The 132,199-nt window shown below is 37.9% G+C and overlaps 16 protein-coding genes and 1 long non-coding RNA gene across 32 annotated transcripts; 8 read left to right on the forward strand and 9 right to left on the reverse strand.

Moving 5' to 3' along the window:
- Positions 1–1,141: 1,141 nt before the first annotated feature.
- Positions 1,142–12,508, reverse strand: LOC126852698 (uncharacterized). Of its 2 annotated transcripts, none has more exons than XM_050597742.1 (4): positions 12,192–12,508; positions 4,410–4,680; positions 3,483–4,256; positions 1,142–2,277 (listed from the first exon to the last, which is right to left on the reverse strand). In XM_050597742.1, exons 2-4 carry the CDS (start codon positions 4,670–4,672, stop codon positions 1,587–1,589), a joined length of 1,728 nt encoding a protein of 575 aa, XP_050453699.1. In that variant the 5' UTR covers positions 4,673–4,680; positions 12,192–12,508; the 3' UTR covers positions 1,142–1,586. The 2 variants fall into 2 exon arrangements, with proteins under 2 accessions (XP_050453699.1, XP_050453698.1); XM_050597741.1 differs by having other exon boundaries at positions 11,592–12,508.
- A 145-nt stretch (positions 12,509–12,653) lies between these two features.
- On the reverse strand, positions 12,654–17,681 carry LOC126852701 (aminoacylase-1-like). Its single transcript, XM_050597746.1, has 5 exons — positions 17,368–17,681; positions 15,620–15,789; positions 15,043–15,546; positions 14,204–14,494; positions 12,654–13,729 (listed from the first exon to the last, which is right to left on the reverse strand). The coding sequence occupies exons 1-5, from the start codon at positions 17,465–17,467 to the stop codon at positions 13,586–13,588; spliced, it is 1,209 nt and encodes a 402-aa protein (XP_050453703.1). The 5' UTR covers positions 17,468–17,681; the 3' UTR covers positions 12,654–13,585.
- Positions 17,682–18,523: 842 nt separating this feature from the next.
- Positions 18,524–49,356, reverse strand: LOC126853032 (uncharacterized). Of its 4 annotated transcripts, none has more exons than XM_050598411.1 (13): positions 49,120–49,356; positions 30,408–32,993; positions 30,220–30,304; positions 29,904–30,060; positions 29,592–29,736; positions 29,296–29,343; positions 28,335–29,025; positions 27,548–28,038; positions 25,887–27,456; positions 24,163–25,773; positions 23,679–23,931; positions 23,303–23,440; positions 18,524–23,069 (listed from the first exon to the last, which is right to left on the reverse strand). In XM_050598411.1, exons 2-13 carry the CDS (start codon positions 32,675–32,677, stop codon positions 22,525–22,527), a joined length of 8,004 nt encoding a protein of 2,667 aa, XP_050454368.1. In that variant the 5' UTR covers positions 32,678–32,993; positions 49,120–49,356; the 3' UTR covers positions 18,524–22,524. The 4 variants fall into 4 exon arrangements, with proteins under 4 accessions (XP_050454368.1, XP_050454365.1, XP_050454366.1 ...); XM_050598408.1 differs by having other exon boundaries at positions 24,154–25,773; XM_050598409.1 differs by lacking the exon at positions 49,120–49,356 and adding an exon at positions 48,919–49,088 and having other exon boundaries at positions 24,154–25,773.
- Positions 49,357–49,819: 463 nt separating this feature from the next.
- On the forward strand, positions 49,820–51,172 carry LOC126852904 (protein anon-73B1). Of its 4 annotated transcripts, none has more exons than XM_050598191.1 (3): positions 49,820–50,189; positions 50,597–50,769; positions 50,850–51,172. In XM_050598191.1, exons 2-3 carry the CDS (start codon positions 50,599–50,601, stop codon positions 50,946–50,948), a joined length of 270 nt encoding a protein of 89 aa, XP_050454148.1. In that variant the 5' UTR covers positions 49,820–50,189; positions 50,597–50,598; the 3' UTR covers positions 50,949–51,172. The 4 variants fall into 4 exon arrangements, with proteins under 4 accessions (XP_050454148.1, XP_050454147.1, XP_050454146.1 ...); XM_050598190.1 differs by having other exon boundaries at positions 49,821–50,142; XM_050598189.1 differs by having other exon boundaries at positions 50,149–50,301.
- On the reverse strand, positions 50,731–51,682 carry LOC126852905 (uncharacterized). Its single transcript, XR_007687888.1, has 3 exons — positions 51,543–51,682; positions 51,040–51,115; positions 50,731–50,874 (listed from the first exon to the last, which is right to left on the reverse strand). It is a non-coding gene; the product is annotated as an uncharacterized LOC126852905 (long non-coding RNA).
- Positions 51,420–56,207, forward strand: LOC126852899 (integrator complex subunit 5). Its single transcript, XM_050598181.1, has 11 exons — positions 51,420–51,797; positions 51,873–52,002; positions 52,069–52,478; positions 52,577–52,712; positions 52,781–53,450; positions 53,542–53,783; positions 53,862–54,067; positions 54,241–54,387; positions 54,481–54,621; positions 54,702–54,962; positions 55,040–56,207. The coding sequence occupies exons 1-11, from the start codon at positions 51,573–51,575 to the stop codon at positions 55,259–55,261; spliced, it is 2,790 nt and encodes a 929-aa protein (XP_050454138.1). The 5' UTR covers positions 51,420–51,572; the 3' UTR covers positions 55,262–56,207.
- Positions 53,467–59,738, reverse strand: LOC126852900 (protein transport protein Sec61 subunit alpha). 2 transcript variants are annotated; one of them, XR_007687886.1, is made up of 10 exons: positions 59,540–59,738; positions 59,290–59,357; positions 58,978–59,043; positions 58,683–58,893; positions 58,334–58,591; positions 58,041–58,207; positions 57,448–57,837; positions 56,268–57,369; positions 54,751–54,978; positions 53,467–53,693 (listed from the first exon to the last, which is right to left on the reverse strand). XR_007687886.1 is itself a non-coding variant. In XM_050598182.1 (8 exons), exons 1-8 carry the CDS (start codon positions 59,544–59,546, stop codon positions 57,106–57,108), a joined length of 1,431 nt encoding a protein of 476 aa, XP_050454139.1. In that variant the 5' UTR covers positions 59,547–59,738; the 3' UTR covers positions 56,134–57,105. The 2 variants fall into 2 exon arrangements, 1 of the variants encoding a protein (XP_050454139.1); XM_050598182.1 differs by lacking the exons at positions 53,467–53,693; positions 54,751–54,978 and having other exon boundaries at positions 56,134–57,369.
- Positions 59,739–61,827: 2,089 nt separating this feature from the next.
- Positions 61,828–65,862, forward strand: LOC126852901 (regucalcin-like). 3 transcript variants are annotated; one of them, XM_050598184.1, is made up of 6 exons: positions 61,828–62,027; positions 64,301–64,461; positions 64,555–64,764; positions 64,846–65,061; positions 65,230–65,342; positions 65,494–65,862. In XM_050598184.1, the coding sequence occupies exons 1-6, from the start codon at positions 61,963–61,965 to the stop codon at positions 65,761–65,763; spliced, it is 1,035 nt and encodes a 344-aa protein (XP_050454141.1). In that variant the 5' UTR covers positions 61,828–61,962; the 3' UTR covers positions 65,764–65,862. The 3 variants fall into 3 exon arrangements, with proteins under 3 accessions (XP_050454141.1, XP_050454142.1, XP_050454143.1); XM_050598185.1 differs by lacking the exon at positions 61,828–62,027 and adding an exon at positions 63,530–63,741; XM_050598186.1 differs by lacking the exon at positions 61,828–62,027 and adding an exon at positions 63,909–63,927.
- Positions 65,863–67,829: 1,967 nt separating this feature from the next.
- Positions 67,830–80,288, reverse strand: LOC126852897 (calcineurin-binding protein cabin-1-like). Its single transcript, XM_050598179.1, has 19 exons — positions 80,107–80,288; positions 78,153–79,711; positions 77,914–78,078; positions 77,652–77,840; positions 77,445–77,588; positions 77,190–77,370; positions 76,995–77,119; positions 76,703–76,895; positions 76,472–76,625; positions 76,229–76,376; positions 75,342–76,109; positions 74,885–75,260; positions 73,925–74,812; positions 73,539–73,815; positions 73,171–73,424; positions 71,179–71,342; positions 70,768–71,038; positions 70,154–70,282; positions 67,830–70,077 (listed from the first exon to the last, which is right to left on the reverse strand). The coding sequence occupies exons 1-19, from the start codon at positions 80,188–80,190 to the stop codon at positions 68,218–68,220; spliced, it is 7,929 nt and encodes a 2,642-aa protein (XP_050454136.1). The 5' UTR covers positions 80,191–80,288; the 3' UTR covers positions 67,830–68,217.
- Positions 70,898–73,113, forward strand: LOC126852902 (uncharacterized). The gene is made up of 6 exons (XM_050598187.1): positions 70,898–71,027; positions 71,464–71,557; positions 71,776–71,980; positions 72,129–72,300; positions 72,359–72,597; positions 72,674–73,113. The coding sequence occupies exons 2-6, from the start codon at positions 71,490–71,492 to the stop codon at positions 72,977–72,979; spliced, it is 990 nt and encodes a 329-aa protein (XP_050454144.1). The 5' UTR covers positions 70,898–71,027; positions 71,464–71,489; the 3' UTR covers positions 72,980–73,113.
- A 284-nt stretch (positions 80,289–80,572) lies between the features above and the next one.
- On the forward strand, positions 80,573–82,595 carry LOC126852903 (uncharacterized). Its single transcript, XM_050598188.1, has 5 exons — positions 80,573–80,724; positions 80,838–80,929; positions 81,894–82,025; positions 82,145–82,233; positions 82,346–82,595. The coding sequence occupies exons 2-5, from the start codon at positions 80,914–80,916 to the stop codon at positions 82,457–82,459; spliced, it is 351 nt and encodes a 116-aa protein (XP_050454145.1). The 5' UTR covers positions 80,573–80,724; positions 80,838–80,913; the 3' UTR covers positions 82,460–82,595.
- Positions 81,814–88,426, reverse strand: LOC126852898 (nuclear pore complex protein Nup160 homolog). The gene is made up of 14 exons (XM_050598180.1): positions 88,205–88,426; positions 87,475–87,788; positions 87,284–87,401; positions 86,624–87,153; positions 85,723–86,547; positions 85,220–85,650; positions 84,879–85,100; positions 84,070–84,752; positions 83,641–83,991; positions 83,369–83,551; positions 83,108–83,271; positions 82,794–83,024; positions 82,602–82,705; positions 81,814–81,950 (listed from the first exon to the last, which is right to left on the reverse strand). Exons 1-13 carry the CDS (start codon positions 88,287–88,289, stop codon positions 82,604–82,606), a joined length of 4,239 nt encoding a protein of 1,412 aa, XP_050454137.1. The 5' UTR covers positions 88,290–88,426; the 3' UTR covers positions 81,814–81,950; positions 82,602–82,603.
- A 281-nt stretch (positions 88,427–88,707) lies between these two features.
- Positions 88,708–90,509, forward strand: LOC126853051 (solute carrier family 35 member E3-like). Its single transcript, XM_050598442.1, has 5 exons — positions 88,708–89,601; positions 89,718–89,870; positions 89,945–90,027; positions 90,098–90,236; positions 90,307–90,509. Exons 1-5 carry the CDS (start codon positions 89,110–89,112, stop codon positions 90,370–90,372), a joined length of 933 nt encoding a protein of 310 aa, XP_050454399.1. The 5' UTR covers positions 88,708–89,109; the 3' UTR covers positions 90,373–90,509.
- Positions 90,510–91,290: 781 nt separating this feature from the next.
- LOC126853049 (ruvB-like 1) lies at positions 91,291–93,186 on the forward strand. Its single transcript, XM_050598437.1, has 3 exons — positions 91,291–91,583; positions 91,796–92,471; positions 92,615–93,186. The coding sequence occupies exons 1-3, from the start codon at positions 91,443–91,445 to the stop codon at positions 93,166–93,168; spliced, it is 1,371 nt and encodes a 456-aa protein (XP_050454394.1). The 5' UTR covers positions 91,291–91,442; the 3' UTR covers positions 93,169–93,186.
- Positions 93,187–93,880: 694 nt separating this feature from the next.
- On the forward strand, positions 93,881–98,649 carry LOC126853048 (glycine dehydrogenase (decarboxylating), mitochondrial). Of its 3 annotated transcripts, XM_050598434.1 has the most exons (10): positions 93,881–94,235; positions 94,318–94,396; positions 95,234–95,369; positions 95,455–95,845; positions 96,030–96,550; positions 96,641–96,923; positions 96,997–97,646; positions 97,723–98,186; positions 98,287–98,432; positions 98,504–98,649. In XM_050598434.1, exons 1-10 carry the CDS (start codon positions 94,032–94,034, stop codon positions 98,612–98,614), a joined length of 2,985 nt encoding a protein of 994 aa, XP_050454391.1. In that variant the 5' UTR covers positions 93,881–94,031; the 3' UTR covers positions 98,615–98,649. The 3 variants fall into 3 exon arrangements, with proteins under 3 accessions (XP_050454391.1, XP_050454393.1, XP_050454392.1); XM_050598436.1 differs by lacking the exons at positions 93,881–94,235; positions 94,318–94,396 and having other exon boundaries at positions 95,246–95,378; XM_050598435.1 differs by lacking the exons at positions 93,881–94,235; positions 94,318–94,396 and having other exon boundaries at positions 95,277–95,378; positions 95,432–95,845.
- LOC126853050 (HMG box-containing protein 4) lies at positions 98,561–102,043 on the reverse strand. 4 transcript variants are annotated; one of them, XM_050598441.1, is made up of 6 exons: positions 101,558–101,720; positions 101,037–101,190; positions 100,411–100,958; positions 100,278–100,353; positions 100,014–100,199; positions 98,561–99,746 (listed from the first exon to the last, which is right to left on the reverse strand). In XM_050598441.1, exons 2-6 carry the CDS (start codon positions 101,047–101,049, stop codon positions 99,337–99,339), a joined length of 1,233 nt encoding a protein of 410 aa, XP_050454398.1. In that variant the 5' UTR covers positions 101,050–101,190; positions 101,558–101,720; the 3' UTR covers positions 98,561–99,336. The 4 variants fall into 4 exon arrangements, with proteins under 4 accessions (XP_050454398.1, XP_050454396.1, XP_050454395.1 ...); XM_050598439.1 differs by lacking the exons at positions 101,037–101,190; positions 101,558–101,720 and adding an exon at positions 101,727–102,043; XM_050598438.1 differs by lacking the exons at positions 101,037–101,190; positions 101,558–101,720 and adding an exon at positions 101,727–102,040 and having other exon boundaries at positions 100,411–100,964.
- Positions 102,044–104,447: 2,404 nt separating this feature from the next.
- Positions 104,448–105,634, reverse strand: LOC126853170 (U3 small nucleolar ribonucleoprotein protein IMP4). Its single transcript, XM_050598713.1, is given in 2 exon segments — positions 104,448–104,829; positions 104,831–105,634. Coding segments are annotated over 2 exon segments (936 nt in total). The 5' UTR covers positions 105,454–105,634; the 3' UTR covers positions 104,448–104,516.
- Between the last annotated feature and the right edge of the window lie 26,565 nt (positions 105,635–132,199).

The following is a 132,199-nucleotide window of genomic DNA, read 5'->3' on the forward strand; positions in this document are numbered from 1 at the left end:
CGCGATTAAGAAACAAATAAAAATTATAAATTTATAATCGGATAAAAATGTATATATAGGATACGATCGGGCGATCGTACTTTAGACGTGGAATGTGCTTATCAGCATTTTATTACAAATTGCAGTCATTGCACATATACATCTTCTTTACGCATTTTAAATGTCGTGCGTCCTACACGAATGATACACACTCATTACTTATGATAGAAATATTACAAACAGGTACAAAAACTACGCTACGCTAATTTAATTGCTACCTTAACACTATCGCCCTCCCAATCGCCTATTTTCTTTATCGTTAAATGAATTATAAGCGTTATGGAGCTTGGTTTCGCTCGACTGGAATGAAATTCACGTTCGAACGCAACGAACGATTTATATATATGATAAATACGATGTACACCGAGTCATAACTGGATAAAATGTCAAAGATGGAATCTCGAAAAGATTCGCATATAGCTACTTTCTCGTTAAACATCATTTTTGGGGGCAAAAATTCCTCTGCCCGAATGAAAAAATAGGAAGGATTTTGTTATCAAAAATTCATTCTAGTAGGCGGACATCCTCGTTTGTAAATTTGGAAAATCTTGCCAACTATCTTAATATTATAATTAAAATTATAAAATAGATTAGGGACTTTCTATTGCTAATTAGTAATATCAGTCAATACATGCGCGTAATGCATAATAAAAATAATACTTTTGCTAAGAGAGCTAAATACAATGATTCGGTAAAAAAAGACTTTCAAAAATTTTACGTAATAATCGCAGGGGAGGGATGGCAATATATGTATACGTGAATTATAGTCATCGAAAATTCGGTATGAGATCGTATGTCATGTGTTCTACACGTTAACGCTAACTTTATCTTTGACCTACTTGGCAGTGTTAAGTTGCGAGCTCTTTTCGTACTTATTTCTTGATTAATCCTATTCGCGCGGACGGTGCGAGGAAGTCGATGTGTATCCTGTATTATATCTCTGCGCGTTTTTATTATTTTGCGAGAATCACAAAATAAAAAAGTGGAAAATTAATGATTATCAAAAAACATTTATTACAAAATAGTAATACCGCGAAATTTGATATATATATATATATATATATATATATATATATATATATATATATCAAATTTCACGGTATTACTATATATATTAATATATATATATATGATCCAAAAGTTTAGCGACATAATTCGTATGGAAAACAAGTTTGATTCTCTGTCTGCAAATTTTCTCGCGCATATGTCTGCAAAATGTACAAATATGCATAGAGTAAAATACTAACTGATCACTCTCGGATGTAAAACTTTTCTACACGCGCGCGACTGTGGTCCCATATCACGTTTGTAAAAAAAGAAAATAAAACAGCTTTTGTACACTGTACACGTAATTTGTACATTTTAAAATTACAATTATTTACAAGAGCGTTGTGTGTAAAAAAAATACAAGTTATCAATATAAAACAAATCGGTTATTTACAAAATCTAGATGTAAAAAAGTACGATACACAATTATTTACAATAGTGATAAAAAAAGTCTCATATAATCAGATGAGACTATCTCGGACAATGTCCCAAGAGACCACTCAATCGGCCTCAAGAAGCGATCCGGTGATCGGACTACTTCCGGATCGTAGCGCGACGAGATGCGACTTTTTTCGCGATGACGCCGCACTGACCTGTTGATAGATGTATTTACTCTGTATCGGCGAACTTGAAAGAGTCTTCTGACGTTTCGCGCACGAGACATACTCATACACGAAAGATTGCTCCTCCCTGGGGAAGTCAGTCAACCGCGTGTCAAGCAATTCGGCGGCATCGCCGAGATCGAGACCCTCGTAGAGCTGCCCCACAACGATATCGTCATCGACGATATCGATGTGCTTAGTCTCGTCGTACGTGATATTCTCGTCATCGTTGATGATCTCGTCCGCCGCGGAGCCGCCCGTCTCGGAGCCCGCGTAGCTCTCCGCGTCCTCGTAGATCTCCTCGTGCCTATCACCCTCGTACTTCATCTCGCCCCGTTCGAGAAGTTCAAGATGGTCGGGATGTACCATGGCTCGCTTGATCGCAATCGGGTCTTTCCTCGACCACTTTCGCACCTCCTCGTCCATTTTGGCCACTTTCGACGGATGGATGGCCCAGAGGCAGCCCTTGCGCTGGCTACCATTGCCAGGCGGCTTCTCGATCTTTTCGAAGCATTTGTTCAACGACAAATTATGCCTCACGGAATTTTTCCAGCCCGTTGGCGCGGTCTTGAAATAGGGAAAGTGTCGGCTGCGTAAAGAAAACGAGAAAATGGAAAATGTAATTCGCATTAATCTTGGACGTATTTCGTTAAGTATATTTCCAACAGATGATTAATTTACATAAATTTACGAAACTATCGTTAGCGAGTTTAATTATCGAACAAATTTATATAGATAAAATTTGATTTAAATATCGATTCGCGAATCAAATTTTAATAAAATTTAAAAGCCGAATTCTTTCTCTCTAGTAAATATTGTATATGGATATTTTCTTAATATCAAAGAATGTTTGAAAAAAAAAAAAGAAAACATCTGGAAAAATTCTATTACTAACTGTGCACATTCTTGAAAAAAATTGCTTTCATCGAATGCTTTAAAACCATATTTTAGTAAGATAAACTGCGCCTTAATATATTTGCTTTACAAAGAGAAGTTTTAATGGCTACAAGGTTATTTCAGTAAGACTTCAGTCATTTTATGAACCGTGTTAGTCATAACGACAAGAAACGTAGGCAGGTGGTAAACGATGAGAAAGCGGACCCCGCTGTTAGTTTCTAGGAAGACTGTACCTCGGCATGTGCCCCTGGTTGTTCCAAGGGCCCCATACAAAATGGCAGTTTCTCTCTCTTTCTCTTTTAGCTCTCTTTCCCTCCCGTAAAACCCAGAAATAAAGAGGGAAAAGACAATACTTTTGCCCTTCGTATACCTAAACACAAAAGGGGGCTTCGGCAACCCCCTTATTCTTCCGGCCGAAAATAAACGGACGAGGCGACACGTTTATTCATCAAATATAAAATTTCTCGTTGCTCGTCACAAAAATATCACACAATCATGATGAAAAATTAAAAGTTTAATGAATTTTTAGTTCAAATTTTTCAAAGAATTCGCGAAAAAAATAATTTTTTTGAAAAGTTATATTTTATTGTGTGATTGATTTATTTTATAGTAATATTTGAAGTAATAAAATTCAAATATTCAATAATACTAAAGATCAAAGTAATAAAATTTAAATTGAGAAAAAAAGATTCCCTAGTGCTAAACGACAATGTTGCAAATAACTTGCAACATGTATTTGAAAAACTCAATCGACTCAAAAAACGGAAAGATTCTACTTTTTAAGTCATTTTTATAAAAATTAATTAAATATTGTTTATAGACATATTTAATCAATGATAATTTACAAAATTATTTTAATCGCATGCATTTTGAGATAATAATTCGAAGGACACTCACCACATGAAGTTATAAATTTCGGAGACTGGCAGCAAGCCCGTTTGGCTATTTTTTAGTGCCATCGCGATGAGACACGAGTACGAGTACGCGGGCTTTGGATAGGGGTTGTCGCGCTGACCCGTTAGATCCTTCTCCCGCTTCGCCTGTATCATCACCGTTGTGGTCGTACCCGGACCGACATCGTGCACATTATTGTTGTAAATTTGCTTGCGTATATGACCGCCTGGGCTAGAGGTCAACATCTTGATATCTATTGTGCCGGACACGGTACCTATCTTGGGATGAATCGGCAGCCTCGTCAATTGTATCTGCGAGGTGGTGGCTACCATCGTTCTACCGACGCCGGGAGAGGATGACGACGATGATATCGATGTCGGCGTTTCCGCGCTCGAAGATGCAAGTTGAGCGGCAGTCACATCCTGCTGCTCGTCGTCCTCCGTTTCCTCCTCTTCCTCCTCTGTCTCTTCTTCCTCTGTCTCCTCGTATTCTGTTTCGTTGTGCTCGTTCTCCTCGATCTCCTCTTCCTCTTCATCCTCTTCTTCGCTTTCGTTCTCCTCGTCGTTTTCGGTTCGCTCGGCTTCACTTTCGTTCTCCGATTCTTCCCCCTCGTTCTCAACAACGTTCTCTTCCACGCTCGGCGTCTCCAACATTGTTGCTTCGCTATTCGATACGGGGCTGCGGATAGGCATGCACATGTTGCGCGGTAATATCAAATTCGGGTCCAACGTTAATGCCAGTTCGCTGTCGCTGTCCAGATTTAGTTCGTCCAGGTTGCTGTTCGAAATAAATAGACATAAATTTAGATTTTCTGTTAAATTCATTAAAATCAAACAATTCTTTTTCAATTTATCTTTCAAATCTTCGAATCTTGGCAATATAATCACGCCTTTACTTTCTCACCGTAGATGCTTAATTCTAAATCCTCACCTATTCGAACTACGGCTTTTATCGTTGAAGCCGACCGGGTCTTCCTCGGTCTCCGTCAAGACATCGTCGAAGTCGAAGCCAAGACCCGGACCGTGCCAGCCTAATCGGCCCGTGTTGTCGCAGCGCCGGATGTCCATATGGAACATATCTGGACGGCCTTGGAAGGCGTCGGAGATGCTGTCGCTGCCGAACAGACAGTCCCACGGATCCCCGGACAATCCCTGCTCCATCCCGACGTACGGATTTACAGTATCCAATTCCATTCACTCGACTGCAAAGGATACGAAGTGATATCTTTAAGAGAACCATCGTCAGAAATCTGTCGAATAGTTAAGCTGCAGGATGCTGCAAATTATAATCTTCAAAAGTAATTTCATTTTCCTAAAAACGATTGCAAGAAAGTCGCTCTATTGTGAAATTATAATTTTACAGCCCCATAAAAGAAGCCTGGTTTTATAACCGTATATTATATTGTTTGCGCGCTTTCCAATTTGTGTGTCTTATATTTCTATGTATTTACATTTAATTTTATTGAAAAATATTTGTAAAAATTAAATTTAAAATTCTATAATAAAATATATATATATATATATATATATATATATATATATATGTATGTATAACCATATAATTTACAATCTTTGGCGCACACAAAGAGAGCAGATATTCCTCTACGCGTTTTATACACTACGGCGACTGCAGGCGTTCTAAAAAGTTTTCCACCACCCTCCCCTCACGGCCCTTTGTTCCTGCGGACTCATCCATATTTCAGCACGTGTGCGCTTTTTTTCAACAACACCCAGAGTTTATTTCGGATTAGCACGCTTAGATCGATCATCATTTTCACGGATCGGTCTCCATAAGGGCGCCCGGACTGATATCTACGGCTTCGTGTGCTGTGCTCCATCGGAGAAATAATAGCCCGCTCGAGTTGAAGCGTGAGAGTTCTTGAGAGAGTTTCTCGAATGAAAGCAGATCTGTACGTCGAAACGCTACGTTTATTCGCTGATCGAGACGGTTGAGAAAACAGTCTTTGCCTTTTCGAAGTCATAGATTATCCTTGATGATGCTGCCTTAATGAATGCCTCTCTCTTTCTCTCTCTATCTTTAACCGTATTAATTTTATACTGTATATATAAATAAATTTCTTCTTATATCATAATTTTATATGAAAATATGTAAATTCGGATCTTTTCGAGCGATTCACGATCTAGATATCCCGAGATGATTCGCTCTAGAAATTTCTACGTTATCTCGTATCCTTATCAGCGTATTTCGTACTATGAATACAATGAATATCACGATAATGTTTCACTACGCCAGGCAAAGCGGGTAGAGTCATGTAGGTGCGTCAATGTGTATATAGTTGCATGTACACATATATTTATGCGTACATCTGTGTGCGTGTGAGAAAGAGAGACTGAGAGAAAACAGAAAGAGAGAGAGAGAGAGAGAGAGAGAGAGAGAGAGAGAGAGAGAGCGAGTATGTGTACAACGAGGATCTTGAACCCACAACCGACTTGTGGGTGTGACTAACTCATAATAGATTTACTATATACGCATAGACTCCCCTCTTACCCTTTTCCCTGCGCTTTCATACAGCTCTTCGTCTTCTCTTTTGTCTTCTTTTGAATTCTTATTCAAAAATAAAATAACGACAAATATTGACAAATGATAGAGATGTATGTGGAGAATTCTTTTAATTTGAAAAAAAAAACATTTCTATTCGATATTCCGACTCAATGGTAGTTTTGAGAAGTTGTTTCCAACATTGTTGAAACATTGTTGAATAAGCGTACAAACAAAAAGGGATTCTATTTCGAAAGAGACCTTTCTTTTTAAAATAAATTCTAACAAACTTTGCTTACGCGCTTATTTGATTTTAATAAGCACAGCCGAAACCAGCCCTTTATCCCCTCTCTCCCTTCTTATTCTTGCTTACGCATGTATGTGTGTATTATGGAAACAAACATCCGGCATTGATTCGAATACTCCAGCCGGTACATTGCGCGTTTTCGCGCGCGCACGTACACATATATACATACATACATATATATATATATATATATATATATATATATACACAAACACACATACACACAGCATCCGTATCTCGCGATGGACCAACCGTAGATACAAGCCGCGCGCCGTCTCTGCTCAGCCCGCGCTTTTCGCCGAGTATCGATCTGATACGTCTACCCTCTCTTCCCCTTCTCTCCCCCACGCCGGTTTCCCGACCTCTCCCTCAATCCCTGTCATCCACCCTCGTCGTATCCTTTCCCCCCTTGGTCGGTATTTGCGAGCTGCAAGAGCGTGCACCCCGCGCAGCGTGCACCAATACTGCGCCCGGGTTCGTCAGGGTGGCACCCTTCCTCCATCCCTTCGTGTTCTCTTTCTCGGAAGCCTGTTTGAAAATTCACCTCTCTCTCTCTCTCTCCCTATTACTCGCTCTCCCCTTCAGTTCCCTCACAGATCCCCAGCGCAGACCGCTCGTTAACCCTTAAAATCGCTCGCTAAAGTCGAATTAATGCTCCTCTATCTTTGCAAATAAAAATAAAAAAGAAGATTTTTCTTACGAATTTTATACTCATATACGTCGTATACTTTCAGCAAAATTAAAAAATACTAGAGTTTTTATTCGTCAAAGATTCGCATATCGACTGTTCTATTTCGAGTCAGATTTAATAATTTACAAACTGGAAGCATTTGTTTAAACGGTTACACGAGAATAGATTCGCGATCGAAACGAGAGAGAGAATCTGCAGTACTAATAAAAAATACATTATACTCATAAAAAAAATGAAAAAACTAGAAAAAACTAAAAAAAATAGCTAATGGCAAGCAATTTAATCTTTTAGAAAGAATATTCCTCTTTTTTCGTCCCTATATATAACTAAAATTATTGATTGAAACAGCTGATTCTCACGGTGAGGTACAGTGATAAAATCATTTATTCTCACTTCCAGTTTTCTCGACGGATTAATATCGATATGTGTCACTTATATGGGACGACATGTCACACAATAACGTGTCTGTGCGCGTAATGTCGCACGCGTGGCATTGTACGCACGTGGCCGCGCGGAATTGGCGCGAAAAAGTCGTCCCCCCCCCCTCCTCCTCCCCGTGATGTTAACGTCGCGACAATCTCACGCATGCTTCGCATCTTCTAGTTTTATTTGTATAAACAGGAGACTCGGATAGAAGCGGATTTCATGGACTTATGGAATTTGGATAAAATATTATGAGCAAAAACTTGAAAAAATTATCAAGGAAATGACGAATAAAATTGTCGTGGGTGCTTCAATGGGATTCTTATATCGATCACTTATCGTTTCCAAATGATATTTCCTCTTCTATCATTCACATTATAATATTATAGAGCTGCGATTTAGAGAAAGGGGCAGCGAATCTGTTCCTTTCTAAATCCTAGCGTCCCACACACAATTCTTGTAATAATATACTTACCACAATTACTCGACGCGGAGCGCCTCAAACTGTATGTAATTATTTCACTTATCTTATCATATAAATACATATAAGAAAATATGAAATTATTGAGCGTTAAGAAGTTGAATATTATTTATAAATATCTATCAATTTTTTAAGTATTTATAAATATAAGCAGGAATATCGAGATTAAAGAGAGACTTATGCATTAACGATTACTTCGGTAACTCAATTACGTAAGAGAGCGCCTGAAATGGACTTCTCTTTAGCTTAATGTCGACCTCACGGTGCATTTGCTAATCCCGTCTACTGCTAATTCATTGAATTTCAGGCTTAGAATTTTTTGCTTTCACTGGCCAAACGGATGAGTCAATCGCAAGGTCCTCGTTCGAGATCTTACAAAATTTCGCACGTTACGCGAAACCAAAATATATATACGCGTTCACAATGAAACGCGTTTCTCAATGTACCTAACATATATTACAGCGCGTCTCTCTCTCTTTTGAAGAATAAAATGAAAATAATAAAATAAATTTTTCCCGGGATGTCCTCCATAAAATAGCGGTCCAACATGAATGATTTTATATCGATACAATTGTGGAGTTTAATATTTTAACAGCAATGAAACAATACTCTATTTAAGAAAGGATATTCTTTGCCGATGTTAGTATGCATAATGTGTAATCGTAAATTAACGCGTTACAAATTGGCGTAAATCAGATGGTGTACTTGGACAGTGAACGTTCTAAATGTAGACCGGCACTAAATTAGACCAACGGTTAAAATCTTCCACGCCATCGTCCGCCTTGATATTATCAAAGCGCCGCGAAAGTGACCGAGCAAATGTTTCCATTCCGCGTTCTCTCGCTCGCTCGCGTCATCGCTAAAAACGAAAGAGAGCCGCGGGCTCGCGATGCGATGCGAAAGCACGAAAGCACAATGGCGCGTTATTAACCGCGAGGTTACGGCTAACGACGAGCGAAAATTGCCGATTGTTTCGCAAATTCGTTTCGCGATGAAAGAGAATCGCCGCGTAGAGAGTCACGGATTTTCAAACGCGCTTTCCGGATCTGAAGACCTGGGCATTTTCATCTTAACATTCCGGACGAGACATTCCGGAAAGCACATCGTATAGATCTATCGATATGAATAGAGGCGTAGTGTAGAGAACAAAAAAATTCCGAAGTATACACGCATTGTATTATATATAGGATGTTCCTTATGAAAAGGATATTTTTTGTAAAAAGTTTTTTTCCTTTGTCCATAATTTAGAAATTTCTGAAAATTCAACGTTCTCGAAATTTATGATTATTATTTATTATATTCATTTTTTAATATATTTGCTGGTTTTTCTTCGTATAAAAATTTGAGCAATTCTAATTATTTTTTTAGAAGGAATATGCGACAATACCTATTTTTATTACTTCACTTATATGAGACACTATATCTTATATTCTCGATTTCTGCGTATCGACAAAAAAAAATAATTTTCTTTCCATAATCCTTTATATAACATCACAGACAAAAAATATTCGAAAAGAGGATGACGTTCCATCCATCCTATCCTTCATTCTTTCTTTCTCTCTCTCTCTCTCTCTCATTCTTTTTCTCTCGAGCGTTCTTTCTCTTTCTCGTCCCGCAAAAGTAATCGCTCGAGGGCCCAAGAAGAGACGAAACGTAAGAATCAAACACGACGAGAAAGGTAGGGAAGGTGAAGGAAACACGAATTTCGATCGTGAATCGTAGAAACAGCGCGCTTCCCGCGGTGGGCATCTGGCGTGGAAGAGACCAGAAGGGATACCGGGGATACCGGGGGTACGAGGGGTTTCCCGGAAGGTTCTCACGGTCAATAGCTTTCCCGGCGGTATGCGGCTGGAAAGTGCTCGAGGGGCTGCCCTTCCACCTCTTTCCCCTCTTACCCTTCACGTACCCCTCCCTCTTCCGTTCTTGCCTGCAGGCTGCATTCGCATTTTGTGTTACGTCTCTTATTCTCTCCCTCTCTCTCTCTCTCTCTCTCTCTCTCGCTCGAATTTCCAAAGTCATAAAATATTCGGCAAGATTTCTGTAAAATTCCACTTTCGAAAAGTGATCAACTTAACGTCAAGGATACAGCCATAAATCGCGGTAAAAAGACTATCTCGACTAAATCAGAAGGACGATGAAAAAAATGACGAGAGGACGAAACTTTAACTACGACGACGTTATTTCGAGATGGCCAATTAACGTTCGCGATCCGCGCAAAATTACTATTCGTGGCTATCAATGGAAATCGATACCGCCGTTGGCGGTTTCGGCGACGACGACCACCACCGCCGGCTCCAGATAATTACGCGGGAAACGTCGCTAGACGATGCAATTCGCGAGAGAGAGAGAGAGAGAGAGAGAGAGAGAGAGAGATAAAAAGAGAAAGAAATCGAAACGAGCGGAAATTGGAAAATTGTCGGACGAATCGACGCGGACGGATATTTCGGCGATTTGCGGTTTCCGTTTTGCGGCTCAAACTTCTCGAGAGCCTTTGTCTCGAGTATTACACTCTCAGGAGCGCGGAAAAGGAATGAATGAGACTTGAACTCGCTCTGTTCGGAGATGTTGAAGCGAATCTGAACGTAAACAAGTATATTCTCGATGTCGCGACGACTCGATTTATTTTAAGGAATCGTCAGGAATTGCGTTATATATAGATATACTCCATAGACGCTCTTCCCTCCTTTTCCATCGCTCTACCCACCCTTCCTCTTCCCCTTTGGGGAAGGAATTTGCATATTACTTGTACTCGTATCTTTCATGGTCTGCAGCTTATTGGATCTATCCATTTACTTTATTCACCGGACGCTTAAGGGAACCTCTCTCACGACGAAGCGCATAACGCTTTCTTTCTCTCTTTCCTCCTCTTCTCCCCTCCTACGCCTCCCCCCTCCCTCACTCCTCTCTTTCCCTCATACATATTCACGTACGTATACACGCGTAGTAAGGCGCGCATACATACTCGCGCACGCTTTTTTGTTTACATATATTCCTGCACCGATGTCTAGAATACATTGCATTGTGTTGTTAGCTCTATTTTTAGAGATTCTTCTCAGAGCGTTTCTCTAGTAAATTATTGTCCCTCTCTCTTTCTCTGTTTCTTTATTCGTCACGGCACACGTTCTTCCCGCCGAAATTCACGGGCCGTACCTCTCGCGCCCGCGAACCGTTCATTCACACAGCGAGCGATTTGACACAAGAGGAGGGACGGAGGAGAGACAGAGGACGGATAGTTTCCACTTTCCGGCGGCCGACACGTTTGTTCATCATCACCGATGACGGATTATCGTCGTGTGATATAATCGGCGGGCACGATTCAGCGCCGTCGCGGAAATATAACCGCGAATCGACCGAAAATACCGGCGACATGCGCGAGACGAGGGGAGAGCGAGTGAGTGTCGTCGACGTGACGTTAACACGGCGAGTATTTTTCGATCGCGAACGCGTTTACAACACGGCTGAAATAAGAGGGGAAAGAAATAAACAAAGAAACACTGTGGAATCTCTTCGCGTCCGCTTCGATATATCCACTCGTTCTTGACAAACGAAGAGAGACAGAGAAAGAGAGAGAGAACGAGACAGAGAGCGCGCGCGCCGGTCGGTTGGTCGGTCGGTCGGGAGAGCCCGCGAGAGACGAGACGGGCAATAATGCTTTTTACGCGCGGGGTACACATAATTTACGCGACGTGTAATAATGGCGCCAGACCTTACCGTATATCAATACTGCGCGTCCAATGATCCCCTTATCACACTGTCCGTTCACGACGGCCACCACTTTCACACATATATTTACGAGCGAGTCGCACGAATTTCGGCGCAGCGACCATGTATAAACGTACACCGACACGGGTCCCCCTTGACGGAACTGAGGCAACGTTGGGTTGACACGAGCAGGCCCGTGAACAAAGACCACAAGATTTCAAATCCCGTCGCGTCGATTGGCCGGCGTAGATCACGTGGCCGAGGCGCGCGGCCGCCTATTGGCCCGCCGCCACGGGGGTGCGAGGACGTTTTGAACGATGCGCCGCAATGCACATGGCTGACAAAGGCGGATTTTCGCGGGGCGATCTCTCGCGGCCGTCCGTCTCTCTCGGCACTCACGAGATAACCCGTATGCGGGGATCGCCGAAATTGTTGACGCCAAACGATGACGCGAGGCCGGTAAACGGCGACTATTTCCCCGTAGGCGACACGGATATATGATGATGCTGCCTATCGGCGTACTGTTGCTCACACACACACGTTCCCTAACCTTCCCCACAAGAAAATGGCCGAACCCAAACAACACTGCGCGCGCGGAAAATCACTCACCGAGACGGCACGTATCGCGATCGTATTCCGGCTCGTCGATCCTTTCGATGGATCCGTGTGATTTTTCTCGCAACGCACCGTCGCCGAATCGCCCGTGAATTTCGTCGCGAACGCGACAAATAATCGCTGTCCCGTTCGACGAGATTGAATACGATGGGCGAGTCCATCGCGGCCACTATGGGGGGTGTCAGGCGGCTGCCCGTTAAGAATGAAACACTACGCGATAATGGCGGGAAGGTATGTGTATACGCAGCACATGGCGATTTATTGACTTTGAGTAGGTAAATACACTCCGCACTCTCTCAGTCTTCCCGCGTCTCCTCTTCGCTCCTCGTGGCAAATTTGACCTTTTTTTCATTCCACAGCACTATTTCTTCCTATACAACCGTTCACTCCAGGTCTTTTACCTCCGAAATCGATATAGATGGTCTCTTTCTTTAATGCGAATTATCTCTCAGAATATATTTTTCTATAATTTTTATTTCATTCCTTACCGTTGATTACATATTTTTCTGCATAACTTTGGTATAATATGTATTAGAATACATTTATCAATCATATCCCGGTTTATTCAGTAGCTTAATTATTTCAATGTATATATATTAATATCTTTGTTTTTCTTATTGCTTCAGACTCTCATAAGAATATGTATATATATATATATATATATATATATATATATATATATATATAGCATACATATACTTATGTTCAATCTTATAAAAATATTTGGTTTAAGATAACACTCTCTCACATATATATATATATATATATACTTTATAACTTTACGTATTTCAAGGAAATTCTTTATATTGAGCAATATGCGCGCATTGCTTTGGTCCCAGCAAAACGTATACTTGTAGCACCATTGTTTTCATACTCCATTTTCAATGTCCATACAGGTAAATAAAAACTGTGCATTTTATCTTCATAATTGATGATTATCTGGCCATCCAGTTTTCTACTAATATCTTGATATCATATTGTCTTGATGTTGTTGTTTTCTTCTATCCATCTTTACATGTGAGTCAATACTTGACATCTGTTCATGTTCTGTTATTTGTTATTAGATTTGAATCTTTGCTCATATGTTTGTTTCTTTATGAATATTCATGTATCATTCATCTTTCCTTATATTTATTGCTTGAGAGTATACCTTCTCAAGATAAATATATCCAACAATCATAAACTTTTAAAATTATATAACATTAATATATATAAATGCAGTATAGATATATATTGACTTGATATAGTATTGCACATATGATTTGCTTATAAGCTCAAGAAGACTCGGAATAATACCATTGGCAGGTTTGCAAAATGAGCTGCCACTAATTATATATATGATTATGGCATCTTTCAGACTTTTATGATACAATATACTGCGTGTAGATTTAAGCGCTTGCAACAGCTGGTATTATTTTGGTATATATTTCTATTCCTTTCAGAAATATGTCTTTATTTAAATATTCATCGTGATCGTGAAGAAGTATCTTTGTGTTGTTCATTGGCGAAAAGCAGATAGAAGGAATTCCCACCTGAAAAAAAAAAATATTTAAGGTTTTATTTTATTAAATAAAAATAAATTATTAAGGTAAAGCAAAAATTATAGCGTACTCTGAGTAATTTGTACATATTTAACACAATATTTAATTTATTCTGATTGCTATATATTTTCAACTTGATACTTTGATCGCACATGATTTATTGTTCAAAAATATATAAATTTAAAATAAAGATTTATAAAAATATTGAATGAAAATTGTTTTTAAACAATTTTTTGTTCAAAAAATTCAAATATTTATTAGGTTTATTAGATGAATAATGTCTCTAAAACAGCATAAAAGAAAAAACAACAAGACGGTGGATAGGAAATACAAATTTCACAAATATATCGATACGAAATATTTCGCGTTCAAAGTGTGAAATTCATAATGACATTATTTGTTTTGTATATATTTAAAAATAAAATATTAAGTTTTAACATGTCGAAAGCAATTTAATGTGCTCACCCCGCGCACAAAACGGCTATCTGTGCCTCCTGGAAAGATACCAATTTGCAGCTCGACACCTATTTCGTCGCAGCACTTTTTAAAAGCGAGCCAGAAAGGATTAGAATCGTCAAGCTTCGTACTCTCGACTTTGGGATTTTTTTCTTCGAAGGAATAGGTTACGTCTGGCCCGGCTTCCTCGCACCAGCGTTTGATAGTAGCCTCGAATTCTTCGTGATCGACACTGGGCGTTATACGTATGTCGAATGTAACATAGAGCTCGGCGGGTATAACATTATCCTGTACGCCACCCTGCAAAAATACATTTAATTAGACTCGAACAATGTCGAATAGATAGATAAGAAAGAGAATGTAGAATTTAATAAAAACGCAAACTGGTGGAGACTAAAATTCCAAGACAGTTGTGTAAAGTAAGAAAAGTATATATAATGAAATAGAAGGAAATATATTATAACATATGTATATTGTTATCATCATTAAACGCAAACGATTCGATATATTATTAGAAATGATTAAAATACTCACTGTAGAATATGAATATCCCAATGGAACAGACATGTAAAGCAAATAACTATCATGTAACAGCTTGAAAATTAAAACTATTTCATCTATTTGAGAAAATACGATTTTCTCCACTAGTTAAATAAATTCAGTATATAATTATATTCTTGATATTTATGCACACGTGACTTTAGTTCAAAATTGAATGAAAGAAAATACGATAATTCAATACATAATTTGTCATTTCATTCTCAAAAATAAAGAATTGATGCTCTAGTATCCGTTGAATAGTAAAAATCGCTTTACGAAATGTATATATATGTACAATATATACTTACCGAAATTTTCGTAAGATTGACAGAAGTTACATCGCCAAGTTGATTCTTGGGATCCTTCAGCTTCGCTTTCTCAGACTCTCTGAACTCCATGAAACGATTGATTATGACTCTCAATTTTTCCGCGGCCGTATTGTCTAGCATAATCGAGCCGTGACCGGTGTTGCCGGCGCATCTTATATTCACGTGCCAGATCGATCTCTCTCCGTTGAACATGTAGAAGTGATCCTTTGGACAGGCCACACCCTCGTCCAAGGAAAAACCAACGTTCAGAGCTTTGAAGTCCGCGGTGTGTACGAAATCTTTCATCCCGAGAACACCGCCAATCTCTTCATCCGGCACGAAGGAGATATGAATGGTGCGCTCGCAACGTTGTCCGTTCAGCTTCAATCTACGAATCGCTTCCAAATATTGTATCCCGACACATTTCATATCCTGGCTACCGCGAGCGTAGATGTTACCCTGCTCGTCCATGTGAGCGCTGAACGGTGGATAGGTCCATTTGTCCTACATTAATCGAGAGATGAATCACTATTGTAATCTCGTTAACGTGATATTTATGCCAGTAAATGGCACTTACCTCGTAGACAGGCACAACGTCCATGTGACTATTCAAGAGAATCGACGGCTTCGTCGGTTGCGTTCCTACCCATGTGAGAATCACGATCGGTTTCTCGGGATGTACATGGTAGATTTTGATCGGCAAGTCGAGTGACTGCGCTTGTTTTTTTAAAAATTCCACGCACGCATCTGGAAATATACATAATATTATTAAGAATCCTTAGGATTCAAATACATTAAGAATATGTATATTCTAGAATGTATATTCTAACAATCAGTTATATGAGATAATAATTATTATATATATATATATATATATGTATGTGCTCAGAAATTGCTTGCTCTCTCTCTAATTTATAGACTAATCATTTAATTTAAAAATCTTTGCTTTGTTGTATTGTTATCGGGCAAATGAAACTTAAAGTCTCTCTTATTATAAATTATATGTTACTTTCTGTATATACTTCTGTACATATATCTTGAAGTATTTATAGTGATAAAATAGTGATTAAAAAAAATAATTATAATTTCTATTGGAAATGAATCCTATTAATAAGCAGCTCTATTACATTACAGTTTTGCGTCTACCTTTTAAAGATTCTCATTTATAAACAGTTGTAAAACAGCATTTATAGACAGTTATAAATATTAATTTTATAAAACTCCTGATAAATTGAGCGTTTAAAGAATTTTGAAATTCTAAGATTAAAAATTGCAACAACTAATTCCTCTGCAAATATTAGACCGGCAATCATTTTATAATCCCGATGAGAGGATATTTGAAGTAAGTGAACAAATTAGACTTGATTGTCAATTATGGTCTCTTATCTATTTTAAAATAGATAAGAGAGATGATATATAGATCAATTGTAACGTACCTTTCCGTTATCGAGGAAAATAAGAAATTTTCCAAGTATTCATAACAGATTCGTAAATCATATCATCATGTGTATGACGTACGAGACGAAATTGCATTGCTAATTATATAATCAATTTGCGCGAAATAAAGTTAGGGTCGCCAGTTTATGTTTGCAAATTGCAGGTTCGAAAATTATAACAGGACGAAAAGATACCCGGGAGTATCTTCGATCCGGTACACGCGGAGAGGTCGCCGTAATCACCGTCGTCGCGATTCGATCGGGAAAAAGGGACGTGCGGGATCGTTCCCGGGGACATCGTGGAACGATCCGGCGAGATCGGCGTGAAGCTGCGACCGGACGAAAAGGAATAAAAATAGAAATAACGTCGCGCACGCAGGGTGGGGCATGCAATGGCTGGATAGCGTCACCGACGCTATCTCCATTTCTCGCGAGCGTCTCCACGCGCCGCGTCGCGTCGCGTAATTTCACGCGACCCGAGCATCATCACCGACGACGATCCCCATCGGTGACCCCGTCGATGAAACGCGTAATTTACTTAACGAGGAAACGCGTCGTTGAGCGTTCGTTATCGCGACCCCGTTCACGCGGACGCGGCCGGCGTGGGTCTCGTTTTCCTCCCTCCCCCCCTTCACCGCACTTTTCTTTTACGGATATATCTTTTTTTCTCCCGGTACATGGTATTTAATCGCTAGTGCGCTTTCTCCCACCTTTCTATCCACTTTTCCTTAATTTTCCATCCGAGTCGGATATACGATTCACGCTTCGAAGTGATCTGATTTCGTTGCTGAACAGTTTCAGAAGCGTGTTGCACAAAAATCTCTATCTTTTCATCATACTCTTAGAACCGCGATTTGACGTTAGTTTTCCGAAATTTCATCGAGCTCACCGTAATTAATATTCGGCTGCACCGATGGTATCCGCAGGTACTCGCGAAAGTTCTCCACAGCTGTTTCATCCAGCTCGACCTGTGACTGTGACGGCGACATCGTTCCAGCTCCGTTCTCTATTCCCTCTCGGAGTGCTTTATCCTCAGAACCCTCGCTTATTAGTTAGGCACCCGTCCGGACGCTATACCGTCGACTACCACACGACTGTCACAGCAGAAGACGCCGCGTCGAGATCCGGAGTGCCGCAGCGGCCGGAATGTCGCGCGGCCCGAACGAACGCCGCGGCTCGGCTCGCCCAATTGCCGCCGGTTATCGGCGCTTACGTCACTGCCGCGCGCTCGAATCGAATGGCACGGCCTGGTAACAGGCTCCCACGCGACGCTCGAAATCACGTCCGCCACGTCGTGAACCGGCGTAATTCCAAGACGCATGGCAACAACACGACGTTATCGGCGTGGATAATCACCGTCGCTAATCTTCTCGTCTTTATTTTTCTTTTTCTTTTAAATAGGAAAATTGACGCGAATAGAGAGAGATTAATCGACGATGAATCCCGGTCTTTTTGTTTAAAAAATGTCAAGATATTTTTCTCCTCCCTTTTTTGTATTTATACACGTCAAGATTGCATGACGTGATTTAAGAGTAAAGTTGTAATTTTTTCTTTCAAATTTCGAAGTCTCTCGACACGAGTTTCTCTTTGAGAATCTTTTGAAACACCAAATGAAATGTAACATTTGCCAGTGATAAATTGTCACTGTTGTAAATTATCAATTTTGATAATGCGAATACAAGCGCATACAAGCATTAAGTGTATTTTCGTAAAAATAAAATGATAATAAAACACTAAAGTGAAGTTTGCTCTCTGGGATAGTATAATTAGTATCGATAACGCGGGACAAATACTTATTATTGCCGAAGAGACAAGAAGTAGATAAGTTGTTATCTACAACAATGATAATAATGCAATAAGTAACGCCTTGGTATTAATAACGCACGGTTCTTATGCTCTTTTTGTTTTCAATCTCGATAATTTTATCGTATTTTAAATGATATATATTTTTTTTCGCGCTCGATTAAAAAACAAAACTGTCATCGAATAACGTTCTTACGGTAAACATACGCAGGATAAAGCGAGGATGCATACGAATAACAGTGTTAATTCGTAAAATGTATTCCGATTTATTAAATTTCACGTATGCCTAAATATGAGCTCTTTACACGTTATAATAATATATATCGTGTAGAGTTTGATATCGAAGAACTTGTTATACATTTATTATAATCGGTAGTACGTTGATTAAATTATCGTACAATGTAATAGATAATAATGTAACATGGCTATAACTAGGCACATACATGTAACAGTGAATCGCAAATAAAAAAATTATGTTCTCAGCCTATTTTATAAAGTTGAATATAATAATATATAATATTAATATAATATATAATATAATATATATATATATAACTGCTATGCTCTCTCTGTGTGTACTCTCTTATTTACAACATTGAAACGATTATCTCTAACGAGTTGCTTTATACTATCAGATACCTTTAATAACAAAGTCGCTTGTTTTTGCCTGCTCTCTTTATCAGAATGTCATTATACAGATATATATATATAGTACGAGCTATATATGTAGGAGAATTGTACAACGGACAATAAACATACAGATTTAGCTGCAAAGCAATCATATGCTTGTATCTTATCTTACGGATTTCATCAAAGATTAAAGAGGATAGAGAAAGATTAATATATAGATATATATTTATATGTATATATATATGTGTGTGTGTATATATATAGATATATGTATATATTTAAAGTTATGTTACAAAAATATTTACATGTTCTCATTGTAACTCGGATGGCGAACATGAGCTGTACACTGCCCACCATTCTCTCTCCGTATCTGATGTTACGCCATCCGCGGCAATTTATAACTTACATTAGTACACACACGTTTCTTTTTTCTTTTATTATTACAAAATATCAGCTAAAGTACAAAGTAAACACCAAATGCCAAAAATATGTCTGTTTACATTTTGAAATCGCAGCCGAACGCAATATAAAAAGGGCTCTCCCTCTGTGCTTCTCTCATTGCTTTCGATCATAGGAGAACCGTACATATATGCGCTCAGAAGAGAATTCCATTGAAATACTTTCGCAGAGAATACATAAATACATATTATAACTTAATTTTTTTTGCCCTCTTACTTCCTAATCACAGATCTCTAAACTTTGATATTTGCTTAAGAACCGATGATTGAAATCGCACAATTGTTTCTTCCTTTATACACGTTTCGAAAACTCCATGCGTTACATATGTTTTGCATTTTCGTTCAGGTGGAATTTTGATCGCGAATCACACAATGGATACGATCCACTGGATCGAATGCGCCAGATGTTTTTTCGCTTCATCTTCGACAGCTTCTCACAAAGAATTTAGTGACACATGGACTGCAGCCATAGTTATATATTTGCGACTAAGGAATCGTGTAAATTAAAACTGAGAAGATATTAAAAAAATAAAAATAACGCAACTATATATTTATTTTCTGAATAATAAATTAAGATATATATTTACTTTTCTCTGCCAATGCTCTCTCAAGATGTTTGCTAAATATAAGTTCACGATGCCTTCTCTCTCATTGAATCGATTCTAATTAGTCGCTTGACGCGAGGTACCTTGAGCACCTGTAACACAGCTATAATTTTTACGAGAGTCTCTCTAAGATTGTACCGCCTCTAATATTGTACTATAATTAGTTTGCGAGCGACACGTGTTCACAACATTTCTATTGCTGCGGAAAGTAAATAACTATGACTGTTATAGAGTACAGCGAAATCTTAAATATATCGCAGGGAGTATTTCCAGCGAGAAGTATTCGTCGTTGTTTTCTTTTATAATAATATTCACCATTGTTCGCCCTCTTGCAAGTGTCTGTGACCGAAAATACAATAAACAATATGTTAATATCATACAAACAGATGAAAATTAACTTACGAATTAAAGAAATGCGAAACTTGGCTTCTTCTCGTCTTCAACAAGTAATAACATACTAATGTACACCTATAATAATCACGCACCCTCCAAATCCGTAACTCTTCTTTTTCTGATATACGTTATATATATAATAATTTTAATTACACATATAAAGTACAATATATATAATTTCAATTACACGCGTGTACACCGGGTCGACGTTGCAAATAGAAAACTACTACGTTGTAATTTCAAGTTTAAAAGCAATTGCTTCTCGTCATTGTGTTACAAATCTTAACGATATCGCACAAAATTAAACGCAATGCGCTGCCCGCAGTTTTTCACGCAAAGAAGAAAGAACGCATATTTTCACTAACAATCGTGTTCTTTTTTTGTTTCATGGACTAAATAAGAAGAAGCACTTTTCTCGTTACAAAATAGCCTAATTTTCTCTCTTTCTCTCTTTCTAAATTTTCTCTCTCTGAATTTAATTTATCTCGCAATTTATATATATATCTCTCTATATCATTTTTTTAATACACTTTTTTTACCACTTTGTAAGTTTTGTACTTGAATGAATGTTGAATGTGAGCGAATAAAGTTTCGGGAGATTAACTTAAAAAAAAAATAAAGGAATTCATAAATAAAATATCGTTGAATTTCTTTCGCTTTTTTTGGTGTGACTAAAAATATATTCCATATCGCTCAAAGCGTCGACAAAAAGAAAACGCACAGTTACATTGTACAATTTATCGTATAATAGTAATCGTTCTACATTTCCTTACAATATTAATATCGGTCCCGATATATGGATTCAGAATTAATAACATATTTAAATAAAATATTAACGCTAAAAGGAAGAAAATGTTTATTATATCGATAACGCGTCACCCTGTGTACGAAAAATAAACGAAATAACCTGACTTTCAAATTTCCAAAATAGAACTCAAGCATAAATTTCAACATTTACTCTTTATTATAAATAATCTATCATTTTACAGTGAAATATAAAATATAGAGAATTCCACGCTCCCTTTTGCCTTTCCTACAAAAAACTGCACAACATAGTACTAGCTTGTATATCTATTAGAATAGTTGTGTTGAGATTATTAGAGAGTAATTGCGTTTCTACGGACTAGTCTAAATATAGCTTCGTTAAATATATAACTTCGTATATTATTAATATTATGCAAACTTTACATATATATATATATATATATATGTGTGTGTGTGTGTGTGTGTGTGTGTGTGTGTGTGTGTGTGTGTGTGTGTGTGTGTGTGTGTGTGTGTGTGTGTGTGTGTGTGTGTGTGTGTGTGTGTGTGTGTGTGTGCATATATATATATATATATATATATATATATTTATATACATATGTGTGTATATATGCATATGCATATGTATATACATGTACATAGAGACAAGTTGAATGATACAAGGTGTGCACATTGTATATAATGATAACTGTTCTTAAAAGGGATATATCACGAGAATCAAAATATCGGTCTTACTCGCGAGCGCGCTTCCAACTTTAATCTTATCAAAATTGTGTGTGTGTGTGTAGACTACGATGATTAATATAAACATTTTAGGGCACCGCATATTGCCGGTATAAAAAGTGTACGTTCGTTCATCGAATACACTTTTGGCCATCAAAGAGAGTTTCCCGGATATACTCTAAATATATGCTACTTAAAATGCGTGCCGTTATATATCCTTGAAATATTCAGCTATCATCTTTAGGCCACCGCGCGATTTCCGTAAAATATTTTGAGAGAAGAACCATCAAATTATCTATTGATTAAACTTTTTAAATATGTGCGCGACGATTCTGGAAGCGATTGACGACAAACTAAACTCCGCTTCTTCTAATTATTTAGTGCAACTATTGGAATTTTACATATGTGCGACTTCGCGCATTCTTACATTTTGTCTCTGTTTTCTTCGCACATGCGCGAAATGATAAATGTATATATTATCTTACAGCAAGAGAGAATGTGAACTTCCAATATCAAGAAGGTTTAGCTCGAATTCGTATTTTTTCTTCCTAGAAAGAAAAACCGCGCACGATGGGAGCAAGCAGGTTCTACGGCATCGCACCCGATCGAGAACGTGAAATGATATCAATTTGGAATTTGAGAACTTTAAACAATCCTACCCTTTTCTGCCGGTTACGATCTCGGCGGTGCTGGATGATTGAAAAATGGTTTTTGCGGCTGTCCCGATGGCGCAGCGGGAGGGTACACTTGGTTGCCTGTTGGCGGTGGTGTCGTTGACGAGAACTTGGATACCGCTATTCCCGTAGTCGCCGCGGGCACCGTTGCCGTTGCCGCCGTTACTGGTGGCGGCGGCGGCGGCGGCACGAATTGCGGCGGTGGATACGGATTGGAACCTGGCGGCGCTTGGGACGCTTGTGGTACCAAAAATTGCTGTTGCACTTGCTTGTTGGCAGCTCCACCCGTTTGCGACGGCACGGTCGTGCCATATATCGGCTGTTGAGTCGCGGTGGTCTGCGGGGGTATCACAAAATTCGGATACTGGACTGAACCGGGTTTGCTACTCTGGAACTGGGGGTAGTGAATGGACGCGGAGCCGGGTGGCGGTATGTACGGCTGAGGTGGTAATTGTTGCAATCCGGGATATCCCGGTGGGGTGCTAGAGACCAAATTCTGAGGCGGAGATTTGTGTGCCTTCAATATCGCCTCAGCTGTCAAACCTATAAGCCAGACAAAAAGAAATAGAGTTAATACAGGAAAACAAAAAACTAGTAAAATAGTTTAATTTTATAGTACTATTGTCATAAGTTTTTTAAACGTTGCGAAATAGAAATTAATTCTATTCTCTTCAAAATTTATTCCCTGAATATAATTCTTCAAGTTATATTCTCCCTTTCGCTCGCATACATATTTTTTAAATATGCTGAATTATAAATTTTAACTCGGTGCGTACCATGCTTACGAGCTCTCTCCTCTTCGTCGTCACTGAGAAACAATCCGAATTCGCGTTTTAACCGCTCAGTGAGATTTTCTCGTTGACGTTCTACCAGAGTTGGCGCCGCGGACCAACCGATTGTACCCTCCTCGCCACCTGATTCGAATATTAATCTCGTTTTAATCGCGTTAAATAAAAGCAAGAGAATACCACGGGAGCTTTTATATATATACATATATATATGTATATATATGCGTGAGTTTATATTCTAAATTTAAGAATTTTTTTAGAGAAATATTACATAATCCTGTAAAAATTCACATACTTTCTCTCTCTTTCTTTCTCTTTATCAATTAATAAATTTTGTATACTAGACAAGTATTTGTATTATTACCTTTCTTTTCATCATTTTCATTGGTGGCGTTTGGGAAGAGCGTTAACGTGGTAACGCCCGGTAAATCAAGGGCAGCAGATGCCTTGGAACCCTCCTCGTCGGAACTGAGCGAAGAGGTGCCACTGCTGGTGCTATCTGATCTACCTCGCGTTCCGCTTTTATCCGCGGTGGAATCATCTTTCGACGATTCCGGCTCGGCTCCAGTTCCTCCGGACGATTGTTGTTTGCGTTTGCGATATTCCGATATGGATAACTAAAAAAGTAAATGAAAATATTTTTCTATAATATATTTGCCATCTTTCGTCACGGACATCAATTTAAAAAGGCGAAAGCAAGGATAAAGCGAGCGAAGAAATTATATTTGGTTTTGCACTACGCTGGACGTGTAATAGTACGGATAAATGTTGATAAAGAAAGGAAACAACGGAATACACTAATTCCTTAGCAACATAAAAAAATTTTACTACAGTCCTACCGTTCTAACCTTGCGCTTGACGGGAGGAAGAGCGTCCGATTTAAAGGCCGGCGGTGCAGGCATGTTATTCGGTACGACGGTCCTCGGATCTTTCAATCGTTTTATTTCCTTAGGTTTGGTCTCCTCGTCCTTTTTGGCGGGAGCCTCTTCCAGCTTCGGAGGGGCTTCTTGAATCATGGCCGAGCCTTGTACCGTGTCTAGGCTATGTTCAGGGGAGATGTCTGATTTTGGTTGAGTTACTTGTGACGATGCGCTAATCTCGTTATCAATGTCATTTTTTATTACTTCAGGTTCGTCGTCCAGTTTCGCTTCCAGGAGCTCGCGCAACGCAGTCGACAGCATCGATTTCTCCTCGCCGTTCGTCGATTCTTCCACTGTGTCCATGCTTATCGTGGATTCAATGATGGCTGCCTCAAAATCCATCTTGGCCGTTTTCGGCGCAACTGCCGGATCGGTCTTCTTGCGAATGCGCTCGCTCAATGGTGGAATCGAATGGAAGATCTTGGGAGGATCTGAGATGGACTCTGCGTTCGAAGAAGCCGATTCAAAAATAGACTCCTCGGACAAAGCGGTGAAGACGCACGATTGTTCTGTCTTGGAGATCTCTTTCGAAGCCTCGTCGTTCGTATCTCTCTTAACCGTTTCTTTCGCGTCATCTTCCGTAATGGTAATCTGTTCCAATTTGATATCGGGCTTAGTGTCCAGTTCGTTGAAAGACGTTTCTTCATGTTTGACATCAAATAATTTAAAAGATGATTCGCAGTACTTGTCGTCGTCTATATCCTTATCTTCCGAATCTGAATCCTCCTTCGAGCTTTCCATCAATCCCTCTATTCCATCCATGCTTTTGTCTTTCTCCGAACTCGTGTCAATTTTCTCTTGATAGTCGTTACCATCGTCGCCCGTGATCTTCTTCATCTGCGCTTCGACGTCGAACTCGTCGATGGACACATTATCGTCCGATTTCTCGATAACGATTTCTTGACACTTTGTAGCGGCTTCAGATTCTTTATCCTCGCTATTGGATTTCTTATTTTCGTTACTGGCAACATTCAATGCGATTTCGTCCATGCCATCAAACTCCAGCTGCAACTCGGTAATTCGTTGCTCCAGAATTTCATCGGATGCCATGGGAGATGGATATTCTTCTATTTCGGTATGCCTTACATTGTTATGGATTATCTCGACTGTGCCTTGACCCTCTTTCTTTATGAAAGGTTCTTTTTTCAAATTCAAATCACTGAACGACACTCCGCTTTCTACGACTTTTTGAATCTTTGCAAATATTTTCGGATCCAATGGACCATAATTACATTCGGTTTTGATATCACCTTTTTCCCACTTTTGAAAAACTTTTTCTTCCTTTATCGTAGCACTTTCTGTTTTCATCGCGGGAGAAATGTCCATTTTAACGATATCCGAGCATTCCATTTTTTCTTCACGCTTTATGTAAAAATCTGATTGAGGAAAAATATCAATCGAGAGTTTCTTTCGAACTGGATCATCGGAATCTACCGGTCTGCTATCAACCTTAACCTCTTCTTTCATAGATTCCGATTCATAATGCATCTCGTCATTCTGCTCTACAAAAGGTGACTGTGCGCGTTCCGCGTAATCATCCTAGAAAAACAGTAATTTTGATACTATTAAAAAATGTCGAATCAAATTTCACATTTAGACGCATTAGAATATTATAACATTCAAATGCTGAAATATATTGATGCGAGACTTACCTCAGCGGGACATAGCGATCTGCTGTTAGATGCTGCTTCAGTTGGTAGTAACATAGTCGGCGTTGTCGGCGGAGTATAATTTTCCGATGATAGACTCTCCCGAGCTATTCTTCGCTTCTTGGGGGGTGCCACTGTTTCGCTGAGCGACGGCGGACTTTCAGGCCGGCTATTGGGCGAATCGCATTCCTCCGAAATTGCCTGACGTAGCCACCGCTTCTTTGCCGAGCCCGTGGGACAATTACCGCCGTTGTTATTGTTGTTATTTCCAGAAGCGGCAACAGCCTGCTGTTGCTGTCTCCGTTGCGGTGGAGAATCGCATATACCGCTAACCGAATTGGCGGCTTGTACGAGAGTGGCTAAGCTCTTGGCTGCGTAACTCTGTGAGAGGAATTCCGCCGTTGGATCTGTCGGCAACGGCGGGAAATGTCTGCTACATAGCGGATGATTCATGGAATTTTGTAAAGTCGGCGCTGAAGGTAGAGCCGGCAGCGGCGACACCTGGGATACATTGGCCTGGGGCGGATCGGGCGATTCCTTCAGCCATTCGTTCATCAGTACCTTCTTCGTTTTTGGGAATTTAAAACCTGGTGCCAGCGGGCCAACCGCCGCGGCCACCAACAAGCAGGCGGATGACAGCGGTGTGGGTGGCGTGGAACTTTGCGAGCTACTACTAGCCCCACTGTCGCAAGTAGGACTCTTGACAGGAGTGGGTTGCTGCAGCGGCGGTGAACTTGGAGGGCCCGGAGCATTGGAATTCGCCAGGGCCAATAGTAAACCAGCCGCTGTAGGAATTCCACTGTGATGACTACCGGATGATGGTCCTATGCTGTTCGTACTGTCTCCCATCGTGATCGTATTCTTGGCCGGCGTATGTAGATGCGACGAATAGGGAACTTCCCGGCTGGGCGGACGACCCAGTAGAGGTGGCGACTGCATGGAATTGCTTTCGTCTCCAGAGGACACGTCAGACTCAGCCGAATTCAATCTCGTTCTCCGACTATTATTCTGCGATTGAGACGTGCTCGTCGTCCTCGCTCGACCTTTTCTCCTCTTCCGTCGTAATGGTCTATCCGAATTTGTTTGTTTACCACTCTTGGACGACTGTCCCGTCATCGGATTATTATCTTCATTGTCGCTGTGTGTGCCACTAGACTCTTTTCGTTGTGCATTTCTCGCTTGCACCTCCTGCTTCCTCTGTTCTGCTTTTTCCATTCTCTCAATGGCCTTCATGATCGCCTCCATCTTTCTTTCCTCCCGCGTCATCTTCTTTTTATCCTTTTTCGTTTCTGGCGTTGTCACCGGCGGTTGGCTTAAAATAGGTGACGTTTGAGGTTGCACGTTCGTTACGATCGCGGTAGGTTCCTCCTTCGGCATTTGACGAGTCGTTGAAACGGTAACCGTGGTCGTAATAGTTTTTCTCGGCGTCGTGACAGTCACCATCGATGGTGCGGATGATGTCACGGTCGAAGTGACTTGTTGTTGCGTGATACTCGTAGGAACTACCGGTGGCGCAGGATCGGTTTCCTCGCAGACGGTGTTCCTCCTACCTCGCCGTCTCCGTTCTCTGCCACTACGTACGTAACAAAAATACATGATGAAATATATATATATCACGTGTTATTTGATCCTATTATCTATATTATTATATTATGTGAACTTACTCGGCATTTTCGACGAGAGCGCCGTTGCTACCTCTTCTGTTCAGTTGCTGGTTCGCCACATTGGCAATCTGACATTCCCGCGAATTGTTACACGCGCACACGATGGGTAGCGCGGGAGAGGAGCCGGGATTGGGCGACAATAATAGATCGTGCTGCTCATGCTTGATCGTTATCTCGGCATTTTTCTCTATCGCGCAGGTTGTTACGATGTAGAGATGCAGCGTACCCTTTTCGATGCAATGTTTCACTTCAGCGTTTGGCTTGCAGCTACGCCGCACGAACCTCGCATCGTTCCCGTACGTTCGTGTATCCACGCACACTTCGGTGCCGTCGCGTGGCAAACGATAAAAGAAAACGAACGGTCCCGGCCGCTGGGCATGCTGTCTACCACCCTGCGGATGCTGCGACCGATGTTGCGTACTGAGCATATACTTGCCACGCAGCTCCACGACGGGGGTGTTTGGAGGAAGGTACATCGTTGCCACTAGAAACTGCATCAGTCACAAAAAAAATGTTTTAGAACAAATATCGATATATGTATGTTTTCATATATAAAGCAAGAATTAATAGATGAAAAAGATATGTTGTACATGTATTCTCGATCTCATTCTAAAGTTCAATGAATTGCGATGAATAATTTTGATGAATATTAGTGAATATTGAAACAAAAAAAGATAATAATTTAATAGATAATTAAAGATATAAAATAAAATAATTTAAAAATTCTTAAAATAATTTTAAAAATATCTCGAGATTTTTGTAGTTTTTTTTTCCATATTTTACTTACTCTGAGATTATTACTGTGCACGTTGAGTCTGCATTTACCGGTGGCAATGACATTCATGTTAGTCTGTCTGAGATCGCTATGCGTGCCGTTAACCTTGATGCTCGATATTCTGGCACGTAATTCGGGACTATAATGATTTGTGACGGCTTCCTCGTATCTCTCGATCCACTGTCTCAGGGGCGCAATGTTGGTGCCCCAAGCGTCTTGCACATCCTCCTCCTTATCCTCGAGACTCATTCTTCTTTTAGCTTTGCGTTTTCCGGGCCCTCGTTTCGGTGTAGTGTTCTCTTTCTTGCGAACTGCGCTCGATTGTCGAGGATGCGAGTCTCTTCTCTGTCGTTTCGCGACATTGTTATTATTATTATTGTTATTATTCAGCCTTCGCACCTGTGCGGACTGAGTGGACGCATCGGACTTGCCGCGTCGCGGAATTTGTGACGGTGGCTGCTGCTGCTGCGGTAGCGAACGTTTTTTCTGGACCGTCGCGTTCACCGAGCCAACGTCCGTATCCGCTGAGCTGGTGGACGACGTGTCAGATGACGTATCCGAATTGAGCAGCTCCTCGCGTTTGCGCATTTGCAAAGCGCGGGCTCGCTGTCTATCTACTCGTCGTGGCCGACATCTTTCGCAGAGATACTCGTCAGGAATGTTTGAACGGTCTATGCCCATGCAATCGACATGTTGCCATACTCTGCAATTGTAATCGAGATTAGGTAAAGTCTTCAATATATAAATAATTTTTTTATCATCTGGGAAGTTGTGGCTTGCAAATTTCCAGATGATTTTATTTCATTTGTAATGGATGTCTTCTCTAATGAATATGTAGCGAGAATATATAAACATTTTTTATATAGATTAAAAAGTACTACAAAGCGAGAATATATAAAGTTTCTTTATATATTTTCGCTTTCTGTTCTCTAATCTATATTTTATATTAATATTGAAACTATTAATAACTTACAAGCATCGATCGCAACAAATCATGTATCCATCGTCATGTTCAAAGTCACTAAAATCATATACATAATTATATATTATAATTATATAATTATATATTATACTATATATTATTATAATATTATACTATATATTATTATATTATAATATATACTAAATATTATTATAATATTACGCGAATTATATGATATCCCTATTTGTTTATCTACAGCTTTAGCCTAATATACAGCGTTGTATATTAGGCTAAAGCTGTAGATAAACAATACTTAAGAACTAACTTAAGAACGATCGTTAGCTTACCAGATGCATCTAGTGACACTGTCTTCGTCGTCGCCTTCTCCTTCGGGTGCCGTTTCGGTTTCTTCGCCTTCCGGTTCCGCTTCTCGTCCCGCTTCGCTACTGATCGTGCTGGCGGCGTCATCCTCCGTATTGGTATTACTCACAACTTCAAAGTAAATAACATTTATTATCATTAATTTCAGTATATTAACATAGAAAATATCAGAAATAATTCTGATATTTGCATAAAATCTCAAAAATATCTCTTCTTGAAAATAAAAAACGGACAATTTTACAATTGATGTAATGTTGTAACGATATAAAAGGCATTACCAGGACTAAAAATATAAGAATGTTGAGAGGTGGCCGTGGAACTGCCAGCTCCATTAATGGGTTGCTGCTTTGGATGAGGCGGTGATGACGGAGGTGGTGGTGGAGTTCGCGGCGGTGGCGCTCCGTAATTGTGGTCTTGGAGAACAAACTGAAGACACTGAAATTGGATGGGAACGTATTTATTTATTAACCGAGGATATTTGTTTTAAACCAAGCAAAATATTACATTATACATAATTTTATAAAAAACATAAATAGATATGTAGTTCACAGAACTTTCTAAGATAATGAATTGCTTCGATGTATAGATTTGTACCTCATAAGGAAGTGGCATTCTTCTCACTGGTGATTTACGAGCATTTTGTTCTTCTTCTTTGGAAATTCGTAACTCGGTTTCATTTCTACAAAAGAAAAAAAAACATTGTTTTTAGCTCAACATGATTAAGATTGCAATCGCTTAATGTAGACAAAGAGAAAAGATTAGTTGTCTGTGCTTGAACTTACTTGACTTCAATGAGATCCTTACGAAGTTCGGTCACAGTCGAGGATACCGGCAACAGGGTCTTTATCTGTCCAGTCTGTTGCCTGATTTGTTGGGCATATTGTGGCGCCATGATTAGTTGCTTCTGCTGTATCACTTGTGGTTGAATCTTGATCGGTGAGCTTTTGTGCGCAGTCATTATAGGGGACGATGCGACCGCAGTTGTTTGCTGCAATAAGGTCTTGATACATCCCTTTTGCGCAATCTGTATTGCGGTTGGACCCTGAGTCTTCGTCAATGCTGACACGTTTGTGTTCAATGAGGTCTTAATGCCACTGGCGCCAACTTTCTGGGTATGATTCCTCTGTACGGGTTTCTGCGGCGGAATTGTTTTGATACAGCCGGGTTGTTTCTGCGGAGCGTTCTGCGGATTGATTATGTTCTGTTGTTGTTGCTGCTGTTGTTGCTGTGTTACAATCTTCATAGATTGAGCAAGATTACTATTTCTCTGTGCTGCAGATTGTTGAACGGCATTATTTTGGGAGTTTGTAGTACCTTTGACGGGATTCATTAATTTTTGGGAAGCGCCTTTCAGGCCTGTAGACTGTAAAGCTTGCGGGGTCTGACCCTTCGATATTCCTGCCCTCATCATCATCTGTTGCAATGGTTGTTGCTGAACTTTTGAATTTATCACAGCTTGAGTCCTTTGATTATTCGGTACCACTTTTTGATGCATATTAGTAATACTGTGATTTCTTTGAGCCTGTAGATTATTTGCGTTCGTCGACTGTTGCTGTTGTGACTTTTGCATCACTAATTGCTGCTGCGAAGTTTGTATGATTTGCTGCTGGAATTGCGTCGACGGAGACTGTATCTGCGACTGTTTATTACCAAGTACATTCGAATTTTGCGGTGGTATTTTGGAGATATTTGGTACGCTGTTACTTTTGCAGACATTACTCATTGCACTTGGTACCCGACTAGTGTTTAGTATCGTCTGGGATTTTTGCAGCCCGGTCACCACCGATTGAGATCTCTGATGAGGTGCCTGCACCTGCTGTTGGCTCATTGTAGGCTGCTGTCCGGATGTCTGAATCTTTTGTATACCGTGGCCACTAGACTTTGGAACGTTGTTTACCTGTTGTGCAGTCAATTGTTGCTGCTGTCTAGTCATTGACAGAGTTTTCTGGGACCCCTGCAATTTCTGCAGATTTTGTTGCTGTTGTGTCTTATGATTTGGATGATGGCTGCTGCTCAACAGCTGCGATGAAACCTTCTGATTATTACAAACAGACTTTTGCGTGTTGACAGGCTGCATCGTCTTTTGTATCATCGGATTAGCCTGCTGAGTCTTTTGTGAATTCGCGGTTGCCTGGTTGTTGACTGTCACCTGATTAATCTGATTAGTTAATACCTGCGATTTTTGCAAGTTCTGTGCCCTGGACAAAGAATTGTTACGTTGCGCGGTTCCGACAGCAGACTGAATAGTATTAGTCATATTCGTTATGGTTTTTCCCTTCTGCGCAGATTGGCTGTTCGTTATAACACTTGAAGGTGCCGTTTTTACTTGTATCCTTTGAAGATTCGTCGCCGCCGTAGCAATAGTCTTCACGCTTGCGGCGGTGCCTACAATGTGCTGTTGAACAGAGACAGGATGAAATTTGGGATGCAATGCAGCTTGCATATTGCTCGCTACTAGAGGAGATTGAGTTGATATAGGGGAGGTATTGAGAATCGCCAACGGAACAGGTTGCGCCTGGCTAGATGATGGTATCTTTTGCGAGATGACACGTGTCGTCAACACTTGCGTAGTGTTGGTTTGCGAACCAGCGATCATTTTCTGCACCTGTTCCCTGGCACCTTTGGCGACTGGATAAGTCACCACAGGCTTGACTGTCGTAAGAGCAGACGCAGTAGCGGCCATCGCTGTGGGTTGCTGAGTAGTCGCCGCTTCCAGACACTGCAACAATTGCGACTTACCACCACAAGCAGCCGCGGCGACGTCGTCGCTGCTCGCAATCATTACAGCGTTCCCCGTCGAGGTGCTGTTGGCATCAGTGGCAATTGCTGGTTCCTGGGACCGCCATATTTCCCGGGCGAACAACAACGTTGGCGGTTGCCCTTCGCCGCTCTTTGTTACATTCTCCACTACCGATGCCGTCGTGGCCTCTACATCTACATCCAGCTTCAGAACGAAGCTCATGGTGGTTTCGGCGGCTTGCCCATATTCTTCTTCCATTTCCGCGGACGTAGATTTATTCGTTCCAATCGCCGTCGAAACGGTAACTTGCATCGCTTCATTATCGTTGTTTGCCGCCGCCGCTGCTGCGTTCTCGTGGCTGCGATTATCACCGCCGGCTAACGGAGACACCGGGGGAGGTGGGCCAGGCCCTGGGGACACTTGCTCCCCACTGCCAGCTGTTCCACCCCCCGATAACTTGATTACCGACGGGATCGACGTTTTGATAGCCTTGCGAAAGCACACCAAGTGGAAACTCGCGAGTGAGTTGCGCGATCGGCCCAGGTACAATTGGCTATCGTCCTCGTACGGCTTTGTCCTTACCAAGTCTAGTTTTCGATTCGGCTATTTGAGGACTGTGAACCATACGCTGCAACAAAAAAATTAAAATCGGTCATTTTCGAGTCTGCAAATAAGCTGAGCTTTGCAGATTGTTAATTTTATTTTTCGGACGTCAATCATTTCGAAATCAATATATCGAAAGGATTATATATTGCAATGTTATGGATTAACAATATTTCAGTCTATAAAAAAAGAACATTCTTTCAAGAATATATATTTTTTAGTCATAAAAAGACATCTCAAGATTTTTTAATTTCAGTCAAGACCTACAATCATCGGGGGCGTCAAATTTCATCCGAAATGTCCCAAACTCGTCGATCAACGACGGATTGCGGCTTCGAGAAGACTCGACAGAAACGCGATATTGTCTTTCAAAGTCGATATCATCCCTTCCGTAATCAACACGATGTCCGAGAAAGACGGAAGCGCGCGCGAGAGATCTTGAAGGAGCGCAGATTCCCGAACAACTTTCTCTCGACAAAGTACGCCACGCACGCTCGCGGACTGTTTGCTCGGTCATTGATCACCACTGCGGGCGTCAACTTTCGTATCTCGTTACCCTCGCGTAATAAGGAAGCGTGTCGGAATTTCAACGATATCGAATTAGCGCGCGCCCATAAGCTGCTCGATGACATTTCATTTGAAAATAAAATAATCTAGAAAAAAACATCGTATCTTAATCGCGATACTTTAAGGGTATCCCGAATTATTTCGCCGCAAGTCTACTTGAAATACTGTGTATTATTTTGATCTTGCGATAATCCGATTATTCGCGGCCTCGCGCCAATATGCAGAAGAAGGAAGATGAATGACACGCGCGTTATCGTCCAAGATAATGAATTACGTCGAGCTTAGCGGAGCGTACTGTCTTTAATCACATAATTATCATACGCATCCGCTCATGTTTGGCACGATTATGAGCGACAACGACGTTTCTTTTTTCTATTACGAATAGATATATGGTAATCCGACTTGTTAAGAAATACAATATCGAAGTATCTCCTTCTCGACGATAATTCTTTCATCGAGGTACAATCAAGTAAATGTCAGTTAGTCGAGGTTATGCATCACGTGCGTATATTGGTGTTTAATTTTAAGAGATATGAATCACTGCGAATATTATTTTAGACAGTCCGACGAAATCTCGCCGGATTCCCTTCGCAACTTGCGGCTTGCCGGAGAAAAATTGCAGCCGTGTTCTTGACTAAATATAATGTCCAGTCGCACATAACGGCATTTATGCGCTTATGAATTATATAAAAATGTGTAAAATACTATGTGAAAAATAAATGTGGAAAATAAAATACTAAGATCCAATGGAGATGTTTTCCCATTTCACAGATTTTACAATTACTATGTTATCAGCTGATCTTCGAAATCCTCACGATGTTTTAGGTCTGAATAATTATATCTTAATATTCTTATTAAGCACAATTAATTACTTGGACACTCAATCTTCTAAAGCTTAAGTTATAATGTTAACCTATCGCTTGTATGAACGATCTTCATCAAAGGTTAAAAAATTGAATGACTATACGGCGAGGTTAATATCGATAGCGATATGCGAACAATCGATATATAATTTCCAAAATCGAGTTATTGATAAGATCGAGGGGGTCGTAAAACACCAAAAAGTTGGCTACAGAAGTAACATATAAATAAGCGCGCGTGATTTGCAGTTGACGTATCGAAGAGACAGCGCGAGGAGGGAATTAGAAAGTCTCGCCAAGTATGTACGATTTTTGGAATGCCTCGCAGCTGAAGGATTGCATCGAGTGAACCTTAAAGAGCGAAGATTTTGCGAAACCCTTTTCTCTTTCTCGTGACCGACTTTTGAATGGCATTGTTCGCGCAAGAGAGAGAGAGAGAGAGAGAGAGAAAGAGAGAGAGTCGTTCCGCGGAACAAATCATCGTGACGTTCATACACAGCCACGTGTGCGCGAGAGAATTAAATTTAATAAAAATATTAATACTCAATAATATATTATATATTATTTTTTAAATAAAATATAATATCCTATGTAAAATATTAATATCAAGTATTCGACCTACAATATTTCTTGCAAAGAGAGCATCGTATACGTAACAAAAATTATGATTATATTTTTTTATTATTTTAAAATAGAGTATTATATATATAATATTATTAAAATTCAGAAATTAAAAAAAAAAGAAATGAAATCCATCAATTTTGTTTCTGAGAGATTCATGTAGCATAAAATATTGATAAATAGATAAATCGAAAAAGGTAATGTAAGGTAAAGATAATATAAATAATTAAAAATACATCGATTGCATCTGTATATATTGTATATAACTTCGGTAGGTCTCGTAAGAGATAATCGTTCCTCGGCGTAATATTTTCCAAGCAACAGAGTCTATCGATATCTAAAATCTTGAGCTGTAAGCAAGTGAGGGTGAGTATCGATCTTGGAAAGTCTCTTGGTTGTGTCCCTAGTTCGCGATTATCCGCTCTCTCGAGCTCCGTATAAGCGTTAGGAAGAGTCATCGATCCTCGTCCCCGTGCAACGTTTATCGGTTGCATCGCGCTAGCCTAGCTTCGAGTATCCGCTCGACGGAGGGACGCTGTCGCGCGCGAGGAATTAACGAGCCCTCTTAGCTCTAGCGGCGGCCTACGAGGTTGAAGTCGATGTTGCTCCTCGTCGTCGACGTTGTTGTTGGCAGCAGTGGGATCAGCGACGACCTACTTGGCGTGCCTCGACCCTCCCCCTCCTCCCCCTCCCCCTCCTCCTCTCGCGACATCGATTCGCACCGAAATTATTCCCGAGCCGATTATTGTTCGCGCCATCCCCATCGTTCGAATTCCAACCTCTCGAGGCCCCGCTCCTTTTGAAAATAGAGACCCCCACGTATTTTAATCGCGCGTATTTTCCATACCCAACTCGCAATATGTGCGTGCTTCCGCGCGCTCGAAAGATTTTCAATTTCCTCCATTGCACGCTAAATTAATTTCCCGTTTTTCTCGAGATTTTTTTTATTTTTTATTTTTTTTTTTAAATACAAACTCGATGTATTTTAATAAGGATCAGAATTATTGATCGATTGATATTATATAGAGTGCGAGCAAGAGTCGAGCTTCTTGCTTGAACCGAAGACGTATGTCGATGTTCTAACAAGGCATTGGCAGGTGACAGACGCATTTCTGCAACGTAAATCGCTTTAGGCGCAGCAAAGGAGCGCCTATTACGTATTTATCTCTTGGAAACAATGACCTCATCGTGACGAGTGTTAGCATGAATTATTTACGATCACGTGTGGAAACTTCTTTGTTTCCGAACTACGATACAACAAATAATATTTAAGCGTATTATGTCGATACGCAATTGAGGAGATATAAAAAAAAAAAACAAAATATAAAAAATATGATTTTAATAGCCTAATCAACGCGATTAAAAATATTTCAATAAATCGATTGAAAGATTTATCTGCGAAAATATTTAACAAATTGTACTGAGGATATGGAAGCAGAGGCGAGATAAAATATAATTGCGATGTGAATCATCATAATTTGATCTTTAATTAATTATACATAAAGGAGAATCGAGTCGCCGGCCAGAGATTCAAACGGACCGCGTATCTTAATTCTTATCCGCTCGCGGCGTTATCAATCGAGCTCGTTGTCGACCGCTGCCGATTTTACGGAGTCGCTTTTACGAAGCGAGCGGATTGCGCACGACGGACGCTTCCGTCGCTGACCCCTTCAGAGAGAGAAAGAGAGAGTCTCTCTCTCTCTCTCTCGCTTTTTTTTCCTCCCTCCTTTGTCCCTCTCGGTCGACGTTACAGGAAAACGGTGTTGCTCTCTCGCGCGCGTGCGCGACTCTCCGCGGCGCGCATTCCGTCGTTGTGTGTAGCAGAAGCCTCGTTATAAGAGAGGCCCCGGCCGATGTAACTGCCGCGCAAACGTCACGGAGATGCAGGGCCGGCGGTGTCGGTTAACTCTCGGGGCGCGAATCGCTTGACCTCTTTCAGTTAATTATAATTTGTAAGGCCCCTCATTATATGCGATACGTGTTTTACTGGAATCGTATCTTTTTCTTCTTTTTTTTTTTTGAAACGCGAGAAAAACGTCAGTCAAATTATATTAACGATAAGACGTTCTTTGACTTTTTGTGGAGACGCAAATTGTTAATATCTTTACGTCAGTAATATGTGAAATTATATATAAATCATATCGAGTATCGAAGGTCGAACGTAAGGGAAGAATGACAAGTCGCGATGTTCAAGTTTGCAGATGCATGAATTTCAATCCGCTCCTGTTCGTGGCGGGGTGATGGTGTTGAGAAGAGAGAGAGAGAGAGAGAGAGAGAGAGAGAGAGAGAGAGAAAGAGCGAAAGGGGAGAAGGGAGAGCAAGAGGAGAAGCGCTTAATAGCGAATGCGTGTAAAACATAGCCTATAGTCAATTTGATTCCAATATTACCTACAGTAACCGCGGACAATGTAAACCAATATCATCCGCTCACACCGTCACCGTTCGAGCATTTAGAATTAAAGATGCAAAAACATCTGGATCAGATTAAACTACTCCCAAACTAGGATATTTAGATATCTTACGTTCTAGAGATTATAAGATGCTATGCGAATTTGTAAATCCGCACATCTCTTCGAATTTCCTCGGGAAAGAATCTCGAGATAAGCTTCGTATATATCTCAGTTAAGTTTCTTGTAATCTAAGACGCGCTTAGGAGACCTCCGAGAGATATTCGTCAACGCAGCTTTGCTCGTTTCATTCTTAATCTCAAATCGAATTCAAACGGGTCTTTAACATGGCGTTTCAATTACCGTGATATAAACTTACTATCTTACTATAATAGAAATTCACTCTCCGGAGAGAAAACTGCTTTCTTCTGCGAAGAATCGAAAGAAAGCCGAAGAGGAAGGTAAAGGAAAGGTATGATCTTTCATCAGGAAAAAAAGCGTCAAAAACATTTTTTTAAGCACTCTATACGGTCGCCGGAAAATATCGATCGCGTGGATACACGTCATTTAGATACTCTCGTCTGTGTGCACACATGTATACGCGTGTAGTGTATATGTATTCAGCTGTGGCCCCCGCGCATCCCTCACGAACGTACGAACCTACGACTAGGTTCCACACCGTTGCATAAACGTTCCGTTTCTCGGTCGCTCTCACTTCTTCCCCGTCGTCGCCGTCCACCATCGCTCCTTCCACCCCCGTCCTCTTCCGCGCCGCGCCCTCCCACCATCCTCCCCTCCCCCCATCTCCTGCCCCTCCCTCGCACATCATCCCCTGCCCCGAACTCTCCCCCCCCCCTACCTTTCCGCGCGTGTGCTGGTATACCAACGGCGTGCAGTGAGCCGTACACAAAGGCCTGATTGCCGGACACCCGGTGAAATATGCCAGTCCCCGCCAATAACCGGTATCTCTACGCTGCCCTCTCTTCATTTTTGCGCTGTCTTCACGCCACGGGTTCACGATGGAGCGGCAGGGGCTCTCCCCGTCAAAGGGGGAGTCCCTCGACGGGTTCGAGTCACGACGAGGGGGAAGGGGGAGGGGGGGGGAGAGAAACGCGGGAGGGAAACAGGATGAAGCGAACGTCGCTGGAAGTGTATCGAGATGCGAGAGAGACAATGCGACACGAAGCTGGATATCTCCCGATGCTCTTTACCCCGCACAGTGCAAGAAAGATTGTTTATTTAACACGTAGGGGGGAGAGAGGGGGGAGGAGAATTGCTCATCGCGACAAAACGAATAAATGGTACATTGATATCGATTGCGCGGAAATAACAGTTGATTAGGATAAAAGAAAGAAGGACGTTATTTTGACAGCAAAGTTGTTTGGTGATATAGTCGACTTTTATAAATCATCGACCGCGTCAGATAATGGTTCGAGTAATTACTGTGAATTGAATATGCGTATGTGCACAAAACGATACATTTTATTCAATGAAATAAAATTTAAATAGACGAGAGAGAGCATTTTTTTTTTAGCGGATGCTCGCTTATTTCGATATTTGCGCGCTTTTTGTTGTACATATAGTTGCTTCGATCGAAGATAAGCGGGAGAGAGTAAGGGTAGGTAAGGCTAGGTGAGGCTCTGGGCAACAATGCGAGGTTGTGCTAACGTTACCGCGAAAAAATCGCGTCGCCTTGTAAATTCACGTTTAAAAATCGTGCTTTCTCTAAAAACATTTAAAATCCTTCAAAAAAAAAAAAAAAGATTAAATATAATTCTAAAAATAAAGAGTAAAAAGAGATGAAAGTATCGCAGCGAGACATCTCGGATACACCCATGGACTAGATTTCTCGCGATGTCGAACAATAATGGGAGTATCGTAGAAGTACAATTATCGGTTAATCCACAGTGTATAAGAGAGGTGCAACGTCAGGCGCGTAGTTTCATACTCTTGAGGTTTACGCGGTAGTCACGCGGCGCATTTTGGAATGCAATATAGAGCCGGCTGGGAACCGCGCATAATGGGCGACGCGCGCGATAGCAGTGATTGCAGCGGGAATCGAGTGGCCACTCAAGAGTCATGTACCCGAAGAGATTCGAGATATGCGCCAATCCATTCGCCGCATCTCTGCACATATTGCCGCCTATCGTTTACGGCGAATTTCCATTCTCCTTCATAATATTAAATATATTAATTTTAATGTGTTTAATGTGTTTAAATATATTAATTAGAATGTGTGTGTGTGTGTGTGCGCGCGCATATATAAATATATAAATATAAATATATAAATATAAATATATGTATATATTATATGAAGAAAGGGAAAATGGAATTTTTCAGAGCTCCCGCTGTATCATATCTAATTGCATGACGCTGTTACAGTAACGGCTGAAGAATTTCTATCCTGATGTTTGACGTAACAGAAATGCGAATGGTGGTTTTCGCAACAATCCCCTTTTTCGTACTTTCGCGACGGTCGATATGCGACGGTTTCGCGCTCGTTCAACCAGCCGCTGAAAGATGGCCGCGTTCCTTGCGTGCGACGCGCGCAACATATATGTATCTTTCTCTCTCTCTTTCTCTCTCTCTTTCTCTCCTACTTTTTTCTCACCCTTCTTCCCTTGTCCACGAGACAAGTGTCGCCAATTCTAGAATCATCTCGTTTCCTACTGAGATTTATAAAAAAAGAAAATCATTTATCTCCATGAAACTCCTTACCAGAGAATATGCAACCTCTGACATTGTTTCTTGTTTCTTTTCAGCAAAAGTTGTAGCATTTTTTTTTTCTTTTTTCTTTCATCTTGACAGATGAAGTGTTCCAGATGCCAACAAAGAAAAAAAATTTTACATTTTAATTTCATGTTTTAATTATTTCAAACTATCTTTCTTATCAGTTAATCACAAAAAGTCTATTATTTTTATGCATTTCTGAGATTGTGTATGTGTGTGTTATACTGTATAATTAATTTGATCTATGATTAAATACGCGCTACTATTGATAAACGACTATTTAAAAGAAAAATCAGTTGACTTCTAAGCATCATTAAGCTCAACTGATTATTATTCCAATCGTCTAGTTAGCATTTAATAATCATGACATATGTTTGATGAGAAAAGAGCGTTGGATACACCGAACGTTGGTTTACACCGTGGACAGAGACTCTTTTCCAGTCGTGCGACCGTCATAAGAACCTCGCATTGCTAATCGGCGGATTAATCAGTCAGGAATGCCAGTTCTCGGCGAGGAAGGACCTGGGACAAGAAGCGATATAGATCGGAATAGATATCAGATCGCATTTGAAACGCGATTTATGATTCCCAAAAATTTCATATATAATTTACAACGCCATTTGCACAGAATCCAGAATTATTTATAAAATTGGAATGGATGCTATTTTTTGACAAAAAGTCAAAGTTCGCGTATGCTTTATTTAAAAGTAAAATGACGGATTTAGAGAGAGGATAGTGCTCACTCCATTGGAAACCAATGTTTGTTCGATATCGCGCGAGTGAATCGCGGTATTAACATGGATGTCCCAGAAGGACGGGAGGGAGGACGCGAAAGAGACGACGACCCGGCATTGTGTGCGCCTCCGCTATTACATCCAAGGTTACCCCCGACGAATCGTAAGTTCTCCTCTTTCCATTTCTCTCTCTCTCTCTCTCTCTTTCTCTCCTTCGCCCGTTCTTTTGCTCTCGTGCATCAACCCTGCGTTCCGCTTATCCGCGATCATATTTCAAATACGTCTCGATAACGTATAGGGTGTCGGTGCATCTGCGTGACACCGTGTTGATATTTAATCGCAAATCCGGAATTGTACGAAAAGTAAATGTTCGGCATGTCGTACGGAAATTAAGTGACACGATAAAATAATGATTATATTCCGGAAAAATAATGCAACGCTTCAAGAACAAGTGTGTCAAAGAAATTATATAATTTTGTAACGCGGCATTTTTCCGTCAACATATTTAACATTTTTTTTTTCTTTTTTTTGACAGACAGTGTAATCGCATTCGAATCTTCGATTATTTAATAATTGATAAGGAGTTAATGATGTTTTTCAATAAATAAATCTTGATACACGACTCGATATTTATATTCTATTTTCCAGCTGCGCGAATGAGAGAGCATAATGTCAACGTTGTTTGATTACGCGTTAAGGTTATCAGCGCGGGCGGAAAATGGAGCACAGGAAATGTTTTACGCAATCGTAAAGAGAGAGAGAGAGAGAGAGAGAGAGAGAGAGAGAGAGAGAAAACAGAGACAGAGAGAACGTGAACTTTTCACTTTGACCGAAAGAAATGCATAAAGGGGGTGCGAGAAACAGAAAAATATAGTCGGGCGGGAAAAATTCCGTCGAGTGAGAAACCTGCTAAAAGAAGATCAACATCCTTTTTTTTCGTCCGTTGTGCACGCACGCACGCACGCACGTATTATACATACATCCGCATGCGTGTCCATTATACTACACGTGATTATTCGGCCTGTTACATGTGCGCGACGCAATATACGTCGTTCCTCACGTGAGCGCGACGAAGCGTGTCAATAAAAATACACCCACGTCGAACAGCTGTATGGCGGAAGAAGATAACTTTTTTTCTTTCTTTCTTTTTTTAATCTAACGCCGTATAATGCCGATTAATTCGTCGCGCGCAATAGCGAGTTGTCGTCCACGTTTCCGTTAGGTGTAATTTAACAGGCGGCTTAATTTATGAGGCAATTACGAATTGACGTAATTGCGTCCACGCGACTTTGTGCGTAAATAATAGCGCTCAAATTTTCGAAGCGCGACACGATCTGAAAAATTAATATTAATTTATTTTTGGAAAAATTAAAAATATATAATATATATATATATATATATATATATATATATATATAAAATGATTTTATTTATTTTTTATTCTTATATCTTCTCGCAATCAGGAAAGATCTACTTTGTTCTATATTGCGTGCTACAAAAACCGAATACCCTCGAATATCTCGGCCGCAGGAATTTAAATCATCGCGCGCGATAAAGATTAATCGCGACAAGCATTAATTACTTTTACAGCTGAGCCGCTTTCAACGGCGATGCCAAATTTGAACAAAATTTTGCTATATCTGAATTGGTTCGGGAAACTAATTTCGCGTACGATAATATAAAGAAATCGATAGTTGATACAAAATTAAATATATAGAAAAAAATTATATGTATCAATCATAATAAAATGTAATTAGAAAAATTAATAATTTCTTACGCACGACTTACGGCTCTGCAACGTCAGAGAAGGGTCAGATGCGTTACGACTCTTATCATCAAAGGGTGAATGCACGGGGACGAGCGTACAAACGCGTCGAAAATGCGTTTTTCCGTTATCGCTGACACACAACAAATATATATATATAAATTATTCGCATATAAAGTGTTTATTATCGTAACAAGGCCGTTATGATATTGTATCATTAATACAGACGAAAATGTAAAATATCGTATGTATATTCGCTGCATTATTGACGAATATAATGATTACAATATTCTCCCGATGTTATCCGAGATGAAACAATTTAACAGACAAATATTACACCAGATGTGTATTCGGATTATTGTAGAAAATTAATCGACTGTCAATGTAAATGCGTAATCGCACGCGCATCGACTGCGATACATTACGAAAATATGATCGATACAAGAAATATGGAGAGAGAGAGAGAGAGAGAGAGAGAGAGACAGAGGATGTCGCGATTAGTTCCGTAAAACGCGTATGACTTTATTACTCGGCACGAAACTGTGTGATGTCAGAATTGCACGCGCCATTATTACACGCTGACGTCATTCCGCAGAAACGCATCCTTGCAGTTTGATGCGCAAATCAATGGCGCACGATTCGTGACATTCAAAGTACGCGTAAGCGTAAACGAAAGTACAATCTCTCACATTTACAGTGCGTAAAAAACACGCAATTGTTGTATCGATCCTGCATTCGTATCTGTCGATATCGAGATTCTCGAATTTTATTTCAATTCCATCAATTTCAATTATAAATATTTAATTAAATTTTATTATATCTAAATAAATATGTAATAAATATATGTTATAAAATAATATTTTACAAATATGTAAATAAATCATGTAAATTATATGCGTAAAAGTCTCATTAATAAATAATTTTATAACAAAAATATAATTTTATCTACGGCGTTTTCTTTTGAAATGTTTTCTGTTCGTATGTTGCAATTTCTAAGGGAGATTGTGTTAATAATAAAATAATAATAAAAAAATGCGATTCTGCATGACATAAAGAGAGAGATGTCTATCTTTTAAATGTTAATTGTATAAATCGATACGAACAATCGCAATATTCTTGTTGGAGCAAATAAAGATTAATATAGAAAATATTACGGCTCTCTAATCAAAGACGCATGTCGACGTCGAAGATAAAAGTTTTAATTGTAAATATTGAACACGGCCATTTTGTCAAAACGCAATGTTTATCTACGATTTCTCTAGTAAAACTCGGACTATGATGTTTCCACGGCTTGAATCACTGATAACGCGTTTTTGTACTAGCGCACATACTGATATCACAGCGAATATAATGTTACATCCGTCTTGTCTTTGTGAATCTTCCTTAGTCGAGATGAGATAATTATTAATCCTCGTACATACAAGTTATGATAACATCCACTTATCGAACTTGTTTAAAATGTCTTACAATATAAAAAAAAACGATATAGTAATATCGATAGATATAATTATCAATCGCAATCTGTTTCAAACGTTCTCGAGATTAATTTATGCGAAAGTACTTAATCGAATCACGTCAAGTACGTCCTTTCGCGATCGATCTGAACAGATTTTCATCCGGACATATCTTCCGCCAAAGACAATCGGCCCCATATGATAATCTTTAATTGCATCAACTGTTGCACAATCGGACGTGTCGCCTCGATAAATCGTATCTCGTTAAATGACCGGTAAACGATTGATATTTTACTGCGCGTGAGGATAATCGACGGTAACAATCGTCGACCGATGGAAGAGGCACCGCTCTCTCTCTCTCTCTCTTCGTTGCCTTTATCGCGTGACGTCGTGATTTCGCACGACATTGTGACCCCTGATGACGACGGTCGATGATCCGCAAAAAATTGCAGATTCACCATCCTTCATTATGCGAACGGGAGGAATTATGCGGCGAGTATGTAGAGCCGATCTTCGCTTGGAAAAAACAAAAATCGTCATCGTTAAATAATGATTCGATTCGAATGTTGATCGTAAGATTTTCTCACTCACAGTGTTAATTAAACTTTAAATTGTTCTCGTTACGTTTATTTGTCAAACTTAATTGGAAAAATAACATCTCCCTAGATCCTCCCGAGACTGTCTCTCGCGTCAAATGTCACGCGCTATGATAAGAGACAGAAGATCGCGGAAAAAAAAAGTCGCGCAAAAAAGCGCGCAAGCTCGCCCGAGATGATGACGCGCGTGAACAAAACGCGCCCACACGCGACCGCTACCTGACCGATTTCGTCCGCTCGCTGAATTGACCAATTGCGGGGATCGGATTAAGCAAAGGGGCAAAGGGGGTGCGCGCTGATTGGGATTTGCATGACTCATGAATTATGCACAGTGCCGCCGCTTTAAAAGTCAATCGCGTCGCGCCGCAATTAGGATCCATACGGTGGCAAGTCGAGCGTCGATGACGGACCGCAGAGAATGCAGCCTATCGATCGCAACCCCGAAACGGCCCGGGTTAAGGTTAAAGCCGCGTGAGGAGAAACGCGATGCCCTTCGCGGCCGCCTCTTCTTCGGGCGCTGCTGCTGACGTACTCGCTCGCGCGGCGTCGAGATGATGGAGAAAGAGAGAAAGAGAGAGAGAGAGAGAAAGGATCGTGTCGGTTCATTTAATAATTATTATCTCTATTATTTAATTTGTATATTTAATTTCATATTATAATTAATTCTTCTCTATAATTTTTTTTTTTACAAAAATAAAAAAAAATAAACTATACCAAATACGAGAAAAAAATTCTAGCCACCTAACAACGGGATTACTATATTGATGCTGTAATAATAATATTCTTGGCCGCCGCGAGGGTAATAATAGTATTATCGCCTAATTGTAATATCGATAACAATAATATTGTTATTGTGCATTCTCTCGTAAATTGCATGGGAATAAATCCAAAATGTATCTAATCTGACTCTATATGTGTGTGTGTCGCTCGCTCACTCGCTCAGTCCGCGCGACTTCCTTTCCTTCGCGGTCGATACGATTTCACCTCGCGGTGAACACCATCGCCGGCCGTTCGCCCACGCAGAGACGATCTTGTCGACGATACAGAAAATATTCAAACAATACTGCGCATATTTAGACTTGAAAAAAAATGATACTAAAATATAACAATCACGTTATCTTATGTTCGGATTGATTAGAATCAATTTTAATTATTTCATCTAATCAACATCCCCACAATATTGTTATAATATACAGAATATGTGTGCATAATTTTGTATTTTCTATTTTAATTGTTACTATTCGAAATTGATTCTACTCTGTGAATGTCGTATTTTAAAACTTGTTGTATCATAAAATTATAGAAGGATTTAGCTATATAAATTTGTATAAAACTCATTGAAACGTAGAAAAACAATATATTTCGATTAAAGATATTTCTCTCTCGTTATTGTCTCTTTGGTCCATTGCACAAAAAGGTGCTGTAATTCGATTGTTTCGGTTTGTTGTGAAACATAGTTCAAATTGGTCTTCATGGTGCCTGTGAAAACAGTACGTCTACGGGTTTGGATAAACCGATCGATAATTGATTCGTGCATGGATGCATAAGCCGTAAGAGAGTCAAGCAAATCAATAGCACATTAATCGAATGCACTCGAAGCGATAACGCGATATCTCTCTCTCTCTCTCTCTCTCTCTCTCTCTCGACCAATTAATTTCCCGATTTCCACACTTTGGCGGTAAGATCAATCGCGGAGATCTATTTGGTAGATTATGAAAATTATTGCGAATGTAGAGATCGCGTTATCTAACGCGACGTTCATTAAATTTATAATATAAAATATATAATATAATATAATATAATATAAATTATATATATAATATATAATATAAATAATAGAAATAATAAAAAATAAATAAATAAAAAAAAAGGTTACATCGTCATGGTTGATGAAATTCTGCAATGACAGTACTAGAATGGCGATTAAGCGTGCCGTTATAGCGCGGATAGACAGCGCGTCGTCTTGTTTAATATTTCACTTCCGGCGTATCGCGCGGCACCGGGCCTCCGGAGTCGGCCCGGCGTGCGCGCTGCTTGTCTAAAAATAGGAATATAGATCTGCGCGCGGATGTAAATCCGGGATAGGAGTGGATGAAACGAGTGTGGCCAACATTTCGCGGATAAACCTCACGCCGAATGAAATCCCGTGCGACGGAAGAAGAACGGATTTCGCGAATGAAATTTCGTTTAAAGTTATTTATCCAGGTCTAATGAGAGACACGCGAGATGATACTTTTCGCCTAATCTCGGATACGATTAAACGGACTTTCTGTCTGCGATTGAGAATCGAAAGGCGATAAAAATTTACAGAGATTTATTTTGTATCAAGGAATAAGATAATAAAAATGCGAAAAATGAGAAGCGTTTTCTGTCTCGTTCAGAGAACATATACAGGAACAAAGCTTGAAATTTCTCCGCATTTATGTATATGCATATGATTGTTCACGCGTTTCGACATCTGTCATACTAATCCTTTGTATACGCAAGGGCACAATAAATATATCGGACGCGCATTTTAACGCTAAAGGATATGCTCTTGTAGCGACAAGAACGAGGAAACTTGGCGCGGAGAGAGCAAGAACGGGTGACGGCGAGAGGGAAAATAGAAGAGACAAGAGTACGAGGAATCGCGCACTCGTGAAAAGATCCTGTAAAGGTGGACGATGGAGGGTGGCGAGAGGCCATCGCACGCGCGCGCGGGGACGAAGGGGTAGTCGAGCGGGCGGGGGGGAGAGAGAGGGTCGGGCAGGACAAATTGGCAATATGGCCGTCATCGAGCGAAACGAGCGCCGCCTGGCTACATTTTTCTATTCCCGCCGTGAAATAGTTTTCGATTGTCGTTTTGCTGCTCTCTTCTAATCGCTTAGGTTAGATCCATGAAATCTCAGGACTTTCGTAACTTTCAAGGAATTATAATTGATGATGCCATCAATTAAATTTTAAATACTGACATTAAAGTTTAACACAGAAAAAAGACATAATGTCAGAAATTGTTGCGTCTAAAAAAAAAATATTTCATGTGAAAAAAATGTTCCCTAATATAATGAAACGATTATTTACATGCTGTTATTAAATCCTGACCTCCTGATTTGTGTTGATAATAAGTTTTGTTCAAAGTCTGACAGTAATCCTTGGACAAGTGTGTTTGATGGCCTAACACATTTTACAGAAAAGAAAAAGTAAAATATTTTTGTACATATTTTGAATCACAATAATAAACTTATTGCTAATGAAAGATTTGTCCTTGTATAGATTTGAATCTACATATGCTTTTGCAGTAAAACAGCTTTATACGCTAATAAAATGTTATCGTTTGTGCTGCATTGGCATTTATATTTCTTGGGTTCTATTCCTTACCTTCCTATAGTTACTTAAAGAAACTCAAATATCTCTTCCAGAGAGGTACAGCAAATGGTTTCGTTTTGATTTAAGATGATTGATTTATTCTATTATTGCCACAAGAAACCTCCATTGGATTTAGAATTTTCAACAAGAACCACCTAAAACCAACTGATGAACAAAGCATTATATTTGATTTAACAAATAAATAGAATAAATAGCATAAAGAAAAACATCTATACTTGTGTTGTCTGGAGATATGTCAAGACAACACAGATGAGATTGTATGAAAGTCAAGAAATATTATTCATCTGGTGTCCTTAAGGAGAAAAAGCAATACACCATTACAAACATTATAATAATGTATGTACAGGATTTAAAGATTATTTAGCTAAGTGCAATGTGTCAATATAATAGAATCTAACAGATTTTTTCAGAGTGCGGGAAAGATGAAAATATATGGATTATCTCCTCTAAAACCATCTAAATCGTAACACATGATCGTGATGTGATCGAGGGAAATGTATTTTGCGATCGCAGAAAACGCGAGCCGTAATATTTCGTGATGTGATGTGTGTGCTTGACCTGCCCTCGCTCACCATCTTACCAGGCATTGTTGCCACCATCCGGGACGAAAAATTGCGTATGCACAGAATTATAACCCGCGGAATATTTCTCGCTTCTCGTTTCGATGAGGATGATTCAACGACGCGACGTACGTTTCCCGTTGCTCTCTTTCTCTTTCAGGACGAGATCCGCGTCGCACAGCTCGTCCTCGGGCGGATGAAACTTTTTTTTTTGGTTAAGTACGACAGACTCATTCGATTCTTTAAGACGATTTCGCGGACACTCGCGCGATTTCTCGGTCGCGGGGATAAAAAAAAGGGCAAAACTCACGGTTTTAAACATGCATACACCAGGGCGAGTAGTACGAAGATGAGCAACGACGACGATTATCTTCGTCGTCGTCGTCGCCGACGAAGATGAATACGTGTCGCCGATGAATATCTATTCGGTTCGCGTTTCCACGGACGAGCTCTCGCGATCCGGACCCCGTCGCACTACCGGACATTTACGATCCGCGAAAGCGTCGCTTACCTCAATGTGACAGGAACACAGAAGCTCGGTCGCAATTCGGATGTAAACACAGGCATTTTTCGACGAAAATGACACTAAGGCAGTCGAAACAGCTCGTGTATAGATACCGCACGCATCTCGGCCGACGCCGATGCGTTGCGCAAGCCGATCTTGCCTTATTAAATACCGCGATAAACACGGGAATCCGGGCTCTCCGCGGAAAACATTACTCGAAAACTAGATGTGGTAGCCATTACTTTTGTGCAAATGTACAAAACAAAGGTTCACATCCACGGACTTGCGAGCGAGCGAGCCTCGAACCCAGCGCATTTTCCGGCGCTTCTGTCGCGCCGCGCGAGATTCGAATCGATCGGATCCGCCCATGCTCGATATTTCCGTGTCGTCTCTAATTCGACGTCGTTTTTCCGTCAAAAATACAATTTACAAAATTCTAGGCTAGCGCGAAGAAAATCCAAGATTTGAAATGCTCGCACGCGTGACGAACGACAAAATAAGATGAAAATCTTTCGCGTGTAAATTCAAGTCGATGACAGATGCTCCAGCTGGCTAAGCCTACTCGCAGTCGCTGACAGATGTCGCGACTATCGCGCGTAGTGCCATCCGGCGGCGAACGCGACAGGTACGATCGCCATGCGCTACCAACATTAGGGAGAAGGGAAGAGGGGCAGATGACGAAACCGAATCGAGCCGAGTGTATTCGGCTAAATTCGGCGCGTAAGTCGAGAAAGCGCAACCGCGACTACGATTGTATGTACTTCGCTGATTCTGAAAAAAAAAAAAAATCGAACCGCTATCGTTGTACGAAATACGTCACGATTGTCAGCGACGATGATTTACAACAGTTGCTGAAAAAATGTTGCGGAACGCATCGCAATAATGGCATTATATGTCGCTTCGCCCAAAACGCGACGATTGACGCCGGTCGCTTGTTATTGATTTCCTCGCACATACCTCTCATACATACATAACTCTCTAACACCCATAAACAATAGCGGAATACCATGTACCGACACGATTGAGGAGGTATCGTCGATCGGAAAATTGCCCTTGTTGGCAATTGGCGAGATATGGTAGATCGTTCGAAAGAACCGCGAGTAATCCGTTAAACGAGAAAAGAAAGAATATGAGATAAAAGAATGGAAAACCGTTGAGGATAAAGAGAACACAGGGAAAAAAATAATAGTGCGTCAAGAATCTTGAAATTGAATTCGCGAATGAACGGGACATTTCGAATCATTACAAATGCGTCCGCGATTCTGTTCGAACGAAATATAATATTTCGATATAATTAAAGTAACATATATAACAGATTATAACAGTATATATTGCAATTTATCCAATGAAGAATAATTTATGTTTGTTCGAATTTAAATATAACTTATAAATATATTATCTTCTTTAGTATATAATAAAATTTTTATCTCATCTCTAATATAAGTGTAAGTTGTCATTTAACTTATATTTTTTCCATATGCAGAAATGGCAGATACAGATCCACAGTTCAAACGCCTTTTACTGCCAGCAGAGGAAACTCTGTTTGAGCAATTGTTGAGATTTGGCCTCTATGTTGGCGCAGTATTCCAAATTATATGCTTATTGTCTATAGTGATATATCAGGCAGGTCCATCCGACGGTGTGGCAGCTTTGAAGGTACTATCTTGTGATTATGTCAAATTGTTGAGAATGTAATTTCTTCTTTATGCCTACTGCAATAATTGTTACAATTGCAGGATGATCCAAGTGATGTAGAATGTTCTGAAAACAGTCCTCAAGTAACACCAAGAAGACCTCACCGACCGCGCAAACAGGAGAAGAAGAAGAGACGTTAAGACATTCTTTCTGTATCAGTCAAGTTTTACATTTTCTAATTTATCTATTTTTACATTTGTATACTTACATTTTATGATTATTTATACTTACATTTTATGATTATTTATACTGACATTTGAAGGCTTTTTACTTCCAAGAATACATAATTCCTTCCACGTTATATATTCTGAAATATATATATAAAGTTAGTGTTGAAAAAAATATAATATTAATTTCTTAAATATATGTTTTTCTTATATCTATGTATCCCACATGTACTTTATTCCTATTATTTTTGTGTGCATATATAATTAAAAATGTAATTATTTTATATTTATTTTTATAAAAGACAAAAATAGTTTAGATGTAATGAAGAATGAAATAAAAGGATTACTAATGAATTTTGCAAATAAAAATTGTCCTCCAAAAAAGTGAGAAATTATTAATTTTCTTCCACGCTAATGTAGATATAGATTTTTTAAACACCCTGTATATATGTTGTTACTACATAACCTCTTCATCGAGAACGCCACGTTATTTTTAATACCACCATATGATGAATTTAACTCGATGAAATTAATCGGAAATGCAAATGTAATTGGCCGATGTCTTACAATTGAAGCATTATTGTAGACGATTCGAAAATGCTGCACAACACAACGACTTTGTCGCCTCAGGACATTCTGGCCGAGGTTAGAAAATTTATCTCCGGTGCCGTATCCAGGCCTTCTCATAGCGCAAACATGCAAGATGTGACACGTACGGCGTTATTTTTGCTGAAAAATGTACCCGCGGCAAGGGACGCCGTACTCGAATATTTTTGCAATGTATTTTTCACCGCAGTGTCGAAATACGTTCGTCAGATCGAGGTATGTGAGCAACACACTTCATTCACATGTGATATGAACAATAATATGTAATAATATAAATTACAATTTTTGCAGACAAATCAAAATCTACCAATACCCGAAGAGAGCATTATAGCAGAGATTCACGCTGTTCTGAGTAGTTTCATTAATGGAAACCCAGAAGCGTGGGCGCCTATTATATCAGCATGGTCACTGGACTTACTCGGTATATATTTGATGTATAGTTGGACAGAAGTGAAATACAATTTTTAGTCACATATTTCTTTCACAGGCAAAGTATCTTCTGATTATTCAAAACGTCGCAATTTGCCTGTCGATGCTGGGATCAATGATTTTCTACAGCAATGGATGTCATGCCGTGCAACACGAACTCTGATAGATATTACGGCACAATGTTTACAATGTCTTATGCACTTTGATACAGAGTCTTGTATCAAAGCATTGTTAGATACCAGCGTGCTACATAGTCCATATTTTGATTGGGTGGTTGCTCATGTGGGAAGCTGTTTTCCGAATACTGTGATTACTAGAGTGCTATCATGTGGATTAAAAGACTTTTGTGCCATGGGCTACGAATATAATATTAAGAACCCAAAATTAAATTCTGTTGTTGGCATATTGGGACATTTGGCGGGTAGCCATTTTCAAGATATTAGAAAAGCACTGCTAGATTTGTTTGAGGCAAGTTTTGATAGATTATGTTAAATGTTGCTAAAAAAAGCATATATTAATATTTGCCTTAAAAATTTATTAATATACTTGCAATAATCTTTTTATAGTGGAGTTTAGACGAAGATGTAAATCTTGATGAAGATACTAAAAAGCAGAAATTAGCCACAGTACCATTTCTTTTGAATTTAGCTTCACTTTCACAAACTCTTTTGAAAGCGATGACCAGCAATGTGTTACAAACATGTAAGTCTTCAATAGAAATTATATTTTTTATGGTGAATTATATGATCAATTATAAATTTTTATTATAGTGAGACCCGATGTCATACCGCGTCTAGCATTATTTGCAGCAGATTGGTGTAAATACTTTGACAATCAACCGGCAGCATTAATAGATTTGACAGTGCACTTGGCGTTAGGATGTGAGCAGGGCGCATCCGAAATAATTAATATATTGCTAGACACGAGTCTAAATACGAGCAACGTCGGCTATCATAGCGTTAACGCAGCACAAAATGTGAAAAACATTTGTCGGGAGTTACTAGAATTGATTTTACAAGAAGTAGATCTTCTGTTGAGAACACACGGACCGCAATCCGGCAATATCGCTCTCCTGAGTTCTATCAAACAGGAGATATCGCTGATAGTGCCAATGTTATTGAATCCCAATCCACTGCGCGTGCAAACGGCTGTTAGACTGTTATGCTTTCTAAAAAGTCAAAGTCCAAATATAGTCGTGTCTATGGCATCTCACATGTTGGTGAACGCGCCAACGACGTTTCATCTCGCAGCCTTGATACGTCTTATCACTAACAACATCGTACTGTTTCCTGCAAACAAATGTGGAACCGAAAACATCCTTGCTGGTCACGATTATCTTACACAGATTTTGGAGCAAGCGTTAAGAGAGATATACTATAAAAATGTCATAAATGAGGAGGAGTCGAGACAGTTATTTAAAAATCTCACTATAATGTTAAAGCAAGTACCAATAATATTTCTGATAATTATGTATATTTTTTATATATAGTTTAATATAATAATTATAATTTTGTTTTTATATTTCATTTAGGTGGGAAAAATCGAGTAAAGCGCCAATATTACAATCGATGATTACCAGAGCCCTCAGATCAAATTTGTATCAAATATCTTCTTTGTTAATGAGAACCGACAACTTTGATTTGGCGAACGATATCGTTACTCTGTTGGATCTGTTAAGCACGCCTGAAAAAGATTACATTCTCAATGTGGAACTTGTATTGAAATTGACGAGGGCAGTCATCCAATATTTCTTCTTGTGCATTGCACAAACAGGTAAATAAACGTCGTTGTTTAACGTCTTTTGTTACTTTAAGTAACAATGTTCAAGATAATCCACTTTGTCCCCCTTAGATATCATAAAAAAAGAACAAGGAGTGAAGATGGTTTGTCACTTATTGAAGGATCTGACATGTTATTCTCCTTGCGCTCGCGTGCTGGCGCTCAGAGAAATATTAGAGAACAGTATCGATAATGAGCAGGCAAAACACTTTGGAGCAAAGGAAAAATTTGAGCCCCGTTTTGAAGAGCCGTTATTATTACATCAGAATCATAAACAGGTGTGTATAGAGTATACACAAAAATATGATTAAAAAAATACATTTTATAAAACGTACGAAAGATGTGTTTCGAAAAAAGTACATGTTTCGTATTTGTTTGTTGCAACATCTTATTAATATTGAATTGATTTGATATATGAACATATGTTGAATTTAAATGATTTCATTCGCAGGTAACGAGCACCATGTTAGCACAGCGACATTCATCAGTATTTCATGCCGGTGTAATAGGACATGGTCCGCGAAGACTACTGCCGGAGAATTCGATCGATAAGGAAACTTTAACTTTAAATAAAATGTTATTAATGGACGTCATAAAAGTAAAGATAAATTCGACAAAGCAATTTATCCATATGATAAAATGACAAGTATCGCATCAAACAGCCTAACGTTTAGTTTGAATATTTTTTTAGGCTTGTTGTAGCAACCAGGAGTCAGATCGATATCCTGTCAACTTGGATGCTCTGACAATGGTCAGCTTGTTGTTGGTCGAATTAGTGTCCCCTGATGTAATGTACAATGGCCTTCCATGGCCTGATGAGGAGTTTACAAAGGTAATTCTCATTATTCAGCTGAACCATCTATTAAGCCGTTTGTTACGATACAATAAAATAACGATTTTGATTGTTGACAGGTTACGATAGAGAGGGATTTGCAAATTCGTCGCAAGTTTAAGGACGTACCTCTACTATGGACATTATTAGAATTGACTGCCTGGTACAGACCAGCGTTAGCATATTGTTCCGTTTTACTGCGAGGTATTACTGCAACCGTGATGGCTAATTGGAATACGGAGGAAGGTGTCTCGCTCGTCAATATAATGGCGCTTGGTCAATTATTACCACCGCCATTGGCGAGTATTAGAGATATTCTGCCTGTGTTACAGCCGCACCAGGTACAAATTCTCGATCCTGCAATCGAGGGGTATTTCAGTAAGACATACTTAATAAACGGCTCTAATTTACATTGCAGATAAATACGATAATGAGGGAATGTCTATGGGCGTACATGCGCGAGAATGTACCGTCTCCTGCATTATTTACGCGGAGCGAAGGTGCTAATATAGCTTGGAGGGATATCGACACATCATTGCCCAATGCACGCTTTACAGATACTCTCCGTTTAGTATTGCTGGCGAATATTCACACTTTAGGATCTCTATACTCGACGTTATTTTATAATGAAAATAAATAAAATGCAAAGAGAGAAAGAGAAATAGAATACATCTCAAATAGAGATTTAAATTGATTTTAATAAATGTGTAATTACACACTTAAGACACTTGTAAATAGCATTCTCTTGACAGAAATAACATTAAATTATAATTTGAAACCATATAATCATACAAGCGCATATATATAAAAGAAAAAATTGTATAAATAATTTATATATATATATATATATATACATACATATATATATATATATATATATATATATATATATATATATATATATGATGAATATAAAATTTGATATAATACTAAATCGAGATAACGCATGTGTGCACCAAGATGAAAATATTATCAAAATGCATCTATTTTATGAGAAGAAACTCACAAGATTTGTATTATTTTATATAACATGTTTTTCAAGATTATAAATATATAAGTGTGTGTATATATACAAATATTAAGTTTAAATATTTTCGCAAAAATTTAATGTATTGACAATAAGTACATTTAATGTTTTTTTTTCTTCTTCCTGTTATATATATTGATATTCTATAACAGTAGTTATAATTCATGTATATCACTTATAACAATTCTACGTATAAAGTAGAAAACTACACAATGACGCATTGTATAAAATAGGAAATAATTTTTACTAGAATTTCTTGTATACACATTCTGTTTTATATATATAACATATTACACAACACATGAATCTTTTTTTCTTAATGGTGTAATCGATCACGCGCGTTGTATTATTCTCGATTAATGACAATGGATAGAAATTCATTTTACGAATTTTAGGACAATAAATGAATGACGAAACGAGATATCACGCATAACATAATCAATAAAACGCGATAAAATGTTTGAGGAGAGATAAAACGAGGAAGACGAAAAAAAGATGTTTTTAATATTTATAAAAGCATATTCTCTTCTTTTCTCCTAAATATACATATATATATATATATATATATATATATATATATATATATATATATATATACGAAAAACAAATATTAACTTACTTCATATTATTATCAATACAGGAATGAATGGTACCCAAGATGAACGAACGCTGTTCGAATTGCTGTACGAATACCCTAGGTGGGTGTCTCGTCCTGAAATGACTATATTCGTAATCATATATTGGTTCAATTAATATAAACGTCACGATTTTACTCGTATGTATATGCGATTGACTCTTCATGCGGCTCTTCTTCATGACGCAGAGCCCCAAAAACGCTAGTAAAAAATGTTGGAAATATTCAATTATTTTCTTACTATGTACATACTGCTTATTGTATGAAAGATATCGATTGCATCAAATCTTGCGAGATATCTTCCGCGTTTATATTTTGCGAGCATTTTAATTGTTGCATATCTGAGTTCTTAATCTCTACATTCTGTCAATGTATGTTCTTGCCTTTATCAGGCTAATGATTTTTGATGATTTTTTTGTGAACAGTTTGTATAGCATTATTAATGTTTAACGTGTCTCAATAATTACGTTAATATATCCTACAAAAAAGTGTATTTTTTTTTTTTTTTGGAAAGTCACTGACACAATCTTTTGAGCATAGAATCAACAATATACAATCGTAAGTTAAATATGTGCGATTTTATGTATAACGCGGGTGAAATGGGGGAGGGGAACCTTCGATTGGCGTTAGTATATGTCTACATCCGTGAGTTTGTCATACATACACACACACACACACTTTAACACACACACACTTTCACACACAACACATACACATACACAAACTCTGCCAATTCGATCAAAAGTCTCTTATCTTACAATAAATTATGTAGTTCTTCAGAATAAAAAAAAGTTTACTTTTCAAATCTATAGTTGAACTAAGTTTAGAAAAGTAATGTGCTCATGCCACCCATTTCACTTTGCTCCTTAACAAAAATTTCGAAGTATTGATATATGATGGTGACAGCGAGTAAGATACCGGTACCGGAACCAATAGCGCCCAGAAAATCCGCCAGCACAGAGAGAGCTCCGATGCACAGTCCACCAAATGCTGCGGCAGTTGGAATATACCGATTCAGTTCGCGAATCATGGAATTGTCTCTATGACCTCGCATTACCATCTGCTGTTCTCTCAATTGTTTGGCAACCTGTAAGTAGTAAGTTATTGGTTTTTACAATATGTGGAAAAGATTTACGTTGTCCTTTAATAAAAGATTTGTACTAACATCCTTCGCCGAGCTTCCAGAAACTTCGATCCATGTCTTGGAGAAGAAGGCGCATGAGCCAAGCATGAAGAGAATATAGAGCACGGCATGGACGGGATCTTGAACGATATGGCCGACCGATTCTGGTGGTGATAAGTAATAACATAATCCACCGACTGGATACGATCTGGCGGGACCACCGCCACCAACATCCGACCAAACGCCCAACAGATTTACTATGAGATTTCCTTGGAATTTAACGGCCAACATTTGAGAAATGACATATAAGTTGGACACCAAGGCTGATTGCAAGATGATCGGGATATTACTGGTGTAAAATAGTTTGATCGGATAGCTGCTGTATTGACCGCGATATCTGGCAGATTTGATCGGAAGATCTACACGGAAGCCCTAAAAATAAAATATAATATTGAATATAATCATCACAATAAAACATCTGCAGATAAACATCAGAAATTGGGGCACATGTCCTGTATAATTTAATAATAAAAGTAATCGATCTGACAAGCAAAAAATTATAGGTTTAATTTCGAGTTTAGCTATTTATGCACAATATAATATTTATTAGATTATATCAATGTTCTTCAACTTACTTGGAAGTAGATAACGATAGCAAACACTAAAATAGTAGCGAGAAGGTTCATCAGATTTGGAAGATTCTGTCTGTAAAATGCTTCTCGGAGGGCACGGACTTTGTCTTGTCTAGTAGCCAGTAAGTGGAACAAAGCAATTACAGCGCCTTCAAATTCCGTACCACGACCTATTAAATATAAAAAAAAATATATATATAACTTTAATCAGTTATTAATATAACATAATTAATAGTATATTAAAATTTAAATATTTCAAGAGCAATATTTTTCTTTAATAATGATTAAAAACATACCAGTGTTAACTGTGGCTGGTGAGAATGCTTTCCAAACAATAGTCTCACAAATGTTAGTAGCAATAAAGAGAGATATTCCACTTCCCAATCCATATCCTTTTTGAAGAAGCTCATCCAATAATAATACTATAAGTCCAGCGACAAACAATTGGATAATAATCAAAAGACAAACTCCAGCTCCAATTTCAGTTGGATCTCCATACATTCCAGTCATTACATAAACAATAGCTTGCCCAACAGTAATAACCATGCCAAACACTGTAAAAAAAAAACAAGTAATATTTACGACTTTAACAGTTAAATTTAATAATAATAAAATAATTTAGTAAGCTTAACTTAATATACTTACATTTTTGTGCACCATTGAATAACGCCCTATCTTTTGGTGTATCACCGACCTCAATGATCTTTGCACCGTGCAGCAGTTGCATAATAAGACCGGAAGTAACGATTGGCGAGATACCCAATTCCATCAACGTTCCTCTGTTTGACGCAAGTATCACACGGATCCAATAAAATGGATCTGCACTGTCTGAAGACATGATACCAAATAATGGAATCTGAAAATAACAAGATTATATGTATCAGCATTTATTTATAAAACTTAAATTAACTTTCAACAATTATATGATTTGTCAACGTACCTGGCAACATACTAGAAAAATAAACAATGTAATTGCCGTCCATAGTACTTTTTCCCTAAACTGAATCTGTAGAAAAACAATAATTGTAATGAGATTATATTAAAGGTTTTCTTCCTTAAATCAGGAATAACTTTACATATTGTGTATTATAATGTCTTAGACATGCGTCATAAACAGATGGTAGAGGATATTTGGCCTGGTCTTAGGCGTCATACATATTCCTTGATTACCAGGTAATCAAGGAATTTAAGAAAAACGGTACACAAAACTGTAAATACGAGAGAGAGACAGAAATAGATCGTGCAGTCTTACCTTTCGTTGTGGCTTCGCTATTTCCGGCAATATACTGCAGAACGGTTTTATCACCTCGAGAAACTTGACTGAAAGCAAAAAGATGAAAGACAACCGCAGATGGAAATGTACGTACGTCGAGCAATTTGCGTCGCCAACAATATGTTATACGATGTGAGAGAGGTTACGCGCATACAAGCGAGAGGTTCCGGCAAACGCAAACTATGTGAAGAGAGGATATTTTTGATTGATAAACGACGAATATACTCACATCCCATTTTGTCTTGACGTTGAAGCGACTAGCACTACGAATCAAATGATCGTCCCTCACAGGATCACGAAGATCACACCGCCGAGAATACGCTCTTTCTCTCTCTCCTTCTCTGTCATAAAACGAACGAAAAAGCGGCCGCGTATACGCTCGACTGGCAAAGCGTAGCAGAGTCGTGGCTCACCCCGCCGACACGTATCAATATGCCAGTGTCACGTGACCTGATGATGTTGGCCGGCACGTTTCCACTCATTCGTCCTACGCGTCTGTCATTGTCGATGTCAGATGGCGCAGTCTGCCACGCACGTCAGCTGTGCACGATTCGGTAGTGATCATTGACGTCAGAAGAATGACAGATGAGCTTTCTTTCTCACGCATGCGCGACATAGCGGTGGTAAATACAGCGATAAGATATGTAATAAACGCTAGTGTTTTAAATTGTAGTAAATTATATAAATTACATATTTCAAATTGCCTTTATATAATTGTATTTGCATACAAAATTTTCTAAATGGTTTTTAGAGAATCGATCAAAAACGGAGTCATATAGAATCTTGAGCACTGATATTTTATTAATATTACATTTGATTCACGTGTACGTAAAAGAGAGCCCGCTATTGACATCGCTTTCTCGCAGCATCATATGACAGGTTGCATAGCGCTAGGCGTTAAAAAATTCTATAAGCTATATGTTTTAATGTTAAATTTAGCTATAGATATAAAGACTGTGCTTATGATTAAGAGGCTCATCTTTATATAGATTCGTATTTATATTCATATTTTTTTTAATTGAAGATTATCTTAAAATGCTATACATAATTTCATTCATTAAATGAAAAAGATCTTAAATATAAAAACGAACTATATAAATACGGACCTTTGAAGAGAGAAATACATAAATCTTATATTTTAAAATTCTGATTTCGCGTATAAAAAAATTTATCCTATATATTTATATATTTTTTCAACTCTTTTAGTTTGTAAACATTTGCCTAGTCATTTGCTTAAATTCCACTATTTCACTTATAAATAAAAGTGTTAGTTAGAATATATAAATTACGATTGTTATTGTCATGAATTAAAATATTTTCATACCAAATTTGGAGCGTTTCTAGAATGTATTATTCCTAGAAATGTCGCAATATTATGAATAAAATATTATGACTAAAATAAACTAAAGAGAAGTGTTTTAAATGTTTTGAAGTTTTTCAGAAATTAACGCATGCACGATATTGCAATTCTGCAAAATATAAAATATGTTGAGAGCGAGATAAGTAGTAGATAAAAATATAATTTACATATTGAAATTATTAGATAAAAATAAATTAAATATTATCGAAACTATTACATAGTAAAAATTACGTAATTTTGTTTTCTTTCTAGAATGTTTGCATGATTGAATATCGGTCAAGGGTTCATATTTTATGCAAAAAACCTATATGTCACTAATGATTTACTGCAATAGATTAATTTATCACTTTTATTATCTTTTACTTCTTTTTATCACGCATGTATGATTTGATGTTTGTACATTTTTGTATAGCGTACAATTGTATATTTATGAATACACATTAATAATTGTTTCAGTATTAATATATATTGTTGCCGGATATTTTCTATAATACTTTGGAAATTGTGTAAAATTTTAAATTTCATATATAAAATATATTCTTGATTTACTTATTTTTTCCACATTTTAGAGAAATCTTTTTTTTCGATATCAAATATGTATTTTATAAGATTGCAAAATATATTAGGACAAAAAATCTTTTTGGAGACAGTATTTAATATTATTTTGCATAAATCTGTAAACATACAATGCGTTTCATATTTCATCATATAATTCGATAATGCTTACAAATGCGTTTAAACACATTTTATCCTGTTATCATCTGCTACACAAAAAAATTCGTAAATCCGAATAAAGACACGTACGATTGTAAATTATATATTGTTTATATGCACAGAGTAAATAAACATCCTTTCCAAAAGTATTTCTTCCTGCAATTAATGACAGAAGATTGAGTGATATACATTTTTATGTTACAATAAATCATCATAGCCGATAACCTTTTCTTATCAAAGATTATTATCGTAAGTAATATCGATCGCGTTAAAAACTATTCTACATTTTCATGCATTAAATTACGCGACTCACGCAATTTAATTTTGCAAATTATTGTCAGAAAGGCGGAATAAAATAATTTATATCAATAAATTTACGTCAAACGATACTATCTAACACCGAAATGTATTATCATTAAAAAGTGAAACTCCCCTCGCAGATTTCGATCAAATCGGTAAAGGTGGGAACGTCCATATATATAAGCCAGTGCGTTTTACTCACTCTTTCAAAGTTTATCTTGAAAGACGAAGCATTACACCTTCGAATTAGAATAGTACGACAAGATACATAGAGTGTCATGAGAAGTATAATCTGTAAATACGTGTCCTTGACATGCGTTCTCGTCGGTCTCGTTCATAGCGAGTAAGTGAAAGGACATGGTTTCCATAAATCGATGCATCGCGTACGCATTTTTAATAAAAACAGTCGGCACAAGCAACATAACGCACCGCGTATATAAAGTAATATTTCGTTTACTATCAAAATAATGAAAAACAAAAACAAATTTGTACAAGTAAATATTTAATTTTTTTGATTAAACATTAGAAATAATACACAATAGCGTCGTGATGTACGTTCGTGTTTGTAGTGAGTATAGTAATAAAAGAAGTCCTAGAAATCCAGAAATTATCAGATAAAAATGAGTTGCAAGAAAATCTGAATTTGAAAGAAAATCACTTTATCAAAGTACTGTTTATAGATTGTGTTTACTAGACTACTAGTTAAATATAGATAAAAATATTTTCAGAAGATTACAATAGATAAGATAAATTAGATAATTAAATTTTAATTGTTATCTGTCTTTTTTAACTGATAGTTAGCGAGAAAATGAAAGAGAGAAAGATCGATAATCGGTTAAACTTTGATTATAAAAATCGATTAAATTAAATCACTTAATTTATAACTTTTATTAACAACAATGTGTGTGCATGTGTGAGATAAACATTATCAAAAAATATTTACATTCCTATCATATCTCACAAATAGATTTTGCAAAAATCTATATTGCAACATAACTAAGCAAACCGCGACATAATCAAGCAAATTACTACTTGATATCAAAAAAATCTCGTTGAAAGCTCGCGTAATTTTTCTCGAATGACTTGCAAATTTTTTAATTTTTAGTTGTGTGTTTAATTGATAAAGACAAAAAATAGAGAACAGATGATAGAGATAATCTCTTTTTGCACGCCTTTTCTTCAGCTTTCTATTTCTTTTACCTGCATAAAAGCACCGCTATTTATACCCAATATTCAATCAAAAATGTTAATAACTCATTGTTATTTGCTGGGCACAATATTTGACGTCCACATTCCATATAACATCTATATATCTGTATCCTGTAATTTATAAATTTAATATTTTTAATGTCACTGCTACATATTATTGCAAGAAATATCTTAAAATATTTTGTGTATCTGATGTAAAAAAGAGTGTTATATTAGTGTATTTTTTTTGAATATTATAATATCAAAATAATATACATTGTTTCATCTAAGAAAAAAGAATTAAATTATATTAATATAATTATATTAATATATTATATTAATATAAAAAGATGGTATTATTATTGTATTATGTATATTCAATTTTTAAGCGATTTCTTTATTTATTTTGACAAGATTTTCAACTTTGGAAAATATTCCGCATTACGAATTTCTCACAATTTATCTAATATTTATTTCGAAATGTTATGATTTATATACGATGTATATTGCTGCTATTTATAAATGAATTTTTACAAAGTTTTGAAATGTAATGTAACGCAATCATCGATAATTCTTCGATTTGAAATAATACATATCAGTTTATCATACATACAGCTTTATCAGTGTTTATTAAATAACTGTGTCCGTGGTCCCTGGCATGCAGTACCGTGATCGTCGGGATAATCAACACTTTATTCAAGCAATCGGAGCAATTGTTCCCGTCCTGGTGCTCGCGAGTTAAAATAATTCATCAGCTGTTTGTTCTGAATACTCGTTCATTCGCATCCAATCGCGGCTCATCGCTTTTTCGCCGACAATTTGATTTTCGATTCCTTTCGCAACTGATTTCTCTCAAACATAATGACAACGTAAATAATTTTTTACATAATTCATGCGCTTTCTACACCTTTTTTCCGCAATAAGTAAGAAGCGAGAAAATAAAAGTGTAAAGTGTTTGCGGCACAAAATATTCGTATAGGCACAGATTTATTCTTTTCACAATTGCGCTTTTTCGCAATTTCCCCTCCTTTTTTTTTCTCTTTTTTTAAAAAAATGTAATATCTCTTATATATATAATGTAGAAGATGCAAATGCAATTTAAAAAAAAACAAGTCTTGTCTTTATTTTCTTATATATTTTGCTTGTGTTATAAAAATTTAATGTGCATCATGTCAATCAAAATCACTCTACAATTTTCCATTTATATCAATATATACAACAAAAACATTTTCAGTAACTCGAATGATTTGATACAACAAAATTAAATTGTTAATTAAAGTTAAAAAAGAAAAAATGATGAGATGATAAATGAAAATCAGATATATAATATTATACAAAGTAAATGCATCTTCTTAAGCTGCAGTTGCAAATAATTGATTTTTAAGTTTTACTTGATGTACAATGCGATGTATTATTATTTATTTATAGGGAAGCTCTTGTGACAGTAGAGAAAGTGACCGAACCTTATGGCCTTTCTGAAGGTCCTCATTGGGAGCATCGGACTCAAAAATTGTACTTTGTTGATATATATAACCAATACATACGTAGACTGGACACTGCGACAGGTGTTGTAACCAGTGCTTACGTAGGCAAGTTTTAATTTTTTTTTATAAGTATCATTATTACCTAACTCACTGTATTTATATAACACATCAAATAATATTTCTTGAATATTTCTTTAGAACATGGACCTGTTGGTGTTGTTGTACCTGTAGATGATACGTCTGATGAACTCGCAGTAGGTTCTGGAAAAGATCTTATTCTTGTCACCTGGGAAGGAGATGTAGATACAAAGAAGGTGCCATTCAAAGTACTGACTTCTATTGAATCTTCTTCTAGTGATACAAGAGTCAATGATGGAAAAGTAGATTCATCTGGAAGATTCTGGATTGGTAAATTAAAAATATATATTTTATAAATGTATATTTTTTATGCAATAATTATTCACTATGTATTAATTACATTACCAATAGGTACTATGGGAAATGAAAAAGTTAATGGAGATGTACCTCCTAAGCGGGGATCATTATATCGCATTGATGATACATTAGAACCTAAAAAGGAAATAAGTCCTGTTACGATAAGTAATGGATTGGTATGGAATATTGAAGACAACACTTTCTATTATATTGATTCACCTACACGTCAGATTGCAGCATATGATTATGATCCAAATAATGGGACAATCTGTAAGCCTTGATAACATTTTCCAATTAAAATTACATTATAGAAAAATGCACAAGTATAAATTATATATAACCGAAAATTGAATTATGAAAAATATTAAAGTATATATATATATATCCAAGAGAAATTTTTTTTCAAGAATTATGTGTGTATAGTTTCTATATTTTTAGCTAATAAGAGGATTGTATTTGACCTGAATAAGATTAATATGGAAGGAGTTCCTGATGGAATGACCATAGATACAGATGGCAATCTTTGGATAGCAGTATATGGGGGACATCATGTAATATTATTTATTATTTCAAAACTTTGTTTTGATTATTTAAATAAATATATAAATAAATTTGACAACTAATCAACTACATACATGCAATATATGAAATCTTATATTAAAAATTATATTAAAATATAGTAACTGTAAATATTTTATCTAGGTCATCCATGTGAATCCAAAAACACAAAAATTGTTGAAAAAAGTTAAGATTCCAGCTGAAAATGTAACTAGTGTCACCTTTGGTGGTCCGCTTCTCGATATTCTCTATGTGACTACCGCGGGCCATAATTTAAGTGCCGAACAGCGAAAGAAGACTCCCTATGCTGGCTCCGTGTTTGCAGTAAAGGGTTTGGGAGTTTATGGAAATATTGCAAATTCGTTTATGCTGAATGGACGAAAACAATCAGATGAGGAAAAGACAGATGTATGAAAACATGTTTTACTTCTCATGAAAACTTATACACTTACATATATTTTTAAATACTGTATGTTAAATAAAAACGTTCAAGTACTGCTTCTGTAAAAAATACTTTTTCATATCTTCTTATTTTAAAGAAAATTGTATAAGAAGTATCTTTTAGAATATATAATTATTAATTATTAAAAGCTATTATCTTATTGTGATGATCCTAAAAAATATAAAATGTGATTTATTATTTAAAGTTAGTAAACACTGTGAAACAAAGAGAAATCAATAATTCTTAATTTTGGATGTTCCTTTAATACAAGAGAGGAATTACAAATTTTAGAAAACATTTAGGCTTACTAAAGCTAATTACATTCGGTTTTGTATGAATATGTAGAAGAAAGTTCTATTGTTATCAAATGTATGTGGTAGAAAAATAATGTCTCTTTATCCAAAAATGTGCTTTAGTAGAATTATTGAGAAAATAATACGTTTTTTTGTTAGTATTTAATATGACATACAAAAAAATTAAATAAATACATGAAATAATTAGTGTTATTTTTAAATAATTAATGAAAGAAATATCTATATATGATTATAACTTTGTAATTTAATAACATAAAATCTTTTAAACTATTTATACAAGTTTAATATATCAATAGAATTGTGAAATAATAAAGTTTATATACACTTTTTTGAAAATCGTAAAATAATCATAGAAATAAAAAGATGTTTTAATACATAAATTTGTTTCTTGAGAATTTTTCTACATTATTTTTATAATGTAGAAAATTTTTATAATAAAAAAAATTATTTAAAAGGTAAGACAAATAATCAAATGTTATCTTTGTATCGCAACCAATAGAATTCTTTTTTTTTTCGCGATAAAGAAGTATAAAATTTATATATACAAAAAGAAGAAGTAATCTCTTATAGTATATATGTGTATGCATACATATGTACATACATACATACATACATACATACATACATACATACATACATACATACATGCATACATACATACATACATACATACATACATATATATATATATATATACACATACATACATACATACATACATACATACATACATACATACATACATACATACATACATACATACATACATACATACATACATACATACATACATACATACATATGACGATACATACATACATTACATAAAGCATACATACATACATACATACATACATACATACATACATGACACATACATTACATACATTACATAACATACATACATACATACACATACATACATGTACACATACATACATACACACATTGCACATACACATACATACATACATACATACATACTATGCATACATACATACATACATACATACATACATATACACACATACATACATAGCATACGTACATACATACACACATACATACATACATACATACATACACATACACATGCATATATAGCGTGACATACATACATAGATACATACTGCATACATATGTACATAGTATATACAGATGTACATATTACATACGTACATACGCGTACATACGCATACACATTACACGCACATGCAATGCATACGCACATACAGTACGTACATACGCATACGTACATACATACGTACATTACATGACATACATACGTACATACATACATACATACATACATACATACATACATATACAGTACATACGTACATACATACATACATACATCATACATACATACATACATACATGACACATACATACATACATACATACATACATACATCATACATACATACATACATACATACATACATACATACATACATACATACATACATACATACATACATACATACATACATACATACATACATACATATCATATACATGATATATATATATATATATATATATATATATATATATATATATATATATATATATGATATATATATGTATATATATATGATATATATATGATATATATATGTATATATATGATACATATATATATATACATATATATATATATATACATATATATACATATATATATATATATATATATATATATATATATATATATGACTATATAATATTTACTATTTTAATATAACAAATCTAAGAAAAAACAAATCGTTTGTATAAATTAGCCACATCAACTCATTGCATTGGAATTTTTTGAACAATTTATATAATTGATTTATAGTTCAATTTGATGGCTCGAGATTTTCATATACGAAACACGCAAACATACCAAGAGACTAACCCACCAAAACTATTTAATAAATATGTTATTTTCCCTTGTAATGTTATTATTGTTGCGTAAATAATATGACTTTTTCATACCAATATAAAAAGTTAGCGATCAGCGTTTACTTACTTTCAGCTCAGCAATTACTTACGTTTTTCTTGAAAAAAAAAATTATGTTATACATAATTATGTTAAAGTGAGCCTACACTCCGTTACGGCGACTCTTAATCGTCCAGTGTTATAATTTCGACACTATCATTAATGAGTTTATCCTGTGTCTTTTTATTCGATATATTAGTGGATTTTCCTCTCGATATATCGTACACGGACATACAGTCGGCGATCGTCGACGGTCTAGATGTTTCCGCGGTCACTTTTTGCGGCACTACACTCAGGGTCGAGAGATTTTTCGAGTAATCTAGACTGGGCTTTAACTGCGACGGCTTTTGCTGTGGTATTATCTCCAGATGCGAATGCTGTTGCAATTGTGATAACATCGAGAGTGTCTCAACCGTGCTACTCTGAGGAAAGGAAGCCGAACTCGATAGCGAGCTCGACGGTACATCCATCGCCGCTGTTGACGGTTTCGTCGACTTGTTGCCGGCAGATGGTTTCTTGTAGCTGTGATACTTGACGCTTGCGACACTCTTGATACTGCTAGATTGCGGAGCGACGACAGGACTCACTGAGATGCCGCTCAAGTCCGGTGGTATAAAAGGCGATTGCGACATCGTAGTGGAATTTCCTGACGGTATCGCGTTTAATATACTTGGAAAATTGCCAGGCATTGACACAGGCATCGCCGTAGAAGTTTTCGCGGCTGCCGCCGTCACTGTCTTTGCCGTTTTTCTCACGTTGGGATGCACATTCTGTACATTCGTTTGCAAATTCGAGTAAGATCGTTGGCAATTTTTCTTTGACAATAATTTGTGTTGTAGCGACGTGCCAGATCGCGACACGTTCATGGGTAAGTTCACGGGCAGTGCCTGCTGTTGTTTCATAATCGGTGCTCCCATGGATGCATGGGCAATTTGTGGATTCGTCGTCACAACACCACCGCCGCCGTTATTGTTCTTCAAAGGCGAATGCGATAGTGATGAGTTGTTGTGCGCAGGCTGCGGCTCGGTTAACGATTTCGACACGCGTATCTGCGGTGCACTTATTTGCTTCGGCGGGCTGCTTTTCACTTGCTGAATGATGGATGGCTTGAGCAGGGACATTTGTGCTGCTGCTGTTGCCGTCGCATTTGCCGAATGTAACATCGGTTTTGTCGGCGATATTTGGAGTGATTTCGGAATGTGGACGGGATGCAACGTCGCGGCGGGGTCGGTCTGCAAGCTCGGCTGCTTGCCGCTAGGCTTCGTCTTGTGATGAGATGATGGCTGCTGCTGTTGTTGTTGCTGGCTCACCGGCGTTATGGATATATTAGGTCGATCCTTCGTTATCGACATAGTTGTGCTGGTTTTGGCCGTCGCTTGATGGTACATGGGTCGTGATGTTGACGCCGTAGAATTGCTCAAACTTAACAATTGTTGCACTGTCATAGAGTCTAAAGATCCTTTCAAATTACCTAAATTACCGATAGTACTTGAAGTATTGACATTGCAGCTTGATGTACTTATCGTCGAGACATTACTGATGCTAGCAGTTATAGTACCTGGGTTGTTTAAACCACTGGCGAGATTGTTTAGTGACGATAGATTGTTCTGATACTGTCTGAGAATATCTTGATAGCTTCCTACTTGGTTCAAATAGCTCATAGCCGATAAGGGATCCATCATATTAGCGCCCAATCCGCTGGCCAGTATAGCCGATAGCATGTTCGCATCGACTAGAGGATTCATGAAATAAGGGTTTATCATGGAACGATTTGACCCAGATGCGCCCATAAAACTCGTAAAGTTACTCTTGGAACCGAATTGATTCATCACATTGCCGCCCTGCTGCATAGCATGCTGCAGATACTTGTTAGCGTTAGGCGGACGTCCCCTCGGACGTCCAGTGGATATTAGATTCCTATGTGGTTTGCGATTTTGCAAAGTTTGCGGTGATGTTGAGTTAACTGGCATCTGTGGTGTGGGTGCCTATAAGATAACAAAGTCGTTTTTGAGATATTGATCATCATACCTTTCAACAGTAATGGTGAAGAAATTCACTTACCGGAATAGACGTAGAAGTGACTTGAGGTTGCACATTGCTATTGCTGTTATTAATCGATGCAAGCTTGTTCGCTTGTATTTGTCGTTGACAACATTTGATAGCGATATCCAGGACATTTCCCTCCAGAGTCTAAAAAACAATGCAAAAATGATTGTACTGATATTTGAAATTATTGCAATTGTTATCAAATATCTTAAATCTGAATAAAAAAGATAATGATTTTTAAGAAATAGCTTTAATTATTTAACTCGCTTCTCAATCCTCTCAAAAAGTGTTTTTTTAATATAAAGTAATAATGTTTTATAAAAAAAAAATGTAAAAAATTTTTTTCCATATAAAAAGATTCATTTCTATTTTAAAATACTTTTATGTGAGATAATCTTTTATCACTATAAAAATGTTTTATTTTGCTCATAAACCTAATTTAATTTTCATAATCACACACAAGTGTGCAACAATCTGATAAGATACAAGAAATCCAATAAAAGATAAGACAAAAGAGAAGATATATACATACAAGTTTGCTTGTTCAAAAAATATATGCAAAATGCAATCACGCGCGAATAGAATTAATTTCTATAGTCTAATTATTTAGTAGTTTTATGTATACTTACTTTATTTCCTATGTACATTTTATAAGTATCCGTCAATAATGTCGCAAATATTTGTATAGTCGACTCTTTACCCTGAAGATGCTTTTGTACAAGTTGATATATTTCATACACATCAAGCAGTACTTGTGTTCTGGCATCTGTTCTAATAAGGTGGACGCTGTCGATCGTGTTTACTGAGCCCATTGCCTGAATTCTGCTTCTGAGTGATTGTTGACAAAGTGTCAAAGCTTGTCGCGACAATTGCTCTCTCTCGGAATCACGTAAGTATTTTCTAAAGAAAAAAGCAATATTAGTTTTTTTCATATTATTTAAGTTTTTGCATAAGAAATTTGTTAATTTTTTAAGAGAAAAGAAAATAAAAAGAATAAATGATATTTATACAATTAATCTTTTATTTGATTTTGATCTTACTTGTCCGAATCTGGAATTTTTCCAAGCTGTATGCACAATTGCATCAACATTCGACTATCGTTACTTTCCTTTAATACCTGCATGAGTAGAGTCACGCATTTTGACATGTGTGAGGCAAAACTTCCGGGTCTATCAATTTCATTGATCGGTATATGCCATACTCCCTAGAAATCACATAATATTAGAACGCCTATACATCAATTAACATCACATAATTCGATGACACAAAATAGAAACGTTTGCTCCAATAGTTTTGCATGTTAATTTCATATATTACAATTACAGATTACTTATCAAGATAATCAAGGAAAATGGCTCTAATTCATGGTATATCATCAGTGATTTTGATACTGTTATATCTACTCTGTCTTATCACTAGGTAGTAATTAATAATGATTATCATCATTATCTATTACAAATAATGAAATAAAAAAATAGTTCAATCATATCATCCTAAAAATTTTTTGACTTTTTGAAAATAAAAAATATTACTTATCTATAATATATTTATATAATAAAATAATATTAGAAATATACATAGAATAATTCCATGTCAAAAAATATGATAAAAGAATAATTTCTTTAAAATTATCAAAGGTATTGTAATACTACGCCTAGAAAGATGATAATAGATACAGATGCTGGAGCAGATGATGCTCTAGCAATAATGTTGGCTCTTCTGTATGAGACCAAAACACACGACATCGAAATTCTAGCTATAACTGCTACATATGGTAACACATACTTGAATAACGTAGAACAGAACGTATTAAAAACTTTAACAATTGCCAATAGAAGTGATGTAAGTACTTGATGATTAAAGACTGTTGACTTACATTTATTCGAATTTTTACAATTTAAATAATTCAAAGATTTCATTATCACAATGTGTGTTAATGATTATTATAATATCATGATATTATCATAATTATTTCTTGCCAAAATTTTAGATACCTGTGTACAGTGGTGCCCAAAAACCATTGATAAATATGTATGAAAGTACTGATTACTTTGGCAAGGATGGATTTGGAGATTTTAATTTTACTAAAACAATAACTGCAAAGGTGGACAAATCAAAACACGCTTCTGTATTACTTGTAGAATTAGTGAAGCAATATCCAGGTATGTATACATATATATGTTTTAATATAAATATTCAATTCGTTTATAATTTTTGTAGGTGAAATAACTATAGTTACTCTTGGACCTCTGACAACAATTGCTATAGCAATCGCGTTGGAACCTAATTTTCTGCATTTAGTAAAGCAGCATGTCATAATGGGATCGAGCGTTGACAGTAATAAAATTGAATTTAATTTTAAAAACGATCCAGAAAGTGATTTGATTGCATTGAATAACACCAATAAACCTAGTATTATTCTACCGTCAGACACAGTATACACTAATTCTATTTCAAAAGTAATGTCATAATATTTATGCAACCATACATAAGTTACATTGATCTATAAATCATAGAATATTATTTAATATGCAGGAAGAATATAGAAACATTTATAGTAATCTAGATGTTTCTATTGCAAACTTTTTATATCAAGTTGAAAGAATCGGTTTGGAAAAAACCGAGATGTGGGAACCAGCAGACGGGATCGCTATGGCAAGTGCGTTACAACCGGAAATAATAACGGAATGTTGTAAAACTTATTTAAGACCGGTAATTGTTGGTGATGCAAGAGGTTCAGTTGTGAAAGATATGGATAATAATCAAGTATCAAATGCAGAAATTATACAAAATGTTAATGTAACTATGTTTAAAAATCTTCTATTAGAATATCTTTCTTAATAATATTGATTTAAATTGTGGAATTATTGTTATGCTAAATTTATTTTTAATTTTGTATTATATACATTCATATATTATATTATTCATTATATTTAATATACTGTTAATAATATATATATATATGTGTGTGTGTGTGTGTGTGTGTGTGTGTGTGTGTGTGTGCGCGCGCGCGCGCGCGTGTATGTACTTACATTAAAAAAGTTGGTACTTCTTCTCTCAGCGAAAAGACCTTGAAAGGTTTGTCCAGAATAGAATTGACAACTGTATGTCCTTAACAAGAGATCCTTGCATTTCACGATATCTTTTGCCTTCTTATTATTAAAAAAAAAGTGTGCGAGTCTATAAAAGGACTTGTGATGTTCAGCGAATCTTAATATACATTGTTCTAAACCAGCTAGACAATACGCAATTAATGTCGCTACTTCTTCTTCCGGCATATGTTCCTCTAGAAATTAAAATACCAACACAATATAAGGAAATTTCTTTTTTGTACTTTAATAAAATATTATAGTAGCTATAATAAAAGGTAATAATGAAAAAGCAATAGTATATAATTTACCATTGTCTACATTGGCAGAATCTTTCTTTTTCTTTTCTGCATCACTGTCGATAGATTCAGTGTCGCTATCGCTAGAACTGTCGCTATCAGAACTATCATCGCTACTGCTAGATTCTTCACTACTACTGGAACTCGAATTATTTGTCTCTGTAGTTGTAGTTGTAGTTTGTGTTGTTGTGGTGCTTTCTTGAGAACCTCTTCTGCTCAAAGTCATTTCTTCATTTGCATTGGTTTGTGTTTTCCTTTTCTCTTCTATCTTATCTTTATTATCTTTTCCCTGCCAGATAATGTCATAATAATGCTTGTATCCATTGATTTCAAACACTTACATATTAGTAAAGCATATTTAAAAAAAAAAAGGAAAAAATAAGATTAGATAAACGTACAGTAGTTTGCAAGTCTTCGTTCTGCAACCATTTGCCATCGAATCTTCTAGTGTCCTCATCATCCGCGGAAGATTGCTGAGTTTCCTGGCTAATTTCCATTGCCTGTTTCATAAGAGCATCCATTAAATCTTGTACGTTTTCAGTCTTTCGTTCAGGATCAGCTGTTAATATATTTACTGAAATTTTCTTATTCTCTTCTGTTTTTATCTGCAATTTTGTTTTATCACCATTCTTATTTTCCAGCTTCTTCTTTTGCAATTTCAGTTCGTTACTTTCATCACTAGACACAATCATCACGTCGTCGCTCGTTTTTTCCTTTCGGGATGCCATATCACAAACTTTGGTAATTAAATCATCTATTAAGGCTACGACATCTTGCATCAATTGTAAATGTGAAATGTTACTTAATTTTATTTTTTTTGTATTGTCATGTGACAGTTCATCGGGAAGTCTCTTGCGGCTTTCAGACTTTCCCATCTCCGTCTTAACGTCAGAGATTTTATTCGATCTATCTATTATTTCTATTTCTTCAATACTATTTGAGCGTCGACATACCGTAACATTACGTACATTCTTATCCGCATCCATTGCACTATCGGTTTCCTTCGAAATATTTTTTTCAACATCGACGTTCTCCTCTCTCTTCTTTTCATTAAGTTTAGACTGATACTTCATAAAAGGTCCTTCGGAACAATTTTTAAGATGCCACTTAAACAACTGACCTAACGATTTTTTCAGTGGTTTACCCTCATGTTGCTCCAAATATTTTAGTATACTCGCATGAATACGGTAATGAACTTCTAGTGCTTCTATAGATAAATTCTGTGGACTCTTGTGGCTTATTCTGCGCGGATATTGAGCATTATTTTCGTATAATAATTCACTAGCCTAAAAGTAAATATTAATGTCAAAATTATATTGGTAAAAAAAGAAAATAGTATAGTAGACAAGATAACTGACCTTTGCATAATGTTCCAAAAATATGGGAGGATCTTGATTTTTCTTTTCCGCGACTTTACCGAGCATATATTGATAAAGCCATCTTTCGTCGTGCTGTATAGTCGGTTCCTCGATAGTTTGACATATTCGATTGGCAGACTCAAAGCACTGATCCGCAATCTCTAGCATCTCCTCCTTTCTGGTTTCCAAAATTTCGAATCTCTCCATGCTTAACGTGTCGGTCTCTTGCTTGAGCAATCGCGAACAAAATGAATGAACTATATAAACGAAATTCCCATACTCTGTCCAAATGACAGAATGGCCAGGCGCCAATTCAATAGCGTGTTGATAACTCGACTGTGCCATTTTTGCCTTATTGAGAAACTTATCTTTTCCTCTAAATGTGATAAGAAACATACATATAATACAGGTAAATGATACAGAGAAATAAAATTAAGGAAAAAAAAATGATACTTACATAGGTCTGTAATTGTTTAACCAATTTTCTATTATACTGCCTGTCGCCATAGCTAGACCTGCCCACGAATTTAATCCCCTCGGACATAAACACAGATCTAGTAAATAATATCGGCAAGCATGCTCCCATTTGTTGTTCTTGAAATAAAAATCACCTAGTAAATAATAAATTGTGGATATCGCATGTGGTAGAGGTTTCACCACGCTCGGCATTTTATCTCGTGCACCGATTATGTACGTTGTCATCTCGTCTACTATTTGATTCGGATCGCTCTCGCGTGGAACTAATCTGATTATTCTCTTAAACAGTATTTCCGTATCCATGCTGATTGAGGAAGGGCGGGGACACTGAAAACTGGGAAACTGCTTTGGTTTGTAAAAATCGAATAGCAACTGTGCTCCTTCCCAAGTTAATTCCATCTGCGGCACCATGTGGTCTTGTAGATTCTTTGGACGTATTTTGTTGACCCTGTTTGGATGACCGTACAAACAGAAAAATATCTGTTCCAGATATTTCGTGAGTCTGTTTTTTATGGAAGCGTACAAGGGAGTTTCGAGCTGTGGTATAATAAGATTCATGATAAAGAATAAGAGTTTTGCCTCGTTGAAGCAACACCAAGAATGTCTGCCAATAAATTCGTGGGCGGTAAACAGAATCATGATGGATGGTGGAATGCCATCGTCCTCGTCATCTGATTCAGAGTGATGAGAACTGTGCAATTTATTTTTGTAAGGGGATTCAACCTTTGCTCTTTCTTTATCTTCTTCACTATTAACATATGAAAATTTCACATTACAATATATAATAATCTATGCATATATGTACATGAATATGCTATGTGTGTTTGTATGTGGTGTGTATATTGCACAAACACAATACAAACTTACTATTGCAGAATATAATGTAATAGGATCCAGGGTAGAACAGTCTCCAATGGCATTTCAACAGCATTTTCTGGTACATCTAATTGATGACAAACAATGTGAACTAAATTCTGCACCAATCTCGACAGACGAGACTCCAGCAGATATTTTACTGAAATTACAATATAAAAATTTATAAAAGAATATTATATTGCAAGAGTTTCTTATATAATGTATTTTATAATGTACTTTGTAATGTATTCTTACCAATGAATACACTAACTTCGATCGTACAAGCTTCCAATTTTTCAAGTGCCATTACAATAGAACTTGTCCATTTCTTTTGTTCAGCTTCATCAGACGAAGTCAAATAATTTTGCCATGATTCATTGAGACAAGCTTCTGCCCAGACATAACATTCCTAAAAGTATATTATCAAAAGTTTAATATTTTCTTACATATATTATATTTGTTATTAATGCCAGTAACAAGTGTTACCTCATACTGTTGAAGTTGCCATAAGCTGTCGAGTAACATGGTTAATTGTCGAACTCTGTCGACGATGTTTTCATTGGTTATCAACAATTTGTGCCTCTGTTTGGCAAATTTGAAAGTATCCTGCAGTATGTAAGATAGTTCTGCATATTTCTTTTCATCATATAAATGTTGAATTTCGCCTAATTTTTGACCCCTAAATGATTACAAGTTAAATTATAATATCTAAATTTAATGTCATCAATATCTTGACTAATAAATATTATATTAGAGAATATCAAGATTGAAAATATACCTCTGAATTGATGTGAGTTTTCTTTTTACGAGTTTGGCACTGATTTGAGAATTATTTTTACAATTTAATAGCCTAATACATGGACTTGGGCTTTTACTTTCCATCTCTTGCAGACGATTCAACAACTAAACATTTATACTTTATAGTTTATAATAATATATCATTTCTTCTCAATATTGAACAAAAATTTCTTACCAGCTCTAGCGTCTCTATGACTATGTCTATATCACCTTGACACAAAAAGATGCTAGCTTTAAGCCATAGAATTCTCAATAAAATGTATAAGTTTTCATCATTTAAGAGATCTTGTCGAACGCTTGTAAATATTATATGTCCTAATTCTTCTGCTGGCATCCCAGTGCCAAGTTTATCCAATCTGCAATAACAATTTCATGCCAGGAGCTTTATGAGTAATATGAAATTGTAAAGATAAGATTATTGAAGATTTACGTAGGATTTGGCAAAGTATCAGGTTTATTATCCAGCCATCTATCTGTATGAAGCTCTCCAAATAGCAGTGTCATTTCAGTATCCAGCTTTAGAATCTTATCATTGACATCTTCATCGAATGGTGACAAATGTGGAATATGTTGCCTAAATAAGATTGATTAATTCAGATTTTTACCTGTACAGTAAATAATCCTTATGCATATTTACCTCATAAAAACATATGCCTGTAGATAAACATCTGACATTCCTTTCGGCCACATCTGATTCCATTTGGTACATAGAAATTCTGTAAATTTCGCGATAATTATCATTAAATTACTTTTACCGCTATGCTGATTTATAAATGCGTCCACATCAGCAATTTCTGCCTCTGTCCCAAAGTATTTTTGCTGTTGACTGTGCAACATAAGATCAAGGATTAATAACATTTTCTATTATATTTCCGAGCAAAAACTAAACTATAGAGCACCTTGAGTCAGGACTTGGTGATTTTGAACTTTCTGAACTCTTGAGGATTTCCATATTAGTGGTATTATTCTCTTGATTCGTAAATAACTGGTACATATCCATCGTGTCCATAGATTCGTCGAGATTTTTAGTGACATCATCTTTAGTCAATCTTACTGTATCGGGTCTGTAGAAAGAAATTATATCTCCATAATTATAGAAAATTTAGATCTCAAAATCATACAATATATATATGCATACAATAAAGTATTAGGAAATAATCTTCTAAGTGCTTCCTCCAATTGAACATCGTCCCTCTCTGCTTCCCGTCTGTTTGAACCTCTGACTCTCGCAGATCGTCTCATGTTGCAGCTCCAAGCCCATTGCTGCAGAAAGCATAGCGCGCTTCTGCGCCTTTTCTTCACCTTCTGTCCCTCCTCTTTTCCATCAGTTTTCTCAGAGTGAGTTTTATCGTCTGTCTTACACCTCGCGTCGCTTGCTTTCTCGGTTCCCTTATCAGAAACTTTATCATCGCTCGACTTTTCGCTTTCTTTGTCGCTAGATTTCTCATTGGGTGTTCCATTATCCGTACTGTAAACATCATCTGTGACTTTGTCATTCTCTAATTTATCGATATTCATGTCCATTTCGGATTGCATTTGTTCCTCTGAATCCATGTTCTTGGTTTCGCTTTGTTCTTCACATTGCAGACCGTCTGTGTCGGACATTCTCAGTGGATCTTCATCTTCAATTATTTGCACATCGGTCGAACAAGATTTTTTATCGTCCTCTGTTTCAACCTCCATCGCGGTATCCGAAGCTGTATTGAAAGCCTGATTGTCGTTCGATATCTCGCAATCTTCCGTCTCAATCTTAACAGATTTGCCAATATCATTTTCTTCATTCAAAGTTGGATCATTTACTTTCTGCCGATCTATTTCCATAATGTTAATTTCTTCAATCTCACACTCTTTATTAGCTGTTACACATTTGTCATCGGGCTTTCGAACCAATAATACAATTCTACTGACAAAGTTCAAATCATTTTCAGTGATATATCTATGCATGTCTAGTAGACTTTCTCCAAGAGCAAGCCATGTATAATTTATTAAAGGCATTCTCAATGTCAATTCTGGTAATGGTTTTGGCATAAACTCTACTTTACAAACCTCTGCCCATTTTGCGGAAACTTCTCTTGCCTCTGTTAATAATTTATCACCTAATACATGATCATATTCAGTATACAAAGGTGGATCTAATTGCCAATCGCTATTGTACAATTTATAACATTCTTCCATGCACGGGATGTCTTTAAATATCCTATCGCGAAATGCCAGACCCTTCACATAATTAGGATCCATTTCCAATGCCACAGAAATATACAACAGACAGTTCATATAATCAGGAACAGCATATAAGGCAGTTATTAAATTATCCAGGCAAGGCCAGTGATTGGAATTGCACTTTAAACCCTGCTTAAAGGATGAACAAGCTAATTCTAAATTAGAAATCTTCATAGCTAATGTACCAATCCTATACCACAGCATTACATCTGAACCATCCAAGTTTGCAGCTTCCCAATAGTTCTCGATAGCATCCTTGTAATTCCCACATGCCGTTTGAATGGCGCCAATATTCTTGAAGCAGGAATATTTCAACGACAACATTGGTCTTGACCTGCCATCCGGCACTTCAGGCTTCTCCACTTCATCCAGCAATTCAGTTTCCAAAAGATCCTTAAAAATAACTAACGCCTCTTCTCGTTTATCCTTCTTTAACAAGTCCAAAGCTTTGTTGTATTCCGTTAATGCTATTTGTTCCTGGAATAAATTAATTGGCGTTTTAATATATGCATCAAGTACATTTCCTCTTCAACTTTTAATTTAACACCCAATGCTTTTATAATCCGTAACTTTTTATTTATATATAAACTTCAATATTAAAAACAGACGGCTAAAATAAAAATATAAATCACGTGCACCGAATGTAGAAGACAGATGCAGATTCCTACGTACTCGATTGCCAATCAATTTGACTCTCTAAATAATCATTAGTCACATTGAATAAATAAATCTCACATAGAAATGTATCAGAAAAATAAATTTTTTTTTTCTACGTTATAATAATGACGTTAAACATTGGAAATTGCACGAAATGTCACTAATGGTTTTGAGGTTATCCGCGAATGTAAACAGAGCATAGACATTTCTCATACTTGCGCTTCCTTCGTGATCGTGGGTACATCCTCCTCCTCGCTCTCCTCGCTCGACTCCTCGTTAAGCGCCGATATTTTAATCATCCTCTGCTGAAAGATTCTCGCGCGATATCAATGCCATACAAAAACGTCAACAAAAGCACACAGACGCCGGTTTTTTAACACGCCGCCATATCACATATCACGATGAAAGCCGCGCGTTCTAGGTGACAAGATCGTTGAGCATCATCAGCTGGTTGGAGACGGAGATCGTTGGAGATAATTCGATTAGATGGCGGTTGGTTTTTTTTTTTAATGGATTTTAACTTGCCTCCATATGTAATATATAGTTTTTTGAAATGACAATTATAATTTAGGGCTGTTTCATCAGTTGTACTTTCAGCACTTTTTCCCGTTCTTCTCCTCCTTTTCTTTCTCCGCTAGAGAAATCAGAATGTACATATATATTCTTTCTCACAGATAAGTGCACTAAAACGAAAAAGAGCACACATGTTTGAACTAGTAGAAAACCTGAAGGCCAAACTTCAAATAATTTGTAGTTGCAAGTGTTAATTACTCCCTACACTTTGAAGCAATTGAACTTTCAACTTGTTTATCTCTAATTTCTTGTCTTGCTCGGTAATGCATACATGCATATGACACAAATAAAAGGAAAATTATTGCGCTTTACCGCCCGACAGCCGCTTGCATGTGTATACCGTTGATTAATCCAGTCTTGATTTAATTTATAGTGTAAATACAATACGCTCGTACAATGGTATTTCGTGATCAGCGATAACAATAGCCACGCGTTAGCGTATAAGAATAATGTCTGTGCCTCGAAGTGAGTATTCTTGTATTCGTGGAATCCTTGTATAGCAGATTACCGGTATACCGTATTGCGATAAAACGTATTCGAATTATCGATATTGTTTTTCGTGTAATTAAGAACTATTCTCGACAACACAATTAAATTATATATATGCCATTACTTGATAAACAAAGAACATAAAATTAAAAATACAAAACATGTATTTCTTGTTGGACTACGAATATGTTATCTTATACAATATATATGATAATATGCTGCTAATTTTCTAAAAGTTAACATATACATATGTAACTCTATTCTATATTTTACTCTTATAATAATTTTAATCTTTCTAGTATATTAATATACGATAGGATTTTTATAAATCAAAATCACAAATAAAAACTTAGTAGTTTATATGAACATATAGTTACATTATTGTTCTCAACATTCAATGAAAAATCAAATTTTTTATTGATTTGAGTTAAATGTAAAAATGGAAGAATTCATTATTCTGTATAATATCATTTTATATATATATATAATACTATTATGAAAATAAACAGAAAAAATTAACAGTCTCATGACCGCATGTTATGTTGTTAGATTACAGAAGAGGTAAGGTTGCAGAATCAACTAGAGGAAAACTTGGCAGTGATACTTAATCTTACCATATGAAAAAAATGATCTTTAAGATATAGAAAATATAATAAATATTGAGGTATACATATACAAATATAACAATAATTTAAAATTAACAAAAACATTTGACATTCAACAAAGCATCCTTACCATAAACTGTACTCTAACAAAATGTGTAAAGTGTATCATAGAATTTCTTGGCACTTTAAATCATTACAAATTTCCTTATTGTATAGCAAAAAATTTAAGTTTAACGAATGTACAAAATAAAAAGTAATTTCAAAAACTGCAAATAATTTTTGATACTCTGTTTCAGTCGTATTAATAACATAAATTGATAATATGTACATCACAGGAGACCAGTTGAGGGGTGGTAGTATGCAAACGATAGATACACAGAATATGTCCAATTCTGTAATTGAAAGAAACAAAAGTATTATAACAAAATTTCCCCTCTACAATAGATTTCATCAAAATTGGCGTATAGGTGAGTCTGTTTTTATTGTATATGTAAAAAATATAAAATAAAATAGGATGCCGATTTATATATCTTGTATATTTATAAAATTTTTTAGATTGAATTCAAAGCAATTTTTTATTTTATAGATCCTGAAATGTCGAGACATTATTGGACCGCATCTTTCTTTTTGCCGGTTGGATCTATTTTTATTCTTGGAATAGTCGTTTTGCTGATGGTAATGTAAAAAATTTATTTGATTTCTCTCATCACGATTAAACTCTCTTTCTTTCTCTCGTTTTTTATCAAACGTATAATCAAAATTGAGAAATTTCAAATGATTATTATAGGTATTGTTCAAACGATGTCCTCATACAATAGCCGCAATTGTTGCCGCAATCCTCGCTATCATTATCATATTGACAGCTGTAGTATCGCTTAATCATGAGCCAATTTATACTTAACATATTTAAGCAAATAATTATCGACTGTTATATTGAATAAATCTTTCCTTTTATATACATTAAACTGAGAGTACAGAACTGATTGAATATTTACAAATTTTATAACAATTGTATACATTGAATAAATAGATATGTTACTTACTACTAGGAGTGTTCACTCGTCATTTTCATTTTAATCATATCTTCGGAAACACGTTCCGCTGTTTCTAAGTATTTTTCCAGTGTTGAATTTAATCTATCATAACTCTAAAACATAAATTGCAACATGTATTAAACTGTGATTTATTAACATTATAATATATACTAACTACAGAGAGAAATGAATTTATCATACCTCTATATAAGTGGAGTCTTTCCTTAAGAATTCTAATTCATTTAATAATACTTCGATGGTATTAAACGGCAACCAGGTTGGTGGCGCAGTAGCCACTAATGGTGTCTCGAAACCAAAATGTTCTTTTCCACTACCTAACGCCGCGTTAATATAATCTACAGCTAACTCGCTTGCTTCTACTAATCGGCCGGTATTTAACATGAGACGAAGAAGTTCCGATGCATTGCGTTTCTACAATATTTATGCGAATATATTTTCTACATAAACGAAATAGAAAAAAATAAAGAAAATATTTCGATTAATAGATTACTTACTTTATACGATATCAATAACCATTGTGGTAAAAAGGCTCCATCTTGCAATAATTTACGCGCAACGGCCTTATGTAATTCACTGTTGTCTTTTTCATGCTTCAAGGTAAAGTACTCTAACAATCTCCAAGCGGTATTTGCAATAGTTGTGTTAGATATTCCAATATCTGGAGAAGAATATTAATTATCATATAACGCTTTTGTAGAGAAAAAATTTGATGATTCTCGAAGCAATAATAAAATTATTAATAGCTAACGTATTACCAAATATATCATTTTGTATTAGCCAATCCCAGGCATTTGGATCCTCGTGTTGGCTCAATTTGATGCATTGAGAAGTTAAACTTTCGAGTACAGAGGCTTTACTAATTTTAAATTCATCGCACAAATGTAGCGCTGTTGTATACAAGCCAGTACTGCACAAAGTGATAACCAGCTCGGATGGTTCTATGAACATATATAAATATTTTCAAAATTTATCTTAATCGCATTTTCCTCATAGAAATATAAATTATACACTATTAAAAGATGCTTACCAGTATGTGCGACTATATGCATTCCTGAATTAACTTTCGATATCTTTAATCTTGCGTCTACTATATAATATTCTTTCTTGATGTCATCTAATTCGAGGACTTCGACTTGTTTCTTTATCTTGTAATGTAACACCTCTTTTCCATCTATGTCTCTCTTCTTTTGCGCGTTCGACGAATTCAATTCGCCGGAGAGGTTCTGATCAACAGGTCTTACGATCCATCTATATTTTTCACTTACATGATATAAGGCATTAATACACGCTAATAAACATTGCGCTTGCTTCGTTATAATCGGTGCGGAATGAGGTTCCTGACTTAAACGCATAGCTTGTTCGTACATTACAGACGCGGCTATAAAAATACAATAAAAATATATAAATATAGTAATGATACTCAGTTACATGCTTGCTTCAAGTTACAAAAACTTACCTTTCCGCATGTTTTGTTTATTGACATGAAAACTATATAGAAAGTTATAATAATTATTTTCCATAAGATCGACGCTTCTGGCTCTGCCTTCTACTATTCTCTCGAGGTCTTCATACATATCAACGTACGGAAAAGAAATTAAGTCTATCAATAATTTTTTCTCGAATAACGTTACGACCAGTTGCCGTAAACAGTCCACTCTACGTGCAGCGTCTGGGTTTGCGTTTAGGCAATGATAAGCTTCCGCGTGGTGACCTAGACCCAAGTGTTGCGCGAATATTATCGAATGGAGTGTCGGCAAATTTGGATCATCCATGTCGGCGGTCGCTATAGCCGTCTCAGCAATCTCTATGATACAATCGGATGCATTGTGTTCCTCAAACAATTTTATAACCTTTAGATAATAATGGACCAAATCCTTGTTTCTTGATGTTACATTAGAATTGAGTAAAGCGTCCACCAAAAATACATCGGTTAAAATTCCATTGGAAGCACGAAGGAAATTATCGCATGCCTTTTGCATCTCTCCCATTTCTAATAATGCAATGGCTAGGATAAATTTCCTCGAGGCGCTATTCCATTCACACCACGTGTTCAGAAGTCTCACGTATTCTTGAACAAGCAAGAATTGACAGCTCGAAAGTAACCATTCGGGAAAAATAAAATTTCCGGATATCGGCCATCTAATTTCGATAATTTAAGGAAATTTGTATAAAGATATATAAAGATATGTGATAAACCTTGAATCTCATGTATATATCAGAGCTTGACATAATATTAAAACTAATACAACTTATATGAAAGGATACACAAGTTGTGCGATAAGTGTTACATGCGTCAGCATACTGTAATGCCAAGGTATTAGAGTCATCGGATCCATATTCGCTTGAGCCATTAACATATGAGCATGCTTCCCACCGCTGTTATGAATAAACAGTTCTAAAAGTGATAGGGATCGATGCTGCCTTTGTGCGACGTTGATTCGTGAATCAACGAGTTTCAGCATTGAAAGACGCTGCGAGCTGGATTCGCTGGAAATATTTCACAGCTTTTTTACACTTTTGTTGCATCGATATTTAAAAATATATAAATTTACATGTACATATATATACATATGTACTATAGTACATTGTTTAAATGATAAACTTACAGTAAAGATTGCGAAGGAGTATATGTTGCCGTAGATTCACATATCCATGTGACGACATAGTAAGCTTGAGTAAGTACAACGGTCCTCGGTGCTAACGATGATTTTATGGTATGCAAGGAACTCGAGTCAAATATCTCAGGACGCAGTAATATGAACTGCTGTAAAATCAATAGATCTCTGCAGATAGAGAATCTCAAAAGCGCTATTTGCGTTATGGTTTCCGCAATCGCGGAAATTCCCATCTGGCTGCCGAATAGATGATTAACGTTTAACAAGATTTTCGAGGCATCGTGATCGTTCTCGAATTGAAGCTTATTTGGTTGTCCAAGATCGTACGTTAATGCATCCAGCAACATGGCCATGGCGCCCGATATATCCTTGACACTACTTAATTTATGATAGAGTTCCGATTGAAAATCGAAATCCGATAGCTGTTGGCAGACAAGTGATTTTTAGTTTAACGAAAAAAAAAAGAATGTAAAAGCTAATTCTAAAATACTCACCGGATCGTCGGGTTCCAACATCAACTTTGACAACAAATCATCAATTATAATATCGGGACTTCTAAGATGATACAATTCTCTTTCAATTTCAGTTTTAGTTTCTTCAGATAATTGTTCTCCCAATATGACCAATGCGGACATTAGGGTAATTAGATCTTGGCACGTGTCTTCATCTTGCGATAGAACAGGCGTTGTTTTGAAACGGGATGTGTAAGACTTGTCATTACAAAACACTAAATGTTCTAAAGCTTCCATGGGTCTCAAAAGCGATAAGGATGACTTTTTTAATAAGACAATGCCGTAAACGCTCGGCAGTAACAGTAAACCTACAGGACGAGTGCCGTTAGCGTGATATTGAACGACGCACGAATAAAATTTCGACCAGCATCGGTTAGCAATTTCGAGATAATCCTCATCCATAATCACATCTGCCTGTAAATCGGCGGAATCCATCACTTCCGCTTGTATTTCAGCCTCAACTGCCATACACACTCTCTCTTTTAAAACAGCCGGCGAGAAAGTTACGTCTGCTATTACGTTAGATCTTCTGTAGATGCTTAGCGCTTTCGTGATGTCCACCAACGAGAATTGTCCAGGATGAAAAATGTAATTTATATACGCTTGCCTCGGATCGGTTCCAGGATCGGTTACAATGTAATCTCTGTCGCGCGCTTGTTCTAAAATTGTGGACTCCCATTCGGAATTAATACGTTGCATGCCATTCAGTGATAATTGTGCATGTGTAACTGCTACAGCGTCCATATCTGCCGTTCTCCATACTGCCCACAATCTGGTTGATGTGAATGCAAAATCTACCAGGTGTTGCTATTTAGGAATAATATAAATTCATTACATTCTCTCTTATATAGCGAAATAAAAAATATATCGAAGATATACTCACATCCGGCGCGTATAACGTACATAATCTAATAAACTTGAATATGCCGTTATCTTGTATAGGTTTCAGAATGCTGAATTCGCATCCACCACTGAATTTTAAAAATGTTCCGAGATACAATTCGTTATCGGTGCCTAGCGCTTTTCTTAAGACATGACCTTGCGCGCTTCGAGACATAATGCGATTCTCTACTGCCGTTTCCGTCACAGCTACGCACTGCGTCTTATTACAAGACCATATACGTACGTTACCTTCTCGACATAACGCAAACAAATACGTATCACTACCATAACTGTGTATAACGAGGGACATGGCAACATGAGCTTCGGTATTACGACCCCTAAACGCTGTGGCTATACCGCTCAGGAATTTGGGCACTATCGAATCTTGTTTCAATTCACTGGTGTGTACAAGACCTGTGAGTGAGTCGAGCCTCAGAAGTAATATAGTTGCTGAACTGTAAGCAAGAGCAAACAGTGCCTCTTCCTGTGGCAATGTAAGCCACGATGCTGCTGCATGGGGCACTGGAGAGTCTATGAGTCAAATAAAATGTTCGAATGAGCGCCCAATATGCAAATAATAGTGATAATAATATACAAAAATAATTTTACTCTGCTATAAGAATATGTATAGAAAAAACTACATTATATTCACCAAACTTACTTGTGGTGCCAGCATTAGAAATAATGTGAAATGTATGAGGATCTCTGGCATTTTGTGCAGAAGCTTCACTGAATATAGATTGTACACTGAGATCTGTATATGCACCCAATAAATTTTCCTAAAAGGAAATAAATTGTTAACAAAGCAATATACATTTAAAAACGAAAATCAAAATATTTTCATATACTTACTTGTTTGTGAATTTTATCTGGATGAGAAAAGGTAAGTTTGTGAACACTGGAAACGGTGACAATCAGGATAATGACAGAGTTAATTGTCTCATGAATAGAAATTCCATCCAAGATTGGGGTATCCGTAAATTTGTATCTGACTCGACAGTTGGCGAGATTAATGTCAAGACTATGCTCAATCAATTCGAGTACGTCATGACAAATACGCCAATAAATAAAACGGTTACGAGTAAAATACTTGGACGAGTCTCTGTATGAGTATCCACCTGCCCTTTCTGGTACCTTTATATCCTGCAATGTACTTTGGCTTCCACCTGCAAAAATAAAATCATTATTATATCTATTCCTTACAGTTATAAAAAAGTGACTATTTTGATGCCATCAAAATTTATATTTATCATACATTATTATGCAATTATTTATTAATTTTATAAAAAAATTATAACATGTATATGTATTTAATATGTAATCTCTTATAGCACCTGTCAGAATTGGCGCTTAATTTTTCTCAAGAATCCAGATACTAATTTACAATAGACGAGTAACAGGTAGATAGAGGTTAGAAAAGTTATACAAAAAGATGGGACTTGTAAATATCGTACAATACTTTATTTCGTGAGCGTTGTCATTTGTGCATCATCGCAAATAGCTTTTCAAAGCGTTCTTATGTTAGGTTACGAGAAAAATTTCGGTTTGCCGGGCCCTCACGTGGAGGTTAGGACATGCTCACCTGTGGTCAGAGTAATCTCTTTCCATTTCTCCGGCAGAGTTTGATCCGGCACGACTTCGCGATAACCCAGCGGAAACTCCACCATGTTCCAATAATTTTCAAGGTGACACAGGAAAAATTTATAGCGATTTGTTACTTTACATCACAGAAAACCGCTGGAAATTCGAGCGGATATCGAACGATTTTTGGCGCTCGTCTCGTGCTCTACGTCCTCTACGTAAGCGTCAGTGTGTTAATGGTGTGTATTTATGTTATGTATATTAGTGCTGTGTGTGTGTATGTACCGAGTGTCTGATTCGTGTTTTTTGCAAAAAAAAAATCATGGTTATTCGAGGTATCGATCAAGTCCTCGAACTAAAATATTCAAAATCGGCCAATCACAGCGTCGCGAGATACATTTTTTCGATAGCTAGGTAAACCTGCGGTTGGCCAAATTCAAACGTTAATAATAAAGTCATTATCGATATCTCGATATCGATATCTCGATATCGATATCACTTCGCGCGGGACACCCTGTAAGAATTTTCTTGCATAGCTAATTTGTGTATCTGTCAGAAAAAACAGTCACGTGGAATATTTGTAGTAGCATCACTCAAATGAATGAATGAATGATCGTATGCTAAAATGTCGAATTATCGGTAAATAAATATATCCGGAGACGGTTTCCTCGAACATGGCATATCATTCGAGAGATATCTGTGAATTAGCAACTATAAGTGAAATGGAGAAATGAATAAGCTCAAATGGAGCGATTATAATTTTCTTCTCGATAATAATCCACTGACTGGAATGTGACATGTGTACATGCTCATGCGAGACATAACCTGAAACACTAAACGTCACAGTTCATTAACTATTGAAATTATTGGTTTAAAAAAACGAACAGTAACATATGAGGTCGTAAAATGAATAAGAAGGTGGTCATTGCGTTTTATTTGCTGCTAAACGTAATCTTCTCAATCGTAATTGTACTGTTGAACAAATGGCTCTATATTCACACCCTCTTTCCGAACATCACACTGTCCATGATACACTTTGTTATGACGTTTATCGGCTTGATAATTTGCGAAAAGTTAAATGTTTTTTGCGTCAAGGATATTGACATCAAGGAGATGGTGTTAATCGCCATGACATTTTGCGGATTCGTCGTTCTGACGAACCTGAGCTTAGCACACAATACGGTCGGAACCTATCAGGTAGCGAAAATGTTAACGACACCCTGCGTGATAGTGATGCAAATGATATTTTATAAAAAGCATTTTAGTACACTTGTCAAATTAACGTTGATACCGATTACATTAGGAGTAGTGATCAATTTTTATTACGATCTACAATTCAACGTCGTCGGAACTGTTTATGCGACACTTGGAGTGCTTGTAACATCCTTGTATCAAGTGGTACGTTATGATTGTTTCTCAATTTTCAATAAACATCAAAAGTTATATATAAGTTTAAGAATATAAATGTAAAAGCATACACAGTTTTTGATCATACATATTGCATTTTCTTACAGATGATAAACAGAAAACAGAGAGAATTTCAGATGGATCCAATGCAATTGTTATTTTATCAAGCACCATTATCCACTGTTATGCTTTTGATACTTATTCCAATCTTCGAACCAGTTGGGCAAACATTCACACATAATTGGTCACTATTGGATATAGTATGTTTTTGACAATTTTTTAAAATTAAGATTGTTTTCTTGACTAAATTATCTTATTTTTATATCATTTACAGATTATGGTGATCTTATCAGGTGTTGTTGCATTTTTTGTGAATTTGACTTCCTACTGGATCATAGGAAAGACCTCACCTTTAACGTATCCTTATGTAAAATTATTACAAGAAATTTATCATCTTGTGTATTACGCACTTTAACAAAGTATTCAGATATAATATGGTTGGACATTCCAAATTCTGCCTCCTTTTGTTGGGAGGTTCATTACTTTTCCATGAAACATTGGAGATAAATCAAGTTATTGGTATAACTTTAACATTAGTGGGAATTATATTATACGCTCATGTCAAAGTATGCTCAGTTTTTATGCAACGCTTCTCTATATGTCAGTAGTTTGTATTTAATAAATTTTTCTTTCCAGATGAAAGACCAGACAGTAGTGTCAGAATTTAAAATCAGAGAAACGAAACCTTTGCACAAAGTATGATTCTATTTGAAGAAAGATAATTGACCGAAGAAACAAAAAACCTGGAATTGAAAGAAATTTATCATTGTACTTAATAACATATAAATTTTGTAAATTTAAAGCCTATATTACAATAAAATTTATTTATTACTCCCGAATTATTCCACAGCCTTCTAATTCTAATTAAGATATATGTAATATTCCAAAAAAATGCTTACTTAATCCTAATACTTATAAAATTTCAAGTAAAAGATTTCAAGTTTTAGCTATTCCTGTAATGTTAATCAATTACTTGAAATTTAAAAATAGATAAAAGAAACTTTAAATGTATCACGATTAAAATTATACTAAAATCAGAGAGGAGTCAAATTATGAACAAAAAATATAAATTGTTTAATAAAATATAAAAGAGAGTAAAATATATATTAAAATTTACACGAAAAAAAAGATGTTTAGCAAAACGGGTCGCCGTCGCACCTTGGGCTGAGATAGTTGAACTGTATTGAAATTAGCGGCAACTTCAAATTAAGATTACGATTTATCGTTAGCTTTTTCCCAGGTGCATCGGACCCGAGAGCAGACCCCTTGGAATGCCTTTATATACGAAACTTAGTTGCCCGTAGCGTTATCGAGAAACTATTCGTCCCATGAGACATCTAGTTTCTGAAAAATGTATCAATTGCTAGATGCAAATTTCTCGACAGCAGCTTTCGCAAATGTATATGTGTAATCGATATTATTCGTCTCGCTGTAAATATATTTCACAATATACAAACGTATTTCTCTTATTTAAATTTATTCCTTGATTTTATTAGAAGATGACAAGAAATACATTTGCCGGGAATGAGCGATCGATAAATTTCACGAGCTTGAGCTTTGGAAGGTGGCGCGTAATGTGAGCAAAGCTCTGCGTTTGATTTCCGCCAATGGCGAATCGCGTTACTATAACAACAGTGATAAGGGAGACAGAGAGAGAAAAAGAGAGAGAGAGAACTTCGCATGTATCAATCAAACAGGCGTAGTTAGCAACGTGCTCGTTCCTTTGGTGTTTCATTCGTTCAAATTCTTTTTGCTGTACAAAACGTAGCACGATGAAAATCGAGGAGGTGAAGAGCACTGCGAAGACTCAAAGGATCTCCGCGCACTCGCACATCAAGGGATTGGGACTTGACGAGAAAGGTATAGCCACCCAAAATGCGGCCGGTCTCGTCGGTCAGGAAATGGCGCGAGAGGTTAGTATTTTCTCAGAAAGTATTGCTCTAAGAATTGTATCATATTACATGTATGTCAGTTTGTTTTTTTAGTATAAACAAAAATATCATTTATGTAAAATTTACTTTTTCAAATCTTGATGTTTTACATTTTTTCCTTTTTTTTTTGTATTCTAATAACACAAGAGATAGTGATAAAAATTATTAAATGTAATCTCACTTTGCTTCTACAGGCAGCAGGCATTGTTGTTGATATGATAAAGTCTAAGAGAATGGCGGGACGCGCCGTGTTGTTGGCTGGACCACCGGGCACAGGCAAGACTGCAATAGCTCTTGCCATTGCTCAAGAACTTGGTAACAAAGTGCCTTTCTGTCCTATGGTTGGCTCAGAAGTCTATAGTTCCGAAATCAAGAAAACAGAGGTCCTCATGGAGAATTTTAGGAGGGCCATTGGTTTGAGAATCAAAGAAACAAAGGAAGTATACGAGGGTGAAGTCACAGAATTGACACCTGTGGAAACAGAGAATCCTATGGGTGGTTATGGTAAAACTGTATCACATGTGGTCCTTGGACTGAAGACTTCTAAAGGCACAAAACAGTTAAAGCTTGATCCCTCTATATACGAGTCTCTGCAAAAAGAAAAAGTAGAAACTGGCGATGTAATCTATATTGAAGCCAATAGTGGTGCGGTAAAGAGGCAAGGTCGGAGTGATAACTTTGCTACTGAGTTTGATTTGGAAGCAGAAGAATATGTTCCCTTACCAAAAGGTGATGTACATAAGAAGAAGGAAGTTATTCAAGATGTAACATTGCACGATTTAGATGTAGCTAATGCCAAGCCACAAGGAGGACAGGATATAATGTCCATGATGGGGCAATTAATGAAACCTAAAAAAACTGAAATTACAGGTAAAATAAGATATATTATTTATATATTTAATATTTTATAGCAAATTATTTCTGTATTATAGATTTTTTTCAGATTTAATATATGTATCGATATTTGAGAATAAATATGTGTACATATTATATATACAAATTATATTTTATAGATAAGTTGCGGAAAGAAATAAACAAGGTAGTAAACAAATATATCGATCAAGGCATCGCCGAATTAGTACCAGGAGTATTATTCATAGACGAGGTCCACATGCTAGATATAGAAACGTTTACCTATCTGCATCGCGCGCTGGAAAGCGCTATAGCGCCGATCGTTATTTTCGCCACAAATCGTGGTCGTTGCGTGATCCGGGGAACCGAAGACATTGTCTCTCCACATGGCATACCTCTCGACCTATTGGACCGCCTGCTCATCATCAAAACTCTTCCATATTCCAGGCAAGAGATTGAGCAGATAGTGAAGCTGAGAGCTGTAACAGAAGGATTGCAAATTGAGGACGAAACTCTATCCGCTCTCGGTGAACTCGGTACGAAAACGACTCTGCGATATGTAGTGCAACTTCTGACACCCGCGGCTTTAGTTGCAAAAGTCAATGAAAGAACCAGCATCAAAAAAGAGGATGTTGAGGAAGTCAATGTGCTTTTCTTGGATGCGAAATCATCTGCTAAGATCCTCACACAAAATCAAGATAAGTTTATGAAATAAAGATTAATTTTACAATAATTTTTCAAATGTGTTTTAAATCTATTTTCTTGCATCCGACAGTGCTTTAAACCAAAATTGGAAATTTGATAAATTGATAAATATAATTTGATAAATTCTTAAATATTTATCATTATTTTAACTTATTCAATTCCTCGATCGCTTATTTGTATTCTGATAGATAGATAATAACAGATTTAAGTGTATATAGTAATGTTAAATGTATCACCATTGTATTATGAAGTACTCTTACATGTTAGATGGATTTTTCATGGATTGATATATTTTACTTACAAAATGTTTTTGTATATCAAAGATATACTTCAAATGAAAATAGTTCTTATAAAATATATATATATATATACTCTCTCTCTCTCTCTCTCTCTCTCTCTCTCTCTTTATATTATATCACAAAATTTTTATTCATATATATTAAAAAATTTTATTGTATTATTTTAAATAAAATAATATAAATAAAATAAAAAATAAAAATAAATATGTAATAAATTATTATAATAAAAAATTATTGGTATAGAACCTTATGTGTTGCACAATGTTTGCAAAAACAATAAATATGGAAAAAAAAATCTATTGTTTAATAGAACTCTATTAAACCGGACATTAAGAGATATAATTACGAAAATAATTTGTCAATATTATACAAGTTAAGATTAAAGTTCAAGCTATGTAATCAAGAATTGTGACACGATATCGATATATTGTGTGACTGTACGATATCAACATACTGAGTATAAAATCTCCGTCAAGTTCATAATTTCTTAGTTTTATGAAGATCTTCGAATGGTATATACGTGCGGTATTTATCGTTAACGTTTTTCTACGCAGTCTCTTCTTAAAACATTACAATGCAGCACACTTTAAAGGTAACACGATACTCGACACTTCTAAATAAACATAATGTCATGGCTCAACATGTGCCTGGACTACAATTGAGCAATTTGCAAAAAAATCTTGATAAATTACTCCCGCAAAAAGAAGAATTTCAAGCAAGGCACATCGGACCTAGAGAACACGAGCAAATAGAAATGTTGAGATTAATTGGATTTAAGGTAACATATTTATGAAATCTTTTTATTCAATTATGAGAAAAAGGCACTTGTAATTAATTTCATTTGCAATTTGATATTGCAGAGTCTTGATGAATTAACGGAAGCGGCAGTACCAGTTAAAATTCTTCGCAAGGGAGATTTAAATATCGATGAACCAGTTAGTGAGTAATGTGTTCTTTTAAATAGTATATCTAATATTTTAGATTTTATTAAAACAATCAGAAATCTCTCTCATATTAATTTGGAGTAAAATGATGGATCTTGTTTCTTATTCGCAAAGTTACAAGTAGCAAATAAAAAACAATATATAAACAGCATTTTTTTTCCTTATAAGATAATCGTCATTCTGTAGAAACGTGACAAGTCACGAGACTTTATGATTCAACTTGACCTAAAATTGATAACCTTCGATCTATTATTATTATCTTAGGTCACAGATCAATCTCGTGTCTCCGCTTCGTATTCACGTGATCTCAAATAGAATTAAGTTTATGTCGTCGCACATATTTAATCTCATTTTGCAATAGCACATACATAATATTATATTTTGTTCATCGTGTAAAACTCTAATCATCCAGGGTAGGTTCAAACGTTCTGATCAGACTTTGAGATTTTATAAGAAATTTAATTTTGAACAAAAAATTTCGATAAACATGGGTCGAAAAATGCTTCCTTAAAAAGATAGCGCCCAAAAACCTCTGAAATTACAGTTATTTTATAGATTTTTACAAATATTAGGAAAAGTATGTTTTTTAACAAAAAGTACGGAAATAAAAGTTATAGAGAATTAAATAATCTTTCAAATGAATGTTTAAAGGAAACTTTTTGCTCAAAATTAAATTTCCTATAAAATCTCAGTCTGACCGGAACATTTGGGCCCTGTATATTGTTTACAATATTTGAAATATATTATATATTATTTATATTGAAATAATATATAATTAAAGTTTAGAATTATTGTGTATTATAAAAGTAATACAAACTATATAATTCTGTAGCTGAGTACGATCTGATGAAGCGGGTCACCAAAATTTCGGAAAAAAATGATGTATGGCGCTCTTACATAGGAATGGGATACCATAATTGCTGTGTGCCACATACAATCATGCGTAACATCTTCGAAAATCCAGGATGGTAAATCATGTTAGAACAAAATTGATGAATCTGAAATATGTGCAGAAAAATGTTGTATAAAGAATTCTATTATATCTTACTTCAGGACGACGCAGTATACTCCTTATCAGCCGGAGATCTCGCAAGGACGACTTGAAAGCTTATTGAATTACCAAACCATGATATGCGACTTCACGGGGATGGAAGTGGCGAACGCTTCCCTTTTGGACGAAGGAACAGCAGCAGCAGAGGCTTTGGCGCTTGCATGCAGACATAATAAAAGAAAAAAGTTATTTCTCTCTGACCAAGTGCATCCGCAGACTATCAGTGTGATAGCAACGCGCGCCGCGTCTCTAGGTTTAATGCTGGAAGTCGGAGACGTGTTCAAAGTAGATACCAGCGGGAAAGATATTGCCGGCATTCTCGTGCAATATCCCGATACGACTGGCTGTATACATAATTTCAACAGCGTTGTCAAAAAGGCGCACGCTAACGGGGTAATAATTATCATAGAAAACTGATATATACAAAGGAACAAAAATGTTAATGTTCTCCTTATCAATATTTTTTATGTGAGAAAAATAGTTTTTTTGTAACTTTTATAAAAAAAATAGTATCTCGTTCATAGATATATTATAAGACTGTCATTATCGTAATTTAACGATATGCATTGTGTTCCAGACACTCGTCTGCGCGGCTACCGATTTATTGGCGTTAGCTTTACTTCAACCTCCGAGTGAATTCGGCGTCGATATATGCGTGGGCACAAGTCAACGTTTCGGAGTACCTTTAGGATACGGAGGACCTCATGCCGCATTCTTCGCGTGCCAACAAAAACTGGTGCGATTAATGCCCGGTCGAATGATAGGCGTTACGAAAGACTTCGATGGACGGGAGGCTTATCGATTGGCCCTTCAAACGCGCGAGCAACACATCAGACGGGACAAAGCCACCAGCAATATCTGTACCGCACAAGCGTTGCTAGCCAACATGTCCGCAATGTATGCCGTGTATCACGGTCCCCAGGGAATACGTGACATTGCGAGCAGAGTGCACAATTTGACCTTGGCCTTGGCGAGAGGTTTAGAAGTAACTGGAAACGAGATAAACAACATGTACTTTTTTGATACTATTAAAGTGTCGCCAAAAATTTCTGTGCAGAAGCTAAAAGAGAATGCGAACAAAGCTGAAATAAATTTAAGGTTTGTGTACTCTCCTCTTGATAGACGCGGAATAACTAATAATTAATAATTTTAATATTATAAGATAAAATTATGAACGAAAATTTGTAGATATTATAGCGACGGTACCATTGGAATAGCTCTTGATGAAACTACAACAATAGAAGACGTGAATGATCTTTATAATGTATTTTCGGCGAATACTACAGTTGAAGATGTTATCAAAAACGAAGACTTCCTCGCGAGAAGCTTGAATAAATCAGATTTCCATCGTACTATTCCGTACTTGCAACATCCTGTCTTCAATAGCTATCATTCCGAAACAAGGATAGTCAGATATATGAAATCTCTGGAAAACAAGGATGTGTCTCTCGTACATAGTATGATTCCATTGGTAAGCGACTGCAATTTTACAAAATTATGTTCTGGTATAGTTTAATGTTAATTAATATCAACATTTATATCAGGGTTCTTGCACGATGAAACTGAATTCAACGACGGAGATGATGCCGTGCAGTTTGAAAGGTTTCACGGATATGCACCCCTTTGCTCCTTTCGAGCAGGCTAAAGGCTATCAACAATTGTTTGCCGAATTGGAGCATGATCTGTGCGCAATCACCGGTTACGATGATATCAGTTTCCAGCCGAACAGTGGGGCACAGGGTGAATACGCGGGTTTGAGAGCTATACAGTGTTACCACGAATCCAAGGGCGAAAAGCATCGGCAAGTATGTTTAATTCCGGTATCCGCGCATGGCACGAATCCTGCGTCTGCCCAAATGGCAGGTATGCAGGTAAAGCCAATATTCGTGCGTAAGGACGGCTCCGTCGACATGGCGCATCTGATGGAGATGATCGACAAGCATCAAGAGACATTGTCTTGCCTGATGATTACATATCCATCGACAAACGGAGTATTTGAGGAGACAATCGGCGACATATGTGACTTGGTGCATGGTGCCGGCGGGCAAGTATATTTAGACGGCGCCAATATGAATGCTCAAGTTGGCTTATGTCGACCCGGTGATTATGGCAGTGACGTATCACATCTCAACTTGCACAAGACATTCTGTATTCCTCACGGAGGTGGTGGACCCGGCATGGGTCCTATCGGAGTGTAATATTCATCTTCATCTTAAAAAAAAAGAAAAAAAGTTTTGCATCAAATTATATGTATATAATTTATCTTACAGAAAGCGACATCTCATACCTTTTCTGCCAAATCACCCAATAATAAATTGTTCTCGTAACGGCAATGGTGATATAAAGAATTTTGGTTCTGTGTCGGCCGCACCTTTTGGATCATCTGCCATTTTACCAATATCGTGGGCTTACATCAAGATGATGGGCCCGAAAGGCTTGCGTAAAGCTACACAAGTGGCCATTCTCAATGCCAATTATATGAGCAAGAGATTGGAAAAGCATTACAATACGTTATATAAGGGTGAAACCGGATTGATTGCACATGAATTCATTCTGGACATAAGGGATTTGAAGAAATCTGCCAACGTCGAAGCCGTTGATATAGCGAAGAGATTGATGGATTATGGTTTTCACGCACCGACTATGAGCTGGCCGGTAGCTGGCACTTTAATGATCGAACCGACTGAATCCGAAGATAAGACTGAGTTAGATAGATTTTGCGATTCTCTGATCTGTAAGTTTTAAAAACTTTTTGAATGTTGTGCTTAAAACAACATAAAGTTAGATATTAATATTTCTGTCGGTCTTATTCACGTTGGCATTTCTTCTGGTAGCTATAAGAAAAGAGATTGCAGACATCGAGGAAGGAAAATTAGATATTAAACAAAATCCTTTAAAGATGGCACCTCACACGCAGGAACAAGTAATAGCAACTGAATGGAATCGAACATATTCGCGAAAGTTAGCAGCTTTTCCCGCCGTAAGTATCTTTTAAGTATTTTATCTAGTCGAACATACAACAATTGTAGAATTTTATATGTCTTTTTTTAGCCATTCGTGAAAGGAAGTAACAAGATTTGGCCAAGCGTAGGAAGGATAGACGATATATATGGTGATAAAAATCTATTTTGTACATGTCCGCCTATTTTACCAGAACAATAGTGTTGTACCATGTTATTTTTATATATATACTACATATACAGTTAGTTGTAATAGAACTATTTAAATATTTAATAATACAAAAAAGTTTTAATATATTCAATATAAAAATTCAAATAGGAATGCTAATAAGTCACGCACAATAAGGAGGCACCACTAAATTATGTAAAAACCTTTAATTCTAACACACATTTCGGTCCTTTGCATTATCTTTAACAAATTTGTGTTTTTATCTTCAGTTTTCATCGTCATCATTCGTATTAAAGACAAAATTCGGATTAATTTCGTTATCTCTTAACTGGAGCCGATAAGGAATTTACATGAATTTGTCATTTGGAATATTCAGTGAAATCAAAAAAGATTTTTACCTAATTTAGTTGCGTCTACTTATTGTGTTCAGCTCTTATTAGCCCACTTCCTACTTGAAATTGTATATTTACATATTTATTATAATTTTTATACAATATATTATTTATATAGAAAACATAATGCTATTTTACACCTGCAAATGATTCATTATTTATATAAAATATAATGCGCTATTGTTTTATATTTGCAGATAAGAAAATACAACAATCTGTGTTAAAAATTCAAACTTCTAGAAAATAAATGATATACATTTCCATTTTTATTTTCTCACTCAACTTATTCATTTTTATCTAACTTGATACACATATTTACACAATTACCAATAATTGTTATCCTTTAAATATTTTATACATGTATTATAGACCAGGCATAAGATAAGCGATGTTATCGAGCATTTGGGAAAGTGTCTCTGGTTTAGCTCCGTTAGTTTCTGGCAATTGTTGCGTTAAACAAATTAATGGACCTAAGGCACAGAGCAACGAGTCCAACAGAACCGAAAGACTGCCAGAAACAGCTATTTGACCATCGTGTTCCTTCAAACGTTCCCCAATGATTGTCAAGCTTTCGCCAAGCAGTTTGAGATGAGCCGCAACATCAATTGGCTGTGTTCCAATCACCTTGTACATTCCCGTGCCTATTACCGGTTCATTAACCAGGTCTTTTCCGGTGCGATTTGACGGCGGTGAGATTGGGATATTCCCGACAACAGACGGCACTCCGAGTTGGATAGTCTTTTTGGTAGTAGTCTTCGTTTCTTTTCCATTACCTGAAATACAATGCATACGAGAATAATTTAATAACGTTGTACTGCTCACATTTAAACAAAACGCATGCACGTCAGAAAAAAAAAGAAAAAAAAAAGAAGTACAAAGAAGATCATAAAGGATAGATATATATTTGATTCAATATTTTTGGCTAATGTTTTTGGCTAATGCACATGCACATGAAGAAGACAAAGGTACATAAACTACTGCATAACATGACATACAAATCAATACACTGCTTATATATGCAAAGAACTAAACAAACCCACCAATTTTATTAATGAATTTTTTTCGCGAGGCGGGTGGTGGCATTTTCCAGATAGGCTCATCTTTACTTGCTGGTAAAGTATGAGGTTTTGCTGCTAGGCGTTTTGCGCGTCTGCGCCAATTATATTTTTCCAGATGTGGTACTGTAGCCCACAGCTCTCCTAATCGCTTAGAAATTGCTGCAAAATCTACAAAAAGCAACAATCAATAAACAACATCAAAGTTGCATGCGTTTGTAATTGTATGAATAAATGTAGCTTAAATACCCATATAAGGAGATTGCTCTAATAGTTCTTGTCTAATTTTCTTTGCCCATAGCATGTAAGCGGTAAATCTCGTCTTCTAAAAATATTAAAAGATTAAGCCCATTCTATGGTGTCGCTCTTCATTAGTACATACCCCTTTGTCTTTACGTTGTGCCTTCGTTTTGCCTATAATTTTCCCATCCTTAATAATCAACTTTTTCTTACATTTTTCAAGCATATATAAACTATTTGCTTGCGATGGTGTTTCCTGACCTGATGGTGGCTCTAGTTTCCTAAATCCCGTTTCTCTATCATCGATCATAAGGGGATCTACTTCATTGTCGCTTCCAGAATCCATGCTGTATCTCTCATCCTCGTTTATCCCAGAGGGATCATCAGATTCTGAACCCGATGTCTGTATCTCATTATCAGACAAGGATTCCACCTTGATCCTTTGTTGCACATGATTGGAGCCTGAATTTTTTCTTTGTCGCCCACCGACTTGATGGGAGTGGCTAGATTGGGTGGGCAATATTTGCTGTTGCTGCTGTTGTACTTCATACTGATCCAAGAGTTGCTGAGTTTGTAACTGTTGTGCCTTCTGTCGTTTGAGTTTATTTTCCGTAAGATCATCAGACTCAAAGTCAACGAGCTTAGAAGATTTCTTCCTTACACGGCCACTGCGAGAGATACCCGTGACCTCTAGATCTGAAAGATAAAGCAGACTGCACCTTGCCAAACAAAAGAAAGGGTCTAATATACTTTGCAATAGCTAACTACCAGGCTTAAACATTTATAGAGTCAGGATATAGAGGCACAGTATACAAACACTACTTTTATACAGACTACGATGTATCAGCTACTAAAGGTATGGATAGCCAGTTGCAGTACAACTTGGAGATTTCTCTTTGTCTTGGAAATTCTGTATTATATTCTTATAAAAGATAATTTTATTCAATTACTCCAACATTTCATAGAGAATAGTAACGAGATGAATAAATTTTTAAATATAATAAAGATATTTCTATGTTTCAATGCATTAACTTTTAACACAACTCCGTACATTCAGTATACGCGACAAATCGTGAGAAAATTTAAGCAATGTACGAAGAAATATGTATTATAGTTTCAAAAGATCATAGAGGCACAGGGAAAAAATATGACGCGAGTAATTAGCTCGATTTCGCAAAATTTTCAAATTCCAGTGACGCAGTACACGAGTGTTTCGTGTATGGCGCCAGTTAGTGCGGCAATTATTCACTGCGCGCCGCCAAAATGTGTCTATATAACTCCTCACGTACATAACACATGTAATGCACCAAGTCGCAACCGAATATTGTCGGAGAGAAACTCCGGGATTTTCTACCAACGCGCCTATATATTCATGCGATTCACCGCAAGCGATACCAGCCGAGCAAGCAAAAATCAACTATCCGATGCAGCCTCGTGAAACGAGAAACCGATCCTCACCGTCGCTCTTCTGCGTGCGTGGTTTCGACGATCCGTACATATCCATAGCGTCCCTCCGCCACCGTGATGCCTGAACGCGGGCGCTGCGCCGTGGCGTACTGTCGTCGGATTTCGCGGGCTCACGAACGTTCGTATTCATGATGCTACCTTCAATCGCGCCCGTGGCCTCCAATTTCGAATTAACGTGTTCGACGAGCGCTTACGAGAACGAAAGGGATCGTCGATTATTCGTCCGCACGTCGCGGCAAAACTGACGAAATGACCTTTATTTATTTACGACGTATTTTCGAAAACAATTGCTAAGCACGAGACGCACGTTCGCGCCCGAGATGTGCGTCGGCGCAACGCGCGACATTTCGAATAATCCGCCGCGCGCGCCAATTCCGAGACCCGAGATTTACTTCAGGCGGCAGTTTCATACTCGGTGTTCGCTTTTATGAATAATACAAAACCTCTCCCGTTCGTCGCAAAGCTATGGAGATTGTTAGAAACCGAAGAGATTTTTGTGAAAAAAATAAGACCGCCTACGTCTATAGCTGCGGATGCAATGGATATGCGCGATTAAAAATTTTTATTTCATAATTCTCGAATGTTTAACTATTAAGGAAATTACCCCTTCGATTCTCCTTCATTCACCAATCAATTCGAATCGTGAGATACTTCAGATAGCACGCGGTCGAGTTTTCTCAAAATATGAAAATTATGAAGAATTGAAAAAGAAATTTTTGCGGACAAAATAAAATTAGATCGAAATTTTGTGTGCCGTATATATATGATAATATTATTATCTCAAAATCGAGCATTTTTTACATAATCTACAACTAAGAAAAAGTCCCCTTTATTCTCTCGACGAAATCAAACAGCGCGGTACTTCAAGTGAGACGCAACAGTTTCTTGAACGGTTCGCGGAAACTCTTCTCGCTCGTCGCGAATCGTGCAAAATATCAGCAATCGGGGAAGAAAGGACAGTATTTTTTGCGAAAAGAATAGCATTAGATCGAGATTTTATTTGTCATATCAAAGTGTAGTGATTATCAACAAGTATGTGATAATATTTATTATCTCAAAATCGGGCATTTTTTTGATAACCTTCAATTAAAAATAACGCCCTCTTTATTCTCCCGACGAAATCAAACAGCGCGGTACTTCAAGTGAGACGCGACAGTTTCTTTAACGATTCGCGGAAACTCTTCTCGCGCGTCGCGAATCGTGCAAAATATCAGCAATCGGGGAAGAAAGGACAGTAATTTTTGCGAAAAGAATAGCATTAGATCGAGATTTTGTTTGTCACATGGAAGTGTAGTGATTATCAACGAGTATGTGATAATATTTATTATCTCAAAATTGGGCATTTTTTTGATAACCTTCAATTAAAAATAACGCCCTCTTTATTCTCCCGACGAAATCAAACAGCGTAGTACTTCAAGTGAGACGCAACAGTTTCTTTAACGGTTCGCGGAAACTCTTCTCGCGCGTCGCGAATAGTGTCAATTATCAAGAATCGGGGAAGAAAGAAGAGGAATCTTTGTGAAAAGGATATTGGATTGAGGTCTTCATTTGCCGTAACGAAGCGCAGTTGCTGCTGATGGGTAAGTGACAAAATTATCGATTTATAATCGCGTAATTTTGTAATCTTCAATCATAAAAAATTAGCCACCCCTTCATCCATAAATTCGAGTCGCGCGACTTCTTCAGGCGAGTTGTCAAAGTTTCTAAAGTTTTTTTTTACCGACTTGTAATAGTACAAAGTTTTTTTTACCGACTTGCAGTAGTACAAAGTTTTTCTCGCGGATCATGAAATAAGAAAATTTTCAAAAATCAAAAAAGAAATCTTCGCGGAAAGAATAACATCGAAATCTTTGTTTGCCATATCACTATAAAATAACTGTTAATGAGAAAACTATCTCCTAATTCCATTCTTTTTAATTTACAATTATAAAAATAATTAATTCTTCATAAATCTTTAATTAATTTATATTGCTGTGTAATTTGTATATTTAGAGTCAGGTTTATATTTGAATAATATATTATATAATCATAAACTGTGTACAACATATTTATCATTAGATATTTTATATATATATATATATATATATATATATATATATATATATATACTCGTATATATGTACATATTTGGATTTTATATATGAAATTTATTACTAAAAAGAATATTGAACAATTAATACCATATAGCTGTCGCTAATTGTGTGTTAAATAATTTTCTATATCAAAATTACATGAAAAGAAAGAAATTAATATATGAACAGATATAAAATATAATTCAATGTATAATAATTACGATATAAAATTTTTGCTTCTATTATTTGAAAAGCAGAGCAATTTTGTCACGCTTCTTTACATATATAGCTAATAATTTATATTATCAATACATATCTTTCGCTATAGAATTGATTATATATAAATCATTAAATAATATTGAAATAGAAATTTCAATATATCATCTATAATTATTTTATATTCATTATGTGCTATTTTTGTATTCTATTACATTCTAAATGAGGATAATTTGATATATGTAATCCTATATGTACAAGAAGATATTTTTATTCAATTCTACATATATAAAAATATTATATATTAATATATTATTGTAGCTTATTCTAAATGCTATCTTCTTGCTCCCAAAGTAAAGTATGACATTTAATTAATAATCACAGTAATCTTAATATATATAATCCAAAAATTAAAATACACATGTAAAAATATTATTATAGCTTTGTTAAAATCTGTCAAAACTAAATAATTGCTTAAATTAATAAAATTAATCTAAATACTATCTTCTTGTTCCCAACCATCTTCGTCGGATAAAAATCTTCTTTTATGACTTGTATTCATATAGGGCCTCAAAGTCCATTCTGTGTCAGCCGATGATTCAGTGTCTAAGGTTCCCAATTTGATCTCATATAGTTTCATCTGAAAGCGTGGTCCAACTTCTGTCATTTCAATATCTTTTCCATGTACCTTTTTATATGTATGATGTCGAAAACATATATAATCATCATGATTAGCGAAACTGATCACTCTCTTGCTATCTTCCTTCGGTACAGGAAACAAATACCTCAGAATGTTCATTACTCGCTCCTAGTTTTGTTTTAAAATTGTGGAATATCAGATGTGGATATTGCTCTGACATTGTACCAATATCAGGTATATCATGTCGCATTATAACACCAGACAGTGTAAAATAGGCTGTTGGTCCATTAGGCAGATGGGATATCACCAGACTGTCGGGAATGCCTCGGTGCTCGTGCACTATGATAAAGTCCGTGACGTCGTTGGCGCGACAAGCGCGGATCAATTGTTTCATCTCGTAATTACCGCGATTCATTCGCTGCGAATTGGGAAATATCAAACGCAGCTCTTTAGCGAACATCTTCAGCCGGGAGCTCGGGTCGCGGGACGTCGTGATGACGATCTTCGGGTCTTCCACGCCGGCCCATCGATACTCGTCGTCCTCGTGGTCGGCCACGGCACCGCCGCCCATTTCCGTACCCATGGCCATTGCCATCTGAGGCCCGGCATCCTCCCATTCGATCTTTTTCTGCACGTGTAACGCATTTTTTCTCAGATCCGGGTGAATCGGTACATTCTCCTCCAAGCTATGCTTCAGCTTGTCCTTCTTCTCTTGAATACCTTTCACCTTATCTTGTACGGATTTTCTGTAGAGATACTCTCTACGCAATCGTGCCTGCCTTCGCAACATTTTTGTCGTTTAAGATTATAATTTAACTTTGTCGATTGTTATCAAATTATTCAAAATTTTTCGTCTCGAATAGCGCGTTCAACTAGGTGATATGCTCACTGCTCACTTGCAGGTTATGTCGGGTTATGTTTATGACGCCACGTGTTTGGCGCTTGGCGACAAGCAGCGGTACGCAACTTTGGCTGCGTTCAGCAGAAAAAGCAGCTTTGCAACTGTTGTAAAATTCTTTATTATGATTGGTTTATACATTTAGATCCGGCAGGAACTAAATGTGTAAACCAATCATATTGAAGAATTTTACACAGTTGTAAAACTGCTTTTTCTGTTGAACGCAGCCATTTGTAGTTGAAGTTGATTGTTATAAATGTGCAATCTGTAAACGTTGAAAGTAGAAAAAACAAGAAACAAAAAAGAAATTAAATATAGTGCTGAAACTAATAAATTTTAAGTACATGTTAGCCGAATTTTGTTGCTTATGCAAAATTATATAATTAATCAATTTACATCTCGTAATTGTATATTTTGAATCTTTCTTTGTTTATTTAATGCTTAATTTTTTTATGTAAATTATCTCTCCCTCCCAGCAAGTTTTAAATTATTTTAATTAATATCCATATATATATTTTTTATATCTGTTTTAGCAATAATTTTTTTTTTAATTGTAATTAGAAGAAAAATTTATTTTTTTCCCTTCAATCTCCCCTAAATTATTTGCACAATTCTTTGTGTCTTGTTTGATAATAAATTAATAAATACAGTTTATTATTATAGATCGTCTTAATTTTTATTTAAAAAAGTTCTCATTACGATCATTAATCTTTTAAACGCGATTAATCTTTTATAACTATTTCGTATGTTTATCGAAATTTCATATATATTTTTTGCGTATATCGCAACGTGCACTTTACAAGAAAATGCAACATAACGCATTTGAGAAAATCAGCCCGTTACCCCCACACTTATGGTATGTTCGACTTGGATGTATTATTTTGTGCAACCACCTGAGCGTGGGCAATCACGCATGAAAGTAACAATGAATAGCATCGAAATAGGCGGATAGAAGGCCAGACCGGTGATTTTGTCCGATGCGTTCGAGCACCTGTGTATGCATGTATGCGTACGTGTGCGTCTCTCTCTCTCTCTCTCTCTCTCTCTTTCTCTTTTTCGCATGTATGCACGTATACAGTTCACCGGAGTCCACGCCTTGGGCATCCTCTTCCGCATTTCACGTCGTCAAAAGAGGAAAAATTCTATAAAACTATCTGTCGATTATATACACGGAGTAAAGAATATTCTATAAAGTATTGATTGAATTTTAAATTTTTTCTGCGAAATTACAATTGACAATCTAAGTGAATATATATAAAGTAAATAGATAGGATTTATAATGCCTTAAAATTTTATTTTTAAGGAACACCAAATGCACTATCAAAAATTCATCAAAAATATAAGATATAGTTGAAGATGCTAATGTATATATTCAACTAAATTCTCGTGAAAATATATTTCTTTCATCTATTCTTCTTTACTTGTGCTATTATAAAGTAGATTCCATAAAATATATCATAGAAACAATAAAATACAGAATCCTCGTCATTGTTATATCAATTTTTTTACATAACTATATATATATATATATATATATATATATATATATATATATATTATGAATTTGTAATCAATATTAAATATAATTATAAATGTAGTTTTTAAAAATTTAAAACGTATATTTGATAAAGATAAATTTTCAGAAATAAAGCTTTATTTTTATATCTTTTTATTTTATAAATAGGATTAGAAAGATTATATAGCTTTTATTTATATTAAATTTTAATAAATTTCTAATTTGACAATTACGATATTTTATGTAAAAAATTTGCGACAAGTTCAAAGATACGAAGCCTTTTTATATAACGATGAATTACGCGATATCTAGCTGCAATATTAATAAAACGCCATCGAGCGTGTCAAATTTTTCGTTTGCAGAGAAATTCGATTCGCGGTCATGCATTTTCCGCAACAACGTGTATATAACGGCGGGGTGTATCGATGCCGCGGTTCGGTCCGTATTATAGCAATTCAATAATAAATTGTAGAACGGCTCGGTCGCCGCATTATGCGGCGGTAATCACAGTAATAAGCAGTTCTAAAAGTAACGTAAGTACGTTGTAGGTAGTAACAAGTCGGGGAAGGGGAGAGCCGTAATCTCGGGGGATGCCCCTATGTCCGTGGGGAGGTAAAGGAGGAGAGAAATTGAGAGAGCTGAAACGGAGGGAAAGGGAAGGGAGATGAAAGACAGACAGAGACAGAAAGAAAGAGAGAGAGAGCCCATGGGCGTCATCCGCGCTACGTTCCTTTGAATTGGCATAATTTACAGCCTCGTCCGAACAAATTGAGCGCGTTTATGCAAAAGGGGCGACATAAAGTACGCGATCGACGTGAGGACGATCGTGGCAGAAACTGGACTCGGCCGCCGCTTTTCCTTCCGGCAAAGAAAGAGTTTTACTCTCGATCACTCGCCCCGCTCGTCGATAATTTCGCCAAATCGACATCGACAATTCATGATCGTTTTCATCGAGGATTTTTCATTTATCTTAGTGGATTGAATTACAGAATATTCGTTGGATGACGGCAAGTCATGCGTATGTACGCCTATGAGACGGCTATATGTTGTACGTATCCGTTAAGCCAACATCTAATTCGATAACTGGCGAAAATAATAACGTAGCGATCTGTTGCGTTCGCGGCGCGCAATCATCCGTTTCGGTACCGGGTGTCCGCGGAGAACTATAAGGCGCTTCTTCCGTGGATATTTTATTGCTCGTACACAAGCGTAATAATTGCTACCACCTGCTATATACACGAATACGAAAAATTCTTCCGAGTCACGTCGAGCGATCACGTGGCAGCGTGAGATATTTGTCGAATGCATCGTGTTTGATCTTTATATAAAATTTACAGCGAAAGATAGAAATTAAAACTATTTACAAGCGTTAAAATCGCATACACGAAATAGATAGATGTACGATAAGACAAAGATATGTACGATATTTTCACCTTTCTTAGCGAAAGATTAAATGTCAAACAATGATTTTCAAGTTTGAGTCTCGAGTACCTTCAGGATAGCCAGTCCGATCCGGTCGTTTGAAATAAATCAGATAATTTTTCCGACGTGCTCGAGGAAGGAGAACGGTAGCGATTTATAACGAGACGAGACTGTTTCGCTATCTCGGTAGCACGGATGACACTTATTAAAAGTTTCGGCTCGAGTCGCCGCACACACGAGGCATCGATCTTCCCCCCTCGCGCGTCTCTTTCTTCCCGCACGAGCGCGATATACCCTCTGCCTTGTTACCCGTCCACGAGAAATACCGAACAGTTTAATAAGCAAGAGCGGTGGCGGCGATATATGCCGCGATACAAGATACCACAGGTACCATCCATCACGCGACGCGAATCGCCATTACGCTCCTCTCCAAAGTTTCGACCGGTCGAGATCGACTGCGTCTCTCTTATGAGAGCTTCCGTCTCTAGAAACTCGCGTCGTTGCCCAACGTCTTTAATCCGGAGAACCTATCCGCATCTTTGAATTCTTTTAAAATTACGGCGAGACCCTCCGAGCATCATCGCGTCGCGAGTAGAGGGAGATTAAAAAAAAAAATTGTTATCGCGACTGTTTTAACGCGCCGACGATAACGAAAGCTTAGGTCGGTACTCGCCATCGACCCGCCGTCACACATCCTGGCGAGGAGGTCGCGTGCAAAAAATACGTTAATTCCGCGTAGCTTGCATGACCGTGCAAATAAATAAAACGGCAAACATACATCGCGGCCTGCTGGTGTACCGTATTTTATATTTTATCCGGTACGAATGATTGATTGCGCTCCGCTACCGGGCGCTGCGAGTCCCACGGACACGATAGCATCTCGCGAAATGCCCCCGGTCGCGCCCTTCTCTCCCTTCTCCCCCTCCTCCCCGCCTCTCTCACCGTACTTGTCGTTTCACGCATTGTTTATTATTGTCCGATGGTTTTATCACGATCGTCGGTATATATATATATATATTATATGGGGAAAACCGGACGCGGGGGATAACGATTCCTTCATCGACGCGCTTTCGACGGCGTGTGAGAAAAGGCAAGGCTACGAGTGTAATAGCGTCGCAGAGTTGCGACAATATTACACGTAACGTATATTTTGTTACCATGTTATTGTTATTAGATAACAAATACAATTTATGGCGAAGAGAGAAAAAAAACGATGTATAGAATACGCTTGGAAGGAAGATAATCGCGCGACTATTGCCCCTATTGTGATGTGAACCGAAAAAGTTGTCGGGATTTTTGGCATGAAACGGAGTAAAAGAGGCACACAACGATCCTTATATACGCGAAGAAGATAGTAATTACAGAAGCGGGACTGAAAACGCGGGGCTCCATCAGACCCTGCGAGGCACGATCCTCGATAAGTATAGTTGTTTCAGGATCGCGTCGATGCTCTCCTCTACTCCCGCTATCTCATTTTATTGGTACAGGTTATATGAAAAATTTATTGGCTCCGACAGTGAGCGCTAACATTCCTTCGGATACGATCGAAGAGTTTTGCCAATCCTCCCTCCCCTCGTCTGATCCTGAAAATTTTGAAAATTTTACTCGCGAAAGTCCCTTCTTGAAAAATACTTGAAAAATATATCGATCATGCGAATCGCGGGAATGTGCATTGGCATCGCGTGACTAAATTATTCAGGCTGGATTAAATTTAAATCTGACGTCACAGAGTCGAAATGGAAATGGCACGTTATGATTGAATAAATTTTTCTGGCAAAATTTATATAAAGCATTTCTTTCAAAATTCTTTCGATTTCTTAATTCATCGATACATTGAGAAATTTCTGGCTAAATATTAAACAGTCGATCTACAACGTCCATTCATCAAATGTTACTTAATTATATCACGGCTGCCGCAAGGTAATTATCGTTTCTAGGGAAGATTCCCGCGTCGGGGATATGCAGGTGTGCGCGAGCAAAAAACACAAATAAGTTATCGCCTAGAAATTTTTTACGAAGAGAGAACATCTCTCTCTCTCATCAAATTGCATCTAGCTATGGTGTCTCGGTTGCATCGTGCTCTTCCATTTCTTCGGTGAACGGACTCGATCACCGCATAACGGCTACCCCATTATTATCTTCCGATACAGTTTTGCCTCATTTTTCCCCATCCCCCGCCTTCTTCTGCCCTCTTTTTCTGTTATTTCATGCTTATCCCTTCTTTGCGTTTCTCTGCTCGCTGCACAGAATGAAGTTTGTACTCTCGAGAATCTCTCCCACGGCATCCACGCGATTATCACGATACAATTAAAAATCTTTATTTAGCGCTTAAGTATTGTTAATTAAATAAATATCGAATGCGCATAATTAATCGATATACTATATCAATAAACGTTTGAATAATTTAAAATACATATTAGATACTCTTTCTTGATTCTCAATCTCATATTTCGCTTTGCAAATGCAAATCTTGTTTCGGTTGATCGTCGCATTCGTTTTCCTCCGCGTGTTGCATACAATACATAGTAATACAGCCAATTAATGCTTGCGGCACAATCGCCTGCAAGTTTCTTATGAACTGTCTCGAAAATTGCCGCGCTTGCAAACGTCTGCCGATGTCGGAAATACTCGATTCTACCGGAAGATCATCTCGAGCATCGTTCTATTAACTCCGTGGAAAGACCGAGTTTGTTTCGTTAAATGTATTGCACATTTTAAATCTTTCTCTTTCTCTCTTTCTTTTCTCGTGTACAAATATTTTATATTAATCTCATAAAAAGATTTAAATTTTTTTAAATCGATTAATCGACATAGAAAATTCTGTTCTCGCGGACGGAAACGAGACGGATTGCGTGCAATTGCAAGCGACATCAATAGCGACGAGAATCGATAGCGTCGCTCCGAGTATGTTTGACGATAGAAAGTTTGATGCGAGATAACGTCAGATACACGCGTTGCTGAATTCCTTGACAACCTGGATCGCTTTCGTCCAGGGATCAAAGGCGAGAGACGCGTTTCATCATCCGGCGAAGTCCGGGGACGCGAGGGGATAATAACGATCGCGGCGTAATTCGCGTCGCGAGAGTGCAGGCCGTTATTATTATTATCGGGTAATGTGTGGGGGGGAGGGGTGCCCCGTGGTGGAGTGCAAGTATTGATGTCCCAGCACAAAACCGTTTCAGCCACTTCCTAGGCATCGTGCTATCCTGACCCGCGGCCTCCCAGGAATCAATGACAAATCCAAGCGAGCCCCTCGCTACGCTTTCAATTTATTCGGATCGATGAGCGTGCCGATTGAGCGTTCTAAAAAATTTTACATCTGACATATGTAGCGTACTTGTCGATTAGAACAGCTGTTTATTGATCGCTCGTTCGATATTTATTTGCTTTAGGCAGATTCGTTTTTATCTCGATTTATTTTATATTTTGGGCGATGGCGATCAGAGTGACATCGATGACGGGAATTTTGATTAGCAATATGTGTATTTAACTATCTCTCTTTCTCTCTCTAAAGTATATGGTTCGAGGCACGATGCATTTTATGCATCTAATGCTTAGATGCTCTTTTGTAGTTTACAGACTTTCTCAAGAGATGACTCTACTTGTACGTCTTTCGACACCGCATATTGTACCGTTTTTTTATATAAGACACCTGTTTATTTTAATTATAGATGTATAGATTCCAAAATGCACTTTTATAATAAATCCATTATATTTATTTTTTAAAAGACCTTTAAAATTAAATTTATTTTTTATGATTATATGTATATTTTTCCAATAATTATATTTATATCGATAGTGCTAATTCTAATTTTAGACAATTTCAATATCTGCTAATATTTTTATATCATACGCAATATCCGATTATATATCATGGGTAGATGATAAAACTTTAATAAATGAAATCAAAACTATGGATGTACGCGCCTCGGATGCTCTTACTCAACAACAATCACGAGGGGAGAGGATTACTATAAAGATAGAAAGAGAGGTAGTTTGCGAAATAATGAAGGCAACTCCCAGAGCTTCATCGGAGCATCATCGTCGATCGTAAAAATGGCGGGGCGCAAATTTTTTTGACGGATCGACGCGGCGCGGTCGATCCGTCGTTATCCGCTGCGCCTCTCGTATAACTCGAGGCAGATTCTAGTTGAGCCGTAGATTTATTAGCGATAGAGCAGTTCGATAGCCGGAGCTCTCTCCGTGCACCACCACGCCCATCTCGTGGTGCACACGAGCGAGTACGCAGCCCCGCAAACCCTCTCCTCGATGAACACCGCGGCGTCCGTCGTTCGAAGCAGTAAACGGCAAACGCAACGTTAATCCATCGACGAGCGGGACCCGCTCTCTTTAATGTTATGCTGCGCTCGATCGAGCACCGTGCGTCGAGGGATTTCTCTCGCCCTTAGGGCGAGGATGCGCGAGAGCGAGTCTTCGAAGCTTCTGCAATTTCTCGCCAGGCACAAAGTACACTCCGAGATCCGCCCGACGAGGGCGGCTTCGCCGAGAATCTCCTGCTCTCCTCGGCCGAAAAGAATCTCGAGAATCTTTCGACGCGAAAGAAAAAAGACTCCGTTGTGAGCGCGCGCTGTAAATATATATATTGCCGAGAGGAGGGATTGAAAAGATGATTATGCAATAATTGTTATATTTCAGAAACTTAAAATGCATTTATGATCGTTGCATCTTACTCCTTCTGTAATTATGATCCGCGATTATATTTTATTAAATAGTTTATAAATTAATAAAAATCCTTTATGAATAATAATGATGAGAAATTAGAATCAAAGATGAAATAAGAAATCTCTCTAAAAATTGCATATATTTTTTTCTTGTAATTCCTAATCATCGAATTTTAGAGAGATATTATTCTTTTATATCCACTGTAATACAAAACTCATTATTCACAACATTGTTGCAAATTTTTTTTGTGAGTTCGAATAATAATAAATATACTCTGTATATTTATTAATATAATTTATAATATTTTATAATATTTTAATAAATAATCGTTGAGATCCGCGCATTGATCTGACATATCTCGCTATCGCTATCGAGAACGTGAAGATATTTGAGGGACGTGATAATTATAAGGAAATGGTTCGACGAGAGAGAGAGAGAGAGAGAGAGTGAGAGAGAGTGCGAAACGGACTTATCCGGCGAAATCGATGCACTACTACCGAGCGCGGACCGCGGGAGATAAAAAGGTAGAGAGAATCTGTGTCAGAGGTTGGTTATGCCTCGGATTTATGGGTTTGATTACCGTCGTGTACGATACGCGCGCGGCGCGATTTTGTATAGGTAAATCGTGATCATCCACGCCTCCTCTCTCGCTCACCCCTTCGCCCCTCGCGCTTCTCTTCCACTTGCTCGTCTCGCCTCCTCCTCGCCACCTTCTCCGTTGGATCGCGTATAGAGTTATCGCATTCTCAGCCCGTAAGTGTCCATTGTCTCTACTTCCAGGCTCGCATTATATGCCCATGCTTGCGTCCCGCGATCCTTTTCGATTTACCGATGTAATTTCGATTTTATTAACATCGCGTTGGATTCACCACGCTACGTTTAAATTTATATAAACATATTCTTAGGTAATTATGTGAAGTAGCATAATTGAATTTTTTTGACAAATAACTTGTCCCAAATCTATAATTCGGTTCTGAGAGGTAAATTACATCGTAATATTTATTGCACTGAGAACAAAAGTTGCGCTCGGTTTTTATTTTAAATATTTTATTTTAAATTTTATCTTATCTCTTTGCGGAGAAAGTTGTGCTATTCATAGAAACACATTTGCTATTTAACGGATATTTGAAGTAATAAATATCTGCATGTATCTATTTATATTTTATGAATGTTGCTCAGAAATTGATTTTGTGGAGGATAGTTGTTGGCGAGCTACGACGTCACGTACTTGTGAAAGGATATTGACTAACGGTGGATATTAATTTGAGAGTCTACCGGGCCGCGTATTAATCTTGCGCCGATGTGGCACGGAGACCCCAGGTGGTGTTCACGAATCGACTAGCGATTGATGAAAGAATTTCTCACCGACATGAATGAAGCCTATTGTGATGCTGAGGCGAGACAGAGAGAGAAACTCAGTTACTCCCAATATATCGCGCATCTTTGTTAACGCGTAATGGCACTAATGGACATACACGCGTGTATTTAACGATACAGATGTATTAAAATCAAAATATTATTCTCCAATCCTATTCGCGGATTACGGATCGTCGTAAAAAATTGCGCTTTGCTCCCCCCTTCCTATTTCTCTCTTTTCACTTATTTATCATTTATCTTACCGATCTCTACAACCGATGTTCACGTTGCAAATCCCATTCAGCCGCGCACCTTATTTCGCACGTGTCTTCTCGGACGCGATGTGGTAGCCGCTGGTGGCTCATTGATTTCGCGCGTCAGAAGAGACGCTTCTTCTTCGCGCCGAGAGTCTCACGGGGTGACGTCCGTCGGGAGGGGAAGGGGTGGTGGCGGGAGATGACGCCCCGTGTCGGGTATGGTGAGAAGATGAGAAACGTCGCGGGAGGTCTCGCAGGATTGATGGACATCCTCACCTACCTACTCGCATGCGTGATTATTCGTCGGCCCGCGTGCGTACGTGCGTGCGTGCGTTACCCGTAGCGCAGGATACCGTGCGTGGTAATCACTGGTCGTTAGCGCCTCATTCACGCTGGATGTTACGGACGTCACGGAGCTGCCTCATTTCCAGCCGGTATCGATATCTCGCGCGTACGATTGATCGGTTTACGTCGAAAGCTCGTCTCGATGGAAGCCCTTTCCCCTGCCCTCGCCCGCCCTCCCCCCTCATCGCTCGTTGCGATAACACGTTGCTTTGATACTTGTTAGATGATAAGTTTTGAATGCTACTTTTGTACTTTCTTCGGTCGCGCGAGGAATGATACTCTGGATATATGTATAGAAATTATTCTCGACTCATTTTAGGATAAATCATCGTCCTATAGAGTAGAGTGTAAGAAGAAACTACAAGTTCATTAGGTAGAGCCGAGATGTAGTCAGAATATAATCTTGAGTGTAAAATCTTTTGGGTAGATAATTAATTAAAGCTTATTAAAAGTCGAAAAAAAATGGAATCTAGGAGATTTTGCTGTACTGAGGAGAAGCTCGGTCATCTCAACACCTCGTCTCTCTCTGCGTATTGATGATCCTTGAAAACTAGTCGGCTCATTAGTATGTGAAGGGTGGGTGCCACCTACTGGGCGGGACAGCGGGTCATTGAAACAATAGTGTTGTGACTAGACATCATCGACCTCGTTCGGAGGGAGGGGGAGAAGCGCGCGCGGAGAGTAGCCGATTGATTTCAGCGATGATCGATAGACCTTTGTCCCTTCGCTGTTCGAAAATCCGATCCCGGTCGCTTTCACGCGGATTCGTCAGCTGTTGTTAAGCTGTCAATTCGATTACATAATTCGGAATTTGAGTATTAATTTTTTATCCCTCAAACTCTTTCGCAAAATTTTTATTGTACATACAGGGTGGGCTTAATCATTCTGGCCAAACTTTGAGATTTTATAGAAAATTTAATTCTGAGAAAAAAGTTTTCTGTAAACATGGGTTGAAAAATGCTTCCTTAAAAAGTTAGCCCGTAAAAATCTCTGAAATTACGGTTATTTTATATATTTTTACAAATATGTGGAAAAAAATGAATTTTTTAAACAAAAAGTACGAAACTAAAGTTGTAGAAAATTAAATTATATTTCAAATGAGATCAAAATGATTGTAATACGGTCTATAGATTTTGAAATAACCAGTTTTAAATGTACAAAAAAGTGTTTTTTCGACTTGTATTTTATTGGAAACTTTTTGTTCAGAATTAAATTTCTTATAAAATTTTAAAAAATCTCAAAGTCTGGCCGGAACGTTTGCGTCCATTTTGTATATGTCTGGTAAAATGTGATTTTATATTTGAGAAGCAAAAAAAGTGTCTGATTCGATTTTTTTAACGTATGTTTATTAAGTTTGTCAATTATTAAGTGACGGTATCCGAGGGAGAAAGGCACAACTGACAAATGATTGATCTAACAACGCGCGTCCACTCACGATAAATAATTCTAAGAAACAATTGTTCGTGATTTTCCAGAGAGCGACGTGCAAGTACAAATGCCGGAGCGGTATCACGGTCACGACCCACGTGACCGTTTTAAAGGAACGCCAGCAGCCACCATCAATCAAATCGACGGAGAACGGATTCTCTCGCTGCGCACGGGTCCATTAATTATCGCGCAATGCTGCGGAGAAAAAGGAAGAGGAGGAGAGCGCGCTTTTTTTGTCGCCGTAAAACAACGGGGACCGGAGCGAGCGGGCGCGCAGGAACGTCGCCGCGGTTGTGAGTCCAGGTAAGTCTGACGGTATTCTAACTGGATCTTCTCTCGAGGATCTAGTCCTGTCCTCTTTCCCCTTTTCTCTCTCTCTTTCTCTTTCATTCTCCTCCCTCGAAAAAGGGTAGAGAGTGCCAGTCATATATTAGAGAACTGTTGGGGACACCTAACAAGCTGGCAGAACATGTTTCCCAGAATCGGGGGTACCTGGGTACCTACGAGCAACCCTCTCCGGATCCGTCTCCATCTCACTCTTCCGCCTCCGCCCTTCTCGCGTCCCCTTCACTGCCGCTTCTTTTTATCGCCCTCTTTGTCTCCGTTTCGTTATTTTTTTTTTTTTTTTCACCGCACGTTCTTTCTCCTTTTCTCAACTGTCCTTTCTGCCGTGACAATAATCCGACAGTGTGTTTCCACACATCCGAGGAAGAGACACAGATGGATATTGGTGTCGCGCGCATTAACGTCGGTCTGATGAAAATTTTTTTCTCCGCTTCATCACCGTGCGCGGGAGTTGAATTCTGCGCTTTTTAATCAACGGTTCGAGATTACGGATAATAATATTTCTAAATATAAGTAGATATATTCTCGCAAAAGGAAATATTTTTTTTTTGTATGAACACTAAAGTAAAGAATCTATTTTATCTTGCGTTTTTTTGTTTTAAATGTCGCGGCTCAAACACTTCTCTTAGCGTCTTGGCTCAGGTAGCCCGGTCCTGGTATCAGAAACACATCGTGTCTTACACGAACCGTGTCTGATAACACTATTATCCGAAACGATTCACACGAATCTCTCTCTCGAATCACTTTACTAACTGACCTGTATCGGGAATTCTTTTACTTGGCGCGGATAACGAGTTTAGGATTTATTACTTCATCTCGATTTTTTATCTCCGAAATTTCTGGAATAAAACGTATTTTATCACTCAGTACTATAATGCTAATATCGTAAAAAAATTTAAGAGTATTTAATCATCGTTACAAGAAATAAATATTTAATTCAATTTTTATTCTTCTCTTAGATATAAATGAAATATTTACTCTCTATTCATTTAAAAATATAATTTACATATTATTAAATTGAGAGTAATACGGTTAATTGAATTAAATGATGAAATTGATCAATGAAGGCGTAATTTCCATGTATCATGTAGCTGTGTTGCCCATAAAACGTTTAGACGCGTCCAAGATTTTATATTAGATCGACACAATAAGCGCGCAACGATACATCACGAAGGATCGTTAAGTTGACGGGCGTACAAAAAGATTTCAATTCGCCCGCTGTCAGCTGATGATAATTCTTCCGATTTCTCTGTCGCGTGTAATTGCATGGACATTACGCTTTTACAATTACCAAATTATTTTCGAGCCTGCATGTATCCACGATTGCCCGTGACGCACAAGTGTGTCGTAAGACCTCCTAGGTGAGTGACTCATTTTCGATTTAATTGATAGGGCTCTGTTATATTTCTATATCGTAATTGCATCTGACGATATGATAATGAGAATAGATTTTTTTTTGAAAAAAGATTGTAATTGCAATTACAATCCTTATGATCTTTATCTCTGACAATAGTAACGCTATTAGGATAAATAGTTATTTGCGATGAGATTATAAGATTAAATCAAAATTGACGTAAAACGTTTGTTGTTTTCTGTACCATTTAAATTTGATAGTTTAACAAATCAAAATTACACACAATCCGTTGAATTTTATTCAAGTCAATTGTCAAGTTTAAATATTAAAATTCTAGATTATTAAAATTTTCTTTAAATATTTTCAAAACAACGAAACTCTTCTGTATCTTTAAAATACAATGTAATCTCTTTTTAGATCTTAGAAAAGATTGTTTTATCTATCATAAAGTTAGTTCGCCTCGCGCGTATATACATTTCAAATTGGACATCGGCATTGGATATCCTGCCGTTAATTTCGGCGTACTGATAAGCATTAAGAATTCCGGGGAAAATTCCCTGAATGACAGAGTGAGTTCGTGAGAGAGAAGACCGATGAGAGGGGAAGGAGGGAGAATGTGGGGTCAAGGGTAATGCATTCTCCGAGTTGACATTCGGCTGGTCCGAATATTTCGGATGGTTTTCTCTTCCCCATCTCGTCCCCTTTCCTCTCGATGTCTTTCGATCCTCTCTCATCCTCCGCACGGGTTCCTCCAGCTGGATCCGACGCGGATCCAATGTTATGGGCTCCGACGACGACAAGCGGGAGAAGAGGTCCGGTGCTGTACTACGGGTTCGTGTTCTCGGTTCCTGGAATCGCTAATTAGTGTCCCGCTTGTTTTATTCCCGTCGCCTCTCGTCCCTTGCCTGAAAATCGGTGTTCATGTCGTGGCCGCGACATTGGTCCCCTTCTACTCAATCAGAGACAGATTGACGCCCGAGATGACGATTTCATCTTCTCGGAATCGCATGTAATCACAATCGCGTACAATTTTACTCGTAAACAAATTTCATTCTACTAGAGAAAAAAATTCTTCGGCATTCGATGATCTAATTTTACGATAAAAGAAGAGTCAAGTCGCGTCGAAATGTTTATTTAAGTTTGCAGTTTATTGTGAAAATTATTTTTAATATTTGTTAAAGCCAATCAAGTTCACATTCGCGGATCGTGACTCGAACAAAGTTTTGCTTCTCTTTAATCTCTCCCTTAAATAAACTTTAATAATTTCGTGTATGATAAATTATCAATATTGAATGATATTGAGTTAGAATAAGATATTTTCCAGTCGATACACGTTTTATCGATTTCTTCAACGAATATTTCGAATACCTCGCACTTCTTTTCGACCCTTCGCACCTTCAAGAAGCCTATCTTTCTCCGGCGATTTGATCCACGCAGAAGATCGCCGGGTGGAAACGGCCTCGATTCTTGGAATCACTAATTAGCGGCTAACTCGTTTTCTTCTTTTCCGATTGGTAGCGAAAGAACCACAAAGTCGAAATCTGATTGAAAGATACTCGTATCTCGCGCGATGTCAAGTGTCGGCTCGGGTGACAAATCGTGCATAAGCGTACTTTTATTCACACATTATTGATATTTTTATATTTTACAATTGGCTAGAGAAAACTTTTTCATTTTATAAAAAGAATAACAAAGAGAGAGAGAGAGAGAGAGGGAGAGAGAGAGAGAATACGTTTGTTGTCTTAAATTAATATATCTCTTTTAAACAGCATTCTTATATTTATCGCTTGTTTAATTAAAAAATTATTGCTTTTTTAACAAGCCAAATAATTTTATTGAAAATCGTAGAAAACACTTCGCAACATTCAAGATACAATGTAATTAGAGACATTTAATTACACTTGGCATTTTTCAAAGTTCATACTGTATCCGTCCAGATAATCTCCCGAATTCGGCTTAAGAAAATCCGTCGCGTTATCGAGGAGTCCCCGGTTAAAGGAGGTTCGAAGGCACGCTTGATCCTTAAAACATGTACAAAAGATCGAAGCAGGGCGGACCACGTGTGTCCTGTGACACGACTCGGTCGGATGTTTGCACGTCCTTCGGCAGCGACGACGAGACGCAAACGACGACGGCGGAATAAAGCGGGAACGTGACCGGCGCTCCTCGCAATTTACGTCAAAAGCGGCGTCGTGGGATCCCGCATACCGAATAACGACGTCGTCCCGAGAATAATGTCCTCTATGTAGATCCGATCCCAATAGGAAAATACCGCGCGCCTGTCCTTCTCTCTCTCTCTCTCTCTCTCTCTCTTTCTCTAGAATCTCTCACGCAGAAAAAAGGAAATAGTCGGTGCATCTTTCCAACGATCGTCACAAGTGACACAATCATTTATTCAGATATCCGAAACATTGATCTAACAAATAACTTTTCTCGCACGATCACCGGTCTTTTTTTATAGAGACTTTAAAATTATAAGTGCAATATTTTATTATACAAAACACTTTTCTTTCTCCTTCATTCTTTTCCTCGAGCAACGTAATCACGATAAAGCAAACATATTGTATGATATGCCTTATATTGCGTATTCATATCTAATTTTTCTAATTTGACATGCATTGTAAGATTCTGTACATATTATTGCGCGATAAGGCAGGTAATTTTTTTCATTCGTGTTCTCCTTTCTTGAGTGATCGGCGTTTAAAGGATTCACTTTGCTTTCGGAAGGCGAATGCCGCGAATCATTGTGAGAAAAAGACGATGAAGGGAGCAAGGGGAGCAAGAGAGAGAGAGAGAGAGACTGCAATCGTTCGTTTTCCGCATCGAGCGCTCTTCGGCGCGTGATAGATAATGACAATTTCGTGTCAGCGGAACCGCGTGCGGACAGTTCTAACGAGCCTTTGCCTCTTGCGCACCGAGCCGGAGGTCTCCGCACGAATGAGGAAAGAAAGCAGAGGCCGGTCGCGTCTCCAAAGGACCGATCTTACGGCGGGAGCGGATCTCGTCGACACAATGCGCCGACATCGCTCGCGTCCCGCCAGCGGATAGCAGTTTTTTGCCCAATTGAATTGAATGTAAAACATGGCCTTACATCAATCTGAGCTGCGAGGCGCTGAGTGACCGGAGTGATTTAAGTATCGGCTTCACCGCGGTCTTTAGGGACTCTCGGTACGTGCCCTCTTACATACAGCCATAGGTAAACGCGGCCCGGGAAGAATCGACGCAAGCCTCTCTCTTCTTCGACGTAAAAGCGCGGTGGCGACTCATCCTTCCCTTTCGCGAATTTCAATCACCAAATATTTATCAGTACCAACGCGATATAATTTTAGGACTTATAATATACTTTCTGTAATATATTATATTTTAAATTAATTAATTAATATTATATTTATATTCATATTTTCTTTAAAAAACTATATTCTATAAAATTATAAATATATTTTTCGCATTTTTTTATATTTACTTGATTAATTGGAAATTTGATATTAAACCGAATGCATCGTTTGCGATTCGTTTAAAGTATCGAGATATATCGTTAACTAAATATAAAAAAGTTTGAAGAGAATCAAATCGATACAAGGAAACAAAATTTTGGTCAATAGAGATGCGGCGAATTACTCTCGACGAGAGAATTTTTCTGAGAATAGTCGATAATTTTTTTTTTCCACGCCCACGCGCGGGGGGGACCACCGTGTTCGTTAACACGGCGCACCAAGTCAATCCATCAGAGCACTCGGATCGGATCTGCCCCGATTCTCCGATCACCTTAAAACCCGTGTTCTTCCACCGAGAGGGAATCAGGAATAAAGTCGGGTCCGCGGCTCCGACAGGGACGTATCGTTCGGACGCGCGCAGAATTTATAGTCTCGGGAGACAAGGAGAGAGGACGGGATTCGCGATTCGCTATAGCGCATCTGGAGCGTTTTATGATAATTGGATGTGCGGCATGTCGGCACCACGTCTCCGTCGCCGTATGATGGATTTTTTTGCCGCGTTGTCGTCCGCACGAAAAACGGAGGGAATCACTCGTCGGAAGAAACCCGCCACGAATGTCGACCGCTTGGCGCTTCTTCGCGATTTCTCCTGTCGAGATCAGAATCCCCCGTCATCGCTCGATCCCCTCTCCGTTCTCGATTATGCGCCTCTCGTTAATTTACGTCCAAATTTTCGCGGACGTCGTTAATAATAATAATTAATTAATTTTCCTAGGCAATTTTTTCAAATGAACATTCCGAAACGGGTACAACCGACGTCATTCCATGACTTGGCGCATTCGTTCCTTTGTGTACTCCGAAGATATAAAACGGCACCGGCATCGGCCTCGTTTCGAGATATTGACATCCCGACAATGAGTCATAACGTATACTTTCGCGAGGTAAAACTCTAGCGGCCGAACATTACACGATTTACCTCGTTACGTCAGCGATTTTGATTTAGCTTTATGCCAGCTCATGAATTTATCGATATCGAGAATTGATGATGAGCGTCGAATGGTTCGTTGGCTCGCGACGGTCCGTGTAAAGCCAACTGTAAATCACGCGCGCGGACTCCGCGCGAGTTTCGTGGCAAATGTGGCACGTAAGACTCGAGCCGCCCGTCGCTCCTATTTTTTGGGTCCCCTTTAATGGTATAATGTAGCGTTCCACGGTGACAAACTCCGCGGGCGAACAACATTCCCGCCTTCTTCCATCCTTCTTTTTCGCGACGAGAGGTGTTGCTCTTGTTTCCCCGCGTGCCTTCCGCGCCATCTCCTCCTTCTCTCAATTATGCGGAGACGCGGTTCCACATCCTAAATCCTCGCTCCTCTCTCTCTCTCTCTCTCTCTCATCGTCAATTTAAACGATTATAATAAAATTTGTGTGAATTATACTTTGCGTCTTTCGATCTCATTAAAGAAACATTCGAATAAATTGTCCGCTTACGCAATTCAAAGGCACGTACAAGCGTTTTACATCCCCCCCCCTCCTCCTCCTCCTCCCCGGATAGCGACAATTAAATAAACCACGAATGGGCCCAGATGCGGCCGACGCTGCGACAAGCTCGGGCGCTCGCCTTTGCATACGCAGGAGAACGATATACATTACACGTATACGCCGTCTGAACGTGTTCGGAGTGGAGTTGGGTGCCGAAGGTGGATACGGGGCACGGGATATCCACAGGTATACCCAAAGATATACCAAACTGTTGTCTTAGGGCTACCATATATTACGTCTCATGCCGTGGGGTCTCGGCGTTAGTCCTCGTCCTGCTCGCGCGCGTCCGGATCGCATCCTCCTTCTTCCCCATCCGAGATAGATAGGGAAGGGTGACGGAGGGGGGGAGAGCCTCCGAGAGAGATCCCACAGGCCCCGGTGTCGTCGCGGGCATTCCTGGAGCTGATTTTATTTGTAGGATGTCAACCAGTCGCGCAGGCGAGCCCCGAGAGGGGCAATGGGGGGAGGGGGGAAGCGAGGGAAGACGCAGAATGCGAGGCTGGGGCTCGAGAAAGAGAGAGAGAGAGAGAGTGACAGAGAGAGGGCGAGGGCGAGGGAGAAGAAACGAGAGACAGCGAGGAGAGGGACTCGGGACTGGACCCAGACCGGACAGGACCAAACGGCAATTAATTCCCCTTTAGATTTATCGTGTCCAACCCTAGCGCGATCGGGCCCCGCGGATACTATTACCCTCGCGATACCGATGATTTTTCGAAGCGCGCGATGTCGCGCCCATCATTTTTCAATGCTTTATCTTATTAGCGTTCGAGGATTTTTTTCCCCATCTTCATCGATAAATTGCGAATAATTTGAATGCCGACAAGAACGCACCGGGACATTTTAAACGAGGCGCTAATGACTCTTTAATGCGGTACATTTTAATTTTAACGAAACGCTAGTGAATATTGTAAATCATGCGAATAAATGCACGATGATGTATATATATATATATATATATATATATATATATATATATATATATATATATACTTATGCGCTATCGTAGCAATCATCGCAACGTCGTTACGTAAATCGCTTATGCAGCATTATAAAATTTAACGAACCCCTTCAATGTTTACAATGTTTCATATACCTCTTATGATAATAATCCACGTATACGGCTTTGGCGTCGCGAAATTAGCCAGGCGTACGCGGAAACGCGCATGAATTTCGCATCTCCTTAAACGGCACGGTTCCTCTTTCGTTTTCTCTCTCGCGGATGCGTAAGCGCATCTGGGACGAAACGAGGAAGCCCGAGACACAATGACGATGCGATAACACACGTCGCTTTATGAGGTATATCCATTCCCAGGTACGTGGGTTGAATTCGCGCGCGCGCGCGAGTCTCGTCATCGCAAGCGCGATTTCTTCTCCTCCTCTCCCTCTTGTTTTATATCTCGCCGTACGTTAATTATTGCCGATTTATTTTTTTCCTGAGAGATCGGACGAGGTGAGAAGTCATGCGCGATTTTGAATTATACTCGTCTTTTCTTTCGCGAAATATCCGATCGGCGATCGCGGCTGCAACCGGCGGCGGCTACCGTCTTTGATTATCGAGCGAGGACCATTTTTCTTTCGTCGCTCATGGTAGATGCGGCCGCGCAGATAAGGATGACCGAGGGTGGCTGTCGAGACTCCTCGACGTTATGCCGACTAAATATCGCCCCTGCTATAATCCCCATTTAATTTATGCGCATCCGCAAAGTGCAGTGAGTGATCCGTTTCGTTCTCACGGTATCCCGATCATATACTTTCTTTTCTTTATTAGCGAACTTTCTCTTTTCGATAATCTACGGGACAATCAGTTTAATATCCAAAATATAAATATATTTTCTTTTGTATACTAATGCAAGATATCGGATTTAAATTTTTTGACAACTTTTTTGACATGTTTGGCTTGTATGAGATACAGAATATCTCTTACACATGTGTATATCGGTACACGCGTAGGTGCTGAGCGGATCGAGAATCGACGCGGCGCATTTTCGGGTTTCGGCGAGACATTCCACCCCGTCGTCCCCTCCCCCCCCTCCTCCCCCCTCGCGGCAAAAGTGAATCCCGAAGCGCGTACGTTCGGCTTGTAATGGTCCCGTGGATTCTCGTCACGACCGTAGTAGATCCTTGGGTGCCGTGGTAGCTGGGACTGCCCGCTGGGCGTCCCAACACTATCGGTCCCGCATCAGCCACGGATTTCAGAAGCTACCAACTCTTACATATACATACGTAACCGCCGTGGTTTATGTACCTTACGAGTGCGTTTGTGTGCGCGGCGAGTCTTTACGACGACTCCCCGCTGCAGTAGCCGAGTTGACCAATCGCGAGGAGAAAAGGTCTTATCGCGACGCGATGATATTCTTGAGAATCGGAAGGCGCGTTAAAACTTTCGAGGCTTCGCGTAGATCTGACTCTATGGATTGAATCCATGTCCGTTTAGACAATAATTCCTATGTCAAGCACATTTCGTTGAAGAGAAAAAAATCAAGCATCTACATGATTATTATTGAGAAAAGGATTTTCTCAATAAATCCTCGATAAAAAAATCTTTACATTATCGAATCTTGTACCGAGGAAATAATTTACGATATAATAATACAAACTTTAAAATACCCCACAAAAATGTCATCTATAAGCTATGAATTTAATTTTAATATTTCATGAATTTTTGTCACTGGATTTTATTCAAGTTAATATATTTTATTTTTATATTTATTTTTGCAACGTGAGCTCTCTCCCTGTTTCTCTTAGACAGATTTATCATTTGCAAAGTAAAATTTACAACTTAGGTGAGCATTTAATGAATATATTTTATGTAGTATCTCTTGCACTCTGCATATACATATAAAACATATTAAAAAATATATAATCTCTCTCTTTCTTTATGCGCACCAACTATACTGCGCGCGTTGCGTAATTCTAATTAAATGGCGCGGCGCGTTACATAATCGATTAGTTATTACTACCTCGAGCGAAGCGTATTTTTCTGAAACAACCGGTAGGATTGCCTTTCGCGTGACGTCGCGTTAAAATGACGAGCCACGTTGTTAGTCCATTGAACAGATTAATATATGTCTTCCAATCGCAATATGCGACATGTTAAATATAATCTCTAATCAATCGATATTGCGTAACTATATTCTCGCTCTTGTACAATAAAATTATATTCTTAGTGACAATTAAGTTTCCTATAGAGATGTTTTAATCTTCAATCTATTTCACCGTGGCAGATATCAGTTAAACATGCATTCTACACATTTTTGTTCTCTTACCATTTTCTTCTAATATAATATTTTATTAATATATGTTTAGTATGAAAAAGTATAATATTATATGTATATTGTTAGTACCAAAGTTAAGTTCGCATCAGGCAGACTCCGTATAAGTTATCTGAAAAGTTCTCGCTATTCTTCAAATTGTGCAAAGAAATCCCCGTTTAATTCACACACGTTATTGCCGTTTCTACCGTTCTTTTCAAACCATATCCGAAGGTGCCTCCGCATTCGCCTCTCGAATTTCGCAGACGCCTCCTTCGCGATCTATCGAGAGCCATCGAGGGTCCGAAACGAGGCGTATGCAGTCGGAGCCGGCGAGAGGTCCACGCGGTCATTTATCATACAGGAAACAATAGGAACTGGCAAAACACGTGCTTCGCGCGCGCTCCGCAAAACCAGCCGAAGGATCCGTGGGAGGGAGCGAGAGAGAGAGTGAGGGTGGGCGAGGGAGGAGATCGGCGCGGAAGGTGGCTGGGAAGAACGCGGGGTCCAGATACATAATACGGCGAGGACGCCGCGGGAGAAGAAGGAGGGAGGGGGGGGGGAGAGAGAGAGAGAGAAGGAGGACGGTCTCTTTCTTCGTCCCGACGCGACGAAGAGGGAACGAGGTGAGCGGCAGCCTCTCTTTCTCCCCTCTCGCTCTCTCTCATCCCTTCTCTCTCTCTCTCTCTCTCTCTCTCTTCATTTGTTAAAACAATATAACAATTCATTTTTGTCACATCCGCTGTCGAAGATCTTTTATTGTGACGGACCCGGCCTCTCTCCTCGAGTACGCTGGATCGTCTCGCTGGCCAAACTATTGTCAACCGCCATCGATTCCCTCTTGCCTTTCGTTTCTAAACGAGTCGATGCATCGACTGTTTCTGCTGCTTATTTTCGGATCGCGTTGTTTCGGAATAATATATCCTACTCTCTCTTTTTTTTTTTTTTGCGATTATCAGATTAGTGAAGATGAAGGAATCTTGATTTTTATTTGCGCCACGAAATAATGATCTGAGAAATTGATCTTTTTTATTCAATAAAATTTTTGATTGTACCTATCTCTTTTTCGGAGCACAATATAAATATGCAAAGTCGTTTTTGGTCCATAAAGCGTGAGCTTTTATCGGCTAAAACGATCGAAATCCATGTAGAGAATAGGTCAGGGCCGGATAGTAATGCTTGCAAACGCCACGCGAATCACCCACTCACGCGAGACTTCGCCTTTTGCTGGCTTATCACGTTCGATGAGAAAAATGCTGGATTTTAATAGAACAAGGTTATCATCTGGCTGCCCTGATTTTCGCGAAACTCTTTTCTCCTTTTATATGATGTAACGGTTGTAATTAATATTTTCATAACGAAATATGTAGTTGGAAATAATAGAGAATCTATTTTGCGAATAGATTTCCATTTTTTGGTAAAAGTAGCGGAGAGAGAAAAAGAGAGAGAAAGAGAGAGAGAGAAGCTTGCTCTTAAATATCACTACTCAGGAGACATATTAATGCGCCAGCATGAGTCTCTATGAAGGTCGTCGAATATCAACCGAATGAGGTACTAAGTGGCACTGGACGTTTATCGCCGGGATGTAATTCGTGTGTATGCACGCGAGAGAGCTTATAAAACGTGACGATAGATTCGCAGCGAGGAACACACCATTATGGATGACCGAACCGTATATAGCCGGTCTTCCTGGTCCCTGCCATAAGTTAGCCGCCGCCACCAGTTGGTCCTGGCTGCACGAAAGATACTCGTGTGTGTGTGTGTGTGTGTGTGGCGCGTTATTTACATATTTATATATTAAACGTTTGCTATATACACTCCTTTGCATGAAATTTCCTCGTTGCGACTCGACGAAAAATTCGCATTTTTTTCGGAAGAAAAAAATTCAATCGCGAAATCTCCGAGAGAAAATATCTGCGCGTCTGTCCTTAATATTTTCTCATATATAATATAATGTTTCACGCGCTGAAATTATATTACTTGCAATAATAATATATATAGATATCTTTTTATGTATATAAGCAACATGTCTTGTATTTTCCATCTTGAATCTTAATGGTTTTTCTCCACGATTTCATTTTAATTGACGGTGCGATAAGATCTCCATTTTCCATTCTCGTTGCGATCGACCAACGTTTTAACAACGTTTCGCCAGGTGTGTGCCTCGTCGCCACGTTATTAATGCCGAGCGCGAGAGAAAGTTATTAGCCGTATTCGCAACATTATTCCGCCTTCGTCAGGACGCGTATATATATCTCCACGCGCCGCGCGCATCTAAATTTTCTGCGCCGTTCGCGGTCATCGCATCGTTGCATAAGTAACTCCGAGTAACGCGATAGGGCAGGCTGCGCGTTATTAAATTACCGCGCGATGAGAGAACGTTGCGGATTTTTTCGCGTGACCGCGGACACTCGTGGCTTTTTTCGCGCGCGAACAACTCGTGCAGATTTATTTTCCTTCCTCCTCCTCCTCCTCCTCCCCCCCCCCCCGCCCCACTCCCCTTCTCTCGCAGGAGTCGCACAATCGTCGAAAAAGATGTTTCCAGTTTTTATCGCGACGTCTCTTCGCTCTTCGATTATTCCAGTAAAATTAAATCCAGTAAAATTAAAGCGGAAAAATGTAATAATCATGTAGAGAAATATGTTCGAATAGTAGCTAATCAAATTTGTTATCATTCTATAATATTGTTATATTAAAAACTAAATATTTTCCGCTGATAATGATATACTGCCAGGTTGACTTGGGAATTTTAGAATTTAGAAGAATTTCTTTCCGAATGAACTGTATTGTTCCAAAGATTTTAAACTGGGGAGTAGCGGGTTAATTAAATAACAGGCTCGGCGAGTAGTATCTGCGAATTGCTATTAAAGCCTCGATATATATATATATTGTACGCCGAAAGTTTACAGCGGCTCACTCTTCGATTGAGGCAAGGTTGAAGGAAAAAAAGACCTTTCCAGTTGGCTGATTTAAGACTACACGACAGACTTTGCGCTTACACAAGGCACGACGTATCCGATAACGTTTCAAGTTACCGGGCCGAAATATTACGAGGGGAATAAAGAAAAAAAAAACTTCATTTATATCAAATAGAACGTTCGCGTAGAAAGCACATAACCAGGAGAGCGACGGCGAGACACGCGATGTCGTGCGTCCTCGTGCTTGTATTATGTACGCGAGAAATGAAGTTATATTACTAATGTACTATCGATCAGTCTCGTGTCGGAAGACAAACCGCGCCGCATAATCTCGCGTCCCTTTTTTTCTTTTTTTTTCTCCTCTCCTCTCGCCGATTCTCCCCCTTCCCGCCCTCCCTCACTCTCTCTCTCTCTCTCTTTCTTTTTAAGCCATTTCGCGAATGTGCCGTGTTCGAAGCGCACGCGCGCGAGCGTGAGCTTGCGATATTCGCACGGCGAAAGAAAAGCGTTTCCGACATATTTCATGCGGCGAAGATAACGCTTACGGCCACCACGTTGAAACGTGTCAGAAGGAACTACGAAGATTTATCGCGCGCGCCATCGGTGCTCCGTAGTCCCGCGCGCGCGGATCGATAATTCCTTCCTCGTTTGCCTGCTCGGCTCGCTTGCGGGGGCCGCGAGCTTTTGCAAGCGGCCGGTTATAACGCGATAAAGTCGTTAGCGCGCGCATTATCGCGCGCAAGGGGCCAGAGCGTTTCCCAAGGCCGCCGAAGCTACGTGGAATAATACGTGAATAATTTATGGATCGCCAAAGCCCCCTCCCCCTCCTTCCCCCTCTCTGCGATTCCGTCGCGAGGCGAGAACGCGGATTTCTCGGTCCTCTCGCGAAATGGGATTATTTTTCTTTTTTTTTTTTCAACTCTTTCGCGGCTAGAATTTTGCAAGAATCGAATGACGAGTACGTCGTTTTTATGATATTTTAAGAAATGCCATAACGATTTTTTTACCGCGTTCCATTATATTCTACATCGAGTGTATATACGACTTTTAGATTTTGTCTGCTAAACTAATCAGTTAGAACTATCATTAATTAGCGGCAATACGTTGTTAGTGCCTTTGAGTTTTTTTCGAGATAACGAAATTGCGAAATAGTTCGCATCCGACCGTATATATTTTACCGAGAAAGGCGCACGACAGGGACAACCGAAATTGATGTCTAACGAGGTAGCTGAAAGTGACGCATAATTTACATGGTCGGCGGGGTCCGCAGCCGCCGCGGCTCGAGCGATAAAACTCAGGCACCTCTCCTCTCCGGCAGGCTCGGGCACTTGATTTCGTATGCGATCCGCGGGGGCCCGTCAAAATGCGCCGACTATGTCGCGAGGATCCCTCCCAATAAAACACGAAGAAGCCGGACGAGAGGGGGGGAGCGGGGTGCGGAGAGAGGAGAGAGCCGCGTGTATGAGCCAGCAGCCTCCTATGAGTAGCTTTTCGGCGTTGGAATTCCACGCGGGGCATTACAAAGGGGCCGCGTCTCTCCGCTGCCGTGGCGGCGCGGTTACCGGGCGACCGCGCTGCCATTTTGGTGAACCGCTTTATAACGCCGGAGGAATTTCGTGTCGCAACACGTTTTCGAAAACGACTGTCAAGCGCCGTCCGGACTGACAATCCCCTTTGTCCTCGCGCCTGCCAAATTATGCTCGTCGCGCGAGAAAATCTCGAAACGCGCGATTACGCGTGAGATAAAATGCAGATCGTAAAGTTAAACGCGTCGTTTCGCTTGATTGTCTAGTTTTTGTATTTATTTATTTATTTTTTTTTTTTTTTTAATATTCTTATCGATCTTATTACTCCGGGAATTTTTTCGGTCCTTCTCAATCTTCCGGATTGAACGGCGAGTCTCGGTGATATCGGCGTTCGTATCCGGCATAATTATACGAGGCCCACGGGATATCCGAATCGGTCCCCGGGCGGTGCGCGAGGGTGGGGCCCGTTCAGATTCGAATCGGCCGCGATCAAAACTCCGCGGACGGGTCGGACAAATTGTCAAATTTATGGATCGCTGATGGAGCGAGCGTGGATACCCGTTGGATCCACCATGTTATCGTCCAAATCTCCATAGCTTCCGAGAAGAGAAGAAGAACGAACGAAGAAAGAACGAGATAAAAGGAGTAGATGACAATGTGACGTATGCACAAGTATAAAATATTCACCTTTTTCTCTGCATTCTTGCAAAATAATTTTAATCAATGACTGAACGATATCTTTTCACTTTCCTTACGAAGAGGAAGATATATAACACATTTGACAATTTTTTTTCTATTGAGATTCAATGGCATTTATTATGTACAATGTTTTAAAAAAATGTTATAATAAATAGAATCATATAAATGATATTTATCGCGGTCCAAGGTACAGACTGGAATAAAAAATACGTACATCTCAGAAAGATATTTCAGCTTCTCAAAATCATCGCGAAAATCACAAGTTGAAGGAACACGAGCTCCCATACATCTCACGCATTGTCGAGGTACGAATGTCTGGCTATATCAACGAGTGTCATGTCTTTGCACTTTGTGAGGAAGCATGACAATCTACGACGTGGTTTTCGACGGAGAGACGTGCGCGAGACGCGACACGGCGAAATACGAGCGAAGGTCGGACCGATGGGTGCCGCTTCGGCGAAAAGTGGGCCCCGATGGGGCCTCAGAGAGCTAGATCTTTATTCGCGATTAGAGGGCAACGTACATATGCGTCTTACGTGACGAGAATATCTATGAAGAGCGAGCA

Source organism: Cataglyphis hispanica, chromosome 11 (genome assembly GCF_021464435.1).
Source record: "Cataglyphis hispanica isolate Lineage 1 chromosome 11, ULB_Chis1_1.0, whole genome shotgun sequence".
Classification (NCBI taxonomy): Eukaryota; Metazoa; Arthropoda; class Insecta; order Hymenoptera; family Formicidae; genus Cataglyphis; species Cataglyphis hispanica.

Coding starts and splice junctions, on each gene's coding strand:
- LOC126853050 (XM_050598438.1), bottom strand. CDS start 101,865: ATGAATACGAACGTTCGTGAGCCCGCGAAATCCGACGACAGTACGCCA. Junction 100,354..100,410: donor CACAACGTAAAGACAAAGGG/GTATGTACTAAT, acceptor TAATATTTTTAG/AAGACGAGATTTACCGCTTA. Junction 99,747..100,013: donor AAAATTCATTAATAAAATTG/GTGGGTTTGTTT, acceptor ATTGTATTTCAG/GTAATGGAAAAGAAACGAAG.
- LOC126852898 (XM_050598180.1), bottom strand. CDS start 88,289: ATGGTGGAGTTTCCGCTGGGTTATCGCGAAGTCGTGCCGGATCAAACT. Junction 87,402..87,474: donor CAGATAAAATTCACAAACAA/GTAAGTATATGA, acceptor ATTTCCTTTTAG/GAAAATTTATTGGGTGCATA. Junction 83,025..83,107: donor GGTTATTGATATCGTATAAA/GTAAGTAATCTA, acceptor TAAATATTGTAG/AAACGCAATGCATCGGAACT.
- LOC126853048 (XM_050598434.1), top strand. CDS start 94,032: ATGCAGCACACTTTAAAGGTAACACGATACTCGACACTTCTAAATAAA. Junction 96,924..96,996: donor TACATAGTATGATTCCATTG/GTAAGCGACTGC, acceptor CATTTATATCAG/GGTTCTTGCACGATGAAACT. Junction 97,647..97,722: donor GGCATGGGTCCTATCGGAGT/GTAATATTCATC, acceptor TTTATCTTACAG/AAAGCGACATCTCATACCTT.
- LOC126852698 (XM_050597742.1), bottom strand. CDS start 4,672: ATGGAATTGGATACTGTAAATCCGTACGTCGGGATGGAGCAGGGATTG. Junction 4,257..4,409: donor AAAAGCCGTAGTTCGAATAG/GTGAGGATTTAG, acceptor TATTTCGAACAG/CAACCTGGACGAACTAAATC. Junction 2,278..3,482: donor GAAATTTATAACTTCATGTG/GTGAGTGTCCTT, acceptor TTCTTTACGCAG/CCGACACTTTCCCTATTTCA.
- LOC126852904 (XM_050598191.1), top strand. CDS start 50,599: ATGGCAGATACAGATCCACAGTTCAAACGCCTTTTACTGCCAGCAGAG. Junction 50,770..50,849: donor ACGGTGTGGCAGCTTTGAAG/GTACTATCTTGT, acceptor TTACAATTGCAG/GATGATCCAAGTGATGTAGA.
- LOC126852900 (XM_050598182.1), bottom strand. Junction 59,044..59,289: donor TAGCGAAGCCACAACGAAAG/GTAAGACTGCAC, acceptor GTTTTTCTACAG/ATTCAGTTTAGGGAAAAAGT. Junction 58,208..58,333: donor ACCAGCCACAGTTAACACTG/GTATGTTTTTAA, acceptor TATATTTAATAG/GTCGTGGTACGGAATTTGAA.
- LOC126852701 (XM_050597746.1), bottom strand. CDS start 17,467: ATGTCGCCGTCACAGTCACAGGTCGAGCTGGATGAAACAGCTGTGGAG. Junction 14,495..15,042: donor TCAATCTTACGAAAATTTCG/GTAAGTATATAT, acceptor GTATTTTTGCAG/GGTGGCGTACAGGATAATGT. Junction 13,730..14,203: donor ATAGCCGTTTTGTGCGCGGG/GTGAGCACATTA, acceptor TTTTTTTTTCAG/GTGGGAATTCCTTCTATCTG.
- LOC126852899 (XM_050598181.1), top strand. CDS start 51,573: ATGCTGCACAACACAACGACTTTGTCGCCTCAGGACATTCTGGCCGAG. Junction 52,479..52,576: donor CACTGCTAGATTTGTTTGAG/GCAAGTTTTGAT, acceptor ATCTTTTTATAG/TGGAGTTTAGACGAAGATGT. Junction 53,784..53,861: donor CTTGTGCATTGCACAAACAG/GTAAATAAACGT, acceptor TGTCCCCCTTAG/ATATCATAAAAAAAGAACAA.
- LOC126852901 (XM_050598184.1), top strand. CDS start 61,963: ATGAGAAGTATAATCTGTAAATACGTGTCCTTGACATGCGTTCTCGTC. Junction 62,028..64,300: donor GTCGGTCTCGTTCATAGCGA/GTAAGTGAAAGG, acceptor ATTTATTTATAG/GGAAGCTCTTGTGACAGTAG. Junction 65,343..65,493: donor CAGTATATGGGGGACATCAT/GTAATATTATTT, acceptor TATTTTATCTAG/GTCATCCATGTGAATCCAAA.
- LOC126852902 (XM_050598187.1), top strand. CDS start 71,490: ATGGCTCTAATTCATGGTATATCATCAGTGATTTTGATACTGTTATAT. Junction 71,981..72,128: donor CAATTGCCAATAGAAGTGAT/GTAAGTACTTGA, acceptor CCAAAATTTTAG/ATACCTGTGTACAGTGGTGC. Junction 72,301..72,358: donor ATTAGTGAAGCAATATCCAG/GTATGTATACAT, acceptor TAATTTTTGTAG/GTGAAATAACTATAGTTACT.
- LOC126853049 (XM_050598437.1), top strand. CDS start 91,443: ATGAAAATCGAGGAGGTGAAGAGCACTGCGAAGACTCAAAGGATCTCC. Junction 91,584..91,795: donor GTCAGGAAATGGCGCGAGAG/GTTAGTATTTTC, acceptor TTGCTTCTACAG/GCAGCAGGCATTGTTGTTGA. Junction 92,472..92,614: donor TAAAAAAACTGAAATTACAG/GTAAAATAAGAT, acceptor TATATTTTATAG/ATAAGTTGCGGAAAGAAATA.
- LOC126852897 (XM_050598179.1), bottom strand. CDS start 80,190: ATGATTAAAATATCGGCGCTTAACGAGGAGTCGAGCGAGGAGAGCGAG. Junction 77,841..77,913: donor TCACCAAGTCCTGACTCAAG/GTGCTCTATAGT, acceptor TATGTTGCACAG/TCAACAGCAAAAATACTTTG. Junction 73,425..73,538: donor TTCTGCCAATGTAGACAATG/GTAAATTATATA, acceptor TTTAATTTCTAG/AGGAACATATGCCGGAAGAA.
- LOC126853051 (XM_050598442.1), top strand. CDS start 89,110: ATGAATAAGAAGGTGGTCATTGCGTTTTATTTGCTGCTAAACGTAATC. Junction 89,602..89,717: donor TAACATCCTTGTATCAAGTG/GTACGTTATGAT, acceptor ATTTTCTTACAG/ATGATAAACAGAAAACAGAG. Junction 89,871..89,944: donor ATTGGTCACTATTGGATATA/GTATGTTTTTGA, acceptor TATCATTTACAG/ATTATGGTGATCTTATCAGG.
- LOC126853032 (XM_050598408.1), bottom strand. CDS start 32,677: ATGCAAGTTACCGTTTCGACGGCGATTGGAACGAATAAATCTACGTCC. Junction 25,774..25,886: donor GATCGCTATGTCCCGCTGAG/GTAAGTCTCGCA, acceptor CTGTTTTTCTAG/GATGATTACGCGGAACGCGC. Junction 23,932..24,153: donor TCAAGCGCAAGGTTAGAACG/GTAGGACTGTAG, acceptor TTACTTTTTTAG/TTATCCATATCGGAATATCG.
- LOC126852903 (XM_050598188.1), top strand. Junction 82,026..82,144: donor TCATCAAAATTGGCGTATAG/GTGAGTCTGTTT, acceptor TTTATTTTATAG/ATCCTGAAATGTCGAGACAT. Junction 82,234..82,345: donor GAATAGTCGTTTTGCTGATG/GTAATGTAAAAA, acceptor TGATTATTATAG/GTATTGTTCAAACGATGTCC.